Source organism: Strix aluco, chromosome 15 (genome assembly GCF_031877795.1).
Source record: "Strix aluco isolate bStrAlu1 chromosome 15, bStrAlu1.hap1, whole genome shotgun sequence".
In the NCBI taxonomy this organism is placed as follows: domain Eukaryota; kingdom Metazoa; phylum Chordata; class Aves; order Strigiformes; family Strigidae; genus Strix; species Strix aluco.
In genome coordinates this window covers 14,089,017-14,233,195 of record NC_133945.1, presented here as the reverse complement: position 1 = coordinate 14,233,195, position 144,179 = coordinate 14,089,017, and the positions used below count along the sequence as shown (strand labels likewise).

At 41.0% G+C, this 144,179-nt stretch overlaps 3 protein-coding genes and 1 long non-coding RNA gene across 7 annotated transcripts; 1 reads left to right on the top strand and 3 right to left on the bottom strand.

The window, feature by feature from the left end:
- Nucleotides 1-27,045: 27,045 nt before the first annotated feature.
- RPS15A (ribosomal protein S15a) lies at nucleotides 27,046-31,716 on the bottom strand. Its single transcript, XM_074841041.1, has 5 exons — nucleotides 31,606-31,716; nucleotides 30,291-30,428; nucleotides 30,026-30,105; nucleotides 28,426-28,511; nucleotides 27,046-27,181 (listed from the first exon to the last, which is right to left on the bottom strand). The coding sequence occupies exons 2-5, from the start codon at nucleotides 30,421-30,423 to the stop codon at nucleotides 27,088-27,090; spliced, it is 393 nt and encodes a 130-aa protein (XP_074697142.1). The 5' UTR covers nucleotides 30,424-30,428; nucleotides 31,606-31,716; the 3' UTR covers nucleotides 27,046-27,087.
- Nucleotides 31,717-32,710: 994 nt separating this feature from the next.
- Nucleotides 32,711-39,890, bottom strand: ARL6IP1 (ARL6 interacting reticulophagy regulator 1). The gene is made up of 6 exons (XM_074840901.1): nucleotides 39,814-39,890; nucleotides 37,575-37,708; nucleotides 35,718-35,837; nucleotides 34,764-34,881; nucleotides 34,016-34,100; nucleotides 32,711-33,792 (listed from the first exon to the last, which is right to left on the bottom strand). Exons 1-6 carry the CDS (start codon nucleotides 39,847-39,849, stop codon nucleotides 33,674-33,676), a joined length of 612 nt encoding a protein of 203 aa, XP_074697002.1. The 5' UTR covers nucleotides 39,850-39,890; the 3' UTR covers nucleotides 32,711-33,673.
- A 238-nt stretch (nucleotides 39,891-40,128) lies between these two features.
- Nucleotides 40,129-42,140, top strand: LOC141930474 (uncharacterized). Its single transcript, XR_012625315.1, has 2 exons — nucleotides 40,129-40,280; nucleotides 40,484-42,140. It is a non-coding gene; the product is annotated as an uncharacterized LOC141930474 (long non-coding RNA).
- Nucleotides 42,141-45,208: 3,068 nt separating this feature from the next.
- Nucleotides 45,209-112,620, bottom strand: SMG1 (SMG1 nonsense mediated mRNA decay associated PI3K related kinase). Of its 4 annotated transcripts, none has more exons than XM_074841352.1 (63): nucleotides 112,297-112,620; nucleotides 102,801-102,964; nucleotides 98,657-98,812; nucleotides 93,356-93,492; nucleotides 91,085-91,143; nucleotides 90,108-90,321; nucleotides 89,152-89,277; nucleotides 88,984-89,056; nucleotides 88,205-88,302; nucleotides 86,440-86,613; nucleotides 85,195-85,419; nucleotides 84,393-84,494; nucleotides 83,652-83,921; nucleotides 82,948-83,078; nucleotides 82,039-82,200; nucleotides 81,451-81,569; nucleotides 80,779-80,866; nucleotides 80,594-80,695; nucleotides 79,988-80,128; nucleotides 79,473-79,672; nucleotides 78,996-79,192; nucleotides 78,137-78,304; nucleotides 77,145-77,299; nucleotides 75,920-76,065; nucleotides 75,057-75,258; nucleotides 73,172-73,281; nucleotides 72,659-72,806; nucleotides 72,116-72,275; nucleotides 71,317-71,437; nucleotides 70,387-70,635; nucleotides 69,798-70,082; nucleotides 68,612-68,756; nucleotides 68,188-68,326; nucleotides 67,671-67,901; nucleotides 67,395-67,572; nucleotides 66,522-66,683; nucleotides 65,989-66,206; nucleotides 65,636-65,790; nucleotides 64,483-64,705; nucleotides 63,258-63,504; nucleotides 62,412-62,641; nucleotides 61,602-61,850; nucleotides 61,066-61,204; nucleotides 60,869-60,978; nucleotides 60,022-60,240; nucleotides 59,400-59,590; nucleotides 58,539-58,711; nucleotides 57,874-58,153; nucleotides 56,877-57,149; nucleotides 56,506-56,740; nucleotides 54,770-54,996; nucleotides 53,409-53,559; nucleotides 53,127-53,316; nucleotides 52,425-52,894; nucleotides 51,296-51,433; nucleotides 50,256-50,408; nucleotides 49,739-49,918; nucleotides 49,290-49,517; nucleotides 48,628-48,839; nucleotides 48,322-48,428; nucleotides 47,396-47,575; nucleotides 47,148-47,254; nucleotides 45,209-46,460 (listed from the first exon to the last, which is right to left on the bottom strand). In XM_074841352.1, the coding sequence occupies exons 1-63, from the start codon at nucleotides 112,383-112,385 to the stop codon at nucleotides 46,383-46,385; spliced, it is 10,989 nt and encodes a 3,662-aa protein (XP_074697453.1). In that variant the 5' UTR covers nucleotides 112,386-112,620; the 3' UTR covers nucleotides 45,209-46,382. The 4 variants fall into 4 exon arrangements, with proteins under 4 accessions (XP_074697453.1, XP_074697452.1, XP_074697455.1 ...); XM_074841351.1 differs by lacking the exon at nucleotides 45,209-46,460 and adding an exon at nucleotides 46,476-46,850; XM_074841354.1 differs by lacking the exons at nucleotides 45,209-46,460; nucleotides 112,297-112,620 and adding exons at nucleotides 46,476-46,850; nucleotides 99,502-99,682 and having other exon boundaries at nucleotides 102,801-102,881.
- Between the last annotated feature and the right edge of the window lie 31,559 nt (nucleotides 112,621-144,179).

Sequence of the window (144,179 nt, the reverse complement as noted above, 5' to 3'; positions counted from 1 at the left end):
TATCAATCAAAACTCTTTCAAGATCTCTAGTGTCAGGCATAAAATAGAGCTTGCATGGTACTTATCTAAAATGCACCCTTATATTTAACTTATGTTCAAAAATGCTCAACTAGAATATCATGTCAAACGATCACTATGTTTTTAGCAAAGTTAAAATTTCAGAAGAGGCTGTTCAGTTGTTTTAATCACCTGCTCCAGTTCTAAGTTCCTATTGTATAAATAAAATGTATTTTAACTGTGTCACATAAATTAACTCCACATATAAAAGTGAAATCAAATTATTCAATTAAGGTTTGTATGGTAGAAATATCCTCATCTAGATGATCTCAAAAGAAAACACTCCCAAGACTTGGAAAAATCATTTTCTTTCTTTATCTCAGGATAGACAAAACAGCTTTGAGATGAAGGAGGTGGAAATGTGCTGCTCTAGCAGTTTGGGATGGCCCCTGCACTTTGCAGAAGTGGTGAGCTTTCTGGTCTCAGTTCCCCTTGGCTCCTGTGCACCTGGATGCCCGTTCTGCTCAGCCTCCAGCCCTGCTCCTCTTGCCATGGACGCTTCAGCGCCAAGGCCAGCCCTCCGCGCTTGCCCCTACGTCCTGCTGCACTGAAATGCTGTTAGATCAGGCTCTGCCTCACATCACTGCTTCATGCCCAAAGCACTGTTGAGAACATCACTGAAAAAGACGAGTTACTTTAACCTCCTCGCTGAGGTCAGGCATGATCCTGGCATGGTTCACCAAGGTTGGACCGTCTCCCATGGGACATGCTGCACATTTTCCTACAGATGCTGTAGCTACCTTCATTCATACCCAGCTCTTCTCTCTGCCCCATGCACGTGTCAGAAATATCATCTGTACAGACCATAAAGGAGCTCGCTTACCACTTTGTGATTAACCCTACAGAATTTAGTCCTTGTTCCAGCAAAACTCCCATACCATCTTAAGTCTTGGCCTGAATATATATTGCAGATGCTATATCATCATCACCTCAATATTCCCAGCTCAGAGAGAAATCCAGTGATTTTCCAAAGAGCTACTACAGGATTGTCTTGGAAAAAAAGCATAAGTGACACCAGTAGCCCAAAAATTCCATAGACTGGAAAAAATCAAAAAAAACCCAACCCTCAGAATTCAGCCTGGTTCTGGCTCTCAGAACGTCTGCTTTAGAAAGGTGATTTTAGTGGCTACTTAAAAGCAGAGCAAACTTCAGTTGTCACACAATCAGCACAGCTGATTGAATTAGAGAAGGATATTTATGCGCCTAACAAGTTTGAGTCTGAAGAAAAACCTGCTGGGAGCTATTTGAAAAGACTAATGAGACTTTTCCCATCACCAGCCGGGTATATTCTCCTTTAAAGGTTTATGAGCATGTCATTTAGTTTCACTACAGCTTTTGCAAAATCATTAATGAACTTGTGAAAACAATTAGAGAGATAAAAGGGCAAGAAATGTGTGTGTTAGCCTGAAACCTGTGATAATACAGAGTAGGTGAAGCAGAGGAGAATGCATTGCTTTGAAGGCATCAGACGCAAGATCCTGATGTTTTATGCCTGTTAAAATTATCATTCCTAGTTTTGCTCCTGCTAATCCTAAAGTGGAAAAATATCTTTGTAGAACATGATCTTGGAGACTCTGTTGCTTATTAAAACAAGAGGGACAGCAGAACAATCTCGTTAGAGTAAACAGAAGACATGAATGTCAGGCCATATAAAATGCACCTCATTAATATCTGCATAAACTGAATGGCAGAGGCATGAATGCTATAAAGACTAGATCTGACTTTGATCTTTTGAAGCTACCTTTGAATAACTCCCAGCCAACTACATACTGCAGAAGAAAAGCAAATGTTCAGAGAGAGAAAGGACCTAGAATCACAGACTTGGTGCCATGAAGTCTCTTCTTACTTTGGGTGCATACAGGTTATTTTGGCAAGTAGATCCACTGAGTGCCATTACCAGAGAATGCATTGACTTCTTCCCCTTGAACGGGCATTTTCTTCTTCTATGCCAAGCTTACACGACTGGCACGTTCCCACCGCACACGCAACCCTAGCAGCACAAATATCCTTTGGCTTCAGGGGCCGTGGTCTGGGTGTATCACAGGTCTGAGCACCGGTGCATCTGAGGCTTCCTGGTGTGGAGCAAGGCCTGGGACTGAACAGCATACAGTCCTGCCACTAGTGCAGCATGGGACCAAGCTGCACACAGAGTGCCAACATAACTCCAGCTGTCAAACTGGTTCCCTGCTTTCCCAGCAACTTCCAGCTGCTTGGCAGACCTCAGCCTGTTTCCTCCAGCAAAGACAGTATGTGCTTTTCAGTGCCTTGTGCTCCATCCAAAAGCATAAACCTCTTTATTTATATCTATCTCCATTACGAAGGAGTTACCAATTAATTTCAGAGAGGCTGCTCTGAGAGCAAGAGAGAAGGTAATGACTGACTTCCTGCTAAAGTGACTAACTCGTTCATCTCATACCATTTTTCTCCTCTGTATATAAACAGATACTGCAACTGAGTCTATGCCTCGGCATTCACTGCACATTCATGCAAGTGGTTTCTCTTCTTCACTAGTTTCTCTGATCTGTTTTCTGAAGCTCTCAGACATATAATTGCTAATTCAGAAAACAGAGACTGCAAGCTTCACTTCTTCCCTTCTACCTTGGAAACACTACAAGTTTGGCCAGATATGTGGCAAAAATATAGCTAAATATAGGTCAAAAACCAATGTCAATTCTGGATGATCTGCAGGCTATGTTTGAACATAAACTGCAATAGAAATCTGCTGTCTCTGAGAAAGCCTGAAAATCAAGTCCCTTTTCTGCACATTAATGACCTGCAACTGGCAAATGGCATCATGGCAGTCTGTCCCATCACAGTCTGATGGCTTAGATAATGTCTGAAAAAGCATTTGGAGCTCAGGAAGGGGAACATTTTCAGTGTGGTTTCATTTCTCAAGTGACTAAGTCACTTTCAGAAATAGAGCTTGGCTGCCTCAGCCATGCCATCATTTATAAGTGGTTTAACCTATGAGCTGGGCTCTCTTTTCCAGTAGCTATGGATAGTCCCAGTTTGGACCCAGAGTCCCAAAGCCTGAGACAAGTACAGTGAACTCCTGGCTGTGAGTCAAGTCATCTTGGAGAAAAAGAAGTACAGATGGCTCAGAGCCAACATACACTGATAGAAAAAAAAGTAGGACGTTTTACCATCCCCTACACCCACACTAACTGGACTGGACTAAGCAGGATTGGTCCACAGCCCAGAAAAAGTACTGGAAATCTTGGCGATGACTTCAGTGAATTTGAATCATACTCAAAGACTCACAGGTTTTGGTGGTGAGTGAGAAACCCTAGCTAGAGTCTTCTGCCTCTAGGATACACTTCTAGGAGGAGCTGCATTGCATCTTTTCCTGCACCGATCAGCATCTTGCATAGACCGCCCTTGTGCACACCAGCTGACACTGCAATCACTGGTGGCACTCCATAAATCTGCTAGCTCCAATATTTGCTCCACTATATAAGAACTTGGCCCAGCCTCTGCATCTGGCAGCAAAAATTGCATTGAAAGGTTCTACACACCAGCCATTCCTCCTTTCTCCAACACGCTCCAGTCTTCTAATTGCCTTGTTTGGATTCTCCTCTCATCCCTCAAACCTTCCTGATGGGAATAAAATACACAGTAGATGACAACTTTCAAGTCATTTTCATGTCACGCCTCATAGCTGCTGTAGGAAGGTTATTGATACTGTTATTAATTCTTTCATTTCAATTTTCCCTATACGTTTCTGCCCCCAGCAAACCCTCAATATGAAATCATTTTCTGAACTGTTTCCAGCCTGCTCCTGATGTTGATCTCAGAATGATCTGAAGACAGATAATACAGCTGTCATTTCTCAAGGCTCCCCTGCCATGCTTTGATAAAACCCAAATCGTGGTTTTGATGGTACCAGATTTTACAAGCCTATTAAGCTGTCTCTGCCAAGTGATGGTTTTCCCTTTACAAGCTCTGGGCTGACACAGGGTTTCCATGCTCTCCGCAACGTTTAACATCCCATCTCCGCCCAACCGTCTGCCATTTTTTAAATTTTTTTTTAATCTGACTGCCATTATAGCAGCAGATTCAAATGAGGAAACCAGCATAGCCAGGAGGAGCAATCACCTTATTTGTCCTCAAGCAGGGTGTCAAGGAGAAATTTTTGCTTTTAAACAGGAAAACATAAACTCTGTTTAAAAAAAAAAAAAAAAAAAAAGATACCCTGCCTTCTGGTTCAGATTTCTGTAATGTTTTTTCTCCTGACAAAAGATCTCTATCCACTAAAGTATTTAACACACATTTCAGTCCTTCCCAAATCTGAGAAATTAGAAACTAAGGACATGCCCAAGCACTGCACTGAAATCCCAGCAGCTTTAGTGAGCATCAGACTCTACAGACAGTAGAGACATAGAACAGGTAGGAAGAACAAGACCTGTTATTCATTCCAGCACTATTACTGTCAGACTTTTACTATTCTGATGTGCAAACTGGGTCTTGCAGGTGCCAACTGGCCTCCTCTCGTCCTCCCAGATTTTGCTCATGAGGGTTACACTGCACAGGGGGGCAGACACATTAATTTAACCTTTAATTGAACATCGACTCCCTGCAACATTACCCACTTTCTGAGAGTTTTCAAGGGGTTAACCAATTCCTGTGGTAAGTAGCCAAATAAGAGAGTTCATAGTGAAGGAAAATACTCATCATAAACACAGATGGCTCTTCTGGACAGCAGCACTGCCTGCCCACAGCAGATGGTTGCTTTGAATCACATTCAGTAGCTCCTCTCTGCAACTGCCTATAAAAGCTCATACACCTAAAACAAGCCATCTCGGTAGTACCCTAATGTATTCATGGTGAGTATCAGACCCAGCTTCCCCTCCACATTCCCTTCCCCACCTTTACCTTGTTAGACAGGAAAACCGCAACAGGAGTAAGAACAGTTCCTGTTTCCCCACTCTTCTGAAACCTAGCCAAGCCCGAAGAAATTTTCTAGCTGGAAATATTCTAATATTGACAAACATCAATTAAGTTGCAAAGCAAATTGCTGTGAAATGGAGGTGATAGGAAGAACTTTCCCATTTCCATGAGTGCTAGTAACACACAGACAATGGACTTAGTAGAAAATTGTAACCTGGCACGCTGTGCCAATACCCACAAGTCTCACATAGCCCCAGCTCCCAACCAGACCTGCTGCACTGTCTGCAGAGGTGAGCACAGGCTTTGTTGGATTACTGCTGCAGAATACAATGCAAGCCTAGATTTGGGAAACAGGCAATGTTGTGCTTACAAGACAGAAAACAAGGATTCAGAGAAGAAAGTAATGATCTCTGCTGTGATTGCAGAAGACGCCATTCTTGCATGACTGAAGAGCCAGGCAGCATGACAGCGACCTTAACTCTGTATGTAGACCTGAGAAGTCCCTAGAACTGAGTCCAGACCAAAAATTCCACTTCCAGAGAATGGGAAGACACAGAAATGAGTTTAAATGAGAGCTGAAAGAAAACCAGGGCCTGGAGAACAATTCCTGCAGAGACAGACATAAGGAATTTAACGTGTCTGAATAAAACAAAGGGACAACTCAATTGATACTCACAGGTACTTCCACACAGAAGAGCTAGCCAAGAGTAAGCCTGATCAAAATAGGACCCAATGGGCAGAAACTGAAGTCAAACAATGTCAGCTTTGAAATAAAAGCTTGTTTCCCAGCACTGCGAGTAATTAAACCATTGGAATAGCTTCCCTGGGGACGTGGCAGACTTCCCCACTGGGAAGTATATCACGGCTGGGTGATACACTTTAATCTGCTTCATCTATCCCTACACATCCAAGTGTGCCAAATAGACATATTGCAGTAGTCCTGTCCCACGTGGCCTCAGCTCAAGGCTAAGGGCCTTTGGCTTACATGTGTCCTGCTGTGAAACAAGAGCCTGAAGCCAAGGAGCTCCTTCCCTAGCCAGGAATTGGCTCTCACTCCCCTGGCAGGGCCTACAGGAACCTGGGGACCTCCAGACCACGCCAGATTCAGAGCTCCCGAGCTCTTCAGAAACAGATCATTGCTTGTTTTTAGAACTATGGAATTTGCTGAAGAAAAAGGTATATTCAACCAGTCATGAGTGAAGCACGCAACAATTAGTCATACAGATTGCAGATCCCTTCAGCCACTGCCACTACTCTCTCCTTTTCTTAGGAACTTCTCTCTTGTTAGGTGCACTCTCTGGAAATGGCTGCAGTAGCAGAGATATTGGGCCTAACTATCTTTTGCTTATAAAACAGTAATCTCCCAAAGACCATATTCTAGTCAAAAGACCTCTAACATGGCAGCCCACCACAAAGAGGTGATCTCCCCTCCCAGTAGCACACAGCCTGTGAGCAGACCTCACCTCCAAGTTTGCCTGACAGGGTCCCCCCAGTTCTGCAATCACAGCAAAAGCCCAGTGTTCTGAACTGGCATGTGGAGAGGACAGATTGATACGACCATCTGTGCCATCTATTGCTAGCCCAATAGCAATCCCCAAACAGTACATTGTGCCTGCATCATGGAACCAGCTCATTTTCCTAAACACTGTGGCAGTGTCTCTCACTGGGACCACACTTCCCAAATGAACTGGTGGGGCACTAGACCAGAAGTCTGTACTATGAATAGCAAGACCATAGTTGCCTTCAATGCAAGGGTCAGGCCACACAGTTCACTTTAAATTCATCCCTCCCAAGCCTTCCAGACACCTGGAAGAGGCCAGTTAAAAGGCCAGACAATATTGTTTGTTCATTTGCTTTTCCATTCATTACATATACTTCCAACCAAGAGACTCTGCTCCAACTTGATAAGCAACTGAGCCACATTTACACTTGCTCCCAAATCACTGACCCCCCAGTAACCACTTTAAGATGGCAAGACCACCAAGTTAAGTGGCAGCAATTTTCCAGCATGAAGAGATGAGGTCATATCAGCCTATTCTACTTTAGATTTTCCAGTGCAAGAGTGAGCCGTTTCTTTTTATGCATTGCAGGCGCCTTTCAAGCATACAGTAAGTTGTTTTCTAACAAGCTGGAACATCTTGCTTGATGAGATCTCTGTTCAAATTGTTATTTTCCTCCAGCTGGGTCAGGGCCTTCTGGCTTTGATGCAATGAGAAAAGCACACACATTTTCCATTATTTATGTATTGCAAACACTCAAGTGTTCATGCCAACAGATGCAGTGCTCAGGCATCCGCCTTTCTCCAGCAGGTTGCTTCCCCTTCCTACCAAACCCTGTCTACAAAGGGACATTCCCCTTTCTCCCCCCAGCTTCAGGAAAGCAGAACCAGTCGTGGTCCTTACACATGACTACGTGAGTAATTTTCCTATCTGACCCACAAGACGATGTGATAAAAACAGCCTGCATCTTACACTGAAAAGGAGCAACACATGCACCAAGTACACTGTACAAATGTGTCTCTCAAGAGCAACCACCAGCATGCAACACAGTGATGCAGCCAGTGTTGCTGCCAGATGAGTTCACCTGTTACAACCCACAGATCCTGATTAAGCACTTGGACAACTTGCAGTTATTTGCTTTTGCAATGTCTTCTGCCTGACAACAAACCTACCCATGCTGCTGGTTCAAAAGAAACGTTTCACAAATAGTTGTGCACGGTTTTTATCTTCAAAGGAAATTCCCAGTGAGGCCACTGTTTCCACTCCACTACTCTCCCTCCACTGACACCAGGTGTCCACCCTCCCATGCATGGAGCAGCAGATGTGTGGCAGACCACATTGCATAATTTGTTAGATCAAGGTTAGAAAAAAAAATAATAATCCTGCCTGAACTCATGAATAAACAGACCGACTTAATTATGGGTATGCTTTGACAGAAAGAATTTCCCATTCAAGCCTTTCACAGCACTCTCACAAAAATAAATGAGGACCCCAAGAATATCAACAGACATATCCTCACATCACCCCTGCTGGGTGAAGCAAAATCCATTTTACAGAGAGGAACCTAAAATGGGAGGTTTTAACATTTTGCCTACAGAAATCTATGGCACATGGTATCTACTATGTGACCCAATGATGTGACGACAAGTCCCATGTTGGAAAGTGAGGCTTTCTGTCATGGGTAGGCAGCTCATTTCACACATGTTCTACCTAAAATGACACAGTGCGTTACTAAGTTTTGTGCTGTTGTGCTTGATTTATCAGCAGAAAAACAGAATAGAGGTGATTCCTACCCTTTTTCCATCCTCCTGGCCTGTCCTCAGATTATTCAGTAACTTGACTGGACAATGCAAAAGTCATCCTGTCTTTCCTAGACATTTTCTTTAGAGCATTAAAACATTTAGAACATTTGTTCCCATTTATCAGACATTGCACATGTCTACCATGGTTCTTGGTAGATGGTACATGGTTCTTGCTTTACACTGCTTACACCAAAGACATCAAAAAGCTGTCAGCTGATGATAAAGACATGTCTATCTGCCTCTGGTTTGGTTCTTGAACTGAACAAGCCTACAGAGCCCACCACAGTGTAAATGGCATTTCCTTTATAGCAGGTAGGTTTGGACATGGGCCAGCTCCTCCAGGCCAGGAAGGCAGATCTCCAAGGATTAGCAAGGCAATTCAGGCACACTGCAAAGGCCTGCCAGGACTTCTAGACTTTCTGTGGTGTTGCAAATTCCTGTAGACATGCAGCACCAAGTTAACAGATATATCCCTTGGTTTACTACAAAGCCTCAAGGTCAGCCATCTCTAAAAGGCTGTCACACCAAACTGCATGAAAACTTCTCTGCCCCTTCGGATGCAGTGACCTGTGAGAAGGCAGTGGAGCCATCATCACTCAAGTGATTTAGCTTTTATTCACGCTGCAATTCCCACTGTCTGTCCCAGGTAGCCCAAGCATAGAAAAACAAAATGTCAGCCAAAAATTTACTATCTAGGAAAAGAGACAGAACCACCATTACACAAAAAACCCGAGATAAGCTGGCAGGGAAGGTGCAGCCTAAATGGGAATGAGCCCTCCAGAGGCAGTAAGTCTCTGGAAGTGTGCACAGAGTAAAGCAATGCACAATTCATCAAGAATTTGGTCATGTCTCACCCTGATTTTACTGAGGTGCTCAAATGGAAATGGAGAAATGGGAATTTGGGTCTGCTTGAAAGTCAAAGGACAAGTGTAAGCTAGACCAGTGCTTTGGCTGGCATTTAGGGGCTCCCATCAGAGAGCAAAGAAATGGACAAATGCACTGCCTGGACTTTGTGTTTCTGGCCAGACATTATTTGGTGGCCACTGCCACCTCGTGGCACTGTCACCCACAGAGGGAGCCAGAGACAAAGTAAGTACTCCTTCACCCCAGTTACTCAGCCATGAACAACGCAACTTAAAACAAAGGAGCTCTCTGGACAGCACAGCAGTGTAGAAGCAAGAAGAGACCAGACCATGTGGTTTTTCCGGGCTGGAACACCCTTGCAAATCATCCTCTGCCTAATTCCAGGCCAGTTAATTCAGCCCCAGGCTTCGACGCCCGTCCCTGTCAACACGTTTTTGCTAACACAACAGAACAAAGCACGAACTGCTGCATTCAGAGCACACTTGAAACTAAAATATTTTACATGTGGTACAGTTGCCCTTTAAAAAAGGGAAATCTAACATTTAAGAGAAGAAGGAGGCCTGGACAGACTTGGACGTTTTCTGTTCTGATGGGTGACTGAGAAAAAGCAACACTCCTACCACCACAGAAGTTGTTTGGGGTTTACTGGATAGTGCTTCCCTGTAGGTAAGGTGTGGTCTACATTATCCCAGACACCTCTTGCTGTCTCAGAAGCTGGTCCAACAAAAATTTCCATCCATTACTGCAACTCACTAACAGATCAAACAGTAAAAGCCCAGGCTTAGTGATTCAGACACTCCAGGTTCAATCTGCATCCAGGGCCTCAGCTGAAGGCTGATGTTTACGAACCCCAAACTGTTGTTATACCCTGACTGTTTTCACACAAAATCAAGGACAGGGTCTGCCCATGCCACCACACAAGGACACTAATGTGAAACTACATTGAGGCAAGCCCTGGTTCTCCCTGCAGATTGACACCACTCATCTATCCTCAAGGCAGTGCAACCTCTTGCCTGTTGAGGGTAACCTACTACCACTGCTGCATCTTCCAGGGCGATTTGATCACCAACCACCATTAAAATATGAACTTCTCCTGAGGACTGCCTTTAATGGCAGGTCTTAAATCTCAAGGTTTAGCACCATTTGTGCTTGCCTTTTTTTTTTCTTTAAGATCTCTCCGCCCATAAGCAGAGTGAAGCCTAAATCAATGCACACAACTGAACTACAGATGAAATTGTAAGAAATGTCTCTTTGAAAGACAGGTTCCTTCTAGGGGAGAGAGAACAGTTGGGTTATGTTCTCAACTATCCTGAGCTTCCCTTTGCTGTTGCTGGAAGATTACTTCACATGTATTTGGTAGGAGCTGATGTAGAGCTGCTGCTTTCATTGCCTACATGCAGTCCTTTGGGCAAAGGTCACCACAGGTTAATCCAGGCAGCACAACAGTGGAAACCATTTCCTCTCGGGGTGAGTAAAGCCTTCTCCAAACTTCCCCTCCGCAACTCCAAAACATAGCAAAGTTGTTGTAAAAATGTGGGTAAAACATACAAGTTACATCTCTGAAGATGTAACACTCGCTTTCAGATGCCTCGCAGAAGACAGTCAGACATTTTTCCCCCCCCCATGCGCTTATGCTACAAGCAGGTCTGGGAGCACACACAGAGAGCAGGCACCCTGCATGAGTACACCTGTAACTGTAACTTCAAAACACCTTACCCCCAACTCTGCTGTGGAAGTGTTATCAGGATCCCTCCCTCTCACTGCTGTGTGACCTCTGCCTATTCTCTGTAGTGATATTTACAGTCATGGTCTCCCTCAGTCCGTAAGCTGGCTCCTGAAGTCTTTTCATATTTGGAATGTGTCAAGTAAATAGAAACACTGACAGCAAGAGTAATTTAAGCATCCAGGAACCAAACTACCATTAAAACACTAGCACACACAAGAACACATACTAATATCCTAAGGAACAATAGCCAATATGAAAAACAATAGGTAATTTTGTTCTGTCTCCCGCTCTTCTTATGGCTCATACTACCTGTCATAAGTAGCTATTAAAGAGCCCATACCACAGCATGGATGAGAGGAGGGGGAAACCCAAAATATACTACAAAACATTCTCCCTCAAATTCTCCCCAAAGGGAATTTAATCTCCAGCTGTCTACCATTTAAGAAATATCAAGTAAAATGGTGAGAATAGACTGCAAAATGCCTTTTTTTGCCATTATACTCACCACTGAGGGAAAACATTTTTGATGGGGTGACCTTCGCATCGAGCTGTGTTCATAGTGAAATGCATTTTCCAGACCATGAAAAAAGCGGCTCCTTTTGACAGCTGAACTCAATACATAAGAACTATTTAAGAGAAGCTGCATTACCAACGGTGGGCGGCAGATGACAATTAGTTTTATTCTTCTATTATGGTACTGATGAGGGGAAAAAAAATTATCACCATTAGTCACAGTGTGCTTGATACAACAAAAAAGAGGGACTGGGCTCTCTCCATCTTCTTTCCCACGTTTTATTTTTCCTTGCATATCAGCAAGTATCACCTTTATTCCTTCGTACACTCACACTTATTCTTTGGTCTGTTCCCAATTTTGTCTCCCTTTGCTTTAATTCAGCCCTAAATATGTTAAATATTTAAATATGTTAAATGCAAATCTGGGCCGCTTCCTGAGCTGTGGAAGCCTTTTGCGTTGGTCCTTGAAGATCAGCATAAAACGTTGAATCCAAGAAAGATGGGGATTAAAGAGGAGGAGGAGGGGAAGAAAAGCGGCACAGGGAAGAGAGGGGGCACAGAACAAATCCTCCACCAGCACAAGTCGCTCCCTCTGGTGCTTGAATTACACAAGATTAATTTCTTTCAAAATGTCATCTGTTACTCACCTTGATGCAGGGACCTTGCCAGAGGCCAGACCAGAGCCATTCACTGCCCTCCAGGGACGCTGGTGTTGCTGTTCCCACTCGAGTGGTTTCAGGCTGGAGCAGCCCTCATGGCTGGGCAGAAGGGACACACAGGGACCAAGAGGCCACTGGTCTGGAGAGGGTGGCTGAAAAGCAAGAGGAGCTTGCTGCAGAGCAACAGGAGCTCAGGACAGCTGAAAACCCTGGCAGCCACCCTCCATGTCAGCTTTCCCCAGCCCCCGGGAGGGGCTGGGCCAAGTCAGTGGCAGCTGTGGGCCTGCACCAGCTGGGGGTGGGCCAGCAGCCACACGGGGTGGTCCTGGCCTGTGGGGAAGCAGGGCTGTGGCCGCCGGCAGCCCTGCCTGGCCAGGCCCTGGCGAAAGGGCGGATCCCCAGCAGCGTCCCCCCACAGTGCGGCCCGGGGGAGCAGCTTGGCAAGGGGAGGGATCCCAAAATGCCCGGGAGGGCGGCCCAGCGCTCCCCAGCCTGGTTCCTCTGCACCAGGCCAAGACGGCCCCGGGAGGGCAGCAGCAAGGGCTGTTCCTTCCAGAACAGCAAACCTGAGCATTGCTTTGTCACTGAAAGGCCTTTGGAAGCACCAGTTCCTACATGGGGATCCCCAAAACCCCACCTACCTCTGCAGAGAGAGGACCCTAGCCTGCCCCAGCTGACTGCCCTCCTCAGCTGTGCAAGCAGCACCCTGGGTCTAGAAACACCAGCAAAGCCCAGCTGGTTTTTCCATCTCCTCCCCTTCATTCCCAATGAACCCCACCAGCAAGGACCCTGTTCCGAGCTGGGACCTCACCAGCACCCGGTAAACCAGGAGAAGCTACAGCAATCACTTCTTTGTGTTCCTTGTTCACGTAAGTACACAGTGCATTTATTCTGCAAGGGACTGAATTTGGGACAGACAATGGGCTGGGCTGAGTATGTGGCATCTTTTTACTAAGAAAATGACTAATTTCACCACACCATCTGCAGAAAAGTGACTGTTTTCCTCAGCTTACCAGACACCACATAAAACTGACAGGGTAGAGGCCACAAGGGCTGCAGACCCACATTCAGCGTAGGCCTGAGGATGCTGTGTGAGACACCAGACAGTGACCCATGAAAGGAGACAAAAGACATTTACTGAGCACATTCCCATCCAGGCAAGCAAGTAAACAAAAGGGCAAGCAAAACTAATTAAAAAAAAATCCTATAAAGAAGTTATTTGGCCATAAATGAACACCAGGGTGGCAGCATCAGATATGATGGTTCCCAGATTCTTTTTTTCCCTGAAGGTCATGAAGCCCTTTGACTAATAAAATTTGAGAACCCCAGCTGTAAAGTCTATTCCTGCCTCTGTTCTTTGCCTGCAGAGAATATATGTGCATGAGTCTGTATTTCAGATATCTGGGGCCAAGGATAACTCAAAAGATCTTCAAAAAGGATAAAAAAAGCCTTTTTTGTACACAGCTCCCAAACCATGATTTTGGTAGAAAATAGGCACCGTTATATGAAAAGCTACGCACAGCATACAAAAGGCAACAAACAAAAGTATGTGAATTCAGGCAACGGTTGAATCATTTTAATATCAGCTGAAGCTTTGAAAATGTGATTAGCATATAGTTAGGAGACACTTCTCCTTTGCATCTAAAAATACCATGCCAGCTCTGGAAGAGAGCAGCCACCAGCAGAGCAGGAGAGTTGCATAAGCTTCTGTGTGCCATTGTCTACGGGGAGCAAAAGAGGCCCAGGTGCTTTTCCGGTGTTGTGGGAAATAGCAGATAGTTCATTGAGCAGTTTGATTACTTAGTGTAACAAATCCAAGGTCAGCCTGAAAGGGTCACAAGACATAGGTATTCACACCGTACATTGGCATCTTTTGATAAAAGGCTGTGCATCCCCCGTAGCACTTAAAAAGTGATAGCTATTTTTAAATGAAGGTCTCTAAATGACTGTTTAAAATCTGAAGTGGGAGACAACATTTAGAGCCATTTTGCAGCTCTGATTTGCATGAGACCATGTTCCCCAATAGCAGGGACAATGATGAACTCCCAACTTGGTTCAGCTGGTAGTGCTGCCTCTCTGAGCCATCACAGCCTGGTGGGGTTTGGATCTGTGCCAGCAGAAATCTTCCCTTCAGCTGTTTGCACTTTGGATGAGGACTGACTTGCACAGACCTTTAAATGTGAGCTTCAGTGAGATCTGCTGAGGAAGGCCAGTTCAGCACATACTGTCCATTAAAGGTCAGCAGTTCGGGGATGAGCTTCACCAGGCAGGAGCGGGCACTGGCCAGGACCAACCATTATCCTTCAGACAGGCTATAAATTACTTCAGTCTTTAGACTGAGTGCAAAAAGCAAGGACCTGAATGTCTCATAGACTGCGAGGGACACCTGAAATCTAGATCTTTCTCAAGTCTAGGCAGGGGCTCTTTCCCCCACTTCCTTCATGGCTGAGCACTGGCACAGCACCAGTCCCGCTGCAGCCCCACACTCAGCCCAGTTCCCCACACCCCCATGTGCTTTCCATATAATCTCAGTTGTTGTTCTAGGCAGACAGCTCTGTTTTTACTTAAGGCAATTCTATGCCTTTCATTGTGTTTTTAATTCTCATTTCACCAAGATTCACTCCCACGACTGTGCTTTCTGGCTTCTTCCAGCTTTTGTCCTTTATTTTTACTGCTGGAGTCAGAGATTATTATCTCTAAGAAAGAGATTTCAGCTGCATTGTGTTGATGGTAAGTGCTGTTTTTCCTGCCCTGTCTGATTTTCCATGCAAGATGCTTTTCGTATAGCTTTAAGTGTTTTATTATTTGCAAATTGGTTGCCACGTCTCCAAGTTTCCCTTTCCCTGCTGCGGAAAGTGCCGGTATTACTGTAAGGAGGGGACTGCAGCCCTTGGCAGGCCCAAAGGAGCAATCACTTGAACCTTGGAGAGGACCACAGAAACCTCCCACAAATGCCAGCTGCTCTGGGGCACCGTGACCTCCCCCAGTAGTACTGCAGTGTCTTCGAGCACGCCTGTCTGTGTGCCCCAGGCAGCAGGGACCTTCCTGTGCCAGGGCATGGCTCACTGAGCAACGGGATCTCAGGCTTCCCAACAGCCAGCACATTTGGGTGCTGGTAGACAAGCTGTGACTCCTCTATCCCTGACAGTACATTCTCCAGTGTGACATGGAAATCCTCAAACCACCACTTCTGCTGCCAGCACTGGGAGATGCCCAGGCAGTAGGGAAGCACTGCTGAAGTCCAGGACTAAAGACAGATCCTGATGCCACCCAAAGTCGATAGGAGCTAGGCTTGGCCAAGACTGTCCCTCTAGAGCATCATCTTCTCCATGACAGGAGGCTTCTGAAGGTGCCACAAGACTCTCTAACCATGACTAAGGTCTCCAGAGAAGCACCTTCCTCCTCCTTTCAGGCAGAGGAGATATGCCCTCCAGAGCCTCTCCAGCAGCACTCTGCATTAGTCTTCCCCACATTTCCTTCCCAGCACCATTGCTGCCTGCTCAGGCTTCAAACCACCAGTTCTCAGCTACTTCTTCAGCCACCTTTCAGAGGTCCACAGCAGCCTTGCTGGCCCTATGCACATATTACACAGGGCCTGGCAGTGCTATAAGCTCTCTCACATCACTTACTGCACTAGCATCCAAAGCCAGAGGAGCAGACAACCCTGTCAGAGAAGGCAAAAGCATTAAAACAGCGTCCCCACATTGTCACAGGTCACCAGCAGCCACAAAAGGTCCAACAATGTCCTTGTCCCCTCAGCTGGCCATGCTGCCCATGGAGAAGAGGACACTCGTCTGACTTCAGCCAAGTCAGTGCTGCAACATCAGCATCTGAGTTTTTTTCCTCTCTGCCTGCTTGTCAGGTCCCTCTATTGACATAAACTACCTGCTCATCTCTCAGCTCTGCAACACCTCCCAGCATGCTGAAAACCAGCAGGTCTGTGCCTGTACAAGACCCTCACACCATACAACATCCCATAGGCTTGTGAAATAATATATAGTCAGGGCAATGCAATAAAGCAAGCACTACTGAAAACCACTGCTGGCTCAGCATTTTTATTTTCAATCAAAGCAGCATTTTTTATTTTTTGTAATAGTTTTTCCCCCTTTGGCATTTTCATTAGAAGACCAACAGGAAAAAAACCTTCAACAATCCCTGAGTGAAAGTTATAAGCAGCCTGACACCTGGTAATGAGATATTTCAAGCTATGGCCTGGCACTTTTATGGTATTTCTAAACCAAGCACTCAATCAAGCAAACTTAAAAAGAATGGAAAGTTTGTTACTCTCAGGCATATGTCTTAAGGTTTTTCATCTTACATTTCAGCAATGGAAGAATACAGTACAAATAAGGCAGGCAAGTACCTGGCAAGTAAATACTTTTGCCACAGTATAATTACTCCCCTCAACAAAAAGGCTTCCAAGACAGCTCCTGAGACAGTACTCAGCATTCACAGCCAACCTGAGAAGCTCTTGGCTCCTCATTTGAAATACCTCATGATTTTTCTTAAGGAAACAGAGCTCAGACAGTCACTTTGTCCACCCTGTTGTCTTCCCTTCCCCAAGCAGCTCTGCAATCCAACAGCCTGTTTCACTTGAATTTTAAACAGGACAGTAAATGTCCAAGACTGTCCATTTCCACACGTTCTTATATTACAATGTCTGCAGAAGAGATGAGAAATGTTACTGCTGTTGCAAAGCAACAACTCAAAGATGATGCTCACTGAACCACTTGAGTGCTAAGAGATTTGTCTGGAAGCTGTTGCAAGGGGTCCCTTTGCCCTGCACTGGCTGGCAGTCTCTGCCCAACACAGACCCTCATCAAAGCTTTCCCTCCCTCACTCCAGAAACTTGGGGAAGAAATGGCAGCCATAGTGGGAAGTCCTCACTGAGCTGGTCAATGCTTTTAAAATTACTGCAGGTTCTTGTCTCTAAGGGAGAGAAGCCCCAAACCCCTTGAAATGAGAAGGGGCAGGGCAGCAGCGGGGCTGCCAGACCCTGACACAGCCAGCATGACTGAGCAGGCTCTGGGAAAGTGAGCAACAAGCACCTCCCTGCAGAGCCTCCAACACCACTTCCAGCTAAGCACACCCGCTATGGGGACACCTGAAAGCACCAGGCACACAAGCACAGAAAAGCAAGACAAGAATAAAATGAGCAGGTTCCCATCAGCAGAAAGGCAAGTAACCTGCACCTTCAAGCAACCAACCTTATCTCCATCACCAATCTCCTTTGGACACCCAACTCCTCAAAAGACAATAAAGCTTTCACCCAGCCACCCACACGTCTGCAATTAAATTCCTGTGAGATAATCGGGATGTTTCCACTCTCCTCCCACTCCAGCCACAGCTCAAGTTACGGCTGTTGGCTGCAGCCAGGCTGCCAGGAGTCCCAGGGGGGATGGCAAGGGGTGTCTCCTCATAGGAGCCCTGCAGCACCCAAAAGCAGAGCAGAGACACCATGGGCAGGCAACTGTCAGGCACAGAGACAGGGAAAAAGACCCAGCCTCTTGTGCTGTTGTCTCACTCGTCTCCTGTTTGACACAAGGAAGGGAAGGTTTTCTCAAAGCCCAGCCGTGCTTAGGCCACTTGCTCATCTCCCACAACAAATGATGTCATCCAAACATCAGTGCTAATTGCAGAGACAGGAAAATCATCTGCATTCTGCCCATAACAATCCATTGTTACTTTTATGCATGCACACACAGACATGGGTAAAGAACCCTTCTCATTTCAAGCTGTGCTATTATGCTAACTACAGAGAAATAAATATGCCACACTGTAGCTAATAAGTGTCATTCACATCAGTATTTATTCCAAACATGTTTCCCCCCATCACGTCTGTTCTGCCTGGAACTGTTCATCAGTAAAGAGCAGACCTTTATTTCTAGTGATTTAAGCAGACAGGAGAGAGTTAGCAATTAAAGCACACTTTTGTACAGTTTAATTCTTTTCATTTCAGCTATCAGGTAGTGTTATCTGCTATCACTGTATCTTTCTATTTCTGGAGCCACCACCTACCAGCACTGGGTTCATATTTTGCTGATTTGCAAGCTGAGTTCTCCCACCTGAGCATGGGAACAGAGCTGAATCCTGACCTGCAGTGGGCCTGTGGTTCTCAGCCCTGTGTCCTGCACTGTAGGACTGGGTCTCTATCAGGAAAATGGGCTCATTTTTACTCAAGATGTGATATGTTTCTGCATGGCCAACTCCAGCTCCCCTGACACCCCACATGCATTTCGCTCTCGCCTGGTACCTGCCATTAGGTGATGGATGCCTGCTGCTCCCAGAGCTGCCCCAGCACTCCCACAGCCATGCCAGGAACTGTCGGCAGCTGAGCACAGATCCAGGCACCTCCAGTTGTTCCCTTGAGGGATTATTTCTCTGCTCATCAAAGGCTGGCGAAGACTGAATGTCACTCAAGAAAAGTATTTCAGATCTAAAAATAGTCTCCTGATTTTTGCTTCCCTCCCAGAGCAAATGTCTGCCTGGCAGGTAGCAGATCAATTTAGTGGTCCTGCCACACACATCTCATCTTTCACCTGATGATCTTCACGAACTGTAAGCAAGGCATCACACCAAACTCAAAACCTCCCGCTACCTGGGCTGAACTATAATTATTTTGCACATTAAACTGAAAATAGAACTGAGCTGGAATCCTTCACCAGTTGTAGAAAACAAACAAGGCTTTGACTTCTGCCCAAGAGGGACAGAACCACCTGTCCATCCTCACCAGAGCAAACACAAGTCTCCACACAAACACAAACAGTATCTGCAGCCAGCTCCGGGACCCACAGCCTCCAGAAGTGAGGCAAAAATGGTTTCAGATCTGAGAAGTGCAGATGCTTAACTGAGTGGCTAACGTTGCTGCCCTAAGGAATGAATCCCAAGGACTGAATGAGGGCCAGCGCTAATTACCAGCCCACGCAGACTTGTGGATTATATGTCGAGGATCCTGTTATGCAAGAATACAGCTGGGCATGTTATTGCAAGCGAGGAGACAAGCATCTATGTGAAGTGCAGAGGTGTAGGGAGAAAAGGAAAAAAAATTCCTTTCATTTTCCCCACAACTTTATTCATTCTTATGGTTAAAGGCCTGATTTGTAAAGATACTAAAAAAACCTGAAGTTTTCATTGATGCTCCTGGACTTTGCTTTTTAAAACAAACTTATACTGCACAAAACAATGGACCAAACACCAATTAGGCTCCACCCGTAGAGCTAATGAGACTGGGAAAGTACACCAGAGGTGGGTTTCAGCAGCAGCTTTTCTTTTAACCTCACTTGTCACCTGCCTTTCTCCTCCTGCTCCCAGATATAATCCTTGCTCCTTCCTGCTTACAGCCTGGTCCAGCTGAAAGCACAATTTACTTGCATCAGTGGAATACAACAAGAATGGTTATGCCACGTTTCTTCCCCACAATAAAAGGGGCAAATCCCACTCTAATCTAGCTGGGGAGGTGAAAACGGAGGGGTGTTGCACATACACGTTTCTATCCAAGATCACATACCATGTGTTTTGTTATTCCTGCCTTTTTCATATATTCTTATATTAGGGCAAGAGAGACATCTAGAGATCACAGGCAGGGGATTGCAAGCTTCTGGAAAAAGTTTTCTGTAGGATGGGAAGCAAGATGTGTTTACAGAGTGGGAACAATAAATAAAATGAATGAAATATGAAACAAATCAACTCATGGTTATAAACGGTGAAGACCAAATAGGGAATAGTTATGGATTATAGAGTAGCAGGAACCCTCTCCATTTCCATGGCTTGCCCTCACACAACACTACTCCCAAATTGTGAAGAAAAGCACCTCCTTGGCAGACAGAAGGTTTGGGGTCGGTCATGTACCCTGCTAGAGCACCCTGTCCAAAAGCAGAAAATACTACAGGAATGCATATGCAATGATTCAGTGCAGCACTAGCAGATAAAGCCCTCAATAAAATGTTGCTACTTGAATCCTGCAATTTTAATCCCAAAGCAAAGGCCCACATCCATCCCACCAGCACAATTGCACCAACAGCATCACTATTCTCGACTCAGTCATAAGACTGATGAGATGGGGTGTTCTGAGGATCAGAATTACAGCCCAGAACAGGGAGAACAAGCTGCCTGTTTCATTAAATAAGCACCGGACCCATTTGCTTTTATAAACCATTTGGCATCTACTTTAACAATGTTTTATGTCACTATAAAAAGTGGTGGTTGATGGGTGTTTTTAGCTGGTTGACCTCAAGCGTCCTGCTGCATTATGCTGTTGCATGGCACTAAAATTTGATCAACTACAACTGCGCAATGACTATTGCCCTGATGCCAACCCAAGAACAAAATACACATCCCCAGAGGCTTTGCTTAAACAGTTGAGTGTCACAACCAGCATGTGGAACAGGGTTGTAGGACATATAACACAGTTGTAGCAGTCAGCTACATTTAGTCTATTGAAGAAAGCAGATGTGAATTTGATTACCTTGTTAGACTGAGGCTTGTCACCAGCACATCAGTGATTTTGGAAAGGGGTTTTAACTTGCTTGATGCTTGCTTGGAGTAATCATCATAGCTTTGCTCCATTTGTATAAGCAGCTTCACCACTAGCATACCCTCCTGTTCCTGTTTGCTCCCTCACACCTGGAAAGAACTAAATCAGGTGAAATTCATCAGGAATGAGGTCAGGGAAGATAACTGAGTGTCTCTTCTGGACCTACTTCCCAACTCAGATTTTACAACGTGGAACAATTGTCTTAGTGACACAAGTATTATTTTCCCCACTTTTACTTTGCATATATTTTTTGGCCTGCAGTTTTCCTTCCCCCAACTTCAGTCAGTGAAACTCCAGCTACAACATGCATTAAGTGATTAAGAAAATCCATTTCTCTGCCTAAGGAAAACTAGCACACCAAGGAGAGTCAGCACACTGAAGCATCAGCACCCAGATGAAAAACGTGTTACACAGACCAAGCATGACTAAAATATTGCCACTGGCCCAACGTTATTTAATATCTTCGTAAGTGATCTGGGTGATGGGATCAGGTGTACCCTGATGAAGTTTGCTGATGATACCAAACTGAGTGGGGAAGTGGACACTTCGGAAGGGAGAGCCACCCTGCAGGAAGACCTGGCTGGGCTGGAAGAAGGGGCTAACAAGAACCTTATGAAGGTCAACAAGGACAAATGTAAAGTCTTGCACCTGGGAAAACTTCATCTGGGAGTGCAGCACAGGCTTGGATCCACCCGGCTGGGGAGCAGCTCTGTGGAAAGGGACCTGGGGGTCCTGGTGGACAAGTAGCTCAATAGGAGTGACCAGAGTGCTGCAGCAGCAAAGAAAGCCAACAGGATGCATCAACAAGGGCATCACCAGCAGAGATAAAGAAGTCATTATCCCACTCTACTCAGCACTTGTCAGGCCACACCTGGAGCACCATGTTCAGTTTTGGTTGCCGCTATGCAAAAAAGCTGTGGCCAGGCTGGAGAGGGTCCAGAGGAGGGCCACAAAGATGATCAAGGGACTGGGAAGCCTGCCATGTGAGGAAAGGCTGAGAGAACTGGGTCTGTTCAGCCTTGAGAAGAGAAGGCTTAGGGGAGACCTTGTCACCATGTTCCAGTATTTAATGGGTGACTACAAAGAAGATGGAGACTCCCTACAAGTTATTCCTGGGGAGATTCCGACTAGACACAAGAGGAAATTTTTTCATAATCAACCACTGGGTTTTTTCCACAATCTCTCCAAGGAAGTCGTGGATTCCCCAATATTGGACACTTTTAAGATTCAGCTGGACAGGGTGCTGGGCCACCTTGTCTAAACTGTGCTTTTGCCAAGAAAAGTTTGACCAGATGATCCGTGAGGTCCCTTCCAACCTGGGATTCTATGAATCTAGGATTCTATGATATCACAAGTATCACATTTTACCAGGTTGTAATTTATTTGTTAATCAAATATCTGCCCATCCTTTCATTGTGGGTACTGTGTGAGAAAAGATCCCATCAGCACAGCCTGTCCTGGTGTAGTTGTAACCCTTCTGGAGACAGTGAAATTCCCAGTGGCTGCCACCTCTACTTGACTGTGCCCATGCTCTCCCAGCAACGCGGTACACATGGCCTGTGCATCACAGCACCCCAATAGTACAGATTTTAATTTGTGCTCCTTAAATATATATAGGTTCAAGTTAGCAGCCACACACTGAGTAGGAATCACTTGGTGGCTGCAAAACCCAGTGCAGTCAGATCAAGAATGCCAGGACAGCTTTCAAAACCATGGGTAGCCACTAGGTAATGGTGGATACCAGGACTACCTGATTACATTAAGAGTGGTCCTAGCAAAGGTCAGAACTCTCATTACCTTCACGAGAACCAGAATATTTCTTGGTACATGTTCTCCTCTGTTTCTAGTGCTTTTATGAGCTTAGTCTTACATATGTCATATAATAAACAAGACTGGATCAACTTAAAACTAAGTGGAAAGTTTTATGCCTTCAGACATCCTCATTTGCTTCATCTGAGAAGAGCAAGAGAAGGCCAATGGAATTTATTGTTCCTCTCAGTGGAAGATGCACTTTTGCGTATCAAGCAATAGTTTACTCAGTTATTCTTGTCACTTGCTATGTCAGCACTTCTCTTTTTGTAAAAATATTTGTAAACAAAACCATATTAATCCAGGTCATGAGCTGGTAGTCAAAATACAATGTACCAGAGCAACGAGATGGTGAACAGCAAAAGAATTAAAAGAAAAATAAATAAATCTCTCTTAAAATAGAACTGCTTGAGTAAAATAGCAGCACTTGAGCAGGAAAGCATCAGAGGCATGAGCAAGAACAGAGGACACCAGCTTCTGCAACTCCTTGGCTCTACCAGAATAGTCCTCTGGACTAAACTGTGGTAAAATCCATCCAGATATTTACTGAGAGACTGATATTTGTGTTAATTGGCAGTAAGACGCCGAGCAATAGATAGTCTTGTCTTAAATTTAAATTAGCTAAAGAGCACTAGACAAAACAAAAAATCTTGTCATTTGAGAGCATGTAATTTTAATTAAAGGCCCTAAAATAATAGCTTTGGCCGTCCCAGATCCTGTTAAAATAAATGATGTCTCCTATCCTCTACCATCAGCCTCATCTGTACATCTTGACATGCTTGTCACTGTGCTCCCTGTTCCTGCACCCTGCAGTCAGGGCCCCCACGCCAGCCACGAGCGATTTCTCATTGTTTCACTGCTGTGAATTAACTACTCAGTCCCAAATCCACTGGGGCAAGTTCTAAAGCCTCACTCACCATTTCAGCTCATTTTCTTTCCCTGCTTTCTGCTGCACCGCCACACACACCCTTGTCTGCCATTTCTGGCTTTTATCTAGACTCCAATAGGCATGCAAGAGTCACTAAGATAAACTATTCAGATACTGGAGATCAAGGTTTAATTACTGTTTGCCTTTCTGGTGCAAGAAAGTGACACATGTGTTTGAGAAACAAAACACGCTCCATTCAGGAGAACTGAGCTAACCTGTGGCAGAAAACAAACAAAAGGGTGAGGAGGAGAAATTGCACTTCCAGTGAAGCCACTGTTATGCACCAGGCTTTTTACCGTTGCCACATTTTGAAGATTCATACTTATTCTCACTTCCCATATTATCTTAAATCAGGCTCTATTGCACCAAAGACAGAAAAAAATTTTCTTTGTGGACCAGAGTACAGGAGAAGTCAGGATATTTAGCTCTGCAGGAGCAAGGAGACCAGCCCCAGCGCCAAAGCCCTCTTGGGACTCTGGCACGGATTGCCCTCAGTCTCCACCGATTCAAAGTCGGATGCTGCCATCTGTTGACAACTTCCCACTGCAACAATACACAGGTATTTCTCTTAATGCATGGCAGGCAGTTTAGACAGGTTTTATCCTGTTCTTAAAGAAGAGCATAAGGAGGAATGGCAATCAACATCCAGAAATACTGATCACGTATCTGACGGCAGAAGTGAGACCAGGCTGTACCCCACAGTCGGGTCACCAGCCCTCTCCCACCTACTTCTGACTTTGTAAGTGATTTTCACAACTCAAATTAAGCTCTGACCCCATTTTACCACCGGTGACTATGACTACTGATGTTTACCTTCTCATGATCACCTGAGCAGGTAAGAAGGGACTGTAGGCAGTGCAGCATCACCACACACTATCCATACTGTAACACAACTAGCATCTCCACAGCACAACAGCCAGGCACGTGGCCATGCTCACAGGGACCTGGGTGTTCAGATTTGGCTTAGCAAGTAGAAGCAGTCCTCCAGCCAAAAGGCCAAGACTTCTCTCTACATCTAGAAGGGTATGGAGGTGACACAGTCACTTCCAGACTCTTCAATGTTAGACTGCAGGGTACCCAGGATAGCACCAGAGGTAAAGCTTGGTAATTCAGGGGTTTGCAGCACAGACACTTTCCTTAGGTGTCACCCACCATCCGTTTTCCCCACATGAAGGTCACCTGCCTCTGTGCCATGGGGGACCACTCCATCATTAATGTCCCTCTGCTCCACAGGTACCAAACACCTTCTCTAAACTTAACACTTCGCCTTGATTGCCACTTGCAACCCATACTGCACTTTCAGCTTTGTGCCATTTTCCGTCTCATCTCTCCCTATTAATCCTTTTATTACCCAAAACGATAGTTAACTTTTACCTACCAACTGCTTTCTCAAGGCATACATCCTCAGCTCAGAAAACTTCACTGAGGCTTAAAAAAACACCACTTTCAGATTTTAAACATGTCCGACAATAAGAATTTCTGCAAACCCGTTTAAAACAGTTGTGTTGCAGGGCATGCCACAGCCCTGCGTGTCAGCTCCTGAATCCCATTTTAGAGGTTCCTTGCATCTCAGCTAGCAGAGATTGCCCAGGAGTAAAGCTCTCGTCAGTGAGGCGCAAGCTGAGAGATCATCTTGGGAGCTTATCAGCCACATCAGCTTCCATGTGTGGTAAGCCAGTGTGTAGTTACATTTGCTAGATACACTGTGGAAAAAGTGCATCTGCTGATGTATGCTTCCCTCCAAGTCATTCTTTTTACGTTGGAGCTCCAATTTCCATTTAATAATTCTAAAAGTCATTGAGCTGACTTGTGAAATCAATTAACACAGTCTATTCCCAACTGGTCTGTCAACTGAGTATCAGAAATTCTGTTACAAAACATACACAGGTAAACTGGTTCAGAAAAACTGACATATGTGTCCTGTATAATGGAATGTCCTGTATAAAGGAAGGCTTAAAGTGTCACTGACCTTCCATCAGGTGTCACAAACATGTTCTATTCTGCACTGATAAAAATCGAGATTTTATAAAAAGGAATAGTGGAATCTTGATATGATCTTCAGGGTTACTCTGAGCAAGAAATGCAAAAAGCGTGTGTGCATCAGTGCTTAATACTGCAGAATTATCTCCATTAAGGATAAAGAAACCTGTAACAAAGTAACTTGATTTGACAATAAAAAAGGGGTCAAGACAGAATTCTTTTGACTTCATAACTATTCTTTGTAATTCAGTGTACAGTTCTTCATCTTCAGCTAAGCAAATATGTTTCATATCAAAGCGAGAACCATACTGATCACATCTGAATGTTTCGATGCCATCTGCAATCCATCCTTTTTGACCTTAACCCCCACGTGACTGAGACAAAACAGCTAGACTAGCCTTTTTTATTATTCCCATGGTCTTCTCAGTCAAGCTGCAAGTTTGTTACAGGATGCTAGTGTACACCACCAGAACACCTACTGTAAGCACTGTCACAGCTCTGGGCTACCTTCTTGTTCCTCAAAGAGCCACCACATTAGGCAAGACTGTGCTGCCTACAAAGAGTTAAGACCTGTTTGCTTAGCAGCAAGTATGGCCTTCTTAACAGACTGAATGGAAACAGGTTACATAGTTATAAACTATAGTGTTTAAAGACTTTGTGCCTCAAGAGTATCACTTCCATCCCAAGGCTCTCTGGAAAGCTTTGTGATGGCATCACCTTCAAGGCACAATACTTCTAACTCAAGCAACTGTACATATCGCATCAGGACATACCACCAAGAAGGAAAACTGTTTCCAACAGTTTGTATCAGAAGAATCACAAAATCTAACAGCTGTTTTAAAGCATGCTGAAACAGGCTTGCTACATTTCAATAGGCTCTTTCCTAATAAAGACTCCAAACAAAACGAAGTAAGGCAAGGTATTTCCAACTGCTGTTAAAAGGACAACACCATCAGCCCAGAAGCTTGCTGCTTCCCATTCTCTACCATCTGCATGTAGCTCTTCAGCTGTAGCCACCTGATCTGTGTGCTGCTTTGAAAGAAATTTGATTTTTCTGTATCAAGTACATTAAGATATCATGCATCAGATATCCAGAACAAAGACCAACAACTCATTCAATACTATATATTCACCACCTCTAAGTTCAGATATCCTTATTTCCTCACTCCAAAAAACTTAAAAAAGAAATCCCAAAGTTACATCTTCATGGCAACATGCAAAGCTGCTGCACAGCAACTACCCTACCCAAACCTCTGATGTTTCAAAGGACTTTCAAAGTAGATATTTCAAGAAAAAATATTCACCTCTCCACTCAAGTTACTCCTTACATTGCAAGATGTGGAATAAGTTTGTAATCTGAAATCAAACTTTGACCATCTTAATTATTCCACAATCCCACATCTCATAACTTTTTAAACCATGAACAGGAAACACCTTCTGGCAGCAAGGCATCTTCCTATTTAGCCAAAAGGTAAAACTATAGCATCACATACATGTAGCTATGGAGACATAAAGAGGCGATCCCACTGCATGACAGACAAGTATGTAGTTTAACATACATCCCTGTAACAGTTCCCCTGCTGAGGCTATTCTGTAGAGCGACCTGTAACTGTCATTCAAGTGGTAACTATCTTTAACAGGAATAAAAGTTGTGACCAGGGATGGTGTGGAACCCAAATACCTCTTGCAGTAAAGATGGAACTTGAGCACTACTGAAGAGCTGTCTGCTACAAGTACAATCACAGATAGTGTTCGAAGTCATTAAAATACCGACTGGAAACACCAGAGTCCATTTGAACAATTTATTAGTATCCTCTTTTTTTACAAGTTTTAGAAAAAGAATCCCAGGATTTTGCCTCCTGTGTGTTTTCGCCTAGCCTCCTCATGGTCCATGATGCCAGCTGAGGTTGTCAGTACAATGTACCTGTTAAAAAAGAAAAATGTTCAGTTTATCGTTTTGTTCTACGCTTATGCAGAAGTGACAGCACTAACTTCATTTCTGTATTGCAATAGTAAGATCCGTTTCTGTAAGAACTGGCCTAACGGAAGATCAGGTTATTGGACAGTGAAACTCCTCTCGAGTACAACTCTGCAGTGCACAAAGGTCATTTATAGGCTTCTTCTCCAAATATCTGCCTAAGTCTCAGCAAGAAGTTTTCTTGTGCATTCCCACTGTCAAGTCAGTTCAGTTGTTGTAGCAGTAGCAACTCTACGGTTTCTAGACAAAGTCTGCTTCTATTTTAAGCAGACATTTTTCTTCAGAGCCGGTAGAGTTGCCATGGTGCCAGACAGCTCCTCAACTCCGAGCGCTCTGTCTCTCAGTGTTTCGAACACTGTGCGCTGATGCAGATGAGTATCTGGATCTGGACTGACAACTGAAGCGGCCTTAGTCATTGCGAATGCCACCATCTGGATTATCAGCGTACTCCTTCCACACAGCTTCATGTCCGAGAACCTCTCGTCCCACCACTCGATACATACTCTTAAAAATCTCAGTATGACAACACATACTAGTAAGCTATATAGGTATAGCTAAAGCAAGCAGTTTATCACTGAGGCTTTAAGAACAGAAATGACAAGGAACTGTTAATCCTGCCTTTGACAGGACAGACTGGCTGAGCCCCTGAGGACTCTTCTAGCTCTGTTATCCTGGTGCACTGAGATTTATTACTCAGTGAATTTTGGGAAGGAGAAATATATTGCATTAATAGTAAGATTTTCTATATTGTGTAGGTTTGTTTAACAGAGGCTGAGTCTCTCAACACTTAATACCTCATCAGTTTAAATTAAACTTCTTGATTGTGTATAAAGTAGTACAACCCACTTCCATTGACTTGGTAACTTACATGACTTCTCCCCATCTATAAATGGCCATTAATAAAATTAAAATGAGTTAAGAGAAAAGTCCCATTTTCCTAGTAAACTGTAGAAATGGTGAAACCAGGATTACCAAAGCCAAGCAAAAATAGGTCCTTGCTTAGTAGTGCCCCTTTAAAACTGGATAAAAAAGAGCATTTATATGGAAAATGGATTTTTAGACTGGTACACACCTCCAGACTGATCAGAAAGGAAAGATGTCAGGCAAGTCTAACTCATGCAGTATGAAAGCATAATAAAAACCCCAACATTTTTACATGCAACACAGATTTAACTCTTTTCCATACTTACCCAAACTGACGTGAAGGCAGTAGGTTGTTTTGCCACTTTTCCAAATCCTTCAGCTGAACATCAAATCTGGGACTGATTACACCACACTACAAAACAGAATCCCATTACAAACTGAAGAACTTTATAAACTGGATTTGCACATTTCTCATTCCAATTCACTGGATGAAGGAATTTAACAAATGCAATTAAAATATTTTTGGCAGCAAAAGATTAGTACCAAGAAGCACGCTCCATTACCGGTAGTAGGAAACGGTGCTTCCTCTCAGGTAAGTTGACTCTCACACAGCTATTCAGCTGTTACTGCCTTGCCTCCTCTTCCTCACTTAGAGCGACTTACACTGCTGCTGAAGCTAAACTTACAAATTAATGGCTAGACCTGGGAAAGTACAAAAGCATACTATAAACCACTGAAGATTATTAAGCATCCTATATAATCAAAAATCCTGTGATTACTCAGGGATATTCTACTGCTAATTATCATACATAGGTAGCAAAAAACACCTGTAGATTTTAAACAAGGAAAAATTAATATGCATAGAAGTTATCAAAGTTTTCAAGCTAATCGTATTACTTGCTGACCACAACCACTACTATGACCTCCAGCTACCTCACTTGTTCCAATTATCTTAATAAATATCCAAAGGCAAAACAGCAGCCCACCCTCCTGCACTGATGGACATTTTTCTGAACTGAACTGTTCCCTTATTGCAACCATTGAGAGAAACATTATATCCAGCTGCACACCAGATCTGTTACAAAATCATCCCAAAGAGTTCCAGAACACTATACTCACTCCTGCATACATTATTTTTATTACAGACACGTAACACTAGTAATTTGGGTGGCGTTGTAATTCTCTGCCTACCACACTCAAGCAATTTTCAGCTGCAATATTTATTCATCATGGAGATAGCCCTCAACATATTTTGACCAAGTATTTTTCTTATTTCTTTACTAAAGAACCACCTCTCACTCAAATAGCTTAATTGGAAACAATGATGCACAGCAAGTCATCACAGAATTAAGACAGCTCAGTATTTTGAGACAAAAGCTTTTAAAAAAAATCTCCAAAACACACATGAATACCTCATATGCCCCAGGAACTTAAAAAGCACTCATTAAGGTAACATTCAACTCTCCCTCAAGTGCAAATAAAGCCCATCTAGCAGGAGAAAGGCTTGTCTTCTCAACACTCACAGGTATTATAGATCAGTTGGAAAGCAGCTCAGATCCTATCTCTTGAGACAAGTCTTCTAGGTAGTTTAAACATCAAAGAAACAGAAAGCACTAGGTAGACAGAAAGCTTTTAAAGACAGAGAAACACACAGCACTTGCAAGCAGACTTCCCTGAAAATGGGTCTTCCATGTTCAAAGTTTAAAAGAAATTTAATTAGTCAACCATACCATGATGAATCTAGAAAAATTAACAAGCATTTGATAACCACTGATAACAACCACATTACTCTCATTTATATGGATTGAATAAATACTCCCTTCTTTACAAGTAATTCTTTCAGAACTGGATCAGAAAAACATAGAAAAAAAAAAGTCTAATTTAAACAACTTCCTAGACAACTGAATTCAGGAAGACAAATCCTACCTTATTGAGTCTGCCTGTGAGATTGACAACAATCTTCCCAGCTCTGTGATCATCAATTATCTCAAATTCACCAATGTAACCTACAAAAGATTAGTAAACAGACAAATCAAATATATACTACTTAGCTACATTAATACAAGTCAATTAACTACACTGTACAAAACTAGTTTAAGCATGTTGATTTAGCCAAAAACCACCTGAACACAACAGCATCCACAGAAACCATGAATGAGAAACAAGATAGTGCTGTGCACTCTAGACTCACCGTGCTTCATCATCACAGTTAAAAACCGGACGATTACTTTGGAGCACGGCCTAATGAGCACTTGGCGTTTCCCACGTTTCTCTGCATTGTTGATGCTTTTGAGAGCATCGGCTAGAACATTCATGCGCACCATGGTGCCTGCGGGGAAGAGGAGAGGCAGTTATGTACACCAGCTTTCCAGCACAGAAATACTGAGCAGTGCACTTTTTTAAGAACCTTTTATTTTAGGCCTAAAAGATTTAAGACTGACAGAAAGTTACATTATACCTTAAAAAACATTCTTAGGCTAAAAAGCAGATCACATACTCAGGTATACTCAGGATTCACAACTACCATGACAAGTTCGGAAATCTGACACATTTAAACTTGGCGTTATCAACGTGCACACACGAAGATTTAGAAACCACCACCTAGGCAACAATTCATCAGCATGACACCTTTCCCAAGTGAATCGTTTTGGACTTTAAAACCCAATTATGCAGTACTAAGCCTGTTCAAAAACTAGGTTATAGATGGTATTAAACATAATAGATGCTGCTCAGCTTGCTTATCTGCAAAAAAATTGCAGAATGCAAGCGTAACACAGCACTCTGACAAGGAAACCGGGCACCAACTCTTGCATTCTCGTGATAAAGACTAAAGCACCCAGCCTAGCACAAGGCATGACATGACCTGGTACTGTCGTCCCACTTACTAACAGACCCGGCGCACTGCCAAAACCAGCCCAGAAGGTGCTCCTGACCGGGGCCACAGGGCCGTTCCCGAGGTGGCCAATGGTCCTGGGGATCACGAGGGCTTTTACTACTACACCAGGGACCCCCAGACGAGCAGGCCTGGCTAATTCCTGCCCTCGGGGCGAGCGCAGCCAGATCCCCCCCGTCCCGAGGGTGGCCTCCTCCCCCAGGGCCCAGCCCACCGCCCGCTCCCCAAGACCTCCGCTGCCTCCTCCCAGGCCTCACCGCACGATCCTCACTCCTTTAAGTCCACAGACACCGCGGCCCGGCTCCCCCGAGCCCTGTCCGGCCCAGCCTCCCACAGCACCGGCCCGGGCCTGGCTGCCGTGCCAGCCCCCGCCCTCGGCTCCCGCCCCGCATCTCTGCGGAAAGCGGAGCCAGAGGCAGGAGGGTCCTCCCCCCCACCCTCCACTCCGGAGGCTCCGGAGAGCGCTAGGGGAGACGCCGGCGGCTCAAAACGGGCCGAACCGGTCGGGCGCAGCCTCACGGCCCCGGCCAGGCGAGCAGAGGCGGCCGCGGGGCCCGGATGGAACCAGGAGGCGGCGGATGGCCGCCTGGACCCAGCAGCACCCCCCACTCACCGGTGCAGCAAGATGGCGGAAAAGGAAGAGGCCGGGCGCCCGCGCGGGATTATGGGAGGGCCATGAGCGCGGGGTGGCGCGCGGCGCCCCACGAGACCTCGCGAGGTTTGGCGTCCCAGTCGGTAGGCGCCGCGCGCCCATCCCGGTCATCCCCATTGGCCGGGAGCCGCGTGACGCACTTCCGGAGCGACGCTGCCCCGCGGGTTCCCATAGCAACCAGGGCGCCTGGCGGCGGCGGGAGCAGGCACGGCAACAGCTCCCGTCCTGAACACAGGCCTGGGGTGAGCGGGAGGGGAAAGAATCCACACCGCCCAAAGAAACAACGAGAGAAAAGGACACAGGGAGTACCATTACTTAAGTTCTGCATTTTGGTAGAGTTTTTTAACTCCTGTTTTTATTCTTTTTTACAAGACAGAACACAATAGAGGAATTCCTCATCCATGGGATTTCTGCTGACGTTTCCACGGGGGCACATGCACTGGAGAACCGTGTAGCTGCTCCATAGGGGGAGGAGTTACACAAAGAAGCTGGTCTGAGGTGACAAAGCTGCACCAAGTGGATGTGTGTTTCTATTGAATTTTACCTCAAAAGGGGGAGACAGCTCTCAGGACTGTAACAGCAAATGTGCGGTACCCTAAACTGGTGTTGATGGCGGGGGTAGAGGGGCTGCCACCAACTCTCCCTGCAACAGGGGGCAGTGTCACCGCTTGTCTTCTTACATCCAGCATTCCTTTCCCCCACAGTCAGTGCCAGGCAAGTAGAGCACTTGTCTAAATAGCTGTTTCAAGACTGTACTGTAGCACCTCCCTGCCATTTGGATCTATCACAAGTTTTACTGATCGGGTCCCACCACTTTTATCAGTGTTAACTGACTACAGATGACATTAGAGCCTTTCCCCTCTGCAGCAGGAGCTATCAGTGTGCTGTCATGGTTGGTAACAGTTTTACTATTTACAATGATTTATTTCAAACAAAAGGTGTTCTTCTGTTCGGACGCTGTGCACCGACTACCACGTAGCACTAAAGCACCATTCCCAGCTCCCATTCTTGACTAAAAGACGCATTTACACAATTCTCTGTACATTCAAAAAGAACAAGTCTGAAAGAAGTTTCTCTTTAGTCTGTATTTACCTATTCAACAGTTACAATAGACACTGGAGAGAGTTCATTTTAAAACAGTAAACTTATAAAAATGCATTAACACAGGTTTTAGCTTTTTAAAGAAAAAAGTTCAGTTTTAAAAAAAGATGGGAGAGGTCATAGAAAAGCACAAACAATTCAGACAGGCTTATTTACAGAGACAAACCTAGCATATTCAAGGTGATTTTGTAGACAGACAACATTCATAAAACTAAACCTGCTACATGGCTCCATGACAACAGCAGTTTTCAGAACAATCAGCTGTTAAGGTAACACACACCATAACTCATTTTCTAGTCTCAGTGCAATGAGTTGAAGTTTACACTACAGCTAAATAACTGAACTACAAATGTAAATATTCCAGACCCCTATTCAACAGATAATCTGGTATATGCAGCCAAAAATGCAAACTGATTCAGTGAGACCATGGAATCACCTCCCACCCCAATTTTGGGTATGCACCACCCTCAGCCATGATCATTGTTATTCAGCTAATCGTCCTCCTTCCACAAGGATCAGTAGTAACAAGCCTCTAAGAAGTGTAAGCTTTCAGACTGCCTTTCACACTTGCTGTAGCCACAAATTAATGATCAATGAAACTAACACAGCTACAGAAATGCTATCACAAATTACAATTCTGCTGTTTGAGTTGGGGTATTTATTTACAGGGCCTTTTAGTCTGGTGAAGACGCTTAAGCTCCATACATCAAAGGTCAGGATCTTTCACATAATATCAGCTGCAGGCTGCAGAACCCTAGTTAGCACAGCAAGAGACACACAAACCCACAGCAGTTGCTAGAGTGACATTTTCACTTCATCAGGGAGCCAATAAAAATAAAGCCAGTGAGCAATACAACTTCTATTATCTTAATTATACGTTAATTCTCGAAACTGTTCCCAAGGAAACCTTTTACAAGCAGTTAAGTCTTCATTCATTTTTCTTTTCCTTGTGCTTGAGAAGTTTATTTATCTCCCTTTTTGCCATTCCAACATATTTTGTAATGATCCCATGCTGGTTTAGTCCAGGAAAGAGCAACAAGAAACTCACTAGAGAAAAAAAAAATTTAATACTCCTTTAACAAGCTTCTGTTACTTTGCAATTCCTTGCTTCTCTTAAGTACTATTAACTGCTTGAAAACAGAAAAATATAACCCTGTGCCAAAAAAATAAAAATCACCACACTCATAATCAAAAATTACTTCTACCAGCCTCATACCATTTCAGGCAGCTAATGGAAGAGTTATTTCTCTTTTGCATGCTGCACACTTACCAATAAGATAGGTCAGAAAGAGATTGTGAACTTGCTGTCCAATCCAGGCAACCACAGCAAGAGAAAAAAGCATGGTCATGAAGTACTAAAAAAAGAAAAGGGAACAGTTATCACAGATCTGCTGGGAATTCTCCCCTTTTCCTTCAGTTTCTAGCAACACTTCAACATTTAAAACTAACATGAAGTTTGCTGGCTCTTCCACATGTGATACATATGCACAGGCTTGTTAAGATTATAAAGTCTATAATTGCATGTTTTAATTTTTTTTCAGACCATCAGTTTTACAGGATGCCAGTTCTTTTCTGTCCAGATATCCCTTAGAGTCAGACTACACCATCTTCATTGACACAACTTCAGCCTCACATGGTACCTGAGGCTGTTTTCAGGACAGTGAACTCCGTAGTTCGTGTACCTAAGCTGACACATTACTAAGATCTAATTTTCTGGACAGTTCATGTACACTGGAAACAAGCTGTTTCCAAAAATTGACCTATCCAAAAAAAACAGCTTTGCTTTATCTTAATATCAAGGGTATGTTTCTAACTGTGCAGTACTGCAAGTTTAAAGTCATATATCTTGTCACTCCAGGTTTGAAATAAGATGCATGACTGGCATTAAGTCACAGCCAGAACTGCTGGTTCTTGGTTTGAAATACCAGTTTATTCAGACATGTGTCTTGCTAAAATACTTAAGACAAAACAAAACAAATAAAATCTTAAGGCAATAGAGATGAACTGGAACTTAATACCATTTTAGGCTTCTCTTCCTTCAGTGTGAAGAGACGTTTCCACCAGCCAACAATTCGGCGACGAGATTTTACCAAATTGCTGCAAATCTCATGAAATCTTTGCTGCTGTTCTGTAGTCCTTTTATCAAAGAAAAAAGCCAAAAATAAGAATTCAAGATTTCACCTGACATTTAAAAAAATCTCCTGTGGTACTTTTCCAGCAGTAAAAATTTATCCAGTACTTATCCTGACATTTGCGTCACTCAGATTTATACCTTATCTTCACTGAGCATTGTAATGCAACTGCCCCTGTAATTTTTCTGTACACCGACTCTCTTAAATTGACTCCCAAAGAGCAACCACATTCAGACCAGAAGACCATTGATTTTAATCTGATACCAGTGTGATACACAAAAGTAATACACACCTGACACCAGTGTCATCTTCAAGCAGATACCGCTAAAACCTACTTTTAACTCAGAATTTAGTTGAAATAAGGTTCTTCTCCAGCTTACTGTTTTTATGTAAGCCTTGCCCTTCTTCAAATCTGTTTTAATCACATACTCTCTGCATTATTATTCTCCATCATATTTACTACTGCCACTCTTTCCAAACATATAATCCAATACTCTTCATAATTTTAGTTCTTGGTATCTATTATCCATTAATTACTAAAAGTTAGTTTAGCACAACTAGCATCCTTAATGATGAGCAAGGAATGTATCTATTCCTTCAAGAAAATCTTGTTTTTCTAGAAGAAAAGGAACAATACAGCTATGTTGTAGTAATCTTTCAGAAGAAGAACGAGGGACATCTTACTAGTGTCCTCACTTCATATATTATTGAGCTTGCCAATTTCTTACTACAATAACTCTATAAAGTAATCATTTGATACCTGCAAGTCAGATACCCGTTTTGTTGAAGTTCATAATTTGTTTACACTCAAGAAACTGTTTTAATTCAGGCTTTACTCACCATTTATTAGAGCCAAAGATTCTAGGTGCAAGAGCAGGAACAAGATAATCAGCCAAACAGAGGAACATAACTAAACAGGAGACACCTGAAAGAACTGATGGGTCCAGGTAGTAGATCATCCTGCAGAAAGAAATCAACAGAAATTATTTCTGGATACTCAGACTGATAAATACTGGACATATTTAGTCACCTATTCAGACTGGCTCTGGACTTCAAACAGTAGACCTAGCCTCTTGCTCAACCTCAAAAAATTTTCACATTTTCTCCTGTTACTAATAAAAAGAGGTTTAAGTACTTCAACACTATTCCAAAGAAATACAGATTAAAAAAAACAATTTTCTTAACGTACTAGGTATGAAAATGGTACAATACAGCAAGCATAGTATGAAGTTCAGTAGCAGTCAAAATTCATCATTGCTCCCTCAGAAGTTGACATCTAATGAACTTAACACTGACTGGGGGATGAGGATGACCAAGTGAACGTATGAAACAACCAGGTAGAGTGAAAGCTCTAATCTTGTTGGTTCTTAAGGAAGTCACAGAATTCAGATCCACCATGGGTTGTCATTTGCTCTGTCTCACCTGTGAGAGCTAACCAAACCTGTTCTGGACAAGAAGCCATAAACCCCCAATTAGGACGGTGTTGTGCTTTTACATATTAAGTGTGCCATCACTCAAATACAGCAGTACAGGTACTGGACAAGAACTAGCTCATCCCCTAAGTGTCTGTTAATGCTCAGCTGTGCCCCGTGCTACTTATTTGCACTTATCAGAACTTCCTGAACACTGAAATAATAAAGAAATTACACAGTCCATTGCAGGGCCAGTCTTTCTGTACATCTAGCACAGTGCTACTGCACTGAATGTTCAAGTTCATTTTTGAGGAAGTACCAATTCAGAATCTGAAGTAGTTCTGTCTCTTTCCTCAAAGTATTATTCAACACAAGATCTTTCCTGCTATAATCACAGAATTTATAACAGAATACCCTGAAGTTCATGCAATTACTTCTTTTAAAAGTTACTTTTCAGTTTCATTTCATTTTCATCCTCTTCAGCTCTCTTGAAGGCTATCAAATTTATATTAGCTATAGACTGATTATCCCTGCCTCACCTGGTTCAACATTTATTTTTGTAACTCCTGTCTTCTCCTTACTCCAAAAACACATGCAGCCAGCAAACTCCACAGCTGGCATGGACACTTCTCTCTACAAGGCAGGTTGGGCTCATCTTGGCCACTACCATGTTATGTAAAAGCATGTACAAACGCCTCCAGTAAGCCAGTTCTGTATCTCCAATCCAGAGAGAGGCAACATCCTCCCATCCTGTTGACTGAAAGTTACCTGCAGTCTTTCCTTCTCCTTCTTTCTCAAAGGACAGGACAGAGAAAGTAAAAAAACAAGTTGTGCAGATCCGATTGCACTCATCCTAAACACCACAGCAAAGATGAAGAACAGGAAAATTTGCCCTATGGATATTGCTGTTGGTGTGGGGCAAAAAGCCAATGCAGATAACCAGATTTGACTAAGCAGCAGGATACAAAGAATAAGGACAGAATATGAACATACCAGTGAAGAACATACAGCTGAGCATGGTAAAAATCTACAGCAACTATTGCTGGCAAATAGCTTTTGCAGAAAGCACTGCCCCCACTCTGAGCAGAATGTGACTCGTGTTACTTCCTGTTCTCAATACTTAGGGTTTTTCTTTTCAACAAAGTTCACATGCACTCAGAAACAGAACCTGGAGTAAGAGCTTTCCTGTTAGAATTTTAAAGATGTCTTACTAATTTACCTAATAGGTTTGCTACCACCCATGAAAGTGCAATGGTGTTCTAGGCTCCCTCCACAAGCTACTTACAGAAAAGAAAAGGAAACGACACTCATCAGTGCCAGAGGAAACCAGGCTCTCTCCCAGCGAAGAACTTTATCCGTCATCAAAATCACTTCTCCCCATCCTTGCAACTGCTCTTCCAAGCTAGCAGTTTCTGCAGCCTACACAAAAAGAGAATAAAACTTTTATTACTAACCAGAGCATCAAATTAATTCCCATACTCAAAGTAGCTTAAAAAAAGTGCCATAATTAAAAACCCCTGTCACAAACCTGAGTAATTACATTACTAATAATGTCAGTTTTGTACTAAATTATGACATTGTAGCAGTGATACTTCAAAATAGTCAAGACCCTAACAAATTAGCAGAATATGTTACTAGACTAAATGATACCTCCTCCCAGATTTTGTCACTGTTTTCCTGCAATCTCCCATTTACAGTACTCCTTTCCCCCAGATTAGTAGAAAGTCAGGTTTTAAAGTCTAGCTAAAAACCTCTCAAGTTTTCAGTGTCAACATCTGGAAAACCGCAACATGAGAACTAATTAAAATGTATGTATTTTCAAAGACAAATCTACCACATTAAACTGAAGCTTTCTAGTTGCTGTCCAACACCAATTTTTTATTATGTGGAAGATGGATAAAAACTCAGAATCCACAGTAGTGTAAAGTTTCCCAACTGATCACATTTGGACTGCAAAAGAAAGTTTTTCCACAAGTTGCCCAAGACAGAGGCAAACTTCTCTTTCCTGTATTATTCCTACATTCCTCCCTACATATCTTCTGCAAGGAGGCCCTATCCACTCCAGCATCAACTTGCTAAGCAGTTCACCCAAGGTGTTCCAGATTTAACACAGCTTAAATTTCCCCTGAGTGGGACAGGGTATCTCAGAGATTACAGAACTCAAGTAACCATGAACAGAACCAATCACTGCCCAAGTAGTAAGAGGCAAAAAGTCATCAAGACCTGCACATGTGCTGTGCAGATAGCAGAGCAGGTTTAATTCTCAACTGTGTCCTACACTTAGATGAGAAGCCTCACACAACTAGAGTAACAAGGACAGCTGAGTGCAGCTATAATGGTAAAGCTTAGTTTTCTTGTGTGATACCATTGGAAACTATCTGAAAGCTACAGTTCAGGACAAAAAAAAGTAGAAAATTATCTGACATGCTGCCGAACACCTTCCAGTTATCACAGACATGTTATAAACACAAACTGTCATATAAAGGAAAAAGAAAAAGCTGCATTACTCCAGAAGACATTTTGTGACAAACTGTTTTGCTTTATTACCTCTCGCTGTCTGCATTTAACATCACAACCAAGAACATAACAGTGTTATTAATAGCAGCCTACATCTGTCAGCCTGAGGGACAACTATTGGAAGTTATTTTCCCACTGGGCCAGGTAGAGAAATCATAAGAAGTTTTTTTCCACTAATCAAACAACATAAAATTTCCATAAATATGAACTTCTGCTCCAAAAGGGGCATCCCTCCCAAACACTGCACTATTATTTTTAGCAATATAGTTCCATGCACTTTTTCTGCAGGAATTTGAACCTCCCTTTCACCTCTGCGCTATTGGCAGTTTGTCTCTCCCAGGCTGGACAGCTTTCTGCTGCAAGAAACAGCATCGATCAATAATGCACTCAAAAGCCTCCCTTCTTCAACCCCTTCACATACTTTTTCAGTGATCTTCCCATTTCCCATGGCTGCCGTTTACCATTACACAGATAAATACACACATCCTTGTATTTAAGTTTTCAAGTATTCAAGCCCACATATTTAAGTTATCATCTGGCTCCTGCCCCACTCCTGCATCGTCGAAGCATTCGATAACACAGCCAAAGGATGTTGAAACACAAAGACATGAATATTAAATTTAAGCCCTGCACATCAGGTACAGCCAGGTATTATGATGAGCTCTGGCCTGCGAGCAGCAGAACAGCCGTGTCTGCTCCCAGGGAGGGCACACGGAGCCGCCTCCTCAAACCCAGCCCGGCCCTAAGGCATAAATAAGACGATCCCTGCCCGGGAACCTTTCAGAAGCAAAAGCGAGCGCAGGGAGGTAATTCCCCCGCGTTTCACAAGCTCGGGGGCCGAGGCGGCCCTCGCCAGCCGCCGCCGCCACCAGGCCTGGTTCCCGCGCCTCCCGCAGCGCCAGCAGGGCCGAGCGGCCGCCAACCCTTCCCCAGCCACCGCAAGGCAGAGCACCTCCCCGCCGCCAGCCCCAGAAGGGGTGACTCGCCCCAGCACCGCCCGTCCTCACCAGCTGGTAGACGCTGTTGTTGTCACCCTCCGCCATCTTGCGCGGCTCTGACACCGCTGCCCGCCGCCGGCCGCGCCCTCGCGCGCCGCGCCGTCGCCTTTTATAGCCTCGGCGGCCCTTCTCGGCACTCTGATTGGCCCCCTCGGAACAGCTCGGGCCAATCGCAGAGCTCCTCTCGCGCCCCGTCGGCAGCCGGTTGGCTGGTGGGATTCGAATGGAGACAGGCCGCCCAATCAGCGCGGGGCCGCCGCGCCCCCGGCCCCTCCCTCTGTCGCAATGCGACTGCGACAGGCGCTGGGGCCCGGCTGCCGCTGGGCGGGCGAGGCCTGTCGCCGGTGGAACAGGAGCCCTGCGGTGGGCACGGGGGCGGTGACACCGTCACCTCCCCACCAGCGCTTTCGAGGATAATGCTTTTATTTTAAACAGCCTGACCCCTATAACGTGAACGTGTGATTATTAGGAGGCAAGTAAGTAAAAGATGATGTGCTGCCTAAAAACACGTTACCTTTTTTTGACGTATATCACATGTGTATGTGTCCTGCGAACTAGACAGCCTTCAGGTCAAGAATGTCTCGAGGCTAATAAATATCCCATTATTGCTGAAGTAACATGGCACTGGAGGCACTCACCAACAAACTTTATTTGACTTAAAGTTTTGCTGTTTTTCCAGCACAGGTATTTATTTATTTATTGCATGTGACGGATGTGAAGCCACCACCGTGTCAGCTGTAGACACCAGAGTCTGTGGGCACGAGATTTCCAGATTACCACACAGGAAACTGATGAAACAACCCGACTTCAGAGGGAGGTTCTCCAGCTCTGAACACCACCACTGCCTGACCTACCTATGATAATTACCATCTGTCCAACAACTTGCTTTATTTCCTTCAGAAGCTGTAAGCAGCATTGGAATAGACACAGGAGAAAAGCACTCGGATATAAATATTTTTTCTGACTCAGCTTTCTAAATGTTTCAGTCACGCGTGTTACTGAGCTTAATCACAATCCCTAGGATGTAATGCAAGTCAAAAATGAGGACAAAGAAAACATCTTACCATTTCTGGCACCAAAACTGCAATACTTTTCCAAGCCAGCTCACCAGCTCGATGGAGAGGAAAAAGAGAAGGACTAAGGATGACACTGTAAAAGCAAAAACATGTCTCTACAGAATTGTTTGATCTTTTACAGGATGCTTTTCACAGCCATTCAAGATTCTATGTAAAGAATAGATACTTGCTGAACAACTTCCCAGTTCATTTACATGTTGCTAAAAGCTAAGAGTATTTTTGTGTACCATTTTGCACTTAAAAATGATGGGGAGTCCACCCTCAAAATCTGGAATTTTACCACAGCAAAGCTCAAACAAAAGCTAATGTCATAAGGAGGTGATGCCAGCAATAATTCTGATTAGTCTTTTGAGGAAGCACGTAGAACAGGTAGAAGCATGATGCATTGCTGTTCCTAGGAGTATTTGCAGTGTCCCACAGAAGCCACCTCTCTGGCTATTCAATACCATCAGCCAGCTCCTGGTTTCATCCATTGTATGACTCTCATCCTAAAAACACTAGCACTTACCAACAAAAAAAGCCAAGTATTTCCATCGTCTCCAACCACTGTCAAATTCAGTATCTTCCAGCCAGTCTTTCAAATCCAGCTCCCAAGTCAGTCTGCCATTACAGCTTTTCTCCCATCCCAGAGGGCTCACAGAAGTGCAGTTCCCTCCTGTTTAAGCATTTCTCCATAACTCGGAGGGGCAGAGGGAAGAGCGAGCCTTGCAGGACACCCTCAGCGCCAGAAATATCAGAGGAGACAGGCCATCACACTGCAGAGAACAGGACAACGTGGGGCCCTGCCATGCTACTCTGCACCTTCCTTGCTGAGCAGCTAGGCCTTTTGAAGCACAATGTAAAATGAAGAAAAGACATGTATATACATGTACGTGTTTATAAATTTGGTTGTTAAAAATCAGTGTTCTAATGCAGAAGGCAGAGAATGGTAATAGCAGTAGCTCAGAGTGTGGAAAACCTGCTCATCACCTCCCATACATTACCTGAGCTTCCTGTATGTTTCAACATATGACACAGACCATGCTGCAATGTGATGCGTTCTTCCTATGCTGAGATTCTCTCTTAGCAGATGCACAGAAAATTAAATGCTCAAGCTAACTTCAAAGCACCTTCAAAAGGAGCAATTTGTTTAGAGCACTTAGAACAGACATAGACACAAATTTTACATGTTAAGCCTCCACCCATTCATCATATCTAGTATAACAAATGCATCTCAAACTTTTCTCTTACGCTATTAATAAAAAATTAGTCGGATGGCAAGATTGCTCTAATCAGCTGTGCATTTAAGTGCATACAACATTAATTTTATGTAATATCTGTATTTTCAATGAAACAGTATACTCATAAGTAACTATCTTCCACCGAAGAAAAAAAAAATATATGCATGTGATAACTGGGTACTGTGTTAAGAAAGCAAAAGATGGATAGCAGGTGTCATCTTAAACTTTTTTCCTAGTCCAATTCTTTAATGCATAAGGGGTATGTCTGCTAATTTTAGGAAAAGCTTGCAAAAAAAGGGAAGAAAGAAGCAAAGAAACCTTCAGTACAAAGAAGTACTTGAGTGTGCTAGAACAGGAAGCCAAATATACTAGGCACAGAACACAGTGATGAGTAACTGAAGCAAATTAACCTTAAGGACTACAGCATTTAGAAAAATGGAGATTTTAACCTCTCCCATCCCCTCCACTATTTTTGAAGGAATATTTTTATGTGTTTTTCATTCAGGTATCACAAAGCTGTTAAAGGGATAAGTATTATTTGATCAGTTTATCAGAGGGTGGACAGCACTATGTGGTTTCACAGGGCCAGGGCTGATGGCTGCTGCAATTCCCACAATGGAGTTTGTGCAGTGAAACACCCTCCGTTCCTCTGCAAGGTAACCTCACGCTAGCATTAAGTGTCACCAATGCTTTTATAGAGGTCTCATTAATTTTTCTTTGGAAACTAGCTCCCTCCTCCTGATTTATATGGGAGACTTGAGTCTTTTACAGTTATTTGAAAAATTAGACAAAATATATTACTATTTAAATAGACTAATCACTGAAGGCAAAACTAATTTGTTGCAAAGAAAAAACAGACCATGAAGTCCCTGCAAAGTACTAAAATAGTCCCTGTTAACTGTACACATCTGTTATAACTTCAATTTCCGTTATATTAACTTGACACTGCCATTATTCCACCAAAATATCTAAGACCCCACTAATGACTCCAGTTTGTTTAACACATCCCAGTAACCTGTTTGGTAGAGCAGTGCTCACATCCTGGCTTTGCAGAGGCTTTACAGAAGGGGAGCAGGAAGAGGGGCAAACTAGTAACCGGAGGTTAAGAGCATCTCAGCCACTAGCCTATGGAATTGGGAGTGGGTAACAAAACTGATAAGCATACTTCAAATTTGACTTTGAGAAATTAATTCACAGCACGGTCCCTTGATTAGCATTTACTGCAGGTGAGCATCATAAAAAATCAGCAGAATGGTTTGACTTCCATAGCTTCAGCTAGTTTGTACGGATTTTCAAAGATTTGATGCTAGATTTGCATTATTCTAGGTCTTACTGCAGAAAAAAAAAGTAAATGTCTCAGTTTTACTGAAAAAAATGAAAAACCTTATGTCTTTTTAAGAAACATTATTTTTTAAAAGATAATGTAACTAATGCAGCCTTATTTAATATGCAAGATGCACACACAGAATCTGCATTTTACGTTTAACCAACCCTGTACCAATTTGACATACTGTCAACATCTACCAAGAAAAATGTGTCAGCACACAAAAGCTGACAGTCCCACTAACTCCTAAGCATGTGAGCTGTCTCCACAACATTAGTTACACAAATTTAGGTCTCTCTAGACTCCTGCTCTAATTTGGTATTTCTTTCATATTTGTTTGTACTAGGCACTTTATTCTCCCCCGTAATTTTCACAACCACAAGTAGTTTTGCATACAAGGAAATTATGAATACATATTCTTTTATTTTTTAAAACTTTATTAAATTACGCAGTAAGAACCCATCTCCACACAAGTGTTTCATTTCTGGATAGCAGAGGTATAATACATGAGCCACAGGTGAGTGCATTACCCCTCCCTTCCCCCCCCGCTTCCAAGAAACAAAACAGCATGTATAATACACTCTTGTTACTATGGTACTCCAAACAGATTGTTCGTAAGGTTATTTCTAACTGGAGAAAAAAATAAAAAAGGACCAGTGTCAAGTGTCTTGTTCTGCATATGAATGTTCTTCACTGCAACATTCAAACACCTCCTTTCTTGCAATGCATGGCGTGGCAGAGGGTTCCGGAAGCAATGGCAGTGGAATGCATTTGCACGGATATCGTTAGATATAAAGCCTGTGACCTCCCTAGAGTTAATCAGGCAATCAGAATGCAAAAAAGGCCATGTGTCTGTTGAAAATTCTTACACTTCAAAGTGCATGTCCATGAAAAATTGGCAACAGAGGAGAAAGTGAATTCTAAGACCTACTGAGGAGGCAGAGCAGTTAGCATAGTGCAAATACTGAAAATAATACAAGTTTGTCTATTACTTATGCCTGGTGTTAATTTATGTTATCTGAAAATGACTAGCCAAACTTTCCACTCAGATGAACTGCTGCAAATCCATTCAATTAAATGAATTTTATGCCAGTAGTCAGCTTGGCTCAAATCCTTAGATTTTGATTGAAAAAAAATGCTGTATTTAAAGTGTGTTTTTACTCTGAAAAGTGATGAAAATGGCATAAAGGATCTTCCCACATCTATAGTTTTTCAGCAACTGTGCGTAATGAATTCACCAAGTTTACAAAAGAGAAACATTTTATACATGGCTACACAAATTTATCTGGGTTGAGAATGCCAGTGTGCATTTCTGCTTCAGCTATCAGCACCTGTAAGATTCTGTAGTTGTAACTGAATTGTGTTAGTTTTATTTGCTCTAAGAAAAGGAAGTTGCCTTTTCCTAAAGGTGTCCCACTTTAAAAAGGAAGCAAGAAGTCTTCTAGACAACCGGCAGACAAGCAGGACAATCTAAGTAGTAAGATGCCATTTTTAGAGAGACTTTTCTGACCATAATCACACTTTGAGTGCAGAATTGATTAAAAAAACCCCAAAAAAACTTGGTGGAAGATTGACTATGGATGCATTATTGAACAACCATCTGTAGAAGTAATATGACAAAGGAAAATTACTTTGCAGAAATCTTTACAGATCTAGTTGAACAAAAATTGGAGAGTCCTTCATTTCTTGGATTATATGTATACCCCTGTGAACTGAAGCACTATAATTTACAAGTGTAAACTAAAAGTATTAGGAAAGTGAAGTAAAAAGCATATCACTCTACCTCCACCAGAACATCACTTTATTGTTTGTCTGTCATCAACAATGTAAAACTCTACTAGATACTCTATCCTGGCTTTTAAAAAGGTAAAGATTACATTGGATTAGCTACGTCGTACGAAAGAAACTACAGCAATCACAGTAGAATGAGATTGGAGGGACAATTTGAATTACAAAAAAGTGTACACTGCAAGCAGAGGGAAGTGCACATTAAATCAAATGCCTGTAGGATTCATTACTTTTAAATGCACAGTGACAATTTTGAGAAACTGTACATAATAGAATCACAGAAATTACTTTAAAATAACCAAAATTACATTTTGCATTTGACCATCCAACTCATAAGTAATCATTGATGTTCTATATTTTCAGTGCTTTTGGAAAATTTGTTTACCAAACAAAATTTAAGTTGTTAATTTGACTAAACTGTGAAGTAGAAGGATTGAAATAAAAAGTATATTGGAAGTACGCCTAACCTACAAGAATAAGCCAAGAGGGGTGTATGCAAGGAGAGGCTGGGAGGGAAGAGAGAAAGGAAAGAGGAAAGGGAGAAGAGAACAAAGGCTTTTTCTTCTATCTCAGAAGTTCTTCCAATGCAGCGTATATCTGATGTACAGCTCTTTGCTTTCAGTCCATTTCTGAAGTTTACATTTTGTAGCCTTTTTCCATACTAACTGGTCAACTCAACCAGCACTGTTGCCACGCAACAAGAGTAACAAGAATCTGAATGCATCAAATCTTCCCTTGCTGTGATTTCTTCATGGCCCCATTTTTTCCGTTTTTCTTTGAACAGGGTTCGGTGTTTCCTGAATTGTTCACAGGGTCAGGTGGAATTGAGTTCCAAATCACTCTGCGGTTTGTAGCATCCCGATTTCTTTCTGCAGCTAACCCCCAGACACGTTTGCAGTTCTTCCGTAGCAGAAAGACAAACCGTGTTGTTCAAGCGGTGAGCTTTCACCCTTGACCGTGGGGGTTGCAGACCATTGTGTTTAGCGTATCCCTGAGTGCAGCTATCCTGCAGGATTCACTTCCCAGTGCACCGAGATTTCCTAGGTTTCCTCAGATTAAGCCCCAGTATGCATCACCACCGACTGTGGTGCGGCTATGGATGCCTGAGGCCGAGTTGATTCTGGTGGATGTCTGACCTCGCTGAACCAGACTGATCTGCTTTCTCCCTACTCATACCCAGGCAGTCCAACCTTCATACAGCTGAGCCAAGTTATCTAGATTAGTTGCTTCCTTAATCACAAAGTCAACCTATTAAAAAGGTCAAACAAGTAATTAAAAATAAGCTAGATTTTTAAAAGTACTTAAGTGATCTTAAAATTTACTGCTGAGTGTCACCTACAAATGAAAAATTTCAGTGAAAAAATCTATAGTAACTGTAAACTTAATCTTACGTAACTTTGTGTAGTCCACATGAGAAACAGGAATTTGTACTGCAGGGGCGAAAAAAGATCAGGCATCATCTCATTCATAGCCCCTATCTCGAAAATAGTCACAACATTCTCAAACTGACGTGGACATCTGGGTCCTTGACTCAGTTTCCCAGAGACAGGAGCGTAGCTGTGTTATGCTAGTAAACACAGACAAGTTCTGTCCTTTAGACAGCTGTACAGATCTCATGTTCTCCCCGGGTATCAACAGCTGTGTAACAAATGTTAGCTTACTGATACACAAAAGGCAATTTTAGCCAATTCATAAGTTTATATAAATCTATGATACAGAAAACAAAAGCATTTGATAAAAAAAAGAATGCAGCAATCCAAGGCAGCAGCATACCTTGATTTGCATTGGAATATACATCACACATCTCAAAAGGGCCCCCCATTCACAACAGGATTTTAGTCTTTAAGGCATACTTCAGCACACACACACACACACACTTACTGCCAAATAGTTAAAGGAAGGACTGGTACTGGAACTTTACTATTTTCAACTCACCTGTTCAGCAACAGACATTCTCCTGTTGGGATCCACATCTCGGCCCTCTAACTTGGCTTTGACCCGCTTCCACACGCTAACTGCATACGAATTCCTTTCCTGCACAGCTAAAGGTACAACATAAAATTAATTCAATTTTACATTCCTGCACAGAAGCCCACTGACATGTTTTGGGGGTTTTTGTTGTTAGTGGTGGGTTTTTTGGCTGGTTTTGGTTTTTCTGTTTTTTTTTTAAGGCCTGTATTTACCTTTGCCTGTTTTAGGGTCCCTGGCTGTCTTTTTGGGACTACAGGCAACACTTTTGCCAGTTCCTGGGACTGTGCTTGGAGGAGTATCTGCTGACGTGGCAAGATTTTTCTGAATTAGCTTTCTTGCATTCTGCGACATTACCTCTGGCTGAGTCTTCTGCCCTGTATTGCTACGTACAGCTGTAAAGAAAGTTTAAAAGGCTTAAAGTATTCAAAATAGTGTATTATAGATGCAAGAAAAAGCACAATTAAATGTGTATCAAATGCAGCTATCAGTACTTCAGTACAAATACATTTTAAACATGTATTTTAAACTCTGCACCAGTTCTCTCTTCAATCTTTCAATTTTCTCATTTCTTTCACTTCATAAACAAGGTTTTGTTCCACTGCAAAACATTTATTTATGTTAATCAAATTTTTATGGGCTCTCTTAACCTGTAATTCTGTCATTTTGTATAGCAGTTATAAAATGCAATTACTGTTCTTGATAAAAATCAGGAAGCTGCGCTTAGTCCAAATAGTGGCAGTAGAGTAATTCTTTAAATAGAAAGAAATTCATACTCATGAGAAACTTTATTCATGTTTTAAACTGTAAAGTAATGAAAATTTTGCAAGCCTGAATGCATTGTAGGGTTTCAGGATTAATTCCAAAAGTCACATAAATTTTAATACTAATTTCAACAGAAATTACAGTTCACAATACACATGACACTGCGTTCCATGTATTCTGGGCTTTCTGGAGTGAATCCAGATCTTGAAGGCTATTCCAAGGCTATAATCAAGTGGTCATTCAAGTAATGTATGCTGAATGACTTGAATTTTATAGGCTTTTATAATCTTACAGAGATTATCTGTATTTCAAATCACGATTCCCTCTCTAATATCAATTCCTGATGTTTTAATGTTTTTACTTTTTCAAGTATTACCTGCAGCAAAGGTTGGCTGATATGTGGCAGCTGACGTTGGGCTTGAGCATTCGTTTGATGTATCCGTGACTAAGGGTGATGCAAAACCCACCAGATTATTGTAGACACTAGGAAACATAATGGAGTTGATAAACATTCATGCAACTACTTGACTTACCGAAAACTCAAAAAGAAAGTTAAGTCAAATTTTGCAAAAAGATTTCTGCGTTCTAAGACAACCACCAAGTAGGTACCCCATGCTGTGTTTCTGCTATATACAAGCAGACAAGCAAAATGCCTTCACCTGAGAGAAGGTGACTTTCTTACCTTTGGCTCTGTGTTTTTAGTTCTTTCAAGGTGGGAGTTATTTCCTGCAGCATTTCAACATGTTCCTGACTGCGGACTTGACCCATAACCTGAACTAATGTAAACAAAACTGTCTGAATATTATCTTGCCACGATTTATATTCGCCCAAGAACTGCCTAACACTGTTCTCATAGGGAACATCTTCACCATCTGCCAAAGCCGCTTCTTCGTCCTGTAACAGAGATGTGCAGAAAGGTTAATTATTTGCTATATTTTGGCTAAGAGAATAAAATTAAGCATTTCTTAGCCTTTTCAGCCCCTCAGACTGTCATTTAGCTACAAATAACCACAATTTTCAGTAGTTACATTTCAAGAAAATAAATTTGAAAAAGCTCAAATGTTTAACTGAATAAAAACCAAGTGGATTTGTAAACACAAAGAAAATGTTTCAACTGCCAAATGAGAGAAAAGGTTTAATTCAACCAAAGCCTGATTAACCTAACTCTAGAAATGAAGCTTTATGAATTCTTAGAGATGAAATTAATTTTATCTTGAACTCCAAATGCATGAACACATTTCACTGTTTCTAGATACCTGAAAAGGCACATAGTTACAAGTGTTATTTTTATTAAACTATACTGACATGAGTTTGAGAATAAATTTAATGAAGTTTTAGGCATACCTTTGCCATAGCTTTCAGTAGATGTTTGACATCTCCAAGTTGTCTGTTATGACCCGTGAGCACAGTTTTAATACTATCCACCAGATTCTGAATTGTTTCACAAACTGTTTCTATTTGCTGTTCTCTTTCTGTTTGTACTGTTCTCTGTGTAGATATTTCCTGGGTCAACTGCTTGTGAGCTGAGTGAAGCCATTCAGAGCTGCCAATAGGATGTTCAAGACCAGTGCCCTAAAAGTAACAGAAACATTTTTCTATCTGTATCCAGAGATAAAATTCAATTACTGTGTAGATGCTCCTGCCAAGTGTTTAGCAGCTGATGGAATAAACTCTGTAATCCACAACCCGTTAGAAGGTATACATAACATTAATTTAGAATGAGAGACAAAATGGAGAACTCATGATTACAGCAATTCTATAATGTTACATATTTTGCTTTGACCTTTACTTACCACTCTCTGAAGCAGGCGAAGCTCCAGTTCAGAGACTGAACTGTTGAACTGTGACGCAAATGAGCACATTTGTTGACAGCGTTTGAGAAGTTCAAATAATGCAGCATCAAGATTTAAGGCTTCTGCTGTTCTAGTACGTAAACTTTCAAAATGAATGATATTACTGCAGAGGAAAGTGACCTGAAAAATCAAAGCAAGAGTGACAAAAATCATTCCCATTAAACTGTCTATTATACAAACTGCACTTGTTCCATGTCCTTAGAAGTGAGAATTTTAAATATAGCAGTAAAGCCACTCTTTTACAGTAGCAGTAGCATTTCAGGGTCATCCAACCCTGCAGCAATTCTCCCTGAGATTATTCTTATTGCTTTTACAGTGAGATTTCCATAGGTATTTGGTTGTCTATGTTTGGTCTTTAGATGCTGAGGACGAAAAATATCTTCTACATAAATCTCCAGTAGGAAATAAGGAGTGAACACACTTATCAAGTCAATAGTGCTAAACTTATGTATAGTACCTGACTTGCTCTTTGACTTTCTTTCAGTACAAGGTTTCTTCTTTCAGCAATAGTGGCATCAAAATCTTGCAAGACTGGTGCCAGTGCAGGATTAGCACCTCCTGCCCATTTTAAACGCTGCTCAATACTTGCTTCAAGTGCTGCTAGTTTCTCCTGCATCGGGGAAGAAAAAAAAATAAATATAGATAATCCATACTGATATATATCAGCTTAAGCTTAACTTTAGCAAAAATATGCATATATAACACATGCAGACACATTCTTATACCCATATATATAAAAGAAAGTGGTACTCATGATTGACAAATGTTAGCTTATGCTGTTTAAAGGTTTATTTTTAGCACACATCACAACTGGATTTGATTGTTATTGAAATAAAGTCACCTGTATAGATTTTAACACACAAGAAAAAAAATACAAAAGCAAGTAAAAAGTAATCATGTTTCTAGACTAAAAAATTATATAATATCATAGGAGCCCTGATTTATTTTACAAATAATCTTCAAAAAATTATTACAAACAGTACCTACACAAAAAGGAAACTGAAATTCAAGAAGCTAAACAGTATTTATTTCAAACAATTAAACGTTCTGTATTACTGATGCCCAAAAGTCTAAAAAGCTGACCCAAGCCACAGCACACAAATCTTAACACACTGAATAACTGATTTGACCAGATCTACAAAGGAAGCTTCTGACACTTGGCTAGTAAAATGATAGTAAGGATGATTTAAGTCAGACAAACTTAAAAGAACAAGAGCTTGATCAGCCTTCAGAAGGAGAGGTACCTTCACATATTTGTATTTTCGCTCTTGAAACAGATTTGCTGATATTCCAGATGGAATACTTTGTATGAGACAGCAAAATCAAACAATGTAACAGTATACATCATACAGACTGAAAGAGATCAATGAAAATATCACCAAATTTGTGCTTTGACAGCAAGAGAGAGAACAATTGGAGGCAGCAGATAATTTTGCAGTTTGTATTAGAATCACATTCCAATATGCTGCTGAACAAACCTCCCAAAAATAGCAGTACCTGGACTGTTGCAATTGAAGCTTCAATCTGACTGAGTGTGTGAAGTTTCTTTTTCATGCTGGCTAAAATTGCAGAACGAGGTGGAGGAGTAACAGAAATAGCTTGTGGGCGACTGATGAGGAGATCTTCATGCTGCCACTTTAAGAAAATAATGTGAATATCAATATTGCTCAGCACAAAATACTTTGCTTCACAAACAGCAATTCCAGTACTCCGTTAGACTTTATAAGTAAAGGCATTTTAAAACGGCTAGGTGTCAGACAATACTGGCACACTCAAAAAGTTCTAAATCATTAGAGAGTATTAAATTACATCAGTAGTTGTAAACTATGTTTTGCTGGCTTGGACATTTATACCACTAATCAGTCATTAACTTACTAGAAGTGATTTACACACATTTCCTCAATCTAAAGGAAAACTCATCAGTACTCAGATCAATTCACTTGTGATGCATTAAAACCAATACAATTTTGCTTATTGGTCCGTGAAATGGTATAACTGACATGGAGAAAGCCTCTACCCTTAACCTACAAGTCACTACAAAATGAAGATCAGTGATACTACAATACAACTGGACACCAGCATACAGTTCAAGGTACACAATGGCATTTATCCAAAACCTCAGAAGAACGTTTTCAGGATTGATACTGCTGCTATTTATATTTTTTCATGAGGCAAACAGTGGAGTGAGGAGACAGTTAATGCATTAAAACTCTGAAGGAAAGGTACAAGATGACATTCAGTAATGTATACCCTCTGTTTTAAGCAATCTTCTCCCTTAAAGTCATAGTCTGTTTGAAAAAAGGGGGAGAATGGGACAACATTGCTACTAAGAAAGTAAATGTCATAATGGGAAAAAAATGACACTTATTGACCCAAAAAAGAATTTAAACATTGCCACATTTGCATCTTATAAAACAGCTAGTCTTCAAAAGAAGCCAGCTGTAACACTTTTTTTCCTTATCCATTTACAGAATAATTTAAAACCAAAATACCTTATTAAGTCCATTAAAATACTCTAAAGTTCATTCAACAAAATACAAAGTTGTTGTTGTGCTCAGACACAGTAACTAAAGCTCACTTTCCACAGACACAATTTGGAGAGAAATCACATGTGTTGTGGTCTTACCTGGAACATAGCAATATGCAACTGTACTCTCTGAAGACTGGTCTTGCAAGATGAAATACTGGTTTCAAGTCTGCGCACTAGATCATGCTTCTTCCACGCTGTATCGTATGAACTAGCTAATACTGTTGCCCTGTTCATGACCAACTGCGAGAACTTGCCGATTTGGATATTGTGCTCCACAGCTTTCTTGCACAAGTCATCCACAGAAACTTTGCTTTCTGCTCCAAAGTCTTTAGCCTCTACCTGAGCAATGATATCGACACCCAACGCACTGATGAAACTGCACAAAGTAAGTCCCAAAGCTTGATTTGGAAGGCCAATTAAAAGCTGTCTCACAAAGTCAGCTGTAAAAGCCTTGATTGGTTTGGCCATTTGGTCTTCACTAAAACAAGAGTTTCTGTAAAGGGCTTTCACATTGACAATTTGAACAGGTCCATTTACTGCATTCTGGTCTTCAATTGAACTGATCCCTTTTAAAGGAAAGAAATAGTATTTCTGTTATAACCAAAACACTTGATGCATCTAGAAAAATATTATCTGACTTACAAACACAGCAAGATTACAGGAATTGATTTTTAATTTCTGCACATTTGCCATATATGAAAGGTAAGTTACAGTAAAAGTGACCATTTTACATCATCTGAAAAGGACATGGGATGAGAAGTGGACAAAGCGATAGAGTATTTGATAACATTTATTTACCTGACAATGTTTTAGAAAAGGTACCACAAAGCCTGAAAAATTCTTTAATTGTCTGCAGTCGCTTCAGAAAGAAAATTTCTTCCAGAACTTGCCGATTATTGTCATCATCAAAGAAGTTAACTTGGGTGCTGCGGGCTTCCCTAATTATGTCAATCTTACGCCAAGCAACAGGTATTTCCATCTTGTTTAGCTGAGCAATGTAAATGACGGAAGTTAGTTTTGTTTTTATAAAACTTTCATATGCCCGACTCAAAGAGTACTCTGAAAAGAACAAATCCATACCTTCTCAATCAATAAACCAAATGCAGTTTCCACTTGAGCAAACATTCCATCAAAGGCAACCAAAAGCATCTGACCAGCTGACATTTTTGGAGTTTCATCAACTGAACCATTTCTTGGCTGAATCAGTTCACCATACTGAGCATGAAGTACTCTTAAAAAAAAAAACCAACAACAACAACCACCAAACATGGTTTTGCTTAGTCTACAAGAAATAAATAAGACTTTCTTAAACTTGAGCTGTGATCCCACAGCTCAAACAGATAGAAATTAAGTTGCATCTGAACAAGGTGAAATTTTGGCAGGCTCTTCCTACCCACCACATGAATCCTAACACTGGTCTCATAAGAACAGCTAAGGATACCATATAAGATGGGGCTGCATTAAAGGACCAGCTACACAGCTAACTTAAAAAACAGGTAGAGGATACAGACTATACTTCCTATGAGCTTGGTAAAAAAAGTTATAAATAGCAAGTGATGTAAATATCACCTTTCCTTGCTTGAAAACCAAGTACTGGTTTTATAACATACACATATATAATGGACTGAATGGAGTATGGGGTAAAAAGGTGGAGGATGAGGTCTTGGGTTATGGCTGAGATGGTTTAACAGCTTGCCACTCCTGAAGGGGTGGTCTTATCCTCTCCCTCCCTTTTGACCCTCAACTAACAGGCTGAGCAGGCTTGCCAATGGGTAAACCAGGAAGAAAATTAAGAGAAAAGAAGTAAGTTGTTTTCAACTGGTATAGCAGCCTTCATTGTACCACTGATGGAGTCACCATAACTGGCTCAAGGGAAGCAGCAAGATCACTTCTACTTGGCAGGAAGCTTTTGAATTGGCTCAGTTGTCTACCAAGCACTTCCCCAGAAAGGTCCTGTCCCACATTACAAGATGCACAAGACTCTTTGTTTGGTTGAGGTTTTGTTTATTTGTGTTTTGTTTTTTCTAATCAAGTCACTGACTCATTATGCAAAAAGCTGCCTCAAACCTCCTGATAAGAGGAGTGCCATGGTTACAAGCTCTCCCTTTCACAGGTTCCTCCCACAAACTAATGGACCAGTTCCTATTTTTAGTATCCCTTAATGTCAAACATAAAATCACAACTACATATTTTGGAAAAAGTTGACTACCAAAAGTGGACTTTAAGCAGATGTTCATGTAAATTTCCACAGCTCTGTATTTCTACATATGCATCAAGATAAATGCAGAAACAAAGCAAACGTGCACACTTTAGACACTGCCCTCTACTTAAGGGTATTCTTGGGCAAGAAAAGCCTGTATGTCAGACAAATAATAAAATTTAAACAAACTAATTTCTGCAGTCTTAATTCTCTCATACCTGAACTAAAAAGAGTGATTTACCTTGCAACTTCAATGTAATGAGTGTGTGTTTCTTCCTCTAGTCCCATAGCAGCATTTCGTAAGTAGGCTTGAAGAGATTCAACCAATGCTTGCAAAGGGACTCCATCAGTTGTTTGTTCAATCAGATTATCTAATTCATGGAGCATGCTTTCTAAAGTATACTCTCCTTTCATTAAGCACCTAAGTGCTTCAGGAAAAATGATCTGTCGGAAGTTTGAGTTCAATTCCTGTTGGGAAGTAAGTATGAAAGCATAAGAAATGTTCCCCTCTCAAAGTGTATCAATGCAACATCTTTCTCATTTTAGTATTACATCACCCTGCGGTACACATTATCCAAAAGATAACATGATGGTGGTGAGCCAAGGGTCAAATTTTTATTTTATTTTATTTTTTTTTTTTTTTAATTTAAAGAAGTAGGAATACATTAAATCCTGTACAAACCCAAAGGTTTGACATTTGCACCATGTAGCAACAACTGCCTCAACAGCATCAGCAGCAATACCTTACAGCAATCCTCAGCAGAGGATTAGTGGTACAGAGATCACACTGCAAATCCATTTTGTCAAATTATGTAGCTTTTCTTTTCCATTGCATAACTATGAGTGAGTTAAATTATTTACTAAATTTATGATTTGCTAAACTGATTGGACTACACAAGGGAAAAGAATCAAAAACTTGGCAGATAGTGATTATTTTGCTAGAGTCCAACTCATGTCACAGAAATCAACGCAGGTAAAAAAACCCAGTACCTTAAGTGGCATATAGCAATTCTCCCTAAGTATAATGCATCAGAGAGCTAAAGGCAGCTACAGAAAGAACCAACCAATACTCTTTGTCTCCAAAATGACACAAGACATACCAAGATTAGTGATCTTGACTGGTCAGTGAGCTACATATCTTACCTAAGAGGTCACAGGGAGGAAAACAATGTGTGGGTGAAAGATCTCAGCTGCAATTCAATGAAATTACATGCACGTTTCTGAAAATTTTCCGAAATGTCATTACTTCAGAGTGAAGAAACAAAGTGATGAAAATCTCAATGCGCTTACACAGGTTGGTAGGAAAATATTTTTCAAATACAATACAGTTGAACCAAAAGCCTCAAAAAGCTATTTACACCAGCCACAGTTTATAAGCCACCTGTCTTCAACACGTATTTTACTCAAGCTGACACTAATTTTTGTTTGTTTGTTTTAAAGTGGAAACATTTCTAAAATACAAAATTGTAAATGCATCTTTCTCCTTCCCAGTCTTGGAGATAGGGGCCTGTAAAACAGGTTTTCAGAATTTGTTTCAAACTACTTGTTTCAGATGAAAACAAGCAAGGCTTGGCAGGAGCAGAAAACAGAAAGAGCACAGATTAAACAGTTTGGAAGTTGTTCTGGACTGCCAGCAACAGAAGAAAAGAATGAAAGCAATACGTGAAGCTGGTGTGTCTGTAAAACTGACACCAGCTTCTTTTCATGGTTACTTACTTGACAGCAGTTTTTACAATTTGTCATGTATAGATCAAAATGGTTTCTTTCAACCAATAAAAATGTAAATGGCAGTAGCAAATGCCTGTTCAGCTCAGCCAAATACAGCAATCCAGGCTAAGGTCCAACAACAAAAAAAAAAATCTCAGCAGCATCATAAACAAACATTTAACTGTTTAAGGAAGAAGCTGTTAAGAATGGCTTAGCTGAAGCCTTAGAAGGTTGGGGATGAGGAAAGAAAAAGTAACATAAAAGTATCACCTGAAGTGAGATATATACTCCATTCACTAAGTGAACAGCTTCTGATGCTTCAATTGGGTTAGGAATATCTAAGTCCTGGGGAACAAGATGACACTGCTTCAGCAACTGCACAAGGCACGTAACATTCCCACTCATGCTGCAAAGCTCCTCCAAGAACCAGGCTCCATCTCTTGAAGTCAAATCAACCAGTTGCTCTCCAGCACTAGATGCTGCACCTTCCATCATCAGATTTCGCCTAGATGAATTATGACACTTTGTTAGACAACCTGCCTGCTACTGCATTCACCACATAATTATGTCACTTGAATATTCCTTTTATGTGGTCTTGAACATGAATGCATACAAAAAAAATGTCACAAGAGGCAACTCACTTTGTCAGCGCACGAAGAGCAGAGATGATAACACTTGCTAAGCTCAGTGAGCCCTCCTCTCCATTTTCATGAAGGAAAACTTTTATGCAACGTTCAATTTCTTTCAGCTGCTCTTCACAAACAGGTACTGTAACTGCCTCCTGTTTCAAACGCTCCACCTGCCTGATAAGTCTGTTATTTATATCTGCGGCATAGCGCTGTAGAGTCATTTCTGTAGCAGTTATGAACTGACACATACTTGGAGGTGGTTGAGGAGCATATTGCATTTCATACCTGTAAAGCAAAAATATACTGACAAAACTCTCCCTTCTCAAGTGCTAACAAAATTCTGCTCTGTGGGCAGGAAAAATACTCTGCATTTGAACAGTTCCCACATCACCTACTTCATATTAACTCTAAATACCACAGCAGTTGATGGCTACCCTAATGACACTTTCATGAAGTCCTAGAATGCACCGTACTTCATACCTATTTGCAAAGACAGAAGACAATCAGTAGTTCTTGAGGCAAAGAATTAATAGAAAATAAGAAATAGGAAGGAAAGAGGTTTCAGTGTAAATGCTTGAATATAATCTAGATCTTGTAGGTCAAGCAGTAATGATGCCGAAATGGTCTGACTTCAGAAGAAAAAAAATAATTGATTGAAATTCTGCTTTAATAAAAAAACTCTTTAGTTGACTTAAGTGATTTTTGTAAGTTTCTAAAACCCCTAAATATCACTACTTTACCTAAAGCCACAAACATGGTTCTTCATTTGTTCATTATAGGGCAACGTTACTTGGTTTTCTTTTTGCAGTACACAGATTATACTCTGGAACAGTATTTTTAAAGTTGTTTTTCATCTTTTTCTCCAAGCTTCTGGAATTACAACTTAACCTTGTCTTGCTTTATAGTTAGATCAGTCCTCACAAAAGTATTGGTTTTAATTAGAAAATTAAAACCCTAAAGTAGCTTGAAAATTAAGTTCTTCAAACAATCCATTATTCCGTAAACTTACTTCCTAAAGATATCCTGACAACGCTCTATTGTCATGTTGCAGATGAGTTCTTCCATCCAGGTTTTCCACTGCTCTATTCGGTGCTTCTGAAACACAGCTTTTGGATACTGAAGAGCTACCGTTGCATAGTTGTGCAATTGTTCAAGACAACCACGTAACACAGATCTTCTCTGCTGGAGAAGAGCACCAACTTCTCCTTCCAGTTGTTCACACTGACTGATAAGATGTGCCTGGCCTGCGTTTTGCAGAAACGCTGTTGCTGGTACATAACTTGGAGGACCTTTTGAGAAGATGGTTAACAATTAAGATGCATTTCTGAAGCACACATATTTTATAGCATACAAATAATAAGCATTAACATCTTTTCAAAAATATTCTTTTACTTGTGATAAAGGAGGCATGGAAAATACATACTGCGAATTTTGAGCACAGGGTAAGAGAATAATCTCGTGCCCAGCTAGGGTAAGACAGACAAGTTCCTTCAGACAGCTTGGCACAGAAACCTTGAAGTGCTCTACACATCACCCTTTGAAGAACCCCCTTTCTTTTAATTTATTCTATACAGGTCCTTGCCTTTAAGTTAGAGGATACTCGTAATGCATCCTGATATTAAACTCTAGTTATTTTCAAGCCATTAAAATAACCTCACAAATACTATTTTATACCTAGGTCCATTTGTGTGCTAATTTCTTGAAGAAGACTTGCAAGTTGCGTTGCCTCTAAATTACTGAAAGCAGTTTGGTAATGTGTTATCCACTGCTCAAATTCATTCAGCTTCACCTGGATTGCTTCCTGGACAGCTCTTTGTTGAGACTGCAACTGTGTGTGCTCAGAATACCTGAATTATTGAAGCCACAGAATCAAGTAAGTACTCCAAGAAAAAAAAAACCAAAAACCAACAAACTATTGAATACAAAACCATATTGAACAATACAACTACCTTGTTGACCAGAAAATTAACATATTCTCACCAATTACATAAAACTTTAACAATGTTGTGTTAATAATTGTTTTCCTACAAAATAATGAACGCATGTGCATATTCATACAATTCTGAAATCCTTGATCAATTTCAAATAAACTTGAAAAATATGTTAAAAGAACTAGAAACTTAGAGGAAAATATTTTTGTGCTGTGTATCAATAGCTGCATTATGTGGATTAATGTGATGGGACACCACATTCACAGAATCACAGAATCATTCAGGTTGGAAAAGACCCTTGGGATCATCGAGTCCAACCATCATTCAGCACATTCTGTCTCTGGCCTTGAGGGTCAAGTGTGGAACAGGATTATATTGATGGAGTATGAGGTGTAGGACATAAATAGTAAGATTATTCAGTAGGAAAATTATTTCAATAGTTCTTCTGTACAAGGCGTGACTTGCTTACTGTAAGAATAGCTTTTACCCAGCTATTAATCTCTCTCATATATACATTTCTAACGTTTAAATCATAAGTACGTTACTAAACCACAAACTGTATTGAACTGCGAGATTCCTGACAGAATTCCTGGCTCCTCTGTACCTGTGTTGAAGCGTGTGGGAGGGATGATCCACTCCTTCTGCACCTTCCAGAAACTCTATCTCCTCCAGTAGTTTTCCTTGCAACTTTTCTACATCTGTCAACTGCTCTTGCAGGTTCAGATACTCTTCTAAACTACTGTCCAATTTTGGCAGCACAGCAAGCATTTCATCTCTGTTCTTAAACCAGTTAACCTATAACCAAGACACAGACATTACAGAACTGGACTTAATTCAAACAGGTAAGAGAAAGTAATATATGGCAGCACTTAACTCTTCAATTATATTGTTCACCTAGGACTACCTCCAGTGCTACAAGTGCTAAAGCTTAATGGACATTCTTTATTTAGACTGCTCTCTAAACCTCTGTTTTCATTCCTCTAGCCCAGATTCAGGCAAAACATTAAAACATGTCTTAGAATTAAGCACACAGAAAATGAAAACTAAATACTTGCAAGTTGCATATAAGCATTTCCCTCAACAAAACCTCAATTTAGCTCAATAAAATCTGTGAACTATTTCTAATAAATGACCTTCTTCCACCCCCCCCAAAATGCAAATAAATGAAGTGAAAACATAGGGCCTACTTTGGTTATAAAATAGAAAATTATTGTAGCAAAACACACCTTTATCTCAGCCACTCTTGAAGAAAAGAGACTACGTGTAATATCTCTTTCCATTTCTCTTTTGCTTTGTTTGTTTTCAGCCTGCTGGCCACCACCACCATAGACAGCTCCAGCAAATCCTGCTTCACCTCCTGCTGTCCAGTCCACCAGAGGATCATAAACAAAAGCTTCAAGCAATGTAAGCAGTGTCTCTCTCCCACGCCGCATAATATGAAGGACCTGCATCATATTTTAAACAGACTCATTCTGATTTTGCATTATCTTTGTAGAAAAGTGGAATTTTAAGTGCAAAATGCTGTATTTGAGTAGGTACAGAAATCTGTAACTTATTCCTAACCACTACAAATACAGCAAGAACACCACAGTATGTACAAATGCAGCTATCCTGTAGTAACATCACTAAAACTAAAGATTGCATTCCAGACTTCCACACAAACTCTATACTCTAGCAACAGACACTTGAGGAATAAAACTCTCCTTTGTTCAGAGCATTTTTCTTTTTAAAAACATATCTGTCATGTTTATAAAGAACAAGTCCTGAAGAAAGAGGGTAAGCAGAACTTCACAAAAAAGCTTCAGGAAAAACAAGATTTTACATCTAGAGCTACAAGTCCCCCTTCCCCACTGAACTGTAGTTGTGCCACTACCTGCATATGTATTTACCTGACATTCTCGTATTTCTTAAATACCTACTACAGGATGTATCTAAAATAAGTCCAATTAAAGTCACAGCAGAAAAGGTGAAGGTTTTATAAATCAACAGCAGAATGTTTAATAGAAAAGTTCTAAGACAGTATTTGGAAAGTGATAGTATCTAAGATAATATCTGGCAGGTTTCCTAACTTACCTGTTCACAAGAAAGCCTGAAAACACCTTCTACTCCTGTCACTCCAAGTGCTGTTTCAATATTGTGCGTCATCCGGAACGGGACCTTCTCTGGTACCCTAAGGCTTTTCCCTTTAAGATAAAAATGTAAGTTGTTTCTTTTAATTACCAAGAAGGGAAACCTTTTATTTGAATAACATATAGCATTTTTTAAATTACCTTTTTCAAAGCAAACATTATAATCTATGTGGACAACTTCTCCTGTAGTCATATCTATAAGAACATTATCCAGATGTCTGTCTCCAAGACCAATGATGTAGCCAACCATGGACATAACTGCAGTGGATCTTGCATACGACTTTAAAGAGAGTTTCAGGAAAAAATTATTTGTGGGAATCCTCTGCCAACACATTGGAGTGACTACCATCTTAAAACATTCTTTTAAGTGTAAGTGTAAGACAAATCAAAACCAACTTATTCCAAGCTGTTTTCTATTTGTTGTCTGATGATATCTTACAAGAGCTTTCATGTCTTAGGCTGATAATTCTAGTATAATAACACAGAGCTATCAGTGTATACCCATTTTTTATTCCAGATGGTATAATTGTCAACAGTTCCTGTTATATGAAACTTCAGCAGTGCTAGCTCACCTAACTCACGAGTATCACTGCTTGAACACATCCCAGGCATTTGTTGCCCCTCATCCCATTAAAAACACAGCCTTTCAAAGGGAAAAGATATGTGTTATAACTCACCTGTGTAACTCTCCACCATTCATCCGGTGTAGTACACGATGACCAGAGCTCCTTAGCTAGGAGATTCGGGGGAGTTGCTTCCATCAATTCTTCTAGAACAGCCCTCATGACATTCAAGGGCCAGTCACGACGTGACACATCAAGACTAAGCCCAACTGCCTTTAAAGCGGGACCAATTTTACTGTAGTAAAGTTCACTGGGTCTAGGCACTATTCCAGGATTCTGAGGAGTCTGGTAAGAGTCCTGAGCCTAGAAAAGGTAAAAAAATGGTAGTTTATGTTATCACAACTCACTACCACAGAAAAGTATCCCAAGTTCCGTTTTGGTGAGAATGAAATATGAAATCAACTCCTCTACCGAGGATGACTTTTACAGCTCAGAGAATTCTTCCAAAATTCAATAGTTAAAAAAGCCTAAAAAAACTGAACACACATTGTTTTGGCTTAATTCTACTCTTATCAAGGTAAATTTCAAAAATATAACTTGAAAAACTACATTTAAAATGAAATAAGGATGAGATGTGAAACTAAAATAATTTTAACCAAAGTTAACTCAATTTGTTCAAAAACAGTTCCTCTCGAATTATCAAGTCTGAACAGTATATTTATGTTACATGCTGTAATATATATACATATATGTAACTTCGTTGATATCTGGTGAAATCCAAAGAGATGAATACACAGAACCATTCCACATTATTACGAACAAAACACAATCCTTTTAAGACTATGTTATTTAGAATTACGAAGCAAATTGGAATATATGTTTCCTTTCTGAATTGTTCTAGCTGGCATAAAACATACTTGATACCTTTTGTGCTTGTAAAGCAGCTTCTCGCTGTTGCCACCGCTTGTAAAGACCAAACAAAGGTGTAGCTCCATCCACCCACTGGATCAAGCCTGATCTTGTTCCCAGAGGTGTCACAGAGTAGTGCCTTGCGTGGAACCTTGGCGTCTCTTGACGGTTAATAGTAGCAAACATTGTGTTCACAATTGATAAGAACTGCATGATTCTTTCATCTAGATGTAAGTCTTCCAAACCTGCGATAAATTTATTTTGTTTAAAATTTAGTTTCTACACACAAAAAAAATTCTTCTCTTAAAGCCCAAAATCTAGCATTTTTTCAATCCTACTTCATTTCAGACTATGAATAGCTTTATAAATTATGCAAATTAAGGATGAGTTGTTCAGCCAAAACCTAAATGTTTACATAACATTTACCTACTAGAATCACCAGTTTATGACAGCTCACTCTAAGCAGTACACACAACAGTTACTGACATTACAAATAGGTCTTTCCATTTCAGGGAAGGCATGAAGTCTCTAAAGTTCTCTTCTGGGTGCTACCTTAAGCTTCTAGAAAAGTGCATCTAGCTAATCATATCAGTATGCAAGCAGAACACTGTTTCTGATGCAACCCTTATAAAGGGGGGATCTGAAGCTACCCTGGCTTACAGCTACACAAGGCAAAATTCCTTGAAAATGTATGGTGAAGTGGGAGGTGGGGAAGAAAGGGAGCAGATGCTCCAAGCAACTCTTTCTCCGTATCATGCAGGCAGATAAAACAAAAAGTTACAACCATGCATTTTCCCAAATTTTATAGTCTAATTTATAACAAGAGACAGTAACTTGTATGAGAAAACTTCAATTTCTTACCTTTGAACAAGTAGGGATAGTTCTTCCCATCTGAACCCAGGAAAAGCAGCTTTTTAGGTTTGGTTTTTGTAGGCAGGATTGTGATGGTGCTGCCCACACTATGAATTGTGACTGTGTCTCTGGTAGATACTTCTCCAGGAAGTGCTATTTCAGTGTTCATCATGGCAGCCAACCAAGGACTGATTTCTTCAAGTCGTAAAAGGTAACTAGCCCGTTTCTGTGCTCTTTGCTGCAAACTTAGCATAACCTATTCCAAATAAATGTTTTGTTTTAGGTTGAGGTTCACCTTGACAGCTAGCATTAAAAAAAATCCCACCACCAAAACAGACTTAATGGTGGTCATCTTCCAGCAAGCATGGAGACTTTTCTTAAACTACCATTCATCCTTATCATGCTACTATAATCCATTTACAGCTTAGAATGAAGATGACAAAAACTTAGAAAACATCCTTTATGCAGCAAATATACCCTGCCTGGTGATAAGCACCACAATCACAACAGATCGAACTCCTCAAGAGGTTTGCTCCTGCATTTATAAATATTTGAGCCACGGTCAAAGGCTCAAATTAGCAGCATTAGCAACCTCCTGTTTCTGAATGCTTGCTTGCTCTGCAAAGCAGATGAGGAACTACAAAAAAACCAAACAGTCCATTGTGTCTAAAACCTAGGTTCTGTCTAGTAAGACTTAAAAACCACCAGGTTGGCTTTGGATATCCAAGTGAATACATATTTTGTTTCTCCTCAGACACATAAAAAACTAAAACAAGATCCCATAATTGGAAAACAAATTATCTTTGGGAAGGGTTGATCATTTGAAGGTTGCTGCACAGCCTGAGGACTACGCTTAGATAACCAGAGTACCAATTTATTAAAATTTAAATCTACTACACTCAAATGGCATAGTTTCAGAAAGACAGTATTTAAAAAAAGTAAAGCCCTCTGCCCCCAAAACAAACATCCAAGACACCAGAAGATGCAAGATTTGAAAAAAAATAATTTCATTAGGTAGAAATGCAATAATGCAGACCATCAGTATGACTTGTTACAGTGCTTTACTTGTTACTGTGCTTTAGTGTCTAGCATGCCTGTGGTGATTGCAGAGAAGACGAAGTTTCAGGCTGTAATTTTGATATGGTAAGAGAATAGTAAGGAGAGGATCAAGCACATGGTGCAGCAAGAGCATCAAGAGTCTCTACACTGTACTCTTAGTCTGTGCATATAATACCTCTTTAAATGGGAGCCAGCTGCTTCCAGGTTTAGCAGGATTCAAAGGATTCTTAAGTTTCTCCAACGCATTTTCAATTGCATCTCCATAGTTATCCTGAAACCATTTCTCATGAGGAGTTTCTGCAGGAGCTGCGGTGATGCTCCGAACATGTTCCAAAGCAAATACAATGGGCTTCATTAGAGCTGTATGCTTTTCACGCATGATTGCTATTTTCTCCTCTCTATAAAAAAAAAAAAACCCAAAAAACAGTGTTTCCTCTAAACTCCATAAAACCAAGTTACTTCACAAGCAGAGCATCAGAATAAGACTGCAAATGAGACATCTAAGAATTCATGAAAATTACATCTCTAGGTCTTCCAGGATAACGGGTATTTCATATCACATTGAATGCATGCTCCCCTGAACCACACTTTTTTCTTTTTTAACTGAAACATCTGAACTGGGTTCTTCACCACTGGAAACCCTGAGAAGCTCAGAGCTGAAACCACTCTCAACAACTGATTTCCTTTAATAAAACAGCTCTTTATTACTGAGGATGTACCACACTACAAAAGAAGGGGAAGGGAGCAATTCAGATCATGCTGTTCTCTCATTCCATGTCAGCCCTGACTATAGAAATCAAGAGGCATTCTTAAGCTTAGCCAGGTGCCCAGTGAATGGCTTTCTTCTTCCACTAATCCATTCACAGGAAAACTCAGGTGAGGGAGAAACAAAGACTTGCTAAACACTGAAAACCAAAAGCAGATTAAGACATTCTGTTTACTTCAACTATATGTATTTACAGTAAACTCCAAATACATTACACCCTTCAACATGCTTGTCCTCATTTCAGCTGACTTGTAAGAAAGACCTTGGAAATGAAGAACTATAGAATCTCATAATCCACAACTTAATATGCACTGGGTTCTAACACATTATTACTAAGGAAATCCCAACATGGATTCACAGGTAGACTGTTGTTTCTCATTTGATTAGAATACTAGATGTAGCATCAAAATATTCTTGAAATAAGGTTACTGGCTTACAAAGAAGCAGCTAGGATAGTATGAATTCAGAAGCAACAACAGTGTTGATCGGTTTGACTGTATGCTTCCCCAAGAACAAACATCTGTTAACGATTATCACTCGAATTATTCAAAAAAAGACATACTTCCTTAAAGTGTTGTTGTTTTGGACCCTCTTGACTTCATCTTCCAGTTGTTGAATCCTTCTGAGGACGTACATGTGCTGCTGCAGTAAAACTCCTAACCAAAGTTCATCCCAAAGAACCGTAACCCTGCGCAGCTCAGCCACTAGCATCTGAACCTGTACAAAATAAAGATTCACTTACTTTTAAGAGTACTAATATTAAAAATTGCTTGTGTAGATGAACAACTTGAAAAAAGATGATAGCCTAACAGCAAAGATGTGAATCGACCTACTGAAAATTTGGTACAAGATATACATAAAACATACTTTGTGGTTCAGATAAGAGCACAAGCAGCATACATTTGCATTATTTACCTGCAATACCATTGTTGGATTTGCAGCAGAGAGTTTCTCCACAATTTTGCTGTAACAATCTTGCATCATTGCTTGATCTTCATTTAACCCAACTTTTGTGTCATCTTTACTACTTTCTTGAGAAGCTGGGGGGCTCCCCCCATCACATTCACCACCCAACAGTTCTTCTCCTTGAATATTACCTAGCAAAGTAGGGATGGCAGAAGGCAGCTTGCTTCCTAAATTAAAAATAGATGTTAAAATATTAGCTGCACTGTTCTGGCCTTGAAAGATACATCACTCAATAATTCATTTAGCATCACGTCCCCGTATTACATTAAGTACTGGCAAAGTATACGATGATAAAATTGAAAAAACTAACCTATTTGCTAAACTTAAATCAAAACAAAGGTATCAGTGAGGTCCCATAATAAAAATATTCTTAAGATAGAAAGTATCAGAGTTACTGAAAAAAACCCCTCAGTATCATTTTATCCAGTATATAAAAACATATTAGCTAATGTGTATGTGAACATTTAATTTTTCCTCCATACCTGAAGTCTGGGACTCACTGCTAAGTGAAATGGTACCCACTATTGCAGGATATAGTATGAGATGAGGAGAATCTTGAGCCACTCGACACAGTAAGTTGCAAATACTCTGACGAACATACACTTCTGGGTGATTCAGGCGGGAGAAAAGCTGAGGTATAATACCTTCATAAACAGGAAAAGAAAATGTGCCGATTCATTTAATTTCACTTCAAATGATGCAGAATTTTATTTTATTTTTAAAAGCATGCTGTTTTTGCATGAGAGAACATAAATGTCTAGTCTACCAATAAAAACTTCTTTTAAATAACTGCCTTTTCACAGTACAGGCAATAGTTTATTTTCATCTACTATTCAAATACAGATAACATCAGATGCAATATATAAATCCTTTAGCCAAGCACTAGGATATCAGTTTTGTACACTGTATGTTATATAATTTTTCAAAAATAAGGGAGAGTCCAATTAATAGTTCTTGAAGTTACCATAACTGAGTATTTCAAGAGTACAATTTTGCAATAGTTGGCCCTCTTCCACTGCTGCCTTCCACACTAACTCAATAACCTTTTTGGGAAAGTTCCTGAGCAACCAGAACCAGTAGTGTAGTGACAAACAGCTACTACTGAGACATTTGGCTTTAGCCACACATCTTCCCCTGAACTGCAATTCAAACTGTAGCTTGGAAAAAATCCATAATACTTCACAAACTGGATTTCCTTTCTTATCTTTATTATTTCCTTTCTAATTACTTAGTAAAAGACAGGCTCTCTTTCCATCATGCTTAAATAAGAATTTTATGAAAGTGAATACCTTTCTGCTTGTAATTAGAAAAAATGCGTCAAAATTAATTTTAACAATTAAATAGCATATACTTACCTCTCCAAGGAGCAGTAGGTGTAGTTTCTAGCCCATGCTCTAGATACTGTCTAAGTTCTCCAGCATGTTTCACAAGCAACCGTAACAGTCTTAGGGTTGCCATCACAATAACATCATCAGTGCTTTGCTCAGAAGTATTTCTTAAGTGCAGCCTGGGATCATCTTCATCAAGTGGAACCTTGAAAGAAAGAAATACTCCTCTAAGCTATGTATACAGTTCATGTCATCATTTAGAGGAGTTTCTAACTGTATTTCCTCATCAACACAAACACTAACCTGACCAGCATTGAGTTTGAGAAAAGTAAAGTATGCACTGCAGGAGAGTTTATAGAGGCTGAAGATTCTGTCTACAACTTTCCTCCACACTTTAATTAACCCTTCTGTTGCATTTTCGTCAAGATCTGAAAGCCAGGGACAACTTGTTAATAATTGACGCCATATAACATCCACCATATCATCTTCTTCATTGTCTTCATTTTCAGTGATTTGCAGAGTCATATCTTCATCCTAAATGCAAATAAAGAGCAGATTTGATTAAGTCCTCCAAACATTTCTACAAGCAGTATTAGTTTTTATCTAGGCAACTCATGCAATTGCATTACTTGATCATATTACCATAGTCCATAAAACAGATGCGTTACCATTTAGCTAACAGATGGTTTCTTAGAGACTCCTGCATCGTTTGAGTTTTAACTTTAAAACATTTACAGGAGTTAATATGAATCACAAGTAGAGGAAAAATAAGGTTCACGCTGAAGTTGAACATTTTTTAAGCAAGGAAATTTACACTTACTTGAATCCCAGCTGGACGACACACTGCCTGCCCAAGAATCCCATAGATTTTCTCTTTATCTTCCTCTGCAATGTTGTCTGGAAGCAAGTTCTGAACCTCAGATTTTTCCCGGGGCAGCAGACGAACACCTTCTCCCTGACTGTAACATTTAATGCATTATTGATTCCCAATATATTAGTATTCATAGAGCTACTGAACCCATTAAGACTATATATATAAAAATTCTTGAAAGAAGAAATCTTCATCCTTATCTCAGAATTAAGCTCGCTTCTTGTTACAGAGGGTAAGTAATCAATAGAATACCCACTGCTCTGCTCACACGTGACTTCGGGCCACAAGGAACAGTAAGCATAAATACAAAGCTAGGGTTTACCTTAAGAAAACTAACTGTGCTGTATAAATTTAAATATTAGGATGAATTTACCTGGCATTATCAACTACTTTCCGGCCCCATCTATAAGCCCAACTAGCCAGGGCTGCCCAAGACTTGGCTACTTCAGGTGCCTGTACTGAAGACAAGTGATACAGCTGTCCCAAGATGAAGTCAGGTTCTCCAACTCCAATATTTACTGTGATGGGAGAAATAGAGCAATATATGTTACGATGTAAAACCTACTTCTAATTTCCTTAATATAGAAAATGACACCAAAACATTATAAGTATGTAATATTTTTTCAGTCAAGTTAATACCCAAGAGTGTAAAATTTTCCGAAATGCAATTATTTTTCAGTTCTGACACTGGCTGCAAAACAAAGACCAGTTTTTCATTTGCTAACAACCACTGCCTATACTCTACAATTGCTTTCTCTTTCACAGAAAGATGGAACCTAGACAAGAAGCTTATTATGTCCAGAAGAGCAAGATACTTCAGAGCACAGACTTTTATGAAGTACCTAGAGCAGTGTATTTGCATTTTTTTGTGTATACATTTATTTTTTTCACCATCGAGGCACAAAGCACCTACTACTTAACATCCATTAACAGCTCTAAAGTAATTCTGACTCTGCAAGAGAGGAAACAAGTTATTTATAAAATCTATGTTTAAGCAAAGGAAGAACTTTATCTTGACATTTGACAAAAAGTCTGCCAAAACCTGGGAATTAAGAGTACATTTTGTGGTAACAACAGAAGTGTTCAAATTATGTACAGATTAAAGATCATGAGATCTTTAATCATGAAGATTTATTTATGAGAAAAGGCAACTCCTTTTCACATGTATCAGGGCTTTCAAAATAATAAATCCTGTTGATGCTTAATCTGAAAGATCTCATTCAAACTTTAGCAAATACAGGAGCTGAAAGCAGACAAAAGCATGACAAAATTTTACATCCTCCTCATACAAAATAAACACATTCCGGTTTCTTCTTCAGGCCACCATGGCTTGAATGAGAAAAATGTGAAATATGAAATGTCAGTATTAAGGTGTTCAGTTAACTATGTATAGTTACCTACTGCAAAAAAACCACACGCTGTTTATACACGTATTAGGAAAATGAAAATACATGAGTGAGGGAGCACTTAGTCTTCATCAATATAGCTAGTGCTATCCCTCAGTGGAATCATCAGTAACTAATTTAACAAAGAAAGAATAAGAAGGAGAATAAATCTACCTGTAGATTCACTTTCAATCCTAGGATATTCTTCTTCTAGTGTATTAACAGCTGGGAGATCAATCAAATTATATATGTTTTTAGACAAGGTAGACAGACCAGTGTGATTCTGCTGCTGTCGAGCTCTATATACTTGTTTCAACTGTCCTGAAATCTCTTTCCATTCTGCTTGAATCCATTTAGCCAGTGTGAGAATAGATTTAGCAACTGCATATTCAGCTTTGGCAGATTTGCAAAAGGATATGGCACAAGAACTCAGCATTTCCATGGCATGTGTTGACTGACCTGCATATCATGAAAAGCATATCTTCAGTAGAGTGTTAACTTTATTCAAAACACTTCTGAAATTCAGCATATTCAGATACAGCTTGTAACAATATATTTTTACAAAGAAGATTCTCTTTTGAAGTTAAAAATGACAAGTAAGAAAAGACTTGTGAAAACACTTTCAGACTGAGACAACAGTTAATAGGATGAAATCAGTTCCTAATGATACTGTCCTATTATGATTTCTTCATGGTCAGGGGAATTAGCCTGGTTACAGGGACAAGAAGCTCAAGTATCTACAACATAATTAGCAAATACTCACCTGCTGTGTATAACAATTTTGTTTTCTCAATATCAAGTTCAGGACCCCATTTTTCATCTATCTGACCTGGTGCAGACAATTTTTTAAAGTGCTGGACTAAGTCTTGTGCAGTGGTGGTTTTTCCTAGCTGAACTTCGCTGCACTGGGCAAGCAGTCGTGTAGCTAGGGCAATATTTCCTCGCTTTCGTGCAAATTTCGCTGCTGTTAAGCCCAGCTCCATTAGATGGCTTTTAATTGAGACTGTTGGCTCTGAAGGAGAAAGCAAGACATAGTAAACAGAATTATTAAACAAACAATAATTGCACCTGAGTTATACAGATAATTTCTGCCCAGTGTATTCTATACATGGCCATCAGTAAAAATTTGCTCAGCTCTTTCGTATTTCCCAACACCTCCTTCAGAAATTTAGATGACTTGATTTCTGCCTAGAATATTTATACACCCCATCTGAAATTTAAAAAAAAAAAAAAAAATCCATATATTATCTGCTGGTCAAAAGAGCAGGTTTTTCACTACAAGCATCCTTCTTAACTAAGAAATCTACTTGTCCCCTGATACAACTTTTTCTCCCATTATCTCTTATCACAGTGCACATTTAAATGGCTTTCATGACTGTTTTTAAAGACCCCATTACTGATAGTGTTGAAGTGTTCACAAGTGAAAGCATTTAAAAATATGAAAAGATGAGCAAGTGCAAGTAGAAGAGTATAGAACTGTTAAGCATTTCAGAATAGATTTTTTTCTTTTTAACAGTGTCTACATTACAGTAGTAATTGAGACCCCAAGTTGTAAAGCAAGATACCTAAATAACCAAAACTTGGCTTTTAAAAAGTAAATAATTGAAAGAGACACAGCTGCTGCTTTCAGCAGAAGATTTAAGTTCAAATTCTGCATTTACCTTTCATAACACTAAAATGAGAGCTTATATACCTTTAAGTTTTTCCATCAATTGATTCTGGTACACTGTGTACCTCAGTGCATGCATCCACGGCCTTACATCATGCTGTTTGCATGACCTCAAAGCATCATTGAAGAGAGGTATAAGACAGTCCTGGAAGAGGCACAGAAGTTGCACAGTTGTCAATGAGAGATATTTACTAAAATGTATTTTCATTTATTAAATCCAAAGACTATTTTAGTGCAGAGTAAACATTCTTATTCGTATTAGTAGCCACTCTTTATTGTTAACTAATAAACTGCAAATGCCTTTTATGCAACTTTAGAAAAACATGCTTGATTTTGAGAGGACAACACTAAGAATAGCTCAAAATCAAGCAGAATTGTTTTCTGAGGAACATGATTAGAAATAAGAACTAGATCATTCATGCTGGTTGAAACTTGACATTGAGTTTTTCATTACTGACGTGACTGGGTTTTGATATTTTAAAGTTACTTTTAAAGTAAGTTACATGTGTGTGTTGTAGGAATAAACATTACAATGTATTTAGTGAAGAAATATCAACACTTCACTAAAAAGCAACTATCAATGAAACTTTAAAAATACTGTAACTGAAAGGGATGCTATATTTATACCTATAGAAAGAAGTCCAACTGAGATGTAAACTTAAAAAAACTTGGGTCAAAGCATGTTAGAAAACTAAATGAACTATTTTCACAATATCATTAACAATGGTCAAAAACAATGAATATATGTTCTATAGTCAATACTTCATGACTTAAGATGGAGAAAGACATTACTCCAATTCAGGTTTTAAATACACAGACATACCTCTGATGTCAGCCTGTTGGATACAGTGTTTTCCAAAGCAGAAGAACAATACAACTGAAGAGTGCTCAACACTGGTAAAGACTGAGACACAGTGAGTGTGGAAAGTCTTAAAGGTCCAATAGCGATTCGTGATGTTTGCTTTAAGTACTTAATAACGTTTCTGAAATAAAAGAACCAGAACAGTCATTTTTGTCAGCTAGGCTTTAAAAGTAAACAGTGATATTAAAATTACTAAAGAGAATGAAAATCCAATGTCTGCAAAGAGATGATGAGAAAATCTTGCAATATTATGCACAAATTACAGTATGGTACTTTATTATTAAACTGTCAAGAAGCAGTATTTTATCAACTGAAAGAACTAAACAATCTCCAAGTTAAGCATCATCCTATTTTTGCTTATAACTCACAACAGCTAAAACTGGTAGCAAACTACCATAGGTGCTGAAGTACAAAGCAGAGTATGCTTTTCACAAAGTTATGTTTAACAAACTAGAACGGCTTTACACAGTATATTACATTCATTCATAGTGCGTTTCAACTTACTCAGATATTGACTGCCACTTTTGCTCCTGATCTATGTGGTTTGCAGCTGTTGCCAGACATACTGAACTTCTCAAAAGCTGTACTTCAACTGCTTTTTGAAGTTCTCTTGGATCAGGACTTAGCATATTAGGGAGGAGCTTCTTCATGTCTACATGGAGAATAAACAGTTGAAACCAACTAGAACTGCCAAATTTTATCAAGTGTCACTGTCTGAGAATGCATTTTTGAGAGCACAGAATTTTGGAAAAAATATTTTAAAAATATATATAATATATCTGTATGTATTCATACTAGAAATTGATGATAGACTACTTATAAACAAACACAGTAATTCCAGAAAGCACACTTGTATCAACATTTAGAATGACCACTGCCAATCATTTTGAGGTTATGGTCAGTCCACTGACCACAGCAAACTGCATTCAGAAGTTTCAGTCTGTCATTTATAGAGACAGATACATGAAGAAATATTTACTTTTGTATTTGAAGTAATGTTAACTTATGCATTTATACCTATTTTTTCTTTGGATCCCCCTGCAAGCAGGTTGATATTTTCTCCTGGTAATAATTCTAGTTGTTCAGTGGATTCAGTAAGTTGTCCAGACTCAAAGCTGCTCAAAGATCTGCAATTCAATGTTTATAGTTTTATTTTCACATTTCTTACTTTATTCCAGTTGCGAAATATCTTAAACAGCAAAAGACTCAAGCCTAACTCAAAATCCTACAGAGCACTTATGATTCATCCTAAGCAAAAATCCCAATTTTCACACAGATCAATAAAAGGCAATAGTACTGCACCAAATAGATAAATTCAATATTAAAGTAAAATGAAAATCACACCTGTCCAGCTATGAAGCTTTTCATAATATCATTACACTATATAATAATCTTCTACCATAGTCAGGCAAAAAGGATTTACTTTGGAAGAGTTTAAAAACAAACAAAGGAAACCCCAAAACTTCCCAATCCCCATGCACAGAGAAATAAGTTTTGGGGCAGAATTTCATGAGGCCATGGTTTCAACTCTTCAGTTTACATGAAACCAAACTTCCAGGAATACTGGAGTGTTGTGCAGATCACAGATTATACAAATTATATTGCTTAACCGCCTGAAGCAGCAAATTTAACATTTTTTTCCCCCCATTGTTCCACATTTGGAAATAATTTAAGCATTATAGACTCATACAGAACTACACAAAAAAGGCCCTAAAAGGTTAAGAGGCTTGATGGCTCTGAATACAGAAGACTCAGAGGTTCAAAATTCTTGTTATTATCCACTGAAAAAGGAATTATCTAAGTATCTGCATTAGAAAAGAAAAAAAATAAATATTCAGCATGTGAAAACTCCCCTTTCTGCTAAATTATTTCGATCCTCATTACTACAGTCTCTCCTCAGCCTTCTCAGAAGCAGAAGAGTTAGTGCTGTGCATCGTCAGGAGCTTTTCACAGGATTTTTCTGATGATATAGTATCGACCTTCCAGTAATTATCTGGATGAAAACTAACTCCAACCAGCCAAAACTACCAGACCTCTGCATAGTACAGCAAGCACTTGTGATGTCTATCAGAAGTACAGGGGATTTAGTTCACAAAAACATGAACATTCAGAAATGACACACTTTCACATTCACGTCAAGCATGCACTCTCCCCTAATGGATTAGCTGCACAACACACTGTTACTGCAGTAAGAAAAAGGATCGCTCCTTTCTCCAACAGTAGTCACTTTTTCAGACCTGCAAGATTTTATTTCAAAGCCTCCTTCTATGCTTTTATTTTCAAGTCAAGGAATTTCAGCCAAAAGGATTTTACGATATTTACCACAGTAGTACAGGGATGGAAAGACTCAAGTTGTCAAATGAAACAGAAAGGACCCTTAAACCTTGACAGACTATTTCTATGTCACAGACATTTTTTCATGAACCAGAAAAATATCAAGGGTTAGGAAATAAATGTGCAAACTACAAGCAGCCAAGACCACCTCCTTAACATACTTTTTACATTAGATTAATGAATTAAAATATTTTTAAAAACTGTACCACTGACAGGAATTTTATTTTTTACTATTATGTAAGTTGTGCAACACGATGCATCTTCTGCCAATAGAAGTACAATAAATTTGGTATCTTTTACTTCCAATGAAAAGATGTTTTTCTTTAATACTAACAAACCTCAGCAGTCAGAAAGCCACATTAACTATCTAGAATGATGGTACCTCTTTACTTATCTGTATGGCTAGTAAATATCATGGCCAAGTTTTCCCCTCCCAAGAACACAACTTTTTTCTTACCATGCCTCTATTCCAGTGACATCCAGTTTCTAAAATCCATAAAAATTTAATATTTCAGTTCTAAGATATTGAACTCTAAGGTACTGATGAATAAATTAATTATATCCTTACTTTATGTAGTTAAAATCTGCTTTCAGATTGATTGAGGTATTACTATTGCTTTTCTTCAAGTCATGGACCATATTTTGCCACTCCTGAACAGCAGACCAGTCAGCAATGGAAATGTAACATTCACACGCTTTATTACCCAAGTAGTTTATAACTTCAGGTGAAGAGTCACTTGGCTTAGTCAGAACAGTTTTTCTAGTTTCTCCTGTGAAACAAGTATATATACTTAAATATATATTCATGGTTATGTATTTTTAAATAGCAAATCTATTACTCAAATGTAATTTGTGTCTTTTGTCAATAAAAACACTTTAATTTTTAAAAAAAGCAAAAAGTTACACAACATTTACAGTATTCTTCCACTTTTTTTTTTAATAGAACTTTTTCAAAGGAGGTTTTGGAAAAATATAGGTGATATCTGTAAAGAAACATCAAACAGGAAAACAGAAGAACTAAATTAGGAAGAAAGAAGGTCCCTTTTCAAAGATGAAACAGAACACTATAACAAAGTCTCAGTAGTTAAAAAACGGATTAACTAGTGCATTTGATACAATTATGTCAAATTCTATGCCTTAAATTATGATGATCTAAAATAATTTAGAATTAAATTAGTAAATTACGAAGTATTTTACCTATTATTTTTAATTTCATTCAGGTAGACCTCAGTACTGCAAACCCTCATATCTACACATAATATTGGTTTCAATGGCATTAAGCAGTTCCGTTTAACTGCAGACAGAAACAGGTTTTCAGATTTAAGTATCAGACGCTATCATTACTATGGCTATATCACTGAATGTTCTAATTTTATATACATGCAGTTAAAAAATTGTATTTCTCTTAAAAAGAAAACAATAAATACTGACCATTCAAGGAATGCTTTGGGCTGGCATTATTCACACTGTTTGAATTGGCCAACTTCAGAACAGTTTTGTCAAAGCCTGTTATGCAGCAATCTACTCCTGTCATGGAGCACAGGTGCTCCTGGTATTCCGCAGTTGCTTTTTCAAACCTTAAATGGTTTAATATTTTAGTCAGCATTTTACAGAACCAATTTTCGGTTTTCGTAAATAGATTATATTTTAAACATTTCTTTACCACAATACTCAAAAAGTTCACATGTCACCTTCAGCAAAAGAAAGGGATTAACATAGCATACAAGTTTACTGTCTGAATTTCCAGGTTACGGCATAGTATAAAGGCTTTTCCATTCAGGTTTTAATGCCAATTTCAAACCAAGTACAGATTGAAGGAGATAAATTTGTTTTATATTTGACACACTTTTTACCTGAATGAGTAAAGCTGAATACTGGTTAACTACATATCATTTAATAGAGGATTGTAAAACTGGGTCTAGGGCAACAATTCACACCTGAAACCTGACATTTCTGAGAAACTTCTCATGTATTACAAAGCTGCACATTATTTTAAGGAACCTTACAAAAATGGGAAAAATATATAAATATAAAACCTAATTTTTTTGTTTTGTTTGGGGATTTTTACATGGCAGGTAAATAAAAGGTGTCCCTTTTTCATTTCATACAGAAGAAAGGATGCATTCCTTTAAGGAGATGAAAACACCAAAATGAAGGCATACCCTATCCGGAACATTGACCCACTTATTTGTATCTGCAGCCAAAGATTCTACTTCAATAGACGTAGAAGACACTTTTTCAAAGCTGAACTAAAACTGCAAAGCATTTCCCTCGGAGTCCCTCTCTTGGCAAACTGTGGCAGGCAATCAGATCACACCATTGGTCAGCAACTTCATTACAAAATATTTAAATTAATAGTAATTTGCAATGGAAAATTAAATACAATATGAAAATAGTATCGCTGTGTACAAAACACTAAGGAAAAACACCTTAGGAACACCATTTATATTCAATCTTGGTAATTTAGTTAAAACTAAAAGTTAAAATATCTAAAAATGCTGGATGCATTAGGTATCTCAGAAAGACACAATGACTAACTGACATGGAAATTAGATCAGTAGCCTTGATTCACACCACAGTTTAAAAGATTCAGAACTATGCATAAGAAGGAAAAAATGTCCAAGTTTGTAACATACAGTTATCTGAGAAAACTTACCGCCCTTCTGCTTGTTGAGCTACAGAATTGATCCAGGCAAGACTCTTCCCAACTACAGCAGAAGACCAGACAGCAATACCCTGAATAGCTTCAGGACAGTGAAGCTCACATAATGCTTCTACCAGCATCATAATTGTCACTTCCAATTCATTTCCCTAAAACCAAATCAAAAGCTTTATTTAACAATTCTCATATAAAATAAGAGCTATATACATGGTTAAATATGTGGAAATGGTAAAGCAGTATTTCATTATATGTATCTACAAGTGAATATATGCTCTGCATATATTTATTCATTACACTGCTTTTGGAAAAGCAGGGGTGCTGAGGGAAGAGTATATGCTGTGAATCCACAGCCTGAATGTCAGTAGTGAGCAATCACTATGGGATAGTCTGTACCTATGTAAGTATGAGAATTCATAAAGAAGCAGGAAGTAATAAATATCTATCAGACCTCCTTTGTTAAAATATTTATGCAAATCAAGTCATGTACTGAAGAAACTATTCAACTTTTTTAAGAAGGCTTAACCATTTTAACTAGTCATCCCACCCCTGCACTATCTGCTAGTTACTAGAGGAAGGATACCCTCACGATACATCCCCCTCCTGCTCAAACCCACAGGTAAGCAAAGACACTATACTAGCACAAGCTCAGGAAGGCCTCACACTGATACAGCAGAACTTTCATGAGGTTTAAGCAGAACCTGCCACTTAAAAAGAAATTGCTCAATTCAAACTGCGAACAAACTACAGCATTCATTTATGTATAGTATTTGACCACATGTATACAGCACATCCTAATCTCCAAACTACAGTATCACTTAACCACAAAAGTCCGTCAATACAGAATTATGAGTTTAAAATGTGGCTTTAAATAACAAAATCTTTTATGGACCAGTTGGTTTAATAACTACTGATTGCCTTAGCTTAGTTTTTTTAGAATATCGTGGGAATATTTTTGCAATAGTCTACAGAGTTTGAAAAGAGAATACCTGAGAGATACTATTATTAGTTTTCATCTCTGTGAGTAAATCAAAACCATGCCTGACTGTCACAGCAGGCTGGCCAGCCAGCAATCCAACTCTCATGATGGAAAGTCTAATCCGCGTTAGCCAATCTTGGCATGTCTGGCGATTAGTATAAAAGAATGTCCTGATGACCTTTAAAGACAGAAAAGGTAAGTTTTACAATACCATTCTTCTGTATGAATCAAAATAGTTACATTAAGTACTTAATTAAACAATCAAAGTCAGGACAGATTTCTTTTCTCCAGTTGAGTTTTCAATTGAGAGATGAAGAAACAGGTAAAATTCTGAATCTTTAATTTTATTAGTGCAGACAGTCTGAAATCATGCATAGCATGCAACTGGCCAAGCATACTAGCAAGCTAAAAATCCTGAACTGAACTGACTATAAATTACACATTACTGTAATGTCAAAGTCTGGCAATTAAACAGCTTATTTCAACAGTAAAGAATGTTTTGTAGTTAGAACTACACAAAAGGGTACGTTGTTTATAGATAATTATTATATTCTTCAAAAGCAATTTAAAGCCTCACGTAATTGTGTTACTTTATAACAGGACTGCCGACAATCTACAAATAAGTGACTGCTACAAATCAAAGGTACTACAGACTTGCTTGATTTGTACCACTACACAAGCTGGTACTCCAGAAATAAATCCTGTTTTCACATGTTCTCTACGAATAAGCAAAGTCAAAGCCAGACAAATTAAGAGCCTCAAACTTTAAGTTCTTCTGAAGTTCCACAGTTAAGACCTGAACAACCCCAAACCCACTGTTCATTCAATAGATTGTTTCAAGTAACATCAGCACTCTAAGACAGACAAACCTTGGGTGGAGAGGTAAGGGCATTGGCACATCCTTCGTAAGCATTGTACATCAATTTTTCCAAGTTCTCCAGATACTGTAGAAGGAGAACAAGCCTAAGCTGGTTGCTACTGTGTCCTTCATCATTGTCCGCAGTAGTCCACTGGCTAACATCTTGGTCAGGGTTTAATGTATGGGCTGCAAGACTCCTAATAATACCTACACGTTTTTCCAAAACATTGGGAAAAAAAAAATTACCAGACAGCATTTTATTTAAATGTGTCAAGGTATAGCAATGCTAAAGTAAAATCCCTCAAAAGTTAATAGCAATTATGCAATCAGTCTTCTGCCACTGCACTTCTTGATGCGTCAAACATGCTAAGATCTATAACCACTGAAAAATAAAGCCATTGCGCTTCTTACCCTTGGCCATGAAGTGCTTAGCTGCACAACCTCACCAAAGAAACCCCATAAAAATAGACTATATTTTTTACATTACCTTCAATTGTTTGAAATGTATCTTGGGCTCTACCCAGAGGAGTTCGTAACTTCGAAAGAACAGTAAACTGAGCTGCTTCCCATACAGCCCATTGCCAAAGAACAGCATCAGTCTTCAAGAGATTACGTGGGATGGTCGGTTGATCTCTCTTATCTAGTCTTTGACAGCTATAGAATAATCTTTCTAACCAATTATCCTTCCTGAAAGAAAACATCAGTACATTAACACAAATTCAGGTGGTAACAAGTTTATACTGCACACACTTCAGCGCCCTATTGCTTTCAGACAAATCTCTCATAGGATTATTTCCAAGCAACAATGTACATAGACAAATATGCAAAAAGGTGTGTATTTGAAGATATTTATAAATACCCAAAGATAAGTGTAAAAAAAATGACTGAAGGTAAAGCAATGTAATTTGTAAAGATAATTACAAATTTTAAGCCAGATGTAGCTTGGAATTCTTTACTATAAATTCAACATCCATGGATTTCAGTTCTAAAAGAAGTTCTTACCCAGTTCGGTGAGAGTTTCCATACAAAATAAAACTAATGACATCAGAGAAATCCTGTGGGTGGAATGTATTACTTGGAGCTTTGCTCATATGACTTCTTATAGCCAAAGAAATTTCTTGTATTTCTGTGTGGGTACGGTTACTGCAGGAAGAAGGGGGGAAAAAACAACCCATGCTATAATATATTTGAAAAAAAAAAAAATCAAAAAAAGTTGCACAAAAAAGTTAAACACATACACAGACATACATGCAATGACTGGAAATAGATATACTCTCTGGTACTATGACAAAGTGCTTTAAGATTTCAGGTCCTTGAGACAAATTGCAGGAGATAATGTTACTGAAGCTTGGATAACATGGACATTACAAGTATTCATATTTGCTGCAAAAAGTGCTGCATAGTTTATCAAATTTATTAATTACTTTGTGTACTACTTACTGTTCTTAAATCTGTAACAAAGTAGAAGAGATAGCAAGACACTTCATGCTCTTTCATTTTAAATTAAGACAGTATGACAACATTCAACTGGCATTATTTTTCAGATAAATGTCACTGGAGAAAGAAACTAAACCATTCTCTGTATTGAAGTTAATCTGAACAATTTACCTCAACACGACATCTAAAGGAATTGACTTCAGAAGTTTTCCAAAAGTCTGTCTTACACGAGCACCGCTATGTACTAGTTGAACACGACACACATCAACACACCTGCATCACCAAAAAGGAAAAAAGGTGGTAACATTTCCATTAACAGCACAATTCAAATAATATACAGAATTCTGTGCAAGTACCTTTGTAAAAGGTCATCTGGGAGGGAAGAAGACAGGGCATGGAGGCTACTACATGCTTGAAGACAAATGTTCACATCTTCCAGAAGGGCTGAATTAAGGAGTTGAAAGGAAAAAAGAAGTTACTCTTGCTAGAATTAGGTAACTTATGCATTACTCTGGTTGTGGTAGAACATCTAAAGACATTTTTACAGCACAGTTGGTAGAAGGAAACACAGGCTTTAAGCAATACTTTTCTTTTGATTTCATTGACTGGTTTTACTATAACAAATGCTTAGTAAAAGTTGCTTGTGCTACATGTTACTTATGGGCCTTTTCTGACAGCTGACAGATTAATCCTTCTATAGTCTCCATACATTGGCATTATACACAATATATTTCAATAAGAAAAAACTAAGGTAAAGTTAGTAACTCCTGGCCTTGGGAAGTTACTGCTCTTACTAGTATTATGTTACTAAAAGCATTTGTTTGCATAAGTAATAGGTAGGGATCCATTTGAGGAAAAATATAGAAGGAAAGTGTATGTTTTTGCACAATATGAACTGGAAGCACCCCTAAGAGTAAAATAAACAACAAGTACAGTTACAGCTATCAGTGGTATATGACAAGGTCCCTTGTGTACTTAATTAAGCCACATAAAAGACAGTTAATAAGTAAAAATACACAGTATCTTACTGTTTGCTAAAAGTCCTTTACAAAACTTGTGAAAAGATGGGAGTGAAAATAACGGTGCATATGTTTCTGATTTTTTCATCAGAACAGCCACTTCCAAAGCCCATGTCATAAGTAGTTTCCTTCAAAAAACAAAAGGATTGGTCACTAATACAGTTACAGAAAGATATCTTTCAATATAACTTGAACTACTTCGTTACAGACGAGTATACCATAACTCATATTTTTTAAACAAAAGTTTTCATAACATTAAAAATGTCCCTAGCTTTCACAGCGTTTTGGTAATACAGGATTGTAACTATTGTAAAAGGGTACTTTCAGTTAGCAAAAACTTTTTTCAGTAAAATTTGATAGCTCTGTTTTTACTGTATAGCTCTTATGAAGGTTTCAATTTTTCTAGTTTTCATGCATAAAAATAAGCAGCTATCTTTTCCACAGGTGTTTCATTATTAATGTTTCAAAAAAAACCCCAAATACTGGACCGATTAAATTTACCCCAAGTTTTACAGACAAAAATTATCCTGGTTTCTGAATTAGGGTATTCTACTGGGAACAGAAAAAGTCTCCTGATATGTAGAAAATGTTAGTTACCTGGTATCCTGAGTAAGGTTATCCTTCTTAAGCAGTAGCCCCAAAAGGTTTAGTATGATTGAAAAATGTTTTTTTGTTGCTGTGGTTACAGTACTTATAACTGCTCCATCAAACAGAGAGGGAGAAGAAGAACTGAGGCTACTGGATATGAAGTGGTCATGCCTGAAAAGGAAAGGAAAAGCAAAATATAAAACCACCCCAAGATTAGGGATACTTCCTTAAAGTATACAGGAGGGGGCAAAAACAGCAACAACAACACAACCCCCCAAACAAACAAACAAACAAAACCCAACCAAAAAACCCCAGCAGCAAAAGTTAATGTACACCCACTCAGTAACTGCATTATGTCAAAACCCAAGTATTTTGATCCCTGGCCTAAAAGAACAAAGCTACAATTTTACATCAGTCCATGCAGTCCAGTAACCTGGTTTCAACTGTGGCTAGTATCAAATGCTTAGTGAAAAAAAAAAAAAAAAAAAAAAAAAAAAATCAAGAAATGTACAGAGTAACAGTTAAACTAGCACATTCCCTTACTTTGACATTTGTAGCAATAAGGTCCAAAATGTGGTTAAATCTGTTGTTTACATTTCATTACCTCTCCTAGATCTCACAGTAAGCAAAATAGTAAATAATATTTCCTTATTTACTTTCAGTAGAGTTCTCCCTCAGTTATCTCTATTCAAACACAGGACTTCTAATCTGTCTTTGAATAAAATGCCAAGTTTTAAGCCAGGATATGGTTTCTTGGCTGAGATACAGACTTCCTGAAATTAATGAAAGTAAAAACTGATTAGGGAAGTTTGGGCAAAAGTGTAATTGTGATAGCCTATTTAAATTCATCCCTCCAACAATATATTCTACTCAGATCAGTTCATCCTTAAAATACTGATTAATTACTAATCTTCATACCTGGAACAGTGTGAATATAATGTATAGAGTACTGCATACTGGACAGCAGGAAAATGAACTGCTATGTCACCATGAACAATCATCAGATTTTTACTCAGTAGTGCAAACACAGTCGGCGAAAGGGCCCACATCTATAAAACAATCACAACATAAGCAAAGAAACATAATGTATACAAATCTATTTTTAAGGGTAGTTTCCATACCATTAATTATCGTGTTTTGCTTCTTCCCAAGGGAAACAACTCTATCAAATAATTTTCTGACCTTAATTGCAACTATTTTCTTTTCCCTTTTTAAACAACCTGTTAAAAGCAGTTTATGTTTTTATTTGGAAAGATCTGGAACAAGTGTCTTCACATGGCTGATGTGAAAAGAGGACACACTAAAGCTGCTGGTATCTGTCTTACTTTTCAAAAAGAATTACTATGACAATCTTAGAATCAATCCATGAACAACCCTGATAAGATGCTCTTCCCTAGAAACTGCTTTTGATTATGCACCAGCCAGGGATGCAGTCCACCCATTCTGTTTCCCCTAAGTTTTAAATACTGGAAGTTCTTCTATAACATAAGTTAGGAAAAAAATATTGATCATTTTAATTATACATATGTGCACTACTGGTCAAATGCATTATGGCATATTTTAAGTAAAAAAGTGTTTTTAAACTTATTGCACAAACTTCTACCTATGGAGTTTTTACTCACCCCGATTAATGAGTTTTTAGCATTTCCAATAGTACTTAGAGCACTGAGGTCAAATATAACAACAAATTTTGCATTATCCACATTGAATATATGCTTCTTGAAAGAGTCATGCTGGATTTCAGAACAGGCCTCAGGAAGATGTAAACTATGCAGAAGACTATTTAGAGCACAGGTCATTTCTCCTAGAATCAACCTGTAAGCAGTCTCCAAAACAGGAATGTTCTTCAGGCTCAGTACGGCTTGGTATACAGCGTGGGCTGCTGCAACAACCTTGAGAATATATATACAGTAATGATTGATTAGCATGAAATCATAAAATATATTAATCACCAATGCAGAATTTAAAATTATGCTTCTTATCTATGTCCTATACACATACCTATACACATACCTATGTCCAATACACATACCTATCTTCAGTTTTCTGTAATTAAGTACTATTTACAGAATCTATTAATTAAGTTCTGGATCATCCACATAACACACTGAGCATGAAAGCCACATCAACTAAGGACTTCTCTATCTGGTGTGATGACCAACTTACAAATTCCTTATCAAATCTAAATGCCAAACCCAAGAACTAGTTACATCTACCTTTTCAGAAGTTTCACAGATATATAGTTAGATAAAAAAAAAAAATATATATATACACTTAAGACGAACAAAGTTTTACAGCTTAATGAATATATTCTAGGAGATGCATGAAGGCTATTGTAGTATACCTGTAGAAGTCACTCTTACCTCTTTCTCCTTATGATAACGAAGAACAAGTAGTTTAGACTCTGGTATAAATAATTTCTCTACAAACGACGATGGTAGTTTTGTATTTATTTGTTCAACAATCTGGGGGTAAGAACCAAAATGATAAATGTATTTAACTACCTGAATTTATTTTTAGTAGAATAGATTATTAAAGATTAATTAAAATACTGTTCTTCTAGCTTGTATACACTATATCTAGAAAAAATATCTTGCCAGCAATGCAAGTATTTTGTATTTGCTTTCCCAAATTCCCATTCAGAGAATCAGTTATCTTCAGGTTTTAACAGCACAGGTGAGAAAGTTGTATGATTAATTTAGATCGATGTGGGTTTAAGAGTTTGTGGCTTACGCATTAAGAGCTATGTTTTGAAGAAGTCTTATTTCCCAGGTTATAGCGTAAGTAGATAGATAGAACATATTAAGCACTAAGATTCTGAAATTCATCAGGTGGTATTATCAATTGCAGAGGCCAGAGAACAGCTCTGTCCAACAGTCAAGCCAGAGAGGCAGGAAAAAAAAAAACCCCACAACAAAAAAACCCAACAAAACATGAACACTCAGGCTGAAACAAAACACCAATTTATCAATAGGCCAAATGTATAAACAAGCTATCAGCATAAGCTTTACAGAAAAGAATACAAGCATTTAGAAGAAGAATTTCTTGCTGGTGATCAGGAAAAGTTTTAAATATTTATCTAATACACACATACAAAAAAAGCAAGGTTGCTTAAAAATACTATTTTCCAATGCGAAAACTGCAATAATAAAAATATGTACAAACCAGTGTCAACAGATTCAGGACTGAAATGATATAATCAGTGCCACAAGTCTGACAATTTTCCATTTGATCTAATCCATACGTGATGACCATGTCACAGTGTATGGTCATACTTGGATCTAGGCTGCCAAGTAAAACACCAACACACTCATTGGCAGCTGTAAGTACAGCTTCAGAAAAGAACACTTGATTTGCTGCAGTCACACATCTCATTACTCTGTACAGAACCTGGAAAATTAAAAACACACCTAAATTACACTCCATTAAAAAGAGACAAGGACTGCATGCTATTTAATTACATTCACATCCTTTCAATAGCCTGTCCCATCCACTACTCTGCACCTTGGTAAATTCTATCAATAAAATATTCTGAATAATGCATGCCATGGCATTACACTTCAGAAGAAAAAACAAACCTTCAATTGCCGGCTTTCCTACTCAGTTAAAGACCTGCAGAGACCTAGAAAACTTAAATTCATTATTCAGAAATCTATTCAGTTCCAACTGATGTCAACAGAACTCCTCCTGTAATAGGCAGACTAGCTTTCTTTTCTTGAGATTTTGTCAAAAGAATCTTCTGCAGATTAAGACACAAGTTACATAACTGTCTTGGCTTTAATTGGGAAATCCATACACTTATTTATCTGAGAAGTTTTGTCCCTCACAGAATTCTGCAAGGGCAAAAATTCCAGTTGTGCAGCACATGCAGCAACAATAAGATTTTGACTACAAGTATTTTTATCTTATCTTTTCTTTTTCTTTTAAATCATTCACACCCCCTACAGTTCCTGTTACAGAAGTATAGCAGCTACTTAGCATATTATACAATATTTATTCTGAATTTACACCATCCTGTACAATACTTTAGAACAAGAGGACTGCTATCAGTTTTGATACAATTACAGCATGGATAAGAAAACCTGCATTTTATAAAATTGAACTCAATTTGAATTCAGTTTTTACAGCATCATAGCAATCTGAATAAATGGTGACATTATTGTTACAAAGAAAGATAATACAAGCATAAACCCAGCTGCATAAGTTAAAATGCCTAAAAATGTTAGTTTCTGCTATATATGATTCCCATGTGCCACTATCTCAATCTATACCTTAATATTTAATAAAATTATTTCATCATATTTCTTCAAGAAAATACATTTGCTCAAAACCTAAAGAAACCCAACAGTGAATAACATCTTTACATGGTGATAAATCATGTCAGCAACAAACAAAAACTCAAATTCTTACATCAGTTACATATGCTTCCGTAATTGGTGGTCCTCTAATCGGGCTGAAGCGTTCCCCAATACTCCTCACCACAGTACTGAAAACCCGAAGAAGTGCAGCCAGTTTAGGTAGTGATACTGAAGGAGGAGGAATATCTTCATCTACTGATTCCCCAGAAGCTACGTGGCTGAGGTCCTACAGCATGGAAATTTATATATCAGTACACATCATTAACAGTTATAATACATGCACAAAAGATCAAAAGATTGAAAATACTTCACCTATTTTACAGACATATTATAGATACTATGCAATTATAGCTATATTTATCCAGTGTCTCTAACTTCACATACATACGAAGATGGGATATAGGCACACAATGACGATGAGCAAGTCACAGAGCAGTAATGAGATGCTGCTCCTTAGTTTAGCCGCTGAAACAGAGTACTTGGACTATATCTTGTAAATTAAAGCAGAGGCTTGTGATGTTCCTGGCCCCTTGGACGTGATCATCCATATTGCTGCACTGTTACAACAGTTGTCTGCACACTTCTACTGCTCTCCCAAACAATTCCCATCCACAAATTGGAGTCAGGATGTTCAAGTGGCCGTTCCCATCACACTGTTTACATGCAGCTACCTTGATCTGGAGACCATGAGCTTACTAGCAGGCTACTTCATGCCAGCTGGCATCAGTGCCTGGGAACATTCCCAGAAGTGCTGATCTCATTAGTATAGATATAGCCTTGGTCTAACCCACTGTGAGATAAAAAACACGCTAGCTGGAACCACCTCCTCCATGATTTAAGTTAACACATGTTATCTTAAAACTCTTCCATGACTAAGAATACGCACATTGTCCAGCTCAGCAGACAAGCTGATAAGCAGCAACTTACTGCACTGACTAATCACTTTCAGCTGTGTGCCCGCAGCCACAGCAGTGCAGGTTTCTGTGGGCCTGACACTGCCAAAGAGGTCTGTGAACCCTAACTCTTAAAAGCTGCACCATCAAAAGCTTTGGTGTACATATAAGTACACTATTTCAAATCAAATTATTTATTCTGCTTTGAGTGAAACTGATAATGCTGGAAGAACAATTTCATCTACAGGATCTGCATGTTAACATACATAATATAGCATAATTTAGTTATAAGCACATATACGTACAAGCACATACACCTTAAGAAAAAGACAACACCCCTCTCCAAAAACCAAAACTCTTCCTTTAATGACAGCATTAGATAAACTCTGTGTCCTGTTAACTAAGCAAAGATTACAAAGTCAAAACAAAACATGTTAAGTGAAAATACTTTTGTTTTCTGTCAGTTCCTGCTGCATTATTTCCTGCACAATATAATCCGTTACTTTATTTTAAAAAAGAGATTTACCATTAATCCCTCTCCCCCATAGTCACTACTTCTGAAAAAATCTGAAGTTGGACAATTAGAGAAAATACCAAGGAAAGACCATGAAATGTCTTCACTGCAGATTTCTAAAAATGAAAGCATTCCTGTTTGATTGTTTTTGTTTTTATTACAACATAATATTCTCAAACAACAATGGCTGAAAGCCTGGTTGTGATACTATTTAAGTAGTTCATGAAGATTCATGTAGAATTGTCATTGTATATGACATCAATATACTCCATAACTTGATCCTCTTTCCCCAGGAAAACCATACAATTTTATTTTCTACAAATGTAATGCATCCGTAAGAATCACAGCTGTGTGTTTATTAAGAAATCCACAACAGTTCACTCTGGTATATACCATAAAGTCTTGTTTACCTCAGCATAAGCTTCCATATCTTCTAAAAACTGACCCAAGAGTGTGGTAGAAAAAGTAAGATCAGCCACCCAAAAAGGCTCCAAGCTCTGCAGCCATCCTGTATAAATAAAACAGGGCAATTAAAACAGGGAAACAAGGTAACGTACAAAAAATAAATTTTAGTTGCATATTGCTGAGGTAAAAGTTGATAAGGTAAGAGAAGGTCATCTGCATGAAAATTTTAACATAAGTTGTTTTTAAAATAAACTGTATTTTTCTCCTCTGTCCCTTTGACAAATTCATTTTAAGGTTCAGTCCTGCCCCACAGCAGTTAAACATTAAGGACAAAATTTAGGACTATGATACAAAAAACATAACAGACTTGCTGTGAATACCTCCAAGACAACTGCTATAGCCATAGGAAGAAGTTTCCCACTTTCTTAAATGTGATTACAGTATCTTTACCACAAAGATGTTCTAGAAGTACATGGGAGAAAATATATTCTTTCACAGAGAATATATTAAGATCTATATACTTACTAAAAATTGTTAAAGTTACACAAAACAATTGATGTGCAAATATAGCCCAAATAAAGCATCCCACTTTTCCAGATATAGCATAAAATGGCAAATAGAAATTTACTAAAAAATTAGGAACAAAGTTTCTTGTTAAGTAGTCAGAAAGTCATTTTGGTTTTATATCAACTTCCATGTCAGTAGGACCAGACCTGTGTAAGTAAGCCCACATCATCTGCAAGCCAGAGTGGACTTACATTAGTGACTCTTTGGCCAAACTTACCAGACACTTGTTGCGTCAGTGAAGGTTTCTGAGTGTGATCTATATGCCACCCAACCAGTATGTCCACTGTGTCCTGGAAAGCAATTTTGAAAAGGGGGTTTATTACCCAATTTGCTGCACCAACATTTCTATGCGAGAAAGCAAATAGAGAGGACAAAGTAAGCTTACCCTAAAATTGGTGCTGAAAATGTGTGGGTAGCATCGGGACACCAAAAGGATGCACTTGACACATTTGCACAGTAACTCTGGTGTATCCACATTTTCTAGAATGGACTGCAGGCTGGTCATTACAAGCTAAAAAGTAAAGCAAAGCCACTAGGCATTTCACATCATTAAAACAGCATGTGAAAAAGTTATGATATTAGACATACAGAGATTTACTCAGTGTTGAACACTTTTCAGCAAATTACTTTGATTCAAACAACAGAAACATCCCAATAATCTTTCTGCAGGAAGGAGAAAAATGTAAAAAGCATCACATATACTGCATGAAAATAATCATTTCAAGTGGGCATTTCCTTGAAATACAGTAGACCCAGGTTCAAGTCTTGGGGATGCTGTTTTCTTTAATCCTTTAGCTGCAGAACAGCTGACTGGTCTAAGTTCCTGTTTCTCCTGCTGAAGCTTTCTGGCTCCATAAAGTACATATTAAATTGGAGCACAGACATGGACATAGTTGTTCTACACCCAAAATAACAGACCCTAAAACTTGAACCAGGGGACCAGATCTGTCTGCACACATCCCACACCCTCTCAAATACAACTACAATCCAAGTTAGAAACTCTAAATAGGAGGTAGCACGAAGCAATCAACAGGTTGGGTTTTGTGAACCATTCCACTTGAGTTGTCTTTTTGGTCTCAACAAGATTTTTCCTCTTGGATCTGCACTATATACTAAAAAGTCGCATCAAGATATATATCACCCTACAAAGACCTGACTTTCGTTTCTAACATAATCAGAATCAAAGAATCCCACTCAGTCAGAAAGTTCCCTTCCAGTTGTAATTATATTTACTTATTATGTCAACATAGCAGTACACATTGTTCATTCAAGTTTAAAAAGCTGATTCAAGCATTACACTAGAAAAATCATTAATAATCCTGTTTTAACTTGTAGTCTTACCTGCATTAAAGATGAAAAGGCTTTCTTTTCTCCTACAGTCTCTAGTGCTTTGTAGGTTGCACACAAATAAAGAAGTTTAACTTCATCTTTTGTGGATGAGCTGAATTTGCTAAAAATCCATTTAAAGATCTTCTCAGCCTCGTAGCTCAGAGAAGCACAAAGAAGGCCAAGACAGCATGCTCCTTCCTGTCTCAGTTCTTGAAGCAATTTGCTACTGTATTTTTGGGGAGGAAAAAAAAAGAAATGTGGAATCTCCAGACATGAGAGCAGAACAAAAGAAACCATGAACAAATTAAAACATTTTCTAAAGCAGAAAAATATAAGCATGAACGAAGCTGCTTCTCCCCTACTTTACGGCAGCAGTGATGATGCTAAAATAAAAATTAATAATCTGAAAAATTCTACGAAATATTATTTCTATGGAATAAATCAACTTGAACAAAAATACGCAATAAATAGGCTATTCTACTTGCAACATGCTATCCAAGGAAAAATATTCTTAACATACAGCTGATTTTGGGTAATAACACTGAATTAAACACCAAAAAGCCCCACACACCTGAGCTCCCTCTACATATGCTCTTAGTTGGATATAAATGAATTAGATCAGGTTATAAAAAACTCAAGTACAATTTGCAAGCTAGACAACCACAGCAGTACACTCTGTACACTACTACACCCAGGTGATTAAACATAGCTGAGACAGACTTCATATTATCCACAACATAAAAGTCACACTTGTGCATTCAAATTCTCTCCATGCGAAGTGTACTCCAGACAGCCCAACAGTATTGTTCGTTTGTCAGACTGTTTTAACTCTCCCTCAGTTCTGTCCTGTTACTACAATGTCACACACATGCAAAATTAGTGAATGAGTTTTTCAACCTTTCCCCCCTCCATTCCATTTCTATATTGAAATCCAAACCTAATGCTGTCGTTATTTTTGCTCTTTAAACTGCTTAGTTTTTCCAGCTTACCTTTCATTGAGTACATCATGAATGGCAGTCAGGATATTATCCAGTTGTTTAACTAGTACCTATAATATAAGATACATAAAAGGCACAAGCATAGTAATGGCACGATAACTTCTGCAAACTAGGTCCTGTTTACATCCACATTAAAAACACCGTTGCCAGTTCTGTTTGCTAACAGAATGCTATTATGCTTTCCATGGCCACTGCAGACTAGCATAAACTATATTAAGCAATACTGCAATATTATCCTACAAGTTATATTTCATATTTATTTACAGTAGCCACAAAAATACACTGGCAGGCTGCTATCAAGGTTTGTTCTAAGTTTAGTTCTTGCTGATAAGATTACATCACAAATGTAAGACTCACCATACAGCTCATCAGTAGCGTCTACTGAAGACCTAGTCTCCTATACTAATAACCAATTGTATCAGCAGAATATTTAATACAATCTGAAGTATTAAAATTTCTCCTTAGGCGATCCTGACTTTCAAAGAAAGGGAGTACTACTTTGGGGGACGAAACATTACTGATGAACCAGTGCTTCTCAGTAAACACAACCAGAAATACTTCTTTTCCTAACATGCACTAAAAAAATCCAACTACATTAATGAGTTGCAAAATAATACATGAGCTGCAACTGTATAAGAAGTTTTCTTGATGAGTTAATTGTTCTCTTTTCTTCAGAAAGATATAAATCTTTAACACAGTGGATGCTATCTATTTTTGTTAAGTTATGAGCAACATTGCTCTTTTGGGGGTGGAGGGGAGAGAAAGAGGTCTACATGATTGACTCCTCTGAACTGAAAAGGACATTGTAAAAACATGCCTGGTATCTGCAAAAGACCCTATAAAAGAGACAGGAGAAGGCATCTATAGAATTTAGAAGCTGGAGCATGAAGCCATTACATGGCAATTGCCACTGCCTAGTGACTTTTACTACTTTAGTTTGTTGAACACACATTTCAACCCTGAGAATGGGAAGAACTCTGTTAAACTACACTTAATAGGGTCAAGAACTGCAGGAGCTACTGCTACATTAAACACTGTCCATTATAAAGTTTTAGGCTTGGCACCATGGGTATCACTCAACATCTGATCTTGTTCTCATTAGCAAGCTAGGAGAAGTTTAAAGAAAAGTTTCTCAGTGACAAACTTAACATTCTGACCACCAACAAGTACCAAGTTTGTCACCAAGTTAGATAACAGAATGGCAATTCCAATATGTTCTGAGATACCAATAAACCTAAATAAAATGCAGTTACAAAAAAACTGGGGGAAAAAATGCATTGAGAATAATGGATGTAGGTTAAAAAAACCCACCACGGAATAATTGTGGAAAGCATTTTCTCCCCAAACCCTTGTATTAACAAGGATTTTGTTTCAGAGGAAAGCTGAAGTATGAGCTAGGCTTGTATATGGTCTGCTTATACCTATGTGCACAGAATAAAAAAAGTCTCAATGTTGAAGTGTCACACCTTTTGGAAAAGAGCACAATTACCACTGGTAAATTAATATATAATGGGAGAATGAACCAACTCGTTACAGATATGAATAGACACATAACACCCAACCCCTAAGTTCTCCAAAACAGTGGGGGAGATATGTCAGACAAAATACTCTTAATACCTCACTTCAAAATAAGTAATATTAAAAACATATACTCACAGTGGGATACTCCCCCCCCCCCCCCCCCCCCCCAATCCTTAAGAAACACTTGAGGATATTAGAGAGTTCAACAACCCATTAAAAAAACCCAAAGATGCAATGAAAACAAAGACTTATTTTGTTCTCTTCCCATAAAAGGAAATCCACGTACAAAGGTGTTTAGCTAGAAAGTGAATAACTCTAAGGTGAGCTATTCACAAGACTGTATAAGTATCTGCATAGTTTTAATTTAAAATACAGAAACAGCTCTTGAACAAGACAACAACACGTTTTACTTCTTTTTTCCTCTATTTCCTTGTTGAAGGATGCAGAGAATATTGCTAAGACCAGTCAAAAAAACCCACATGTATTGTCATATTTATTGCTATAGCTCATGCACTCAGTAGTTTACTTTAAGGCAGTATGTCATAAGTCATCAAGCAATAAAAAATTTCCTGAATGACAGAAAAAAGGACAGGCAATCCAGGAACACACTTTCCTTTGTTGTGGAAAGAAATTCCTTGTATATAAGATATTCCTCACAGACAGACCCCAATACCCAGATCTTTAAAGACAGTTTTATAAAATGAGAAACTCCAGGGCTATGGAAAAGTAAAACTTACTAACCAGTTTGTTTTCTGGTTGCTGAATGAATTCTTTCAATTGCTTTACAGTAGCCAGTCTTCGGTCTCTGTCGTCTTCCCGAGTAATCCTCCGAAGAAGATTTGACAGTCGAGACTCGTCAGAATAAGACAACGATCGCTCTGAAAAACAAAAGGCAATTATTTCTTTTCTCTATAACATTTGATTAATAATATCTTTATTGCCCAAAATGTGTATTTATAGACTCAATAAGCCATAATAGCAATTTGAGAAGTAAAAAACAAATATCTCTATTTGTTTTAAAGCTAATATGAGGAAAATTAAATGTAAAATCTAGTTTAGCTACCAAAATATTTCATTTCTTCCAGTCGACAGCCCAGTACCTAGGTAGAACTCATTCAGAACCAAGCAGAACTGTTTACTTCTACACAAAAACCTAGCTTTAGTTCCCTTCTATGTAAATGGAAGTAAAAAAAAAAAAAGGAGTGTGTTTATATATTCAGACTTCTGTCTGAATATATAAACAAAAATAATTCAACAAATAATATTTAAAGAAAACCTGGTGGAAAAAACAAGCTGCTTCTTGAAGCAAAGAATCAGATTTAAGCCCAAGCAACTACCAACAAACAAGATTTTCTCTATCATTTTGGCACCAGAAAGATTATGAGTAGTCTTCTGATAGCTAGCAGGGTTCTGTTTTGAAAAGAAAATTAGATCTACTCTTCCTCTACTAAGGAACAAATGTATACAGCATAGAGAGGTGCAGGGGCTACTGATTTAAGTGGATCATAATACAGAAGAATTAGCATTTTCCTAAGAACACATTTCATATCGCACTATTGATACCAGTGAAGGTCACAACTCAGTTTACCTGATTTAGGTACCAATTACAATGAATTCATATTAATAATTTATTCCCCTCATTTGCAAAAAAGAAACAAAGTTTCTTTTGAAAAGTTTAACGCTAGATGTTTCATGGTGATTAAAATTAGAGGATTCATGGAACATTAAGAGGCTTCCTTAGTCACCATGACTCTTATGAGAACACCCAAGACAACTACAGACAGCATTTTTCTCTGGTATGTTACACATCAGTCATCTGATGGGAGCAGCCATAAAGGCAACCTGATTATAATGGAAAAATACTGACAGAAGATTACGTCTGCCAGCCTGGGAACTGCTGGCCTGAGAACCCGGCCTGGGAACCTGGAGCATCCTTGAAGGGCAGCTGGGTACCTAAGAACCTGAAACATCCCGAGATACCCTTGATAAGCACAACAACAAACTTGTGTCCGGCAAGGTGAAAAACAAGACTGAAATGGCGGAAAACACCCTGGGAAAGAAGGAACTGGCAACAGCTATTGGCTGTTCCAGCTGGAAAAATAGACCAGGAAAGCAAACATTGGTCTGAGAAAATAGAAAGCAACATCATCTATTGGCTGTTCCAGATGAAAAACAGTCGTAAAAGCTACTGTGGCTCCAGGTGGTTGCATCCTACGCCCCCTTATGTCTCTAACAATATAAAAACAACCTGCTTTCTACCCAAAATGGAGCTTCTCTCCAAGAGCTCCCCCTGCAAAGACTTCACTGTGCAAGATCTCCTGGACAGACTGGACCCTCGCTGGGGACACCTGACTGACTCCAGACTCTGATGCAGATCATCTTTGAAGTGAGACTTTGTCATCAACTGGCCCCACTCCTGGGAGAAGTTTAGCGAGTGCTGTACTGGTAACACTTTGAATAGTATATATATAGAGTGCATTTAAGTAATTAATAGTTAAGTATATACTTGCTTTACTAGTAGTAATTTGTAGTAACTTGTAATAAAGAAATTTAAGAAACAAAAACCTTTGTGTCCTTGCGTATTACAGAATCCTATGAACCCACTCATAGGCCACGGCATCATCTACAGGAGAGCACGTCTTCTGTATTACAGTCATGAAGAATATTCTCAACCTTATTTTCATGTCTTTATTTTAATTTTTAAAAGAGAGTATGAATAAAATAGGCTTTGATAATCTGTTTCTTGCCAGGCATCGGTTTAAGCAATTAAGCCTGAAGACACCTGAAATTCTGAAGGATGAGGCAGGTTTAGCAAACATTAAAATTGTAATACGAGTCTGAAGGATCAAATCTACGTTTTGTTCCTAGCTAGCACAACCACACAAGACATGTTGAGCTGTTATCTGACAGGCATGAAGAGCAATCCTTTTAAGATGTTACTGATTTTACAGAAAACTAAGGCACACGTATCCATTTAGGAAGAATTAAGATTCTTTTCCCTTCCTTTATCTGGAAACCACAGACTTCAGTAGTGGACAAAAAGCCATGCTTCTGGTGAGAAATGTACAAGGAATCACGATCAGAAAGACACCTTCTGAAGCATCATCTGAGGTCTTTCTGAGTGATGGTGCCAGACTAATAACTACAACCCCTGCTAGACGATCACTTGCATCTGAAGATCTCCTTGTATTTCTGCCCAGAGTTGAGCTAGCGGCTGTAGTCCAAGGCTTGCCTGCCAACGGTCAATGCAAAGTCAAACTTCAGAAAGATGGACCTAGGACATTTACCCACCCAAAAAATTTGATCAGCCCTGGAGAAGAAAGGAAAGGACTAACACAAAGAATGCAGCCTGCCCAGGCAGGGGTGTACCATGTTTACCATTTTCTTTAAAAATGGCAGTAGTAGAAGGTCACCAGACCAGGGGAAAAAAAAATTTTTTTGAAAGTTCAAATGGAATAGTTCTGAAACAAAACATATGCAAACAAGAATGAAAGTTCTTTTAAAGCTTGATTACAAAGGAAATTAACACAGACTATGATACACAAAATAGAAAGTACAACTGCTATTCATAATTCCACGGGGAAACTCTTCTGCGAGGAAAACAGTGTTCTACGTTACTGAATGTATCTTGAAAGCTTAAGCTGAACTGAACCTACACACACTTATTTCACTAGACTGTCTACGTATGAAGCCTCTCAAAACAGCAATATGAATCTGTCCTTAAGTAATTCAATGCATTGGCCACCCCATAATACAGTCCTTTCCAAGACAACATATGTGTCTTATGAGAAAGAGAAAAGTCTACTCCACAATATTCCTCCAGCTGCACTCTACCAACACTAACCTAGACCACGAACACACAGTACACCTCACTTCTCTTCTGTCACTCTCAGTTTGCACTGATCTCTGCCATTCAGCAAGCACATGGGAAGCTACACCAGCACAGCTAGGTTAGGTCTAAAGATATATTAGATCTTTGTGAGGTCCCTAAAAAAGTCCCCCCTCCTGTTCCTAAAAACGTTGGTTGACTCTTCAATGTTAGATGAAAAGTCAACAGTAAGTATAAGCTTTGAATTACATTCACAACTTGCAACTTTTTAGTGTTGCCTTCTCTGCATTTATCTTTTTGTTTGTAATCTCTTAATGGAAAGTTGCAATTTATTTTGAAAAATGGTTCTGCTGTTCCACATATAAAAAAAAAATCCTAAACCCAGAACTGTATAGATAAAACTACCGCCACCAAGATTACTGGTATGAGACACATACTTAACTGCTACTAGAACAAGATGTACTGTTCAAAATTCTCTACTTTGTTTTTATTCAGTTAATATCTGATGAATACTGGCACTACTCCCTAAAAGGAAGTGTTAGCTGTCTGTTGAGCCATAATCATAACCTAAAAAATAAAAAAAAAAGTAAAATAAACTAACCAAGAGCATGGCTGAAGCTATCCTAATCAAAGGACTAGTTAATGAACAAGTATATGACTTCTGCTTTGTGAAAAATCAGCAAGGTCTGAGCCACAGAATTGTCTTACTCACAGAAGGTCTCATTCACAGAAGAGAACTATTTTAAAACTTGCTTAATGCACATGCTAACAAACAAGAAAATATAGAAGAATTTAAAACATAAGATCCTGTTGCAACATAATCCCACTGTATTCTGAAGATACAAAAAATCAAAATGACTTGCTGAAATCTACAAGAATCACAGCCCAGTTAAAAGGGAGAAACTCCTGAAATCTGACATCTAGAGGACAGAATAAATACAGACGAATGCAAGTCATAGGCAGCAACTTCAGACATCCAAAATTATAGTTCCTAACATTTTAAGGATTAAAGAGGTGCTCACGTACCTAGGAGTATAGTCTGAATTTTCTGCCAGTACTAAATTCATGCACAAGCCCACTACCAGAAGTATTATTTACAGAGTCCTCTATTAGACAATTCTCTATTTCCTCTACATAGAAATTATAATCCCATTCTGGTGTCTTGATATAACAATTATTCAGTCCTTTTAGTGCCTTAAATTACATCTGAGTTTAACCCATTCCAAAGACCAGGCTTTTGCAACAGTCATGTTACCACCTGCACCTCAGTGCTTCCACTTGCAAAGTACACAGAACACTCTTCTTTCACCTTCTGTGTCCTCTGAAATACAAATCCCTGAGGAGAAACACTGTGTCCTCATATGTTTATAATGTGTCTGGCATAAAGTAGTCACAGTTTTTGTCAGTGGCTCAACTACCACTTATACTAAGTGATACAATAAATGACAGTGCTTAGTCATAACAAAGTTTCTACAGAAGTCCTTGGACTAACTTCCTTTTTTTTTTTTTTTTTTTAAACTATGATTTAATCCCAAATAGTGGGAAAAGTGAAGCCTTTTTCTCAAAAAACACGTGCCCAGCATTCTTGTACCCTCTTGCAACTCTAGATTTCCTCTCACTGCATCTCCCAAGACCTTGCCCACATTCTTATGATGCCTCCGGTTCCTCCCTGGCCTCTAATCCTCAGCTGAGCAAGAGGGAGCATGAGTTGTGGCTGGTTCAGGAGTACACATCTACTGACTAACCAGCTGGTATGATGTGATGACTAGCTGACCTGCAGGCCAGTGAGAACAGATAACGGTTGAGCTCACTGCTGAAGGCTTTCCCACACTGGGGACTCATTAATTAACAACTCTTTACTCAGGCATCAATTTTCAACAAATCTAAGAGCAAGTTCTCCTTCTTGGAGCCCTTGATCTCTTTGCCAAATTTACCTAACCTGAATAAGGGTTCAAAAGCTATTTAACGGAAAATGAAAGACTGATAGCATAAGCCATGTAGTCGAGAGATCTGCCTAACCTATGGAGGAAGTCTCAGTGCAGGGAACAGTAAAAACAAGATGACAGTTTCCATCAACATCACCTAATCATATATCACAAAAAATAAAAACCATATAGATTGCCTAATCATACTGAACTTGTTTTCATATTCTGAACACAAGAGAGGTTGCCAATAGGACGTTCTCTTTTCCTGAAAATCTGTGGTATTCTTACCCTGTGATTTCCTCATGTCTTTTGTGGCTAAAGCACGATTCCCATGCGGAACACTGGTAAAATCAGGATTGGTCACATTGTTAACTCTCAGCTCTTGCCCCAACGACTTCCGACCATAAGTATTTTCCCCAGATCCTCCATTGACACTGTAGCCACCTGTCGAAAAAACAACATGAGATTAAAACAGGCTATCAGACCATATATTTAGTAAGGTAGTATGTTATGAGCTATTCAACTCATATGCAGATTAGCAGTCCTATCCTCTACCACCTTCTTTAGCTTTGTTTTCCATTTTCACATGCAAAATGTTTTGTAATGCCCTGTAAGTTTCCAGGTCACATATTCAGAATCTAATCAGTGCTTTTTGAAGCACATGAAAAAACCTTTATTGCAATAAAGTTTAACATTGATTTTGTTGCATTTGAGGTTTTCTTATTATTACTTTTGACCCTGCATTTTACAAGGCCCTTCATGTCAAACTGCTACTACACATGGCTTGATACATTCACTCACTTGCTCCTTAATTATGCACATCAATTTTCCACTGTTTTTGTTATAAATCCACCACACAGGCTCAGTAAAATGACCAGAAAAAAAAAAAAGGAGAAAGCTTTTAAAAAGCCACAGAACATTTATGTGTACAGATTCAACAATCCTCCCTAAACATACAACAGTCCATATTTTCATACACTAATACTGACATTATCTTAAATTAATTGAACTCAATCCTACATTCTCCCACTTGAGATACACATGGTACATCTTCAGTAACAATATAAAATGGAACTGAAAGTCTCATTTTGAGTAATTCAATTATTTTTACTCCTAGATCCACAAGAATTTACATACTCAAATGTTGAAACCAAACATTTTTCCAGTCTGCCACACCACTTTGAGGGGCAGGTTCTTCCTCTGCAGTACTGTGGAGAAGTAAAACTGTCCCCAGAGCCTGCAGTTCACTCAATGTGTGAACTCAAGAGCTCACTTTTGAGGCAGCTGTACAGGCAGCTTTCTGAAGTGCATTGCCTGAGACAGGGAAGAATCAACTAATAAAATTAAACGCAGAACAACAAAAGATATGAAAGAATTATTTCAGAAAAGGTATTTCCACAATTCTACCTGCATCAGTGTATAAAAGAATGCCTGGGAAAAAGGAGAGGTGGCTCTCCGTAAAGAGGCAGCCTACTGAGACTACAGGATGGCTAAAAAAAAAAAAAGTTCAAACATCAAGGTGAACCTGGACCTTAGCAGATGTAAAGAGTATCATCTTGAAGGCAAAAGCTTTTGATAAAAAGCTGTGAACTGCTGGCAGAAGTTTGTGTATTTCTGCACACACAGGACTACCCCACCATTACAGAAAATCCTGTGCAAAGTCTCAGCTGTAATTAGTTAATTACAATTACAGTAAACATAATTTGTGTATATTTGGATTTACAATATTAAACTCAATTTTTAAACATGAAATAGCATGTATGCCACTTTAACATTATTTTGTCATAACAAACCAACACTGTCCTATGAAGAAAATTACTTCTAACAGCAATAATTATATTTATGACTAAACAGAAGTGTATCGCTAGAATTCAAAGCAACAAAGAAATTAGTTTAACTGAAGATGTCAGATAATCATGCATTCAGACCACAAACATCAACTATCAAACACAGACATACCACCATATACTACTGGATTTCTTAAACTTATTTCATATCTTCCCTCTAGCACACAAAATATCCAAGCTTTTTCAGTTGTCTGCAAAGGCACGTAGTATTTACTACAGCATATTTAACATCTTAAATGAATTAAACACACACCTATATTTTCCTACTTGACATGTAGATGGTACATCTTTGGTAACAACATGAAACAAATTCTCATTTAGAGTAATTTAAAAAACAGGAGGGCAATCAGGCTTTTCAGCAATAAGGCTGTAAATATTACATTATAACTCTCTTCAGTTATCTCCTGGTCTGAAAAGGTTTTGAAAATCCTAATGTATACAAATTTTATTCATTTCCCTTTAAGCATTAAATCTGAGACCAAATAAGAATATGATCAGCTATGTCACTTATTAATTTTAGCATAAACATGCAGATACCATGACATATGACATACTAGTGCAGTATCTTTTTAGCAGTAAGGACTCAGAGCACATCATAGTTACAAATCAAAAGGGAGGAAAGTGTTGCAGGAAGGGAGAACATCTCATCTATAAGTAAAAGGTCAAGAGCCTTCTATTTAGTTTTAAAAACTTACAACTCCCCTGTCTTGTTTTATAAAGTAAAGGAGAGAAGACAAAGGGAAGAGATCTAATTGCAGTCTTCAACTAATTAATGTGAAGATTATTTAACAAAAAAAAAAGACAACAGCCAGACTAATCTTACAGATGCAGAGCAAAAGGACAGGAGTCAGTCATAAATTGCAGCAAGGGAAATTCAAACTGAATATGAAAACAATCATTTACCAGGAGAGTGGTAAAGCACCAAACAGGCTGGTAAGGGAGGCTGCAGAACCTCCCATCCTTGGAGGTTTTCAAACGTGAACAACTTCCAGAAATTATCAAGCTGGAAGTAATTTTTATTATCAACACCAGAAACTGGCGTGGGGGTGGAATATCTTCCCAAGGATTCTAGGTACTTATGACAGATGGTTATCCAGAATAGAAAAGCTAGAAGTTCTTAAAATGAAAATTCCATGCTGGCAGACTCCAACAGATCAATTGAAAAATCTTAGTAAACAAAGAAACTATTCTGCATCTATAAGCTTACAAATTTCTCCAAAAATAACAATGAACTAGAGATGCTTGGAATTTGGTTTTATAGTACAGAATATCCTAATCATTTCTTCTCAACTCACACCTGAACAAAACAGCATAGCTAAAGTGCTGAGCTAGCAGAGACATGCCCTGTAAGATGAAGTACTTGAGGGGGAGATAGGTGCGTTTTTCTTTTCAAATGACACTTTCCCAGAAACTTCACAAACTACTTTACTGAATTTGTCTGAAACTTACTATTTCACTATACTGTCAGTACATTCTTTAAATACTAGCACACTTCAAAGAATAACCTACTATGCCAGTCTATGTGAAACAGTAAAACTCTCCATGTTAGCAGACTGACAAATATACTCACTTTCTAAACACTTTCTCTGTTAAATTTAACCAAATCTTAAGGTTCTCAAGGTATGCAGATAAACAAATACCCGTTTCATGCTCCTGCTTCCCAGTAACAGTACCTATTACTTATAAAAAAATAAATTTGCATCAACACTCCCAGCTGTAACTTCTCTTAAGATGTAGCAATTCTTTACAGATAGTTACAGGGCAGAGAAGGCGAGTGCGAATGCTTTTTAGGTTCCTGAACAAAAACTCCCACACTAATATTCCTGTGAGATTTTTTTGAATCTGGCCTGCCTGAAGAAGATCTACATAGCCTAAAAAGTGACTCTGCAAGTAAAAAAATCCTCCTATTTGATATCTGTATTTGGTGATTAAAAAAAAAAAAAATCAGAATATAGGTTTCTTTTTCATAAAGATGAAAAAGATACGATTCTGAATTTTTAGCTATTTTCTAGAGAAAGTATTTCCATTCTCAAAAAAAACCACAGAAAAAAAATTGTACAAATCATACATCATTCAATTTATATGAAGTCAGACAGGCACACAAAAGTAGAAATTCCCATTAATGACAAAATATAGATTTGATTCCCAAAGATTCCAGTTTGCTGCAGTAAAGCTTCAATAGGTAATATATCAGACTAGTAGCCCATTTAATCACGGTCTATTTTAAATACCAGAAGCACTAGACAGTATTCAGGAAGAAATTACAACTTGCAGACCAGACACATCCAGAATACTATTCTTTAGAAAAAAAGTGCTTATAAAAGTGCTTATTTTGTTAATGCATTAAGTCTTCTCTTACATTCTTCTCTTAATGCAACTGCATATTTTTCTCACTATTCATATCGACCGCCACATTTCTTTGACCCCGATAAATCTTTCAACACAGTGATACTGTGGCAATGAGTTTTATCAGTTCATTGCCTTTTTTGAAAAAAAAAAAAAAAAAAATTCTCCACCATTTCAAGTTTACTGCCTTTCTCTGAATGTCCCCTCACAATTGACACATGAAACAGCAATCTGTATACCTTTTTCTTCATTCTGTATGTCAGTGTGGACTCTGATATCATCGTGTCTTTGTCGAGACACCACAGCTGAATTTGAGGGCTGTAATCCATAGGAGGCAGAACTGCCCCGATCTCTGGATGAGGAGTATTTTAAATTGTCCTGGTCAGCTGATGCACTGTCAGTTCTATAAAGAGAAAAATATTTTTTTTTATGTAGGGGTATAACAGGAGTGGGATTCACATTCACTTATATATGCAACATATTTAATGACAATCCCAAATGTATTTTCCTGTGTCAAAAAAGTTGCATGTCTAACCTGCTTCTTAAAAAGTGACCTTAAATTCACATTGGGACTAGAATTGACTAACTGTTACAGCAACATGCAAAGGAAATGCATTCTAATGCACCAATGCCTTTTCTCAGGACATTCTCAAGTCTCTCATTAGTTGGATGCCTATATAAGGAAAAATTACTTCCCAGAAGTGAAAAATAAAATACAACTAGGTACAGGTATATACCACAGCTAGGCGATACAGTGCCCACCATCTGTGAAAATCACTACTAATCCACACATGAAAATTTACATACTATCTACAGGCCTTACTGAGCAATGTAAAACCACTTATTAGATGGAGGTGTTACTAGGACAGAACTGATAATCAATATCGGAATCACACATTAAGTTTTTGCAAATCAAAAATTGCAAAACAAGAAAACAGGCTTTACTGTGGAAAAACCTGGAATGTAAATTAAGAGCTGTTACCCTTTAGAGTAAATGTTTGCAGACAAAAAGTGAGTTAAAATCTGCATTAAGTTTAAACTGCTCTCATATCAGAAAACTGATTTATAGCCCAGAAAACTTTTAAGGCAAAAGGTGAAAATTACAAAATCAAGTCTTCTCACTGTACATCTTAAGTGACTGAATTTTTAAAAATACAGTAACTTTAATATACTAAACTTCTGCACATGAGATTTCAGAACCTAAATTCGACCAATCACTTTAAATGCATTCTTTCAAGCAATAGTGGAGGTTTTAGATTAAAACCATTAAAACAATACCCATCCAAAACAAAAAAAACAGCAGAATTTTGTTCAACTCAAGTATATTTGCAATCACACCATTCAAATTATTTACAGAGGGTTTTTCCAAAGTAAATTCTGAAGATCTACTATTTTTATTTTAATCTTTGGACAGTTCATTTGACTATTTAAGAAAAAGCAGGAGAGATCATTCCTTTTCATTCATGTAAATTAACTATGATTTGTGTAAGGAAAACCACATGTTTTGGGGAAAAAGCCTTTCATTTTTACTTTTCAAGAAAACACTCTAATTAGAACTGGTAGAAAAATTCAGGGAAAAGTAGTTAAACACATCAAGGTGAAAAGGGAAAACACAGTTAAAATTTTGGAAAAGTAGTTGTTACTTAAGCTGTCCTGAAGGCGCGCTATTTTCAAATATAGCTCGTCCTCAGTACAACTGGAAGAGTAATACCATGAGGGTTGACACTTGCAAAACCAGCTGGAATTAAAGAAACCCCCCCAAATATTTTCTCTTGGTAATGTTAAAAGATAATATACTATTAATTTGGAACAGTTTGAAAGAAGAAAATTGTGCTTTTGCTCTGTTCTTATGGTGAAAGGTTGACACTACATTTGCTTGGCAGGTATTTGTTCTATAAGCAAATTAATCTTTAGATATGCACAATAAGACTCTTTTCCTCATTCAGTATCACTGTGGCATCACATCTACTGTTTTACTGAGCACTTGCTTGGACTTTTTTATAAAACAGGCCATGCTACTCAAAAGGCAAAGCCTTAGTAAAAGTCTTTGCTCATGACAGTCAACTAGGATTGTAGAAATACTTATACAGCTGGGCTTTCATCACTCACCTAAGTTATGTTCCACAATGAAGTTCTGCAAATGGTATGAACTTTAAATGTGCCTACAACCATGTGCAAATTTTCCAGTCAGCTACAGAGCCCCCAGATTTTCTGCCTGCCCTAAAACCTCAGGAGACTTCTAGCTCACTTTGAGGAACAGCAGAGCTTATTACAGAAGATTCAAATTATTTTAGCCTTTCAATGAAACAGACTGACAAATTTTCAATTGGTAAATTTAAGTACTGATGGGTTCTTAATAGGGTACCTCCCCACAGAGCATCACTTTTTTTAAGGTGATGTGCTATAGACTGTATCATCTCCAATTCTCAAGCATAACGTCTGAAATTCTTAAGTCTGAAGGCAAGATGATTAAACATACAATTTTTAAGACTGTTCTGTGTATCCCAATCAACTGAAGGACTACATGTGTTCTCAGCTAACCTCACTTCCCACAGCACAGCCTTTGAACGTTTTGTAAAATTTTCCATTGTGGTAAAATACATAAACCTATTGTTTCCCTGTGGAAAAACCACACAGTCGCTTTGTTCTGTCTTTGGGAACAGCTTTCTGCAAGCTAACCTGTTCACACTTTATCACCCAACTAAAAAGTGAGCACAGTTTTATTAAAAATATATAATTGCTCTCCTATGTATCAATTTAAGAGACAATAGTTCCCACTGAAAATATTGTTTCCACTACAATAAATGTGTAGATATCCAGCAGTTTCTGCCCTTTCTTTATGAGGGAGAGAAAAAAACACCTCATAGAAAGATACTGTTTCCAGAGAACTAGGTTCCGTGACCCAACTGGCTGCTACAGTCCGTATTGCTTTGAAGGAGGATTTTGAACTGAAAGAAGCTTGCAATAGGATTCACACGAGAAGCAGAGCCCACCATCTGATGGGCCTATGCATTTCTAGCTGTCCAGTGATGCACACCATTTCTCAGGTGGGAAGTGAATCTAAGAATTGTACTGTAGGCTCCTGCATCAGCACTCTGGGCATTTGTGGCGTGGGGACACAAGCCCAGTACCTGTTGCCTGCACCCGTGCTCCCTCACCGAGGAACCCAGATGCCAGGGTGACACAGGCCGCTCCTGTGCAAACTCACAGCGAAGCACAGTCTGCATGCACAGGAAGAGACATCTCATTTTCAAATCTATTTCTGAAAAATACCATTTTTCATGTCAATAACATATTCATGATTTCAAAAGACAACCAATCAGAACTCAAAAAGCAGCCACTCCATGGACAGGTAGTTGCCAAAGTCTTACAAATAATTACTTTTTCTACCTCCCTCCAGCCCTTTAAGGTACACTGCAGCCATCCTGCCAGGCGATGGGAAGAACTGCACACCTGGCTACCTCAACTCATGCCTGCATTTCAGGAGGGCACTTCTGTTCACATGGCAGTATTTCAACTCAATTACACTGTGTCAAGCAGATGACAGGTTACCTGACAGACATAACACTTAGCATCATCTTTCAAAAGAAGTCAACGTAACAACAAATTTATCAGTTACATACATTGACATTGCCACAGACATGAACAAACATACACTAATAAAATCACAACATACAATGTTAGCAACAGATAAGCAGAAGTACAAACACAAATGTGATACTAGACAAAGTTGGTATGGAAATTGCAAGGATGAACGTGACTATGATTACCTTACACTGTAGCTTCAAAAGCATACTTGCCACTTTATGAAACGCTACTCTGTTTTATTTCCACCTGAAAAGCTCATTGACGGGGACTAAGCAAAGTACTTCAAGAGCTCACATGACAGTTCATCTGTGCCTGGTTCTGGGTGGAAGACTACCTGATTACCACCACACTGGCACTGATTTCCTGCATACACTGTTCTAACAGTATCATTTATACAGAAGAGACTGCATTCAGTTTTCTGCAAGGTGATTTTTAATCTGCCTTTATCCATCAGAAAAAGAAAAGTTTACCCACCTAAATAAGCAGAAATGGCCACTAGTTCTCCCTAGAAAAAAGCTACTTAATTTTGTCACTAGGGGCATACAAAAGGAAAGCTAGACTTTTCCAAAAATAAGTGTATATCTCATTTAATCAAAAGAATCAGCATGATTTGACTAGCCGATTTGTATGACTGAAGGAAGCATGGCTAAGAACTGGCTTTTTTTTAAAAAAAATTTTTTTATCTAGAAGAAAGAAAAATAGGTCAATCAAAAATATCTTTAGTTATATGGAAGCCTTAAGAATTTTTGTCCAAGAAGCTTGTTACAAACAATCTGGTGTATACCATTCATTATCTGTAGCTCTTTCAGAACGACCCTGCCATATGGATATTATTTTGGGACAAAAATCACTTAACTATTCTATTTGATTTTATTTCCAAGTACAGGATCTATCTACATGAAGGATTTATTCTGAGACAAGTCTACTGTACGAGTTGTATTATTGTTCAAGTCCCTGAATTTTACTTCCTTATTTGCTCTATTTGCCAAGTTTATTTGCTAAAATGCAGATAAATTCTTCATTACTTACAATCTTTACCAATAAAACATTTAAAACTTAGATTAACAGCTTCCCACCAAATTCCCAACCTTTCTTCCACTTGCATGCAGAGCAATGACAGCTTCTTTCACCATGCTTTTTTACCATCACTTGTTCCATCTTGCCAAGCCCAAGCTTGGCTGAGCCCACCCCAAAGCCTACTTTTGTTTCTACTCCTGTGTTGAGAGAGCATGACATGAGCGTAAGTGGCCGTGTTTTCTACTAGTGAAATAACAACTATTTTCCTACTGCAATTCTGCCATCTCCAGTGCTAGACAACTACCTGTAATCACAGTAGCTTTTCAAATCAGCTCTTGATTCTGCATCACTCCCTTCTTACACAGTAGCTCACCAGTTTCTTTCTGTCCTGTGATGGACATTAGGAGGGAATGTCAGGGAAATGTATCACATATAGGCATCCTGTTCTTATTTTTCCATATACATCTTCTGATAGCCATTTTTGGATACAGGGTGTTATGCTAGCTAAATCATTGGTCCAATCTAGTAAGGCTATTCTTTTATGGAAGACTATCTGCTCTCCAGGTCCCTTTTGCCTCCCACTGACACACTTTCATCTTTCTCACATCTCATTCTCCTGTCTTCAGATTAAAAACAAAGGCTTTCACATTAAACTTAGGCTCCCCTATTTTACCAAAAAACCAAAAAAGCTCTTTGATCTCATACCTTCCCAACCTTATCACCATATTCAACACACTCAAATGTGAAAGGGGATCAAGAATTACTTGGTGCCAGTTGAGAACTGAACCTATTCCCGTTCAGCATCTCCCTGATGCTGAACACACAGTCCACTGAACCTCTTCGCACAGTCCACCGTCCACTGAACCTCTTCGCAAGGTTTCCACTGACCTCTTCACAACTGATATTGCATCTCATTCTCTAAGCTGCCTTCAACATCACAAGACTATTTTTTTTCCTCTCTCCCCCCTGTGAACATCTCTCTCTCTGTGCGCTCTCCCCTCTCTCAGCTATCCCTGAATAGATGAAGAAGCCTTGCCAACTTTCATCTTGCATGACTCTACACCCATTCTCAGGTAATTTCAGTGACATCCTCAAACATCTCTAAGTTGTCAGCTTTCAGGTCTCTCGATACGGACCTGTCCAAACTAAGATTTCAGCCTATTTCTAACAAGCATTTGCTGCGTACATTGTGGTACATGCAAACATAGAAGAAATAGAGTCTCTGTCTCAACTTTCCTTACACACAGCACGCACTACTATCATCCTGCTTGTCATTCAATGTGTTAGTCCAGCATTATGAACAGACAGTATCTGATAACTACTGCTTGCCTTTTACAAGAAACATGCCCCTGCCCTTCACAGCCATGTAAAAAGCACTGCTCTAACCACCACTTTCTTAGCCCGTTTGCACTGATGAGTTTCTTTGCTCCCTGCCAATACGTCCCATTCTCTCTTTAATTAAACACAGGGTACCTATCCTCAGTTATAAAGTGCTAGCCAATACTGCTCTCCTGATGAGGTTATAAGTTACCTGGAAGGAGAGCCATATTTTACTGTCTTGTCCCATCGTGCCTAGACCCACGGGGACCTAGGTGGTAACTCAGTTTGGCAGACACCATGCTAACAGAAATTAGTAGTTCATAACACTGACTTACATTGCACGAGGATACACTTCATTTTCAAGAATGAATTTCAGTACTGAACCTAATAAGACACTTCTGGAACTTTTCTCAGATGTGAAAGGTTTTCTTTTTCACTTTTGCATGCACTCCCCTCCTAACCTACATCACAATGGGAGACAGAGAGGTCCCGTTAATTAAAATCTTATCCTCCTTTTCTCACTTTTGCCCAAGACTAAACAAGCCGTGGTGCACCCTGCACTTGCTAACCTGCTACCCTGCACTCGCACTCCTGCTTAGTACCACCATAAGCACATGAAACTTATTTGCCACCCAGAGCACTTTCTATCAAAGGGAAGTCTTGTTTCAGTATATAATTAGCCTTTAGTACTCCACTGAATTAACTCTGCTCACACACAAGACCTGCACACTGACATGATTTCTCCCCCAGAAGTCATATCAGGGAAAATGCATTGAGATCTGTCAAACAAGAAGGAAAGAAAAAAGGTCTAGAAAGCTATAAGGATTAAAAGGGGGAACAAGATCTTATCAAGCCTTCCCAAAAAAACCCTCACCATTCGCTGTCACAGACATCCAACCTTTATCTAAAAAGTTCTTGTGTTGCTATTAATTTAGGGTCCGGTACACCTCAGTGTACAAACTAATATGCCCATACATATCAGGACAACTTCTTCCTCTGTAATACACAGCTCTGTCAGTAGATACACTGTAGGAAAACCAGTTCACATGCATCTGACAGATATGACTGCATTCATGCAGGCACAAAAAAAAAAATCAAATTCTAATTGAAAACTACTCTCCCTTAAAGAGGGATATGGGCTCCAACTTTCAGTTTCACACTGTTTTCACCCCAAGTCCCAATGCCAATTAGCATTACTAAAAATTGAGAGGAATCTTGACCTAGTAGAGACTCAATCTAGTCATTTTTACACACACAAAAATGTGCATTTGAAAAAACAATCCATCTAATAATACACTCATGCATTAGCAGTTCCTTTTTTCCCCCTTTCAGAACTTGAAACAACTACAATACTGCAGTTTTCATTACTTTGGCTATGTACATTCCCTCTTCTACACCCTGCAAGAAAGCATTTACCAGCAACATCACCTAAGATAAACGAAACTAACAATCAACAGAAAAGAAAGGGGAAGGAAAGAATATGTGGGTATATTTTGTGTTGCGGAGTTTGTCCAAGAGCATACTCAGAACAATCAATGAAAAAGAAACATGCATTGCCAGTTTTATATAACAGATCTCCTTTCAACCGTGCATGTGAATCACTTTTAAAAATTAGTTAACGCCAAAACAACAAAGACTGATTTAATCTCTGCATTGTTCTTAGTGTAGACTCACAGGTTCCATTACTGACAAAGCTATCTTTTTGAGTTTTAAAAAACTTGAGCATAACATAGAGAAAAACGTGCTCTGTGTTTGGGACTGTGTGAACATTTCTGATTCCTGGGCTCTCTCACCAGATTAAAAAAACAATTTTTTAAAGCAAAGGATAAAGTTAAATTCTTACAAGTGACAGGATCGGTGAAGAGATGTTAACTCTTTCTTAGCCAGAACTCTAATCACACAGTGCAATGGAACTAGAACTAGGCCCTATCCATGCTATGAAGCTCCCCTAGTCTGCCACGCTTTCTCTAGTGCTTTCAGATTTTTGTTTCGGGATAACTATTTTTGAGAGCTAAGGAGGCACCAAACTACAGCATGGGGAACGGCCCAGAGTCTGACACTGAGGTAACTTCTTAAACCAGCCTTATCATCAGGCAAAGCATTTCTGCAGCTACACCCTTACTTTCACCCCTAACACAACTGAACCTATTGCAGACAATGCTATACCGGAAAAAGTCCACTTCCTAGTCCCTGTAAGATGTATTTTTTAGGCCAAAAGACAGAACTTGTGACAAATTAATATATCCAACAAGAAAACATTTATAAAAGTCATCCACTGCAAAGACACAAGATGTACACCCAATTTCTTCCAAGTGGGAAGGTCAAGAGTTAGGGTCCAGCAATCCAGACTGCAGCCCTGAAATCTGAAGCCAGGCAGTAGTTAAGGAGCAAGAGAGAGACCAGGCTTCTTAATTCCATCCCCCCCCAATCTAGACGCTATAAGATGATGTCACCAACAAGGTTTGCATGTTTTTAAGTGAAGAAAAAAATAATAATTATTTGATCAAGTAGTCCAATAAGAGAAGAAATTAAAACTTAAATAACCATGCCCCACACACCATTAAGAATTGAATAGCCTCTAGCGTTAGCCCTAGAAGCTGCGCTGCTAGCTGTTCAGCAAAAGGAAAGCTTCCTTCACAGTAAATACTGAAGTTACATCTGCGTTTCACAAGATTTACCTTCACATCCACCCAATCTTCCTAGTCCAAATCACATGCGACTGTCATCTGTAAATACACTCCCAAACACATGCCACTATGTTCTTTGCTGGAAAGTTTAAAAGTAAGATCCCACATTGTGTTAAACTTCCAAAACCACTAAAAGGCCTCAAATATTCCACATTAAAGAAAAAGAAAATTTAAAAAACGACAAATTTATTTCTACATGAGAATTTTGACTCTTAAAATTGCAAAGCTGATCAGCACAGCAAATATATTGGCATCAGATATATCAGAAGTAATCAAGACCTGAAATACAGTCTATAATTGACTAAAGAAATCAACAGACTTTGAATTTCACTTAGTAAGAAGTACCAGGTATAAACACACCTTAAAACCTAACACATTGTATAAGCTCCCACCCCAGCCTACTTACAGCTCAACTACTTTCCCCAGATTAAAAAAACAAAAACCAAAAAAATGTACTATTTTATTAACCCTCAAAAGACTACAGGCACTTCTGTAGCCTCTGTTCTTCCCCGATTCACTGCCAGGTGGAAAGTACACCGAAAAAAACACAGGCACCGAGCCCACCGCCCCGTTCTCCGCCCCGCCGCAGCCCCCCAGCGCTCGGCTGTCCCGGGAGGCGTCCCCCGCCGCGCTGCGCGGGGAGAGGGAGCCGCTGCCCGCGGGCACAGACCAGCGCCCAGCCAGATGCGTTCCAGCCGCCCCGGGCCGCGAGAGACGAGAGGAGGAGGGGACACCGGCAGAAGCGGGGGGAGGAAGCAGCGCTCTCACCGCCGGCTCAGAGCCCAGCCTGGGGTCCCGCCGAGCCCTCCGCGGTGACAGACCTGTCCCTGTCCCTGTCCCCGCCGGCAGAGGCGGATCCAGACATCCCGCCCGGGCACGGCCGCGGCCGGCCCCCTCCCCGCCGCCTAGGCCCGGCGGCCGGCCCGCCGCCACCCGCCCCGCGCTAGGCCCAACAGCCAGGAAGTGGCTCCGCCGCCGCTCCGAGCCGCCGCGGCCCGCGCCGCCCCGCTCCCCCAGGCCCTGCGGCGGGGCCGGGCCGAGCCGCCAGTCGCGGGGCCCCGCTGCCCCGGCCCCCGCACCCCGCAGGCGGCCAGGCCGCGCCCCCTGCCCCAGCCCTGCCTACCTGGGTTGCCAGTCATTCCAGCCCCGCGGGTGGTAGTGCTGCCTGCTGCCGGTGCCGCTCAGCCGAGACCCCGGGGCTCTGCGGCTCATTACCTTGCCCGAGACGGCATGGCCGGCCGGGCAGCGGCGCGGGACAGGGGCGGCGTCGGCGGAGGAGAAGAGGAGGAGGAGAGGAGGAGGAGGAGGAGGAGGAAGAGGAGGAGGAGGAGGAAGGGGGGGAGAGGCGCGGGCGGCGGCTCCTCACTCGCGCTCCGCAGGCGGCTGCTGTCTCACACCGGAGGGAGGGGAGGCGGCCGCCGCGGCTGCTCCGGCTGCTGCCCGGCCGCGCGGCATGCCGGGATCGCGGACACGGGCCGCCCGCCCCCGCCGCGGGGCACGCCGGGAGGGCGGGGGACGGGGCGCGGAGGGGGCGCTCCGCCTCCAGCGGCCGCGGGACGGGGTTCCCCAGCCGCGGGCGGGGGGTCCCCGCAGCTGCCCGGCCCGCGGGGCCTCGGGCGGCCGTGCCCGCTGCGAGTGGGCGTGGGGGGAGCGGGCGGCCGGCGTCGCCACCCCGCCCCGGGGCGTGAGAGGAGCGGGGGATCTCAGCCGCCCGGGCCCTGGGGGAGCCTCAGGGTCGGTGACAGCCGGCAGACTCCCGGCCCCTCGGCTGTGGGGACAGCCTGGGGCCCCCGGACAAGAGGGCGGCCAGGGGATCCCAGCCTGGCCAGGGGGATGGGATCTGGGGTATCCCGCACCCTGAGGGGATCCCGCATCCCGAGGGATCCAAGGTCCCCGGGGCATGAGGGGAGGCGGGGGCTCCCAGTCCCCCAACTCTGAGGGGGGCCTGAGGATCCCAGACCCTGGGTCCTGAGGGCAGCCTGGGCTCCCTGGGTGCTGAGAGCACCAAGGTCCAGCCCGGAGCCCTTGAGCCCTGAACGGAGCCGGGCCTCCCAGGCCCTGAGCAGAGCTGGAGGACCCCTGCCCTGCTCCCATTGCTTGTTAAGAGGATGCAGACAGCCCGACCCCCCTTCCCTTTGCAGGGGCCTGTGCTGCCCCAAGCCTGGCTGGAGCGTCTGTAGGGAGCTGAGTCCCTCCGAATAGACCAGATCCTCATCCCCCGCGTTTCTCCCCATTAGGACATGTCACCCATATGCAGCTGCCAGGGAGAAGGCTGATGTTTGGCAGCAGTCAGCAAATCAGCCTAATCCCAAAGTAAACACTAACTAAATCCCAAAGGTTTCTCCTTCCTCCCTTCTTCCTCACAGCTGCTAACATGCATTTCAAAAGCAGACTAGCGCAACAGTCTAAGCCCGGATGACTCTTCTATGTCAAGCAGTCGCTACGTTTGCTAGAGGGGCATTTGATGCCCATTGTGGGGAAAGTCAATCCATGAAGAGGAAGGCAGGCAAGTCTGAGGGGAGAAGAAATGCTTCCTGAATTTGGTAGATATTCTGAGTACATTTCCCAAAAAAGATGTGAAGACTGTCTCAGGCATATTTCTATTTGTCCTGCAAGACCTGGAAACTTACATTAGCTGATTTGATAAACTCAATTCCTGACTGCAGAACATTTCCTTAGTTAGTGAAAAATTATAATAGTTTAGTCAGATACTCAGCAAAGAGACCTGGGTAGATCAAACTCTTTTTTAAATTACCATATTCTAGATTTGAGACCACTGAAAGGCCTGAGGAGACTTTTAAAATTCCCCTGTGACTAATACGCCATGGTTCTGTTGGTGACTTAGTTCAGACAGATGGCATACTGCCGCCTCCCTTGGATTCTGCTGGGCAGCCATCGTCCTGCTGATACGGTCTTGTTGGCTTACTGTCCATAAGCAATGCATGCAAGACATGTACAGATTTCAAAATCAGTTTCAGGACAAAAAAAAAAAAAAAAAGTAAAAATTATATCACAAGGCTTCATTGCAACATAATGCCATTTTGATGCAACATGACCCGGTGCCCATCAGACTGCATTTCAGCTGACAAATGCTTGTGTATCTTAGGTAAATGAGTTTTGCAAAAACAATCGATTACATGAGCCATGATAGATCTTTTTTTCCCTTCTTTATAATTGAGATGGACATCCAGAATTACACAAAATAGGCAAAAATAGGGTTTTTTATAAGTACAGCAACAATACCTGCTGCAAATTTGCTCACCCTAGAGTCTGGTATATCCTCTGCTCCTGGTGATGCAGCAGATCATGATTTTTCTTTTTATTTCATGACTGAGTAGTATCCCAATGGTAACAACATGAAACACCCTGGGGCAAGGTAATACTAGGAATGTATTTTTAACTACCTGCCAAATTGATTTACCAAGGGGAGGCAAGAAAGCAACCTGGCATACTATGACCAACAACTGCCTGTGTATAGCAAGAGTTTAAGAACCACTGATTTAGTATTTGGTACAGTAAATTTTGTATCAGAAATCCTGTATTCTAGTGGTGAATTTGCTGCAGTCTGTATGGTCTAATGCAGATCCCTCTTCTGAGTGCAGTTGTCTCTGTTTGTAAAATGGATCGGTGATGTTTAGCTTTTTAAACTGCTGTTGTGCACAGCCTTAAAACTGTAAAATGTTGTATGGTTGCCAAATGAAAAGACATACTTGATCTCTTTCTACAAGGATGATTATATTGTGGAATTCGAATGGTATTGTAGATAGTAGTTAAAATGCTTGTCAAGATTTGTGAGATAGAGCAATAATTATTTGTATAGCACTTTCTCAGTTGCAGATTTCAGTCAGCCACTCTGCAAAGATAGATAAGGCCATTCAGACACCACCCTGTGAATGAAGAAGCCCAGGGAAGCCGAAGCCAGAATTTTCAAAACTGCGTTCTAATTTTCTGTCCTCAGGTTTGGGATTTCAGTTTTGTATACTTAGTGGACAGCACTGACATCAGCTAGAGCTGTAGATTTTTAAGTATTTTTAAAAAAGAAATAAATAAGGTGTCTATATCTGGACCCCCTCATAATAGAAATATATGGACTTGAAAGACCTGTCTTAAATCTCAGAATGAGTTGACACTCGCAGAGATACATCTCCCATCTCACTCCTGGGCATATCAAAGTGTCCACATCCATCCTAATGCAGAGCTCTGGAGTGACAGACACTGTGAACCACACTTCTCCTGCTTTATAATTCATGGTAATGATTTCTCTATTTATTATATAAAAGAAAGCTGTATTAATATGAGCGATATTTTTAGTTGGAATAAAGTGCAGATTGTATGTATCTAATGTGCTGAAACAGGATGGTAAGCACCATATTGCATCTTTTACCCCCTACTAGTTTATTTCCTTACTAAGAAGTATGTCTAGAAAAACGAACATGTGCTAAGGATTACAAGCCACTTTTGGCCCTTGGCTCCCTCTGATCCATAACAAAGCTACAGATTGAGAGAAAAACAATCACTAACCATGAGAGGGAAGAGAGATGCTGTTTCCTCTTCTGGAAATAGGACAGAAGCCAAGGAGCAAAACAGTATTTAACTAGAACAGAGAAGTACCAGACGCCAAGATCCTGTAGCTTGTATATTGCAGATGGATGCCTCTTAAAAATTATAAAGGATTCCTAGAATAGTTATTCCCTATACCTGCCAATTCTACTGCTTTAATGGCAGAGTCCTGTTTTTATCAGTAACCTACCAGATTTTCAGTTGAATGGCCCCATACACTGTTTTCTGGACATAGCAGACTCAAAGCCCATGTGATGTATGGCCAATCTGTGCAGGCATAGAGAGCCCAGGGTGGCCAGAACATATTGTACTGGTGGTGCAGGCACAGCCCTTCAGCGCATGCACAGTAGGTCCCTCAAGACTCCTACTGTCTTCTTCATTAAAAATGTCGGCAGGTATAATGATTTATGGAGATTGTACTGCTGAGGAAAGATACTGTCTATCATCAACAAACAGTGTAGTCTGTATTGGGACCTACCTTGTTTCATCCCAAACTGGAATTTTTCCTTATCCTATGGGGGTGTATTAATACAAAAATCCAACGTATAAATAGTCCTAATAACAAGGCATATTGAACCATTCTAGAGTTTTGTGCTGAAAATCTTTTTAATGCAAAAAGAGTCAACCTTATATTTTAGAATTCCGTAATAAATGCACTGTGATTTGAATACTAACAAAATTAATCTTTTACCTTCCTTTCTTTACATAAAGGTCTAAGGAAAATAGTATTTTACTGTTTCTGAGTATTTATAAAACCACTTTGAATTTCAGTAGGATAGCACATGGAACCATCTGCTCCATTTCCTCAAGGTCTTTTAGAGGATAACTTTTACTGAACAGTATTCCTCTACATCAGTGCGACAAATACAATACATTAACTTTCTTAGAACTCACAATTTTGCTCTACTGAATTTCTTTAAGGCTATTACATCTTTAAGGCATTTTACATCTCCTAGGTAAGGTAACATTATGTACCATATATGAGTAAATATTTGAGCTCCTCTCACAGATGTTCATTATAGATTTATTGCATCATGGACTACAGAAGTCCTTGGTTGTGTGTATAAGCTGGTTCTTCATTTTCTGTTTATTAACACCATGCTTTTCTGTTTATTTACTATATGCTTCCTTAAACATTCTAGACATCATTTACATATTACCAGCAACAGTCACATATAATAAATAAACTGAGCACGTCCATTTCAGTAACTGGTTCCTAGTCATTGGAGTTACTTTGACCTGACAAATACATAGCCTAAAATAGTTGTAGATCTTTAAATATTTAGGTCTTGAAATGTCCAAGGAAAAATGGTAGAAAAGTAAACTTTTTGTCAATACAATCAGCCATATTACATCCATTAAATTGCAGTCAGGGTGAAAATGATTAGATAGCCCAAAGCAGTAGTTTCCATGCTGGTCTTCAGAAGAGCAGAAACTGCAGCAATCCTTTTACGAGTTTTGGAAGCCACACAGAATGCCTTAGAGGAAAGTCATAGTCTGCATGCAGAGTGTTACGTAGTTAAACTGACAGCGTCATAGCAACTCAACTAAAAAAATTTCTCAACATCTCCAAAAATCAAACTCTTTGTGGAACAGTTGCATGTCTGATTGGTAGACAGCGCTGGCTGAGAATCAAGTATGCTTTTACTCATACCGAATAAAATGTGTGCCACAAGCAGCAGTTCCCTCTCTCCTGTTCAGTGAGACAGTGCCGTACGCAAGGTCCTGCCCAAGATGTTCTGTTATTTGCAAGCCAAACAGCATGGCTGCAGATTAGTTCATGTTGCTGCAAGAGTTGGCTGTTTTGACTGGGAGCTGTTGGCAGATTTGTGCTGCTTGCATTATTTCTGGAGAGCCTGGGCAGAAGCTTAATGAGAAACACTGCATCCTGCAAGAGTGAAAAGCTGAATCAGGACTTACCAGCAATTGCATATTATGAAATGCTGCACAAAGCTGGAACGGAGCTGGCGTTCACTGTACTGCACTGCAGAAAAAGACAAAGTTGGAGCAAGAAGCAGTTATCTTTTACTGTGGGTGCCAATAGTACAAGACTATTACACTGTGAAGTCCTTTTGAAAAATTAATAGTGTACTTGATGCTTCACCTTTCTGGTGAATCTGATATTTTCCATCTGTTAAAATAACTGCCTTCTCACATAAATTTTCAGGCTCTACAGACCCAAGTTTATGTCATGTTTGTTGAAGGGATAATTTGAAAGAGGCTGCCAGGAAAGTGTCAAGCCCTTAAGGTATAATAAGCCCAGGGAAATTTGTTTGGATGGTGTAATGAATCCAACTTGTTAATTTAGCTCAGTTTGGTGCTTACTGCTGATAGTGAAGTGCTATGAAAATTAAAAGAAAAATTGGTCTAAGAGGTGCAGTACAATTAGAAGTGAAACATACAGTAAACTCCCCCAAGATATTTATCCTTTAATCTTCTCTAATTTTAGCCGCTTTTTCTAGGCTTACTTTCCTACCTGTTTTTTAATGTGTTCCAGGTCTCAACATTACCAAGTCCTTATCTCTCTGTCTTTCCTTGAAGCCTCTGGAAAAGACTTTGATGATATCACCAGAGATGTCACTTGGGTCATACTTCGATCGACAGCTCAAAACCCAACCTTTATGAGAAAAATCATAGTATCAGAGCATGAAAGGGAGGAGCCATGGGGCCAGACTCAGAGAGAGATTTAAGCAGCAGGTCCTTATCCACCAGAGCTCACTGCTCTGACCCCAGCAGTCTTCCATGGGACTGATTTTATATATGAAGTACAACCAGGTTATTCCAATTCTGCACACATTTCCCAAGTCCCACTTGGGTTTTCTCACAGTCCTTCTGAAGTGTGTTTTTGTGGAAACTCACAAGTTGAGGTGTTTGACCACAGAGCTGGCAAAGGGACCAAAAGTTATTACTAAAGGACCCACGGCCCACCTGCCGGCCAAGGGACCACGTAACCTCTGCGTCCATAAGAAACCAGCTAAAAAGTGTTTTTCAGGCCGCTGGATGTTTACATGATAACATGCTACCATGGTGGAAAAACGCTCATCAGCAGAAAACAAATGGAGTTGGACTCCTTCCCTTGTGGTGTGTGGATAAAGCTGGATTAAGCTTGGGGTCAGCAGCAGCAGAAGTTGCTCTGCTCCAGCTCAACTATGGCTCTTCTGCCTGGCACTGTGGAGAACGGGCAGCCCCGTGGCCACAGTCACCTGGCACTATCTAGAGAAAACCCAGGAGGGTTCAAAGTCTCCACAGGGGGAATTGAGGCCTCAAGCACTACTTGGCTGAAATCTCACCTGCATAGTTGTTATTGCATATTATTTTTGTGAGAAAGGCTATGGCCATGTCTAAATAATGACAGAATTCAAGCTGAATCAGATGAGAATAAATTGCTTTCTACTGCCAGATACATTCAGTGCAAAGACTCGGTATTAATTTGAGCCTGTGAAAAGCTTGGTGTGGGAGAGCTGTCTAGCATTATGTAAAAGAGAATCTGATTTTCCAAATAACACACATACATTGTAATCACCAAATCATCTTCCTGTAGTGCCCTATCTAAATCACTGCAATTTCCAGCTTCTCTAACAGCAGCCTTACAAACCACAGCTTCCTTCAGTATGCAGCTTTGACTCATTTCCAGGCCAGGATGAAAAAATAGTATGTGTTCTTGTGCATAAAAAGCATACATTGTTCCTAGTCAACCTGAATTCTGATTTTTTCCTCAATTTGCAAGTTTTGCTTTTGCAGCATTTGTAAAGTTCTCTTAATTCAGTTTTTGCGTGTTTAGAGAAAACTCCAAGGATTTAATCAGAAATATACAGAAGACAGCAGATCTCATCATGCATTACTGACATATTCTTTTATTTTTTTGGTGATTTGCACATAATTGATACTCCTTAGTCCACAATACTTGTGATTTCTCCTGTAAAAAACATGTTATTCTATAAAACTCTCTATGTTGTAAAGCTTTCTAGGCAGAAATGACATCTTTCCTTATGTTTAGCACAGTAAGACCTTGATCTACTTGGGATCTTGGAGCAGAACATAACGTTAAGTCATAATTCTGCTATAGAAGAGTCCAAGAGCCTGAAGTCAGTGGGAGTTTTATCATTTGAAGCAGAATGAGCCCTTAAACAGAGCACATCTCTCTCCTTCTCTCTCTCTCTTTCATTGTTTTTCTAGACCATAGTTTACACTACGCTTTTGCTTGCAGCATAGCTGCCCTCCTTGGACCACAGCTCACACAGCCAATGCACACAGCAGCATTACAGCCTTTGAGCCCGAAGGCCTTTTAAGAAACATGATCAGCCTTTCATTCAGCTAGAAAGTAATCGATAAGTGACATAAATTTATTTTTGTCTTTCACATAAGCTCCTTTAAATTCTTATTTGAGGTATTAATTAGATTGTTTTCAGCCTATGGTTTGTAATTACTTAATTCTCTTGGTTCCTTCAACTTGTTCTTCAGTCTTGCAAATATGGCAATCATTTCGAATGAATAAAATTAACCTTGAAATAATCAGTAATGCACAAGGATAGTGCTTCATCACGGTGCTTTTTCTTGTTATTTCTGTTCACTGAATACAAAAAAATACAATGTTTTACACTCTCAGTTCATTCATTCAGATGTTTTTGTAAAACACTGACACTAGAAGCTGCCCTGCATTTACTCCATGTCTGATGTGCCCACTAGTTAAATACCTACTCTCCAGATAAATGGAATTCAGCTCCAAGCGTGCAGACCCAGTCCACCAACCCTATAATGATGTATTCGCAAATCCATAAATCCTGGCTGTACACTGTCACACAGATAAAGAACAAGCTAAGAGTTTAAACGCTGAGAAGAAAACCCATGATGAGACAAAAAAGTGTCCCTGAGAAATGTAGTGGTACAAACCAGAGCTACACAAGTAACGGTTGTTTGGGTGTAGGCACCCTTCTGAAATGCATTTGCGTGTATGGTGTATACACACACACACATTTCTATAGACACTAGCTGGATCAACATAACTGATTTCTTTTAAATCTGGAATCCAAGATGAAAAAACATCTAAGTTTGAATGAAATATATCCTTTAAATTTTGAACTTTATAAGACTATAAATGACACTGAAGCAAATTACAGAGCAACCCATCACTTTTAAGACATACTGAAATCAACTGTTCAGGTTAGATTTTTTTAATACATTTCCCTCCTCTTTCTGTTCTCCACCGCCTGCGAGTGTGTTGGTTGCAGTGTGCCGGCTCCTAGTGCCGAGGATCCTTTCAGGGTATGCCTCCTGTACCAGCACAGCTCTGCGCTGTGCTGAACCAGCTACAGTCCAGCATACATAAACACGGCCCAATATACCTCAGGGAGATGCACATCAGCATCATAAAGTGGCTTCACATGTAACTAGATTATTTTTGAAATCAGTGAATAGAGAGTGATTTGCATAAGTGACAGGGTATATGTGATTCTTTTTGGTTCCCCAAACCCTACTTCATTACATATCATGTGCCTTAGTAAAATGTGTAAATTTGATGTACATTTTTGTAAAATGTCTGAATTGATTAATTACTTCGTTTTATTTATATATTTAGATTCTTTAGCTGGGTTCAGCTGTTCCTAGTACCTGCTGAATATTTATGGCTCTGTGTTGCACTAAGGTGGTGATTTGGAGATTATCTGGCTACTTGCAGATTTCTGGGTTCAGGTGGGCTCTCATTTACCCAGGGAGGGCAACGGAGTTACTGTCCTCATCTCAGAGCCTGGCTATGGCCTTCTAACCCCAGTAGCTGAATGACAGTATATCTGTTCCTGAGTTACTGCAGGGCATAGACCGTCATATTAATGCAAACTGGAATTGAGGATTATGCTAATATGTCAGACTGTGCACTGGAGTGGGGAAATAGGGCAGGGAGCTGGGAACTGCAGCCTCAGATGCCATCTCAGCATGAACCACAGAGCTCATGAGGGGGGATATAATTCCCACCTTGAATGTGGAATTTTATTATTTTATAGGCTACCCTATTTATTTCTAATTGTTGCCTGCTCACTTGCATCCACTTTGAAAGGGGTCTTCCCATGGTACTGAGTCCCTGTTGGACCAAGCTGCAAGGATTATTCTCCCTCCTACCTCAGAAGGAAGATACTCTGCTCTGTTCAAACCCACCGCTTACTGGCACTTCAGCCCAGCAGTGACCACTTTCCTGTGTACCAGCTGTTGTAAACCCCAAATGATAACTTCTCTTATGTCTTGGTTTTCTTAGTAAAGCCTACACTTCTTTACTGGCCAAATTGGCTTGAATGCACAGTGCCAGCACAGAGTTACGTTCTTCCAGCCTGCTATTGCCACTTCTGTTGCTGGGATGCTGCTGCTCCTAGCGCAACTGTCCCACCACTCTCTGGGAGTCAAAGTGCCACCACTTGGCTGAAACAGACTCAGGTACTGCCCTGATGGGGATGCAGCCTTCATCTGCAGTGTCAGAACGCTGACATTCTTGGGATCTGGTCAAACCAAGCTGCAGATCCTCCCTCTCACTGTGTATCTCCACGCTGCTAGCCCCGCTGCGTGGTTCCCTCTCTCCTGCCTTGCAATGGTGGCCAACAGAACAGTTCTGTCTCCCTGTCTTTTGCACCATTATAGTTAGGCATTTTCCTCAGTTTCATCTGTTTTGCTTTATGTAGTATCCATGAAAGACCACCACACCTGTGTTCTCTGCCCTGATCCTCAAGTCTGTGAGCTGTTTCTGCTCTCACCGCAGCAAATTCAGTCCCTCTTGCTATTTGGAGACTTGTCTCTTAATAGTCTTTCCTGTAATTATGTCTCCTCAAAATAAATTATTAGGAAATCCTTGAGGTCTCCAGAGCTACAGTTCACCTACAGCATGCAAACACTTACTCCTTATTCTGAAATGAAATGGTCTCTTTACTGGAGATAGCAATTGCATGAGAACTCAGCAGAACGCAAGCTGAAGACCCGGAGAATAAGACAGTTTTGGACTTGGAGAGTCATGCCAAGTAGTCAGGGCAAGCCTTTGGCTACCTTCCACGTGCAAGGTTTGCCTCAGCTTCAGAACTGTCCCTACTGAAGACACCTTTTTATAGCCCTTTAGAAAGTCTCAGCACAGACAGTCCCTGCCATAGCCAGGCTGGACAGTGCAGGTAAGAGGCCAAAAATTAAACAGCACTCCTCGTTCTGAGCAGTGAGTTATAAAATACACATTCCTTGTGGGGCACTGGGAGTTGCTAAATGAGTTTCTGATAGTCTCCATAGCAATGGAAAAGCATACTAAGAAGAGAAACCACAGAGAAGATATATGCCAGAGATATGTCTCCTTGACAACAACCGAGGCATGGGACTGAGAGCACTGCCTGGAGAAGCTAAAGCTGGATCCTCGTGTTCTCCTCTTCTGAAGTGACTCAGGACGTCAGAAGGGGCTACTCTAAGTAAAAGCAATGAGCACCAAGACAAGAAAAAATGGACCAACCACTAATACCAGGAATGAAACTATCACTGATTTACATGAATTGGAAATATATGTGTGGGTATATCAGTTCCTTTGCCTACCTATATGAATTATTTATGAGTTTTATACATTCACATGCTGCAAAGTCAAATATTCAAAAATTAACAGGCTTACTATAGGCCATGCAGCTGTCACCAGTCCTCCTGATTCTTTGCCTTATGAGATATTTCTTAATAACATGATCAAGGGGGATTTTTCTTAGAGGACCCTGCCTTGTTCAGCACACTAGGCAGATGATGCTTACTGAATTGGTAAGTCAATATTTTGTCTTTCCTTGTTGTTCAATAGCTTGCCTCAGGCCTTCTTTATTTCATGCCATACAAAGATATTCACAAAGACAGAATAAATTCCCTCATGACAATTTCTGCAGCAGTTATTATAGCATCAAGATTAAATGCTACCAAACCGGAATAATGCTAAAAATCCTAGCAAAAAAGCTAAGTTGCAACTACAAAGGCAAAAAAGCAGGAAGAAGCAAGCCAAAACTGTTCTACAGCTGTGCCTCTCACCAGCTCGCCTGCAGCAGTCCAGCAGCCAACTAATCCAGCTGTTACTTTTGCTCTCATTTCTCTTTCTGTTTACCCAGATTTTGATAAGTTTTTCCAGCCTGGGAGTACCTGAAGGCCCTCCTCACATCCCCCTCACTGAACACTCAGCCCCTCCAGGGAGAGGTCGAGTTAACTGTGTGCTCTGCAAAGGAGCTACGATACTTTGGGGGGGGTCTAAAAAAACCCCATAATTAATAAGTAGTACTAAAACAAACAGGGCATCATTCAACTCAGTGCCGGATTCTCCCAGTGAACTTTGGCACTGAGAGCAGATACAGCTGTACAGACTTGGAATTATAACTTAAAAACAAAGTGTAAGGCCCTGGTTTATTTTTCAGTCAGGTGCTGAGTATTAAGCAAAGTCCATACCATGGTTTATCATGTCAATGGTGAAGATAAAGCACTGTATTTTCAGGCACATATTGCATCTCAAAGCAGGAAGTTCTGTCACTTTTGTATTAAATAAAAATCATAGCTGAATTGGATGAGATTTTATTGAAATTAAATCCTGTTGTTTCCCCCACCTTGCTTGTAATTAAAGGAAGTAATTGCTCTTTGAACATTTAGGCAATTTAAAATTCCATTGTTATAGCCTACTTCAGTTATTAGCTGGAGGATGCAGTTCTCCCAGGACAGTTGAATAGCTCCTGCCATGATCCTCCTCCCTCCCTCCCAGCTGACTCTTTCCTGCATTGGAGTTTTCAATATTTCCTGGAAACCAGGAGGAATCTATGAATCTTCCTGCAGCAGTGTCAGCAAAGAGGACTTTACTATTTGCTACCAGCAGTCAGCTTAAAAAAAATAAAGAAAAAAATTAAAAAGAAGAAAAAGGGAAACCATGGTCAGAAGCTGGGGCCCAGCAGGCTCTACTCTGGAAGTGACAGGTTCCCAAGAGAGGAAGCTTGCTGAGGAGCCTTACCTTCCTTCAGGTAGCGGCTGCTGAGTCCTGACAGGTCATTCTGGACCACTGTTTGCCCCTGTAAGGGAGAAAGGGCCACCAAGGCACGAGGATGAATTCACTGAGAGCTGGGGTCTCATCCTGCACATGTAATCGCTGGTGCAGTGTAAAGTACAATCACACTGACTTTGGGCTCATCTCATCCTCTGCTAGTAGTCAATGTTATTATTCCCTTTTATCTTTCTGAGCAATTTTCTTATTTTCTGCACAAAAAAGTGGATTTGTTTTGCAGTTAGCCCAAAGCTGCACATACTGCCCCTGCTCCCTGAGGAAGTTTTTCTTCCAGAGACCATGATGTCATCAGTGACTTGGACCTGGCTATTCTGGACACTGTGTGCAGACACTCATGTGCCAAATTAAAAAGAACAATGGCAAAATATTTCACAGCCTGCCAACAAGACAGACTGTGTCGCACAAGGTGCCTGCCTGTGAAGCCAATTAAATACACAACACTTGAAGAGAGCTTCAGCATGAGAGCATAAGCCCAGTAAACGGGCAAGTCTCCGAAAAGACAACACATCGAAAAAATAAGGGAGATTTCCTTAATGCCTTTTATCCACGTGTGCTGGCAGTCTTCATAAGCCCTGGGATAGATCTTGTTCACATTGTGTGAGTAATACCATTTGTCTTGTGGCAAGAAATGACTCCACGTCTGCTTTCGTTTAACCTCACAGCTCTCCAACCCAGGGTTTCTTTTGCTGTTGCTGCAATGTGGCTTCAGGTCCTGGATACCTCTCTCTGTGGTGGTCCACTTGCCTGGGTGATGTATAACTTCTTTCTTGAAGGGATACCTTTCCTTCACGCCTCAGAGGAGTTGCCTCCAGAGACTGAGAGCTTGTGCCCCTTTTCCAGTCACTTTGTCAATGTCTCCTTACCTAGACAGGGATCCCAGCTGCCTGGCTTCTCTACCCTCTAATTCCAGGCTACTGGCCCCATTATCCCAGCATCAGAGCAGCCAGGTGACAATGTGCTCGCCTGGACGACAGCTGAAACCTTTTCACATATCTCACAGCTCACTCAGGGATAGGGATCAGGTGGTTACCACCTCGTTTATGAGTTCTGCTTCTTCCTCCTCCTCTTCCTGTGATGGCCCTGCTTCGCAGTAGCCTGCCTTGTCCATGTCTTCCTCCTCCTCCTTAATAGGGGTTTCTTCCCTTACTAGATGAACATCCAATATTTCTTCTTGTGTATAGGGGTGACTGATACTGGCACGGGTTGGTTCTCTGCTTCAGCTGCAGTGCCTGTCACCAGCGTTGAAGTAGCCACAGTGCCTGTTGTTTTGTTGTCAGATCTAGAGACATTCTCTTCCCCTTGAGGGTACTGAATAGTGTTGAACAGGATAGGCATGGGCCAAGCCCCAGCAGGGTGCAGTGATTTGTATCTCAAATTGCCAGGGTCACAGCACACTTTTTCCAAATATTTTACTAGTTTTTCAGGATTCTGCTCTCGTTCAGGGGTGAGGTTCCAAAACATTGGAGGTGTCCACTGTCCTAGGTACTTGCCCATACTATCCCACACACCCTGCCACTCAAAACTATCCAGCCTTGGGGCAGATCTCTAGGTGATATTCTCAAATAGCTGTTTAACCTTAAACAAGACCCGAAACACATTTAGGAGACATAGCAATAGGAACATGCTGATTTGAACATCCCAGGGATATTCAAAATTCTCAAGAGTATTGTAACTAGCCTGGAGGAGAAGAGGAAGGTGAAGGAACAAGGGAAAGTGTTCCCCCTTGTCTCCCCCATAGATTGGCTTTCCAAGGAGAAAAGGTAAAGAGTGTAATTATTAATATTTTCTGAGAGATGGTTCCCAAAGTATGGAGATTATGGCAATGCTTAATACAGATACCAGATTAGTCTCACGACCAGTAATTTTATCATATCATAAGCCAGTGTTACATGGTACATCAAAATGATAACCTTAATCCAGCCCCCAGAGATGATAAAGAGCACAACAGGGAACACATACAGCAAGTAAGCTGTTACATAACACATCTCTGAGAGCAAATAAATCAACATTGTGACCAATGACTATTACACTAACAAATGCTTGTAACAAATTTATTTTAACGTGCTCTGGTCAGATCTGTTGCTATCTCATCCCTGAGGCCCCACGTTGGGTGCCAAAAAGGATTGTCATGGTTTAACCCCAGCCAGCAACTAGGCCCCACACAGCCGCTCGATCACTCCCCACCCAGGATGAGGGAGAGAATCCAAAAAAAGGTCAGATTCATGAGTTGAGATAAGGACAGTCTAATAGGACAGAAAAGGAAGGGAAAAATAATAATGACAGAAGAATATATAGAACAAGTGACGCACAATGCAATTGCTCACTGTCCGCTGACTGATGCCCAGCCATTTCCCAAGCAGTGGGCCATGACCCCCAGCCAGCTCCCCACAGTTTCATTGTTCAGCATGATGCCCTATGGTATGGAATATCCCTTTGGCCAGCTGGGGTCAGCTGTCCTGGCTGTGTCCCCTCCCAGCTTCTTGTGCACCCACAGCCTCCTCGCTGGCAGGGCAGCATGAGAAGCTGAAAAGTCCTTGAGTTAGTGTAAGCACTGCTCAGCAACAGCGTGCTCATCATCAGTGTGTTATCAACATTATTCTCATCCTAAATCCAAAACACGGCACTGTACCAACTACTAGGAAGAAAATTAACTCTATCCCACCCAAAACAAGGAGAAATAGCTTCTGGTGAGAAAATGAAATTAGAAATGTGAAATGAAAAACTGAGTTGGAAAGCAAATGAGCAGAAGAGAGTCAATACACTGCCTGTCAAATATTGAAATGGTTTTCAAAGTGATGATAGGTGAAAGTAAAAAAATATGTATTTTTTTACAAATGCAATCAATAGAGTTCCTACCTGGCACAAATTCATTGCAGCAGTGGAATGACCCTGGGGCTGAACCAGGAACTACAGAGATTCAAGTAATGACTTCTGACAGATGATGAGAATTTCTCCTTCTCCCCCAAGAAAGCCAGACCAGCAGCAATGCACACCCCAAGAACTGCTCCTCATGTTGGAGGCTCTCAGCACTGGCCAGCCTGCAGACCATACTCCTATTGAACTCCACTGATTCAGCATCCCTGCCATGTATTTATCACCTTCCCTTACCCAATTCTACCTCTCACTGTATGACATGGTCCTGTGCTCCCAGTTCACAACCCACAGCTGAGACTCAGGGTTTGATGAATACAGGTGGGACTCATAATGTTGCCGGATGCCTCTGACTCTCTTGTGGGTGGGTTCACAGGGCAAAACTCTGGCTGTGCTGAGAAAATTCAGAATTAATTCAGCAGAAAGAGATGTAGTGAACATGTCTGGGAAACATCTAAAGAAAACGGCTGTGCTATTATTTTATGTCTCTTCTAGAAACATTTCCTGACTCACTATCTTTCTGTAGGTTTCAAGGCCACGTATTTCTTTTCACCTCCTCAAACACCTCCTCAGCACCTTTTATGGGATGGCAGGGATGAGAACTTCTGAAAGCTCCCTCTGATGGGAGGAGGAGAAGATAATCAAATATTGTTGGAGTTCACCTGACTGCCTTCTGCTGGGCAGACTGTAAAAATCACATCCCCTTATGCAACCTTTTTCTGTAAAGGACAATACTAATATCCTGCAATATGTAGATGTGACGAGGGAAGAGCAGGAAAGGACTGTGAGGACTTTAGCACCAGGTGTCTCCTAGGTGACACAGTCAGGGCACTCATGTACCTGTGTCCACTCTGGCCAGGGCCACTGCAGTGCCAGTCTGTGCTGGCACATGAAATGGGGCAGCTGGTCTCAGAGAGGAAAAAGAAAACAAAACCAACAATGAAACCTTTAACCAACTTCTTTTGGATCTGAAATGGAGTCAAGGCAAACTTAGACCATACCTCTGCTGTCACCATCTCATGTCTCTGCTGTCACCCCAGTGCACAGTGTGTCTGCCCCAGCTCCTTCATCCAGACCGACTCCAGCTCATGATTTTAAGATCTGAACCCACCATTTTCCCCAATCCATGGGGAAAACAGCAGGCTGGAAGAACTGAAACACTCCACTCTGTCCATGCAGGGACAGTGCATCCCACTGCCCATCAGGCACATCGAGCTGAGAAGGTGTGGAATACAAATACTGGCGCTGGCAGGGCTTGGACAAGAGTGGAAAAGTCCTGCACCCTCCCCTCTTTCCCCTGCCCCACAGCTTCTGCAGAGGGGGAGCACAGGGGACTTAAGGGATGAGTTTCTATGTATCATGACCTGGATGGCAGATCCTAACTTCTCTCTTCTGAGAAGGGCTCATCACTTCCACCGCTCCTCACCTTTCTCCTTTTCTTGTCTCCACGTTTTCCCTCATCAGCTTTTCCTTACTCTCCCAACTTCCATCTCATCCTTCACACAGTCCCAACCATGCAAACCAAGACTTTTCCACCTTCTTTTTATTTAGAGAAAAACACAAAGTGGGAAAGGTCATTCCCCTTCCTTCTTGCACCTCTCCTTTTCCTCTCTCACCCAAAACATGGTTTTGTTCCCAGGTGTGGTTCATGACCCTATAGGTTACAGACATTAAGGAAACACATTTCTAGAAACAGCTCCAGCCACTGAAAGCAACAAGTGGTCAACAGTCTGTGGAAAGCTTGCCATGGGTCAGCAGGGTCATCTGCTAGTTGCCACCCACAGATACTTTTACAGACTGAGGTGGTGATCCCAAACCTGGATTTAGGTTTCTTTTGATGTCAAGAAGTTCAGATGAGGCTGTCATCCACCTCCCACTATGTGGGGCAGATCTGGGTACCTCTGTGGGGTGCTGGGGTCCCCACGATCCCTACTCTCACCTGTAGCTCCCACAGAAGCCGGTGTGAAGGGGCTCCGTTCTGCCATCCCCATGCAATTCTTACTATCATCAGCAGATGGCCAAATATTACCACACATTCATAACATTTACATCAAAAAGGCCACGTAATTGGGTAAAAACCGCCTTTCATTGCCAGAAGCATTTATTTCTAAAATGGCATATGTACATTTGGCATTTACCTTTCTATATGCAATATTACCAAATGTGTGATGAATTTTAACACTCATTTCCTTTCCCACTCTTGACGTGCTTGCCAAAGTAAAGAGCATACAGCAAACATGTAGTAGGATAAAGCTCTGCCCTAAACCACCTAAATATTATTTCTTATTTCAAATTTATTTTACAATAAAGACAAAAATCCCAAGGCCTAGACCTGGCTGCAGTGAAGCCAATGTTAGCAGCAGCTGGCAGCAGGTGGCAGAGCGAAGGCACTGTCACACAGAGCGAGAGGCAACTGGATTTTGAATGCAGAAAGTGTTTCATTAAAAACGTAAAAAGGCCCAGCGAGGGGTTGTTTTTGCAAATGCATGGTTTTATAGTTTTATCGGTTTTGAAGAAAAGCACACAAATCTGCTCTCACGCTGCCTCACAAGGGCAGAGGGTCTTTAACTTCACGCTTTAACATTTCATAATGTCTGAAAATAATCAGTATGGGCGCAAGTGCTAACATGACTAATAGGAGCAAAAAGCCAAGGAATAACCTTTCCAGCATCACCTCGGGGCATGCCTGCACAGACAGCTGGGCGCACACTGCGTTGATTCAGCCAGAACACGTGCCAGACAGTGAAAATGAGCCGACCGTAGTTGCAGAGGAACAGGAGCACAGGCACAGCGGTACTCGATTCTCCATTGCCATTTCAGGACTATGGCAGAAAAATGCACCTGTATTTTGCTGCTTTCACCAGGACTCCTGGGCCATTGCTGCAGTTGTTTGCCAGATCCACCTTTCCCAGGGCTGGTCAGGAAACACAACTTCGTAACTGGTGCTACATTATTTACTGTACATCAGTTAAAGAGGACAAAGGGAGGGGAAACAGTTCCATCACTCAAACATGCTTTAAGAGAACTATTTTCCTGAAATGCTGAGTTTCCAGTAGCTCAGGAATTGCCATTTAACCTTTAAGTCATTAAAGATTACTCTAGGGCACCAACCATAACCAGACTGAAATACCTCCTCTGTTGGACAGTACTGTATTTTACTTTCCCTCAAAATGTTTGAGCTTTGTTCCAGGTTGCCAGCTAGCTGGGTAGTAACATGGGCCACCAGGAAGGCTTTTGGTGTCACCATCACCTGCAGGAAATGCATGACTGCTCCATTCCCGTACCCTACCTAATTCTTGGCTGACATTCATCAACAGTGCTGGCCCGTAACTCTCAGTTACCTGAAGGATGTAGGATGGCTTTCTAAAAATGCATGATCTGTGGACCATGCTGTCAAAGAAGGCTGAATTCATACTTGATTTCTGTCTTTTATGCCAAATCAATAGGATTACAGGTACGCACTCAGGGCTTTCATTCTGGGAGCCAGTGCTCCTACCTCTTATCCCTGCCCACAGCCTAGGAGGGGTGTGGAGATGCTCCAGATGAGATCCAGGGCATAAAACACACAGCAGCATAACCTACCCTGGATTAAACAGGGGGTGATATTCAGAGATCACTTCCCTTGAGCAGGAATCTGATCCCTGGTTTGGATGCTGCAGGACTCCTCCTGGCAGCTTCTGACACGCAGCAGAAACTCTCTCCTGCCAGCAGAGTCAGGCCCTGGTGCCTGACAGAGACCTTCTGTCTCACAAACAGCCTGAAATAGCATCTGTCCTTGCAATGGCTTGTCCCTCCCTGATAACTGGGCAGTTTCTTATCAAGGAGATCCCAGACCTCCATTCCCTCCCTCAGCTGTCCAGATCAAACACCTTCCCACCCCAACAGCCCCCCCCAAACACATCCACTGCCTTCCCCTTCCCAATACCTCCTTTGCCTGTGCTCAGAGACCTGTGACTCTGCATCACCGCTCTCCAGCTTGGATGCACTCCCAGACACACTTAGTCATACATGATGAGGAGATGGGAGTGCAGGAACAGGATCTACAGCATGTCCCTGAGGGTCTTGGGCAGACAGGAATAGGATGTGCCCCGGAAGGCACAGACAGCCTCAGCCTGATTTTTCGGGTTTATCAGATTATGCCCAATTTTCCACTTTGTGCCATCTCCAGTTTTGCTCCACATTCATGTGCAAGCTTTTGATCACTCTTGAGGAATATTATTTGCACTGTCCTGGAATTTGAAAATAATTAAAGACGCTAATGATGGTCTGCTGATTCCAGCGAGGGCCCTGATGACAAAGTTCTTGTTCTACAACACCTCAAAAAAGAGAGTGTTGAGGGCCAGACCATGGTCAAGGATGGCATTAAGGTGGTTGGTTGTCCCTTTCTGCCCATCTACGAAAGCCCCCATCTTTGCCACCTAATCTCAAAGACCTGGCTGTCCCTTTATGGAGTCTCCTTGGGGCAGACACTTGGCTGAGCCATGCTGGCTGTCCCACTGCACAGTGGCTACCCTGAAGAGGCACTGTCCAACACCACCACTGAGCAAGACCATCCCTGAAGAGAGGCTGAAGAACAACCTTCCTGTCTAAATAACCACTTGTAGTAACTCCTAGGAGGAGCTGCAATGGTCTCCACGTGCAGACATCACTTTTCCAGCATCTGGGATGTTCTTACAATTGTGCATCAGCTTGGGCTCCTCCCATTTTAGAAACCAGTCCCTAAAAGTCCTGTTTGTATATTGTATTTATACATACAGTAACTCATTTCAGGATTTTTCAGCTTTAAAAGGAGCCTGACAGGGCATGGAGACTTAAAAGAATTTTTTCTTCAGCTTAATATATTTATAGAGTTATCTGTGGCTCAGCAATCTGATTTAATCAGTTTGAGCAGATATAATTTAAGTATCAAACTTTTCAATTTGAGAAAACAACTCTCTTTGTCTTCTGAGAGCCCTATTTATGACTGAGGGTATCACTGACTTTATGACAAACATAATTCCACTCTCAGACACCAGCAGTTCTGGTAGGCAGTTTTAGAAACATGCAATTCTATATATGTCAGAGCAAACAGATCATCTGAAAGTAAAATGGCTCACCAAAGAATAAACAAAGCATCCTGCCAATCTTTTGTGCACTGCGTTTTCTTGGCTGCAGGTTGGGGACTTCCACAGAGGTATATTTTGAGCCCGAGCCCCCTTTTTGATGCTTGTTCCCAAACAGAGCAAACCCAGAGGAAAAGGGTCTGCTGTGCTGGAGGGATGAGCCCAGGACAGGGATGCAGGCAGCCCCCCGAGGCTGGTAGGGGCTGTCACCGCTGCATGCAGAGGAGATCAGCCCCTGGGGCAGAAAACCCAGCCCCAGCCCCATGCACCGGAGAGGTTTTCAGGCAGCGACCAGGTGGAAACTACAAGGTAGTCTCCGCACGTGTGCATTAATAACCGCCTGCTCCCATCCTAATCACACCAGCCATGAGGCGGCTGCTAAGCAACTAAACCCCGGCAAGGAGGCACTTTTGAGATAATGCTAAAAATAGTCCCCAGCAGGCGAGACAGAGCAAGCAGCCGTAGCGGGTGACGTCAAGTTTCTTATTGCTGTCCTTCCTGCCGTCGCTCGCAGACGCCTTCGATGACCAGGCGAGTTCCTCCGGGCCTCCCCGGGGACCAGCATCGTGGCAGGGACCAGAGCTGCTGGTGGTCCCTGACTCACTGCTTCTGTGCATCCAGCCCCAGCCTGTGCCCGAAGCTGGGCACAGCCCTCCAGCATGATCCCTGGCCACCAGTGCTTTCAGGAAAGTGCAGGGCATCAGGATGGCCTTCCCCTGCCCTGCTCATGCTGGATCCTCACCTGATGTAAGAAGGAATGGAAAAGAGCCCCTGAGCAAATCTAGTGTTAAAAGGAGCAATTTGATTAAACTGACAAAGTCACGCACATGATTGGAAATGACAAATAACATCTATGTCTTTGGTATAAACCAGAGGCAGAGCATGCACGTCCCTCTGTCTTTCCAGTCTGTTGTTCTCAGCAGTTGAAATCACTTTTGTGGCTAGTCTGTACCAAACTCAGTTTGCATCTGTCTTCACACAAACATGGAAGAGAAAATAAGCCAAAGCACAGGAAAAGGTGCCCATATGCTTTATGCAGGAGTGTTTGAATTTCTGGGTCCAGAAGAGAGAGAAATGGCAGGAAGGAGCCTTGTCTTTTGCCTGTTTGGCCCCCAGGACATTGCCCTCCTCTCAAGGGCAGAGCCTTTCCCCACTGGCTCAGTCCCTCCCAAACTGGGCCACTACACCTTTTTTTGGTAAGCACAGTGTAAATCACACTAGGGAACGGGTCCAGTGCAGTAATCACCTCCCTTCTTTGCTGGTTTCTTTCATTTTACAATCCTTGAATGATGGCTGAAACCAGCACAGCTGCCACCTGCGACCACCTCAGGCATGTCTTTTGGCAGCAAGAAATTTCTTGAGCACACCCTTCCTCCATGAGCAGCAGCCCCCCTCCAGCCCCCTTAACCACATTAGAGAAATTATGAGGCTGAAAAGAAACCCCCAACCCCCTTTCCCCAGGGTTATTTTGTCCAAGGTCTGCTCACACAGAGCCCCATGATGGCCACCCTGGATTCCAGCAGGGCTGGGGTGTGATGTAGCGTGCCTGCTTCCTGCAAGAGCTATGGGCAGGGAGGGGTGCATTAGTCACAGGCATTGAGCAACAGCCTCCTCCACCTCCTTGCAATGCCAGCCACAGGAACAGGAAAGTCCAGGCAGGTGCCACCCCACATTTAAGGATGACTGTTGCTTTAAATAATGCATCTGAGAGATGTGGTTTACTCCTTGAAATACCACTTTCTTTTAAAACAGTGGCTCAAGATCACAGGGAACTGATAAAGCTGCTTGAGTAGAAAAATCAGCAGCAAGAGCTCCCCTGTTCAAATCAGCAGAGGAGCACCCCAGCAATCAGCAGGGCCCCATGCCACCCACATAGGGATGCCCACAGGGACTGGGACAAGCTTAACTCAATATTTCTGGTAACCCAGGCAAGCACCTTTACCATACTGCCTCCTATCTCATCTCTTCTTCTGGTAGAGCACAAAAAGCCCTTGATACCAGTCTTGCAAACCTCTGCTCCAAATCTCACAACACTTCCCATGGAGGTACCTGTGATGGTGCTTCCCCTTAAGCTGCTGTTAACAACCCCAGGGGTACAGCTCTCTCTGCAGGTGATGTGTTTCCACCTGCAGTCCACACACATGATGTGAATCGGCTTCTTTAGTTACTCAAAATAAGCCCCACGAGAAGGGATTGAGATCTGAAGAACAGCAGGCAGCTCCCAGCCTCTCCCAGCCAGTACTGACCTGCTTACTCTTTCCAGGACTTTCCTTCCTGCACATGAAACTGTATTCAAATGGAGAAAGAGCAGAGCTAGAAACCAAAGTTTCAAGTTCACTGCAGAAGAGGTGGCCTCTCTGCAGTTGGGAAGAGGACCATAAATTTCCTGGTGAGCACAAGCAGGGACGTGGGTGCTATATGTCTTCCAAATACCAATGCTGTTTTCAGTGGAAGTAAAAGCTAATTGATCTTTAACATGCAGCACTTAATTTCAATGCCTTTTGTACATCAACACTAGTAGTGAAACAAACACCAGATTTTACTAAAATGAGAATGTGTCAACATACTGATGACTCACACACCCAGTTGCAAAGGGAGACTCTACATTACTCAGAAGGATTCTGCTTCAGCGTTTTTTATCCAACAGTGATAGAAATATCCTGGCTGGAAATCCTGGTGTGTCCTGGGTCTTTCTTGCTCTTGTCCTGAAGCTGAGGTCTCAGCACATTTGGAAAGAGATTTCAAGTGAGAAATATTGTATGTGTCAGCTGTACACATGCAGCATTGAAAACCTCAAGGCAGCAGCCGCCACTAAACCTTTCTACAAATCCAAATGGAGAGGGTTCAGCCAAAACAGGATGCCTGTAAACATTTTACAGCAGACTTTTTGTTACCCTTCCCAGGCCATCTCTGTCACTGAAGCTTGCCAGCAGTGTGACAGTGTGTTCAGCACTGCGAAAGTGGAGCTGCCCAGAGCCCACAGATGCTCAGCCTGTGGTTCCAGACTGCCACAGCTCCACATATACTTGCTGCTCCTCTTTACAGCTTACTTTGACTGAATTATCATTAAAAAGCTGAGGGTTTGATATTTCACAGCTGTGAAGTATAAAGAAAGATCTTTAGAGATATCCTGCACCATAAATGTACTTGCCTGTGCCGGTCTATATCTAGGTGATAAATGAAGCCCAAGACACTTGAAAGAGTTTCTTAATCTTTGAAAAGCAAACCAAAGCCAATAAACCTTTGTAGTTTTATTATGCCATCCATCCAATTTCTTTTGCTCTGCTTCCAAAAGCGTTTGTGGCAGATGGGCAGTCTCCAGTTTCCAGCCTGGCAGGGTTTGCTGGCGGGGTTCATTGCATGGTGTTGTGGGCAGAGGCACTAGCACTGCTGAGGAGTGGGGTGAGGAGGGGGGAACCAGCTTCAGCTGCCCTGGAGAAAGAGGGATGTGGAGGGACAGCCTCAGATTCAGCAAGGAGTGCCTGGACCCTCGAGGCATCTCCCTTCCTAACTGCAGTTGCCTGTTGCTGCAAAGGCTCTCCCAGGCACTGAAGCCAGCAACAGAATTTGGTTTCTCCTGTAGAGCATGAATGCTCTTTTCTAGGAGGTGTTACAGCATCCCAAGCCATTTTTTAACCATCTGAGAACCAGTAACTCTCGGCAAAACCTTCAGCAGTTCTGGATTTTCTGGTTTCTGTTCCAAAACACCTTTCCCTGCCATGGCCCTGACTCATCCCAGGCTTCTTCTGGTCTACGCTTCTATCACTGTTTCAAGGAATACAGGAAGAGATTTAGCTCTCCACTTGTAGGATGTTTTTAAAAAATGGCTCAAGGGGGCAGTAAGTTGGCCAAATCCAGCCTTTTGCCTGCATCCTTTGGACCAGAACATTTTCTCCCTCTGACCACTGGGGCATGTTCAGGTCCTCAGTGTGTGAAAGTGAAAGGATGCATCTGGGACCGCTGCTCTGTGTGTTTGCTAGTAAAAGGCATTAGGAGGCAACTTAATATAAATTTGCAGTTGAAAAGGGCCAGTCTGGGGATCTCAACAGTACAGGAGCTGCAACTTAAATGAGCTGGGACCTCCACATCCCCACCAAGTTATACCCAGCATGCTGGACTCAGACCTCTCCAGGTTTGCAAGACTTCTTACTCAAGGCCAATTCTGACAAAACCTCAGATTTAAATCAGAAAATTCAGGCTGACCTTAAACTTCTACTAGATACAGCTCCACAGGCCATTTCTCATCTCCTGGGAAACCTCCTTCCAGACCTTTGGCAACTCTCACAAGTCCCAGACATCCACCCCAGCCTACAACCATCCATAGCTCTCATGGACCCAAATCCAGCCAATGAAGATGATCTACCACCATGCCAACTCCACAGTGAGGTGAGAGGATGCTACAAAACCAAAAGCCTGTTGCGTGCTTTATTTTCCCCCTAGACTCCACCATGAAGTCTCTTCAATAATGTTTTTATGGCTCCATCAATCTTATTTAAACTTCAGTACAAATAAATTGCAGCACATTCACAGTCCCATCACAGTGTTCTGACTCACCCAGTCCCAGCAGACATTGTATATTAAATTAATTTTGGAATGTATTCCAAAGAAATTGTTTCAGCTTCTTCAGCTAAGAACTCCCCATACTGTATGTTAGGGCAAAGCAGCACAGGATATCTAATAGGAGGACTTTAATTAGCTGGTGATTAACCTCATTAGGACTCAGCTCATGAATAATGTATGTCACCCCTCTCCCTTGGCTCAGGGGAGATAACTCTTACACTGATGGGGAAAATGCAGTATTAATCTTGGATTTCCTTCTCCTGTCCAGGATATGAATCACTTGTCAGATGCAGGGACATATTCTGCAGTTTGTTATACCTGGAGTAACTCTGATAAATTAAATGAGCTTCAGATTTACTCTGGCATTACTCAGAACAGGGTTAAGCCCACAGGCTAAAATGTTTACCAACTAGGTGGAAAAAAAATGCCTTTTCCAGCTATTAATTTCTGCCCCATCAGGTGCACACAGCTTCAGATACTCATGCGAGAAGCATACAAGGCAGGAAATTAGGGCCTGAGGTAACCAGGGCACCTGCTTAAGACAAAAGTTTCTATACTGCTCAGACCTATGTCTCTTACTAAAAACACTCAGGCTATTATTTTCCAGCTAACTCTGGGCCTTGTGGACCACTGCCCCCATATCGCAGGCTGAAAGCTCCCGTGTGCTCCGGGTTTGTCTTTTGGCCTTATCCTTGAGATGTAATTCAGAGTCCTGTGAGACGCAAAAATAAAACCCCAAACAAACAAAAAATACCCCAAACCCCAATGTTTTGTCCTGCTTTGTTTTCCTGTAGCAGTGAGGGAAGCTGCCTGCAGTGTCACCCCAGAGACCAGGGACAGCTGCGAGCCCACCTTTCTGCAGAGTTGGGGGGATTAATGACCTGCGGCCTGTGCAGCACCACAAGAGCACACAGAGATGCCGAAGTGCCAAACATGCTTCCAAATAGAAAAGAAAAAAAAAGTGTGCTTAAACTGAATTACTATTTGACTTACTGGCTGACAAGATAATTAGTTTTCCCATGCAGCTAATTAGCAAATTCCTGAGGCCGTAGTAACCATCAGACCAAAAGCATACCAAACTCCTTGCTAATTCAGCCTTGCTGCATGTCTCCTCTGCATCCTCTTATTAAGCATCCTTATCTCCTTTGAGCAATGCTTGTACATGAATAGGAAACACCTTCCTATTTAACTGCCTGTGCTCTGGAGTGGTTTCCAATCAGTGGACATCAGCATCAGCTTTGGATTCACAAATCCGGTTAATCTAATCTGCCTGGCTGATTGATTAATATCTGTGAGGTTGGTGTTCAAGGGAGAATGCCTTTGGAGACCAGCCGGGCTGACGGCATTAATAATGATGGTTATGCAGGCTCATGCTTTTCCCATCCCATTGTTTTGTGTGCAGGGAGCCACCTGGGCAGCAGAGAAGCTTGTCTTCTCCTCAAAGCCTGAGCTGAGCAGCTGGGGCTTTTGCAGGGCAAAGCCCAGGCTGTGCCGAAGCAGCAGCTTTCAGCTCTGCTCCTTTAACTTCAACTGCATTTCCATTCTCAAGCAAGAGGCAGAGAGGAGCTGTGGCGACAAGGACTTCCGAGGCAAAAGGGCATCTCTATTAACCTTGAAAAGCTACTGAAATACTTCCCTCTGTAGCAAACTGAACTCAATCTTCCCAGGTCCTGCCAGCACATTTCATCATTTGCTATTTTTGCTGGTGCTGTGGGTATGTACCTGCACCCGCAGGGACTGTTGGTTGGCTCCAGCCACAGACTGACCTTTTACTAAGCCATGCTGGTCAAGCCTGAAAAATGACAAGTACTGAGGCTTTCCTGCTTTCCTGTTAAATCACATGAGGCTGCTCAGCAAAAGCTGCTCAGTGACCTCCATGTCCTGCAGCTTTCCTGGAGAAATCCAGGTATTCCTCCCTGTCTGTGTGCACCTGCAGGCCCAGAAGCAAGGGCTTGCACAGCCCGTGCAGCCCTGGCACTGCCCCAGCATGCCCGCTCTGCCCTGCCGAGCACCACGCTGGCCCTCCTGGAGCCACCAGCCAGGAGGTTTTGGGGTGATCAGTGGTGGATTTGGCAGAGCAGGTGCTAAGCGGTGCCTCCTACCTGCAGGGCCACAGTGAGCACCAGGCGCTGGTCACAGAATCGTAGAATCATTTAGGTTGGAAAAGACCTTTAAGATCGAGTCCAACTATTAACCTAACACTGCCAAGTCCACCACTAAACCATGTCCCTAAGTGCCACATCTACACGTCTTTTAAATACCTCCAGGGATGGTGACTCCACCACTTCCCTGGGCAGCCTGTTCCAATGCTTGACAACCCTTTCGGTGAAGACATTTTTCCTAATATCCAATTTAAACTTCCCCTGGCACAACTTGAGGCCATTTCCTCTCATCCTATCACTTGTTACTTGGGAGAAGAGACCAACACCCACCTTGCTGCAACTTCCTTTCAGGTAGTTGTAGATAAGGTCTCCCCTGAGTGTCCTTTTCTCCAGGCTAAACAACTCCAGTTCCCTCAGCTACTTCTCATAAGATTTGTTCTCTAGACCCGTCACCATCTTTTTGCCGTTCTTTGGACATGTTCCACCACCTCAATGTCTTTCTTGTAGTGAGGGATCCAAAACTGGACACAGTATTCGAGGTGCGGCCTCACCAGAGCCGAGTACAGGGGGACGATCACTTCCCCACTCCTGCTGGCCATGCTATTTCTGATGCAAGACAGGATGCTATTGGCCTTCTTCATGTGCAAGGAGTTGGACCCCACCAACCTTGCACCAGCTCTGTGCAAGTGGGTGCATGCGGGGACCCCCAGTCATGGGTCTGGGGACATGCCCTGGCAGTATCCTGAATTCATACTGGGCCAGGACACCAAGGTGCCAAACTCCCCTTTCCTCACCCAACATCCAGGTCTCCATGAGACAGATACTCAGCTGCGTGGGCCAAAAGGGTGCTGTGACATAGCCCAGCTGGTCCTGGCTCCCCGCCACTTTTAACCCTTACTGCACTGGGGTGGGGTAGGGAAAACACTGGCTTTGCATCTGCAGGGAGTCTCTGGCAGCAGCCATGGTGGCATAGAGGTGGCCAAAGTGCAGGTGGTGGTGGTGGGAGGCACACTATCACTATCCCAACAGTACCACGACACTCAGACTCTTGGGGGGGCTGTGACTGTGGGATTTGCCAGGCAGAAGCACCGGACTGCCTGTCTCACAGCTCCTCTTCCCCAGCACCCACTTGGACAGACTCTGCCCAATCTTTCACAGTGTCCTATCCCAGCATGGGAGCAGAGCACCACTTCTTTTGGTACTGAAAACAAAACATAGGGTCTCTGGCTCCCGAAACCACATTTCTGTTGAGCAACCATCATTTTGGTGGCAAGAATGGCTGGGATCAGTGTCCCGCTTCTGTTAACAGCAGAGGAAAGCAGTGGGTTTCGGCAGCCTGCACTATGCACCGCTGCGAACACTGTGGCAGCTGATACCGTCTGCTGTGATGACTCACCTCTGTTGATTTGGGCAGAGGCAAGAAAAACAGCCTGAAATGCAACAGTTCAACATTCATATTCTCAGCGATGGGCTAGTAGCTCAGAGCAGGTCCCCACCCCCACCCCTCACCTTCTTTCAGTGCAGCATCACTGAAATTTGTTTTTCTATATTGGAAAAGTGATATATTGACAGGCTTATATTTGGGAAAGCAGCTTATGTCACTGCCGGAGATGTCACATTCAAATGGATCACATCGGCATCAACAAAATACCTGGCACAGTTTGACCCTCTAATCTCCCCAGGCAATTTTTCTGTCTTTTTTCATGGCTGCTCAAATATTGGCTTTATCACCATGGGAAGGATAGGAGTGACCTATACAGCAAATGATCGTGATAGCTTTTCAGAGCTATTTTTAACAGGGCTGTTCTCCCAAAAGCATTCACCCCCAAAGAGATGTTTAAATCAGGGTGAGCCCCTGGGGAGGTGTTTAGCCCAGCACTGTGCAGCTGCAGTCAAACCATCGGGCAGGACCACAGCCACGATGGAGCCAGACCGAGCACCAACAGCTGGTGCTTCCCAGCCAGGGAAGGGATCACACAGCACAAAGCAATCTTGGTGGGGTTCAAAACATGCCACTGCAGCGTGGGTGGCAGCTCGGCTCCAGCCTAGTGTGGGAAACGAGCCGTCAGGTCACATTTCCTACATCCAGCCTCAGCATCCATGAGTATTCACTTACATCTTTCCAACAATTTCCATTTTTTTTTCCTTTTCAAAGGCAAAGAACGACAGATGAGCTATTTAGACCCACACAAATGAAAAAGAAAGGCTGCCATACTGACAAATAACCTCCACAGCTGATGGTGCCCTGGAGCTGTCAAAGCATAACCTGTTTTCCTTGAGAGAAATCACACTGATGGATTTTATGGTGATGGATGCATGGATGGATGGATGGGTGGGCGGATAGATGGGATGGATGGATGGAGTCATGCTTAGCTCCAGACGGTGCTCACCAGAGAGGGACCAGATACCCTATTTTCTGAAGTTCATTTCTGAAACCTGTTGTGCTTAGTGATAGTAGCTACCATTCAATCCTGGGCAATACACACACAGTAAACACTGTATATAAAATAAAGTTCTGGCTTGTTTGCTGATTGTAAACTCCATTTTTAAACCCAGGAAAGTGCTAATTACATCGCTCCAAATATTGCAGTGTGCCACTGAAGCAAATAGATAAACCTGAGACTTCCCATTATTCAGTAATTTATTTTCAAATTTACAGAAAATCTTTATCTATGTTGGGTTGAAACACTAAAATAGATATTTGATCAAGCATTTTTTTTTGGAAGAAAGGGATGCTGGTGTTCCACAACATAGTATGCTTGCTTTGAGGCACAGCTTGGGCTGTCAGGAGCCACCATGGTGTCCCCTCAGTGCTGAGCAGAGGTCAGGGCTCTCCCCTTGCACCCAGGGTCAGTTCACATGGTAAAGGGAATAATGGTAAAACCGCACAAAACAGAGAAAAGTAGTGCATAACCAACATTTTTCTAGCCAATGTAAGTTGCCATAGGACCCCTCTGTAACTCCTCTATAACTCTCCTGATTTGCATAGCCAAAAGGTGGCAGCACTCTCTCACGTTTGTGCCGCTGCAAAAACGCCCTCTCTCCTTACAAATGAATACAAACGTGTATAACTTTAGTCCAGAGGCGATGCACATTGGAGGGACATTTTGCTGTCTCGTCTGCTGTAGCACACAGCCAGACTCAGGGCCATGGGGCTGCAGCGGCTGCCACACAGGCCGTGAGCACGCAGGACAGGGACGATGCTGCTGCCCACACAGTGCCTGGCACAGTGGCACTGGCCTGGTCCCCGCCAAGCATCGCCTGGCACAGAAGAAGCGGCAGGAATCGTTTCACACACACCTGGTCATCCCCATCAGCACTGAGCAGACGCTGGGCTGTCCATCCAGGCATTTGCTAGGTGTGAGTGAAAGGACTTGTGCATTTTCTGAGTGTTGTTTTGGGGAGGAGAATAAAAGTTAATAGCATCCTTTGTGAAATTTTGCATCTGGAATGCCTCTTCCTTCCCCTGCCACCCTGTGCAGTGCAGCTCCCAGCTGTTCTTCTAGTTCCAGTGCACCAGCAGAGCTTGAGCAGAGAAATTCAGAGGAAATGTTCAGTCTTGATTTTTGCCTTTCCCAAGATCATAAATCCACCATGTGATTCCATCCACTTGTTTTTTTTTTTCCCTACCCTGCACCTATTTCTTGTCTGACTTTGCTGAGCTCTTTGTTGCACCCCCAGGACCTGCTATGCATTGACCTGCTGGCCCCTGTGAAGGGGATCCTGTGGGATCCTGTCAGACTGTTGTCACTGCCTGAGATCACAGCCATCCCTCCTTCGTTCCCGGTGCTTTGCAAACAGAATAACCTGATGTTTGCTTTCTATAAGTCTGATTTGCTTTATCATCCCTATGAAAACAGAAGGAACTGAGAGAGGTGGAAATTCAGATCTGCTGAGCACATCGTGGCATTTGCATGTAGAGGAAAGTCTAGAGGTGGCAGTTCCTCCCCACCATGGGTGATGTGGGTGCCCGCACACAAAGGAATCCGCTTTATATCAAGAAGCCCATCAGCAATGGGGCATAATGGTGCGACAGGAGCTGTGCTGTGTTAGGATAATCGCATCTTTGGTGCATTAAGGCCAAAGTCAGGGCTGAGCATTTCCAGCCCCCCAGGGGCCCATCCAGCAGATCTGGAAAGCCCACAGTGCGGAAGCTACCCTGGCTCTGCAAGTCAGCTTGTGCCAAATTAAGGAGAAAAAACTTATCTTCTCTGGGCGTGATGAGCCCAACATGCAATGGTGCATCCAGGGCTGGCAGAAACAGGGGAAACGCTGTGGCTGCGCGGCACTGCTTGCTCTAACAGGGACCCCCACCACAGCCTTGTGCCCAGCTCCCTGATGGGTTTCTCCTTCCCACAGGGTCCTGGCTGGCATTTGACACGCCACCAAGCGAGGCAGCCAGGGGGGCTCCAACCTGACCTGCCCCAGGCACTTCCAGCCAAATCCCTCATGCACACCCTGTTTCCCAGCCACAAGGCTGCCCCAGTTCCCAGTGTTTTAATTAAAACATCACTTGGATTTTAACTTATGGGGCATAAACCCCCTTACAGGATGCTTCTGGGACTCTCACCTTCAGGAACTCCTTCCTGGCCTGTAGCAATGATCTCCTGGGAGCTGCACAACAGGGCAGTGGACTTGGTCACTGCTTTTAGAGAGGGACAGACCCTTTATCCCACTCACCAGTGATGATGACCACAGGCAGATTTAGTGTGATCCATGAGCGTGACCTGAGCCTTCTCTGCTTAACCCTGTCACATCAGAAGAAGCAACAGTGAAAGGTGTCACTCAG

Coding starts and splice junctions, on each gene's coding strand:
- RPS15A (XM_074841041.1), bottom strand. CDS start 30,423: ATGGTGCGCATGAATGTTCTAGCCGATGCTCTCAAAAGCATCAACAAT. Junction 30,106..30,290: donor AACTGTGATGATGAAGCACG/GTGAGTCTAGAG, acceptor AATCTTTTGTAG/GTTACATTGGTGAATTTGAG. Junction 27,182..28,425: donor CTGCCTTCACGTCAGTTTGG/GTAAGTATGGAA, acceptor CTTTTTTAACAG/GTACATTGTACTGACAACCT.
- ARL6IP1 (XM_074840901.1), bottom strand. CDS start 39,849: ATGGCGGAGGGTGACAACAACAGCGTCTACCAGCTG. Junction 37,709..39,813: donor ACAACAGCGTCTACCAGCTG/GTGAGGACGGGC, acceptor CTTTTTGTGTAG/GCTGCAGAAACTGCTAGCTT. Junction 35,838..37,574: donor GTCGTTTCCTTTTCTTTTCT/GTAAGTAGCTTG, acceptor TTCTTTCTGCAG/GATGATCTACTACCTGGACC.
- SMG1 (XM_074841351.1), bottom strand. CDS start 112,385: ATGAGCCGCAGAGCCCCGGGGTCTCGGCTGAGCGGCACCGGCAGCAGG. Junction 81,570..82,038: donor AACCTTACTCAGGATACCAG/GTAACTAACATT, acceptor TGTTTTTTGAAG/GAAACTACTTATGACATGGG. Junction 48,840..49,289: donor TACTGAAAGCTATGGCAAAG/GTATGCCTAAAA, acceptor TCTCTGTTACAG/GACGAAGAAGCGGCTTTGGC.